The 144,179-nt window shown below is 41.3% G+C and overlaps 2 protein-coding genes and 1 non-coding gene across 4 annotated transcripts; 1 reads left to right on the top strand and 2 right to left on the bottom strand.

The window, feature by feature from the left end:
• Positions 1-29,664: 29,664 nt before the first annotated feature.
• Positions 29,665-29,767, bottom strand: LOC144455081 (U6 spliceosomal RNA). Its single transcript, XR_013483744.1, has one exon. It is a non-coding gene; the product is annotated as a U6 spliceosomal RNA (small nuclear RNA).
• Positions 29,768-33,466: 3,699 nt separating this feature from the next.
• On the top strand, positions 33,467-48,180 carry PGRMC1 (progesterone receptor membrane component 1). The gene is made up of 3 exons (XM_020975111.2): positions 33,467-33,992; positions 40,615-40,770; positions 45,289-48,180. Exons 1-3 carry the CDS (start codon positions 33,665-33,667, stop codon positions 45,390-45,392), a joined length of 588 nt encoding a protein of 195 aa, XP_020830770.1. The 5' UTR covers positions 33,467-33,664; the 3' UTR covers positions 45,393-48,180.
• A 7,423-nt stretch (positions 48,181-55,603) lies between these two features.
• On the bottom strand, positions 55,604-96,280 carry LOC110200031 (A-kinase anchor protein 17B). Of its 2 annotated transcripts, XM_020975124.2 has the most exons (8): positions 96,118-96,280; positions 95,636-95,711; positions 94,762-94,924; positions 89,867-89,991; positions 68,238-69,024; positions 65,153-65,277; positions 60,818-60,938; positions 55,604-57,691 (listed from the first exon to the last, which is right to left on the bottom strand). In XM_020975124.2, exons 5-8 carry the CDS (start codon positions 69,006-69,008, stop codon positions 56,021-56,023), a joined length of 2,688 nt encoding a protein of 895 aa, XP_020830783.1. In that variant the 5' UTR covers positions 69,009-69,024; positions 89,867-89,991; positions 94,762-94,924; positions 95,636-95,711; positions 96,118-96,280; the 3' UTR covers positions 55,604-56,020. The 2 variants fall into 2 exon arrangements, with proteins under 2 accessions (XP_020830783.1, XP_020830782.1); XM_020975123.2 differs by lacking the exon at positions 89,867-89,991 and having other exon boundaries at positions 94,764-94,924.
• Between the last annotated feature and the right edge of the window lie 47,899 nt (positions 96,281-144,179).

The following is a 144,179-nucleotide window of genomic DNA, read 5'->3' as shown; positions in this document are numbered from 1 at the left end:
TTCTACAGCTCAAATTGGGTGGCCCATAAACGTCTTAAATTCAACATGTGCAAAACTGAACTTCTTATCTTTCCCCAGCCCCCCAAACCTCCCCTTCTTCCTAACTTCCCTATTACTGTGAAGGGTACAACCCTTCTCTCAGTCCCTCAGGCTCAGAATCTAAGTGTTGTCTCTGACTCCTCACTCTTTTTCATTGCCCACATCCAAGCTCTTGCCAAGGCCTGTCAATCTGACCTTTGTAATACCTCTTGAATATGCCCTCTCGTCTTCTCAGACATTTCCACCACCCTGGTGCAGGCCCTCATCACCTCATGCCTAGTTTATTGCAATGGCCTACTGGGTAGATTTCCCTGCCTCAAATCTCTGCCCACTCCAGTCCATTCTCCATTTAGCCACCAAAGTGGCCTTCCTAAAGGACAAGTCTGACCATGTCACCTTCCTAATAAGCCAACTCCAGTATCTCCCTTTCACCTCCAAGAGCAAATATAAAATCCTCTGTTTGGTGTTCAAAACCCTTTCTAATCTGCCACCCTCCCACCTATCCAGTCTCCTTATACCTTACATCTTCCCATGCATTCTTCTATCTAATTGTTACAGTCTAGGGCTGCTGAGAACCCCAAAATATTCTTTCAAGGCAGACCTGCGTCTTTTGCCCTTGAATTTCGAGGTTCCTGGCACCCCTAGACCTCAACACAATGACACTGGCTTTCTGGCTGTTCCTCAAACAAGGTACTCCATCTCCCTACTCAGGGCACTCTCCGAGTGTCCCTCATGCCTGGAATGCTGTCTCTCCTCTTGTCCACCTCCCAGCTTTCCTGGCTTCCTTTAAGGCCCAACTAAAATCCCATCTTTTACTGGAAGCCCTTCCCAAATCCTCTTAATTATCCTGCCTTCCCTCTGTTAAATATTCCCTCTCTCCTGTCTGTAGCTTGCCTTGTATAGATTTGTTTACATGTTGTCTCTCCCATCAGATTGTAAGCTCCTTGAGGCTGGGACTGTCTTTTGCCTCTCTTTGTATCCCCAGTGCTTAGCACAGTTCCTAGCACACAGTCGGTGTTTAATAAATGCTTATTGTCTGAGTGCAGGAAAACACAGAAATTGAAAATACCATCCAGGAACCCTAAGCCTCAATTGCTCTGTCATAAAAAGGTCTCATTAGACACAACCACAGTATAATTAGCTAACCTTAGCAGGAGCCCAGAGGTTTCTGGTTTATCCATTTTTATGTTAAGGAAATAGCTAGGTGGCACAGTGGATAGAGTACTGGCTTCAGAGTCAGGAAGACCTGACTTCAAATTCTGCCTCAGACACTTACTAGTCAAAGTCAAGTGACCTCTCTCAATTTCCCTACATGCTGCCAAGGTTCAGGTCAGGAACCAACGTTTACATGAGGCTTTCCCTTTCCCCAAATTAGTGCCGCCCCTCAAAAAAAGATTTCTTTGGATTTACTTCTTTGTGTCTTCATTTCTTCCCTCTCCCACCTCCCAAGGAGGATATAATACACCCCTTGAAAGCAGGTACTGTCTCATTTGTGCTTTTGTGTCCCCTGTGATTAGCACAGTGCCTGACACACTTTTTTTTTAAACCAGAACTGTTTTCATACACATGGAAAACTCCCAGTGAGGAAACTGCCATCTGCCAGATCAGATTGGCATCTCTTTATTTTATGAGGCAATCGGGGTTAAGTAACTTGCCTAGGGTCACACAGCTAGTTAAGTGTCAAGTGTCTGAGGCCGAATTTGAACTCAGGTCCTTCCTGCCTCCAAGGCTGGAGCTCTATCCACTGTGCCACCTAGCTGCCCCGAGTTGGCATCTCTTTTGCAATTCCCAGTCATTGAGGGTTGCCTGGGGCCCTGAGAGGTTAATTGCCTTTCCTAGAGTCACACAGCAGATAAAGGTCAAAGGTGAGACTTAAACCTAGGGTTTCCTGATTGGAAGTCAGCTCTTGCTGTGCATTAGTGGAAGACAGTAGGACTTAATAAATGCTGGCTGAACTGAAATGAATCAGGACCATTGGTGACAGCCTTTGTCATCCTGCCTTACCTTTCTGATTTTGACAACATGAAGGAAAAGCAGACTCATCAGTCATTTACACCTTACTGTGAAAGAATTGGGGGAATGGATGGTCTTTTCTGGATAGCTGGCTGGGCTCCAGATGGTGGAGAGCCTGAGGGAACTTCCCTTGGGGAAAGGAGGTGTTGCTACTCAAAAAGGAACAGAGCTTGACAGTAAGAGGAGATTTGAGCATTACCGCCCTTCCAGAATAGAAGAGACTCAGAGAAACTTGAGGAGGCTCTCAGCAACTGATACAGAGCAAAGGGACGAGAACCAGCAGGCCAGTTGACAACGACCATAATAATGTACAAGTGGACAACATGAACAGCCACAGGCATCACATGACCAATCTTGATTCCAGAGTCAGAGGACTTGGGGGTAAAATCCCACAAATGATCCTCACTACTTGTGCGACATGGAGAAAGCCACTTAGCACCTCTGCAAAATAAGAGCTCAGCCAGATGACTTTTAAGCTACTTGGCAATTCTAAAGCTATGATCCCATGTGTGACCTTGTGTATGGATGGTACTTGATTCCCCCCACTGCCGCAGTTTATCCCCCTGTAAAATGAAAGAGATGAACCAGATGGCCTCAGGGTCCCTCCTAGATCTAGCATCCCATGATCCTCTCAGCAGAGAGATGGTGGGTTATAGGTGAGGAATGAGTTGCACCTTCTCAAAACATTGCATTGGTTTGTTTTGCTTACCTATACTTGTTTGTTATGAGGTGGTGTTCTGTTGTGGTGGGGGTGGGTAATTGGGAAGGGATAGCAATGTAAAAGTATCGAGAAAACATCTATTTTATTTTTTTCATTTGTTTTTTCCAGAACAAAAGTCTGCTCGCCTCCTCAACTCCATTGTAAGAAAAAAAAAACCCTTGTAACAAATGTATATTTAGTCAAATGTGTGTGTGTGTGTGTGTGTATACACACACACACACACACATATGTAGTCAAGAACAATGAATTCCCACATTAGCCACATCCGAAAAAAACTAAGACTCATTTTGCATCCTGGATCTATCACCTGTCAGGAACTGGGTAGCATGCTTCATCATGGGTGATTGTGTTGATCAGTTTTTAAGGATTTCAAAGTGATTTGTTTTTACAACGTTAAACAGCTACTTTTTTTTTTAACAAGATAAAGGAGAGATTCAACCAAGGTCAGCTTCAGCTACTTGGGAAAGTCTATCCTCGGACCTAAGCATCTACTTTGCTTCTCCTTTCTAAAAGCTATTTTCCTTTGTAGAAAGTCAAAAAGAGGGGTAGAGTGGAGAGCAGACAAGAAGAGAGGGGGGTAAGTAGTCCAGGCCAGTGACACCAGAGTTAAGGACATTATTTTCCCAGGAATCAGATAGGACAGCATTGTAGATAAGGTTTTATGTTTTGGAATCCTTCCCAGGCCACAAATGGCTCTCTCCCCAGATTCTATCACTGAGTTCCATGTCCCTATATTCCTTCTAATGTCACCTGTTGACCTAGTGAAAGAAATTAGAGGTGGTTTCCATTTCTTGGAAAATGTGATTCTACCCTGCCTTTCATTCAGCTGCAGAGGAGAGGGGGTAGTTATCCTTAAGACAAAAAGAGAAACTCGCAAGTGCTTAGCTACATTCTCAGGATGCTAGATAGCTTCTTCCAGGAGCATAGTTGGAAGCTGATATGGATAATATCGTTCTGACGAAATTGTAACTAGATCAAATTGTACCCTTTATTCTGTTACTACAGTCTTGGAGATAGCGTAATAGGCCCTGGTATCTTGGAGTATCAGACAAGAGCAGAACTGCCCCCTTGAATCAGCTTTGCTAACTGAGTCACGGCTGCACAGCTTGGAATTCCGGATCAGGATGGATCTAGCTGTCTTCCTTGACAGCAGCCTTGAACCATTGAGAATATATTCTCTAGATCAGGAATTCGTCATGATTTCTGTGTCACGGCCCCACTTTGGACGCCTGGTGAAGCCTTGAGACCCCTTCTCAGAATGTTTTCAAACGCATAAAATAAAAGACAGGCAGTCACAAAGAAAACCAATTATGTTGAAATCCAGTTATCAAGAACTCATTTTTTCAAACAAGTTGACTGGCCAGTGACACTGACCTTCACGCTGTTCCTCAAACAAGACAATTCATCTCCTGACTCTAGGCATTTTCACTGACATGGCCCCCATGCTTGGAACACTCTCTTTCCTCATCGCTTCCTCCTGGCTTCCCTGGCTCCTTTCCAAACCCAGCGAAAATTGCGCCTTCTCCATGAAGTCTTTTTCAGTCGTCCTTCACGTCGGCCCCTTTCCTCTGTCAGTGATCCATTTCCAGTCTACCCTGCATGGAGCATAGAATTGTTGCTGTTGTCTTTCCTTAGACTATGAACTTAAGAGCAAAAACTGGCCTTTGCCTCCCCCCTGCCCCATCCCCAGCACTTCGCACACAGTGCCTGACATGCAATAGGTGCTTAATTAGCGTTCTTTGACTGACTGAATAAGAGGTGTGCTGGTAAATGCTTAACAACTGTCCTTCCTCCAAAAACAGTGTACACAAGACATACTTTTAAGTTTAATCTCTACTGTTAAGACTTTCTCCATCATGTTCCTAGGTCCAGGGGTGGGGATCCTGCAGCCTCCAGGCCACATGTGGTCCTCTAGGTCCTCAGGTGTGGCCTTTTGACTGAGTCCAAGTTTTACAGAAGAAATCCTTTTATTACAGGGATTTGTTCTGTGAAGTTTGGATTCAGTCAAAGGGCTGCACTTGAGGACCTAGAGGCCACATGTAGCCTTGAGGCCTGGCCTAGATAATCAACAAAAAGATAAATTAAGCCCTCATTTGTAGTTTTGCTAATTTTGGAGGTGTAAATACTCAAGCTGGAAATTTACCAATCAGCTCTCAAGAGCCATCCAGTATATCCCTGAACTGAAGGCCCCTAAGAGATCCTGTTGTACATTCTGATTTCCCTTTACAAGGATCTTTCATCCACGAACATATCTAAACCTTTGGAGGGTATTACTTACATTCTCGTTCTGAGCCAATATCATAGATTCCCCGAATCATAGATTTTGACGAGGAAGGGACCTCCACCCCACATCCATTTTACAGAGAAATGGATAACCAGAGAGATTAAAAATCTTGCCCAAGGTTACACATAGGATTATAGAACTGGGAGCTGTGGACTTGGAATCAGGAAGACCCAAATTCAAATTCCACGTCAGGCTTCTAAGGTCTCTGTGACCCTGGCCAAATCACTTGATCTCTGTCTCAATTTTCTCATCTGTAAAATGGAGATAATAATAGCACTTTCCTCCTATGTTGTTGTGAAAATCAAATGATAAAACATTTGTAGAGTGGTTTATAGACTTTAAAATGCTATATAAAATCAGTTATCATCATCATCATCATCATCACTGAGACATAGAATTTCTGAGTTGGAAGGGATTATGGGGCCATCTAGTCTAACTCATAGCCACAAGAAAAATCTTTCCACCTTCCACCTTTTGCCCCATCTCTGCCCCCTGGCCCTAAAGAGAGTAATTCTAATGCTTTTACTAAACCTGGGCTTTTTAAGTATAAGAAGACAGGGATTAAGTTCCCCATTCACTCCTACCCCTAGCCTTCTCTTCTCCAGGCTAAAAAGATCACTGGCCCTTGAGTCTCAGGACCTGGGTTCACGTCATCCTTACCAACTGTGTGACTTTGATCAAACCACTTCTTCTCTCTGGGCCTCAGTTTCCTCATCTATAAAATGGAGGGGTAAGACTCCATAGCCTCTAATTCGAGTCTCTTCCAGCTCTAGATCTAGGGTATTATGCATAAACTTGGGAATGTTCCTTCCCCTACCTGGGCCTCAGTTTCTCCCATGTGAAATGAATGGACTAGATGACCTCAGAAATCCCTTCTAACTCTACATCTATGATTCTATGATCCTCATGTGACATGGATTCAAGGCCCTTCAGCATCCTGGTTGTCCCCTCTGGGTGCTCTCCAGCTGACCAACGTCCTTCTTGGTATGGATAACCAGCTCTGAACACAATATTCTGACCAGTATAGAGTAGAGAGGTTCTCTTTTAGGTGGCTAAGTGGCACCATAGTGCCCAGAACAGCAGGCCCGAAGTCAAAAAGACCGGAGTTCAAGTCCGGCCACAGACATTTACTAAGCAAGTCACTTTACCTCTGTTTGCCTCAGTTTCCTCATCGGTAAAGTTGGGATAATAACAGCACCTCCCTTCCAGGGTTGTCAAAAGGATCAAATGAGATAATAATTGTAAAGTACATAGCATGATGCCTTGTGCTAGTAAGTGCTATATAAATTTAACTCATTATTATCACCCCTTTATTCTTGGAGACTATGCCTGTCTTCATGCAACCCAAGTTTGAAGTCATTTTTTGCAACCACCATGTTGACTTCTATTGAACTTACAATACTCACCAATTCTTTTTTTCCCAGACAAACTGAGTGGCCTAAGCCTCCACCATTTAGTGCTTGTGAAGTCCATTGCTTGAACCTGAGTGTCAGGCTTTACATTTGTTTCTATTAAATTTCATCTTATTACGTTCAACCCAATTTTCTAGCCTGTCAAAGATCCTTCAGAATTCTGACTGTCATGTAGCACCACCATCCCACCATGCACAACTTTATGTTATCTGCAAATTTCATACAGATATCATTAAGAGGCTGCTAGGTGGTACAGTGGATAGAGCACTGGCCTTGGAGTCAGGAGGACCTGAGTTTAAATCCGGTCTCAGACACTTGACACTTACTACACTTACTAACTGTGTGACCCTGGGCAAGTCACTTAACCCCAATTGCCTGGCAAAGAAAAAAAAAAAGATATCATTAAAAAAAACACACCAATAAAATGTTAGTTAGTAGTTTGTCATGTTGGGGCTGGCTCTGGACTTACAGTCAGGAAGACAAGAGTTCCAATTCTGCCTCAGATACTTACTAGCTATTTAACTCTGTTGGCCTCAGTTTCCTCATTTGTAAAATGGAGATAACAATAGTACCTACCTCATAGGATCTCTGTGAGGTTCAAATGGGTTAATATATGTAAAGTGCTTTTCAAACCATAAAGGTAAACTTTAACTTTTAATTAAAGTTATACCCCCAAAGAGATCAGAGAAAGAGAAAAAAGACCTGTATGTACAAAAATATTCATGGTAGCTCTTTTAATAGTAGCAAAAAAATACCAAACAAACCCAGAAACTAAAAGGATGCTCACCTATTAGGCAGCAATGGATAGAGTGCTGGGTCTGGAGTCAGGAAGACCTGAGTTCAAATCCTACCTCAGATACTTACTAACTGTGTGACCCTGAGCAAGTCACTTAACCTCCGTTTGTCTTAGTTTCCTCATCTGTAAAATAGAGATAATGATAGCATTTATTTCCCAGGGTTGTTGTGAGGATTAAATGAGATAATATTATAAAGAGCTTAGCACGATGTCTGGCACATGTTAACACTATGGGAATGCTTATTCCCTCCCCTTCCCTTGACTTCTTTACTGGGGATGGCCAAATGATAATATATGAATGTAATGGAATAATATTGTGTCATAAGAAATGATGGAAGAGATGGTATAAGAGGAAACTGGAAAGACTTCCACCAGCCAATGAAGAGTGAAATAAGCAGGACTAGAACAATGTATATGATGGCAACAACATTACAGAGAAAATCAACTTTGAAAGACTTTAGAACTCTGACCAATTGTCAATGATAAGCTATGAGTCCAGAGGACTGAAGGTAGAACTTAATACTTACCTCCTGACAGAGGTGATGGCTTTAAAATGCAGAATGAGACATACATTTTTGGACATAGTCAACATGGAAATTTGTATTACTGGACTGTGCATATTTGTTATGAGAATCTGATTTTTCTTTTCCTTTTTTTTTAATTGTACAATGCGAGGTAGTGGGAGGGAGAGATAATACATGCTTGTAAAAATAAATATTTTTTTAAAAAACAGTACAGGACCAAGCCCAGGTTCTTAGGGCACTCCACTGGAAACCTCCTCCCAAGTTGACGTGGAACCATTAGTAACTACCCTTTTTTTAAATTTAATTTAATTTTGTTCAGTTATCAAAGTTCTATTTTCTCTCCCTCTCACCTCTGCTTCCCCTACCCCCTACCAGAAAGAAGAGAAAAGAAAAACAAAATCTTTGTAACAAAATATGCATAGTCAAGCAAAATACATCCCCATATTGGCCATGTCCAAAAAATATATGTCTCTATCTGCACCCTGAGTCTATCACCACTCTGTTTGGGGTCTGGGGGGAGTAGCATGTTTTATCATCAGTCTTCTGGAATCACGGTTGATCCTTGCATTCATCAGAGTACTTAAGTCTTTCAGACTTATTTGTCTTTACAGTGTTGTCATTATTGTAATATGTTTTTCTCCTGATTTTACGTTCATTTGCATCAATTCAGACAAGTCTTCCCCAGTTGCTTGGAAACTTCCCCCTTCCTGATTTCTTGTGGTACAATTGTTTTCCACTACTTTCATGCATCATCGTTTGTTCAGCCATTCCCCAATTGATGGGCACCCCCCTAAGTTTCCAGTTCTTTGATGTTACAAAAAGAAGGGCTAAAAATATTTCCAGGGGCAGCTAGGTGGCACTGCAGAGGATACAGCACCAGGCCTGGAGTCAGGAAGACTCATCTTCCTGAGTTCAAATCTAGCCTCAGACACTTACTAGCTGTGTACCTCTGGTCAAGTCACTTAACCTTGTTTGCCTCAGTTTCCTCATCTGTCAAATAAGCTGGAGAAGGAAATGGCAAACCTCTCCAGTATCTCTGCCAAGAAAACCCCAAATGGGGTCGTGAACAACAACAAAAATATTTCCATGTACATGAATCCTCTTCCTCTTTCTTTATTTCTTGGGCTTAGCAGTGGTATCTCAGGGGTGAAAGGAATGTACAGTTTAATAACTTTTTGAGCATAGCTCCAAATTGCTTTCCAGAACAGTGACTACACTTTTAAGCCAGTCATTCAACCAGTTGCAAATTCATCTAATTCTATTATTGTCTAGCACAAATCCCTCCGTCTTTTCCACAAGAACAACATAAGATACTTTATCAAATATTTTGCTAAAAAATCTAAGTAAAATATCTGTAGTGGTCCCCTTGATCTGCTAGCTTAGTAGCCCTGTCCCCTTTTCCTTCCCCCCTCCCAACAAAAAACCACAATGGAGGCATATGAATTTCTACTTGCTGACAAATATCTCTGTTGGGTTCTTACATTGGAGAAGAAGATGCTTATACTTCATAATAATGGGACAGTCCATTATGACTGAGGATTAGGAGTGGGAAGCAGTGTTTTTTAGGTGAACAGAGCAATCCAGTCTTATGGTCAGCTTCCCATTCCTTCCCTCATTGAGTTCTTGCCTTGTCTTACCCCTTTATTATAGTTATCATTTCTGCCTTACCTTCCCTTACCCACTATTCTCTCCTTCTTCTGGAGGAGACTCCTGCTCCCAGGATCCTTTTCCTCAATCCCTTTCTCCTTGCCTATCCATTCTTGCTCTTCAACCAACCCAACCCAATCCAATCCAAGGAGCATTTATTAAGCACCTACTCTGTGTCAGGCACTGTACCACATGCTAGGGACACAGAGTGATAGGGCTAGGGGCTAGTGTCATTGGTGTAGGGAACTACTGGGTCAAGAAATTCCCTCTGCCAATACAGGTCAGCACGTTCTCTGAAACATAAAAGTCTTAGAGAGTTTCCTAGAGTATTCAGATGTTGAATGACTTACCCAGGGTCACATAGCTAGTATATGTCAGAGACACAAAAGCCAAAAAACAAAAAAAAAAAGAATTTGTTGTCCATAGTTAAAGTTTGTTCCCTGTCAGTGTTATTTGCTTTTGAATAGGGAACCTTTAAAGAATGGAAAAGGCTCTAACACCTAAAGGTTTAAAGCTATAATTGTTGAGTCCCTACATCCCCTCAAATCACACCAACCCAATCAATCTCTCCATCAACAAACATTTATTAAATAATATTACATTAAACCATTGAATGGCCCCATTAGGTGTCCAGGAGGGGATAAAATAAAAATGGGAAAAGTCCCTGCCCTCAAAGAGCTTCCAATCCTTGCCAAGATATTTTCATCCTGTGCCCAGAGTCACATAGTTAGATTTAATAAGATCATAGCCCTAGAGCTGGAAGGGACCTCAGAAGCCCTCTAGTCCACCCGCTTCAATTTACAGAGGAAGAAACTGAGGCACAGAGGGAGGAAGTGGCTTACCTGTAGGAGAGTTTATATTCTACATGAGCATCTTCCTACTCTGTGTACGCAGGGTTTGTACTGCTCTGTGCTTTTAGCTGAGAGCCTCACCATCGACAGTTAATGGACAGAGTCCAGTAGGTTCAAATCTGTTCTTATCTTCAACACCTTCATCAGCTGCCTGTAGGATCTGCTACCAAAAAAATGACAACTTTTCAGGTTCCTATAATACTCCTCAGACAGGCAAGAAGCAATTGTTCTTTCAATAAAATAGACCTGCTGTTGTTGTTGTCGTTGTTGTTGGGTCATGTCCAACTCTCCTTGACCCCATTTGGGGTTTTCTTGGCAGAGGAACTGGAGTGGTTTGCCATTTCCTTCTCCAGCTCATTTTACAGATGAGGAAACTGAGGCAAAGAGGCTTAAGTGATTTGCCCAGGGTCACGCAACTAGTAAGCATCTGAGGCTGGATTTGAACTCAGGAAGATGAGTTTTCCTGATTCCAGGCCCAGCACTCTATGCACTGTGTCATTCATAAGCCTTTATAGCCTAGATGAAAAGGACCTTGGTTCTCTTACTCATTTTCAATAATAAAAATAATAAAAGCACATATTGTGCTTTGAAATTTTCAGAGCATTCTGTAAATATTCTCTCATTTTATCTTCACAACAATCCTAGGAAATATGTGCTATCGGTATCCCTGTTTTACCAATGAGGAAACTGAGGTTGAGAGAGATTAAATGACTTGCCCAAGGGCACACAGCTAGTAAGTGTCTAAAGCAGGATTTGAACTCAGGTTTTCCTGACTCCAGGACCAGTACTATACCTATTGCAACACTTAGCTATAAATTCTTGGCAAGCAGGAAACTGGGGGAAATTTTTACAGCAAGTTTCTCTGATAAGGGCCTCACTTATCAAATATATAGGAAACGGAATCAAATTTATAAAAATAAGAGCCATTTCCCAGTTGATAAATGGTCAGAGGATATGAACAGGCAGTTTTCAGAAGAAATCAAAGCTATCTGTAGGCATATGAAGAAATACTCTGAATCACGATTGATTAGAGAAATGCAAATTAAAACAACTCTGAGGTACCACATCACCTATCAGATTGGCCAACATGACCAAACAGGAAAATGATAAATGTTGGAGAAGATGTGGGAAAATTGGAACACTAATGCACTATTGGTGAAATTGTGAACTGGTCCAACCACTATGGAGAGCAATTTGGAACTGTGCCCAAAGGGCTATAAAATTGTGTATACCTGTTGATCCAGCAATACCACTACTAGGTCTGTATCCCAAAAAGATTTTTTTAAAAGGGAAAGGACCTATAGGTCCTTTTATTTATATCAGCTCTTTTAGTTGTGGCAAAAAATTGGAAATTGCGGGGATGCCCATCAATTGGGGAATGGCTGAACAAGTTGTCATGCTATTACACTGTAAGAAATGGTGAAGGGCATAGTTTCAGAAAAACATGGGAAGACTTATCTGAACTGATACAAAGTGAAGTGAGAACCAGGAGAACATTGTCCACAGTATCAGCAATTTTGTAATGATGATCAGCTACTCTGATCAAGACAACAATCCAAAATAATTTCAAAGGGCCTATGATGAAAAATGCTATCCACCTGCAGAGGGAGAACTGATGAAATCTGAGTGCAAATTGAAGCATACTTTTTTCATGTTCTTTATTTTTCTTGCCTTTTTTGCAACATAGCTAATATGGAAATATGTTTTGCATGATTTCACATATTTAATTGATATCATTGCTGTCCCTCTCAATATGTGGGAGAGGGGCTGAAGGGAGGGAGAGAATTTGGAACTCAAAATTTAAAAAAATGAATGTTAAACATAAACAAATAATAAAATTTCAAAACCAACAAATTCTACCTTCTTGAATTCTTGCTAATGAAGAATCATGCCTTTAACTGGCACACATATTAATCAAGGTGCAAACATTCATAAATCCATCCTCAATATTCTTGGTTAAGGAAATTTACCTCTCTAAGCCTCAGTTTCCTCCACTGTAAAATGAGAAGGTTGGACTATATGGCCTCTGAGGTCCCTTCTAGAGCTAGATATAGGATCCTTTCATCCTATGAATTAAGAAACTCCGTGTTGTATGTGTTTTTAACATGTAAATACCCCATCAAAACCTGTTTTGGCCTCTCATCGCCATCTAGTGGCTATTTGGGGACAGATCCTATTCCATCCCTATATCAGCTGTTAATTTTGGCTGGATTGATTAGCAGAGGAGTAGTTACATGGAGAGATTTAGGGCTAGAAGCCCCAAGAATTCTTCCCTTTTACCCTTCCCCTCAAGCACCTTACCTGCTCTGTGATTTTAATTAATTAATTAATTAATTAATTAATATCAAACAACAGTTTAAATGATATTTATCTTGTAGTACAGGGGCATAGACTCAATCAACAAGCCTTTATTAAGCATCTACTGTGTACCAGACACTGTTCTAGGCACTGGGGGTACAAAGAAAAAAATTAAATAGTCTTTGCCCTCAAGGAGCTTACATTCTAATGCACGAGACAACATGTGCAGATCTAGGTGTTTTTGTTTTCACTGAACCTGTGATTCCATAGGTGCAGAAAGCTTCTGATGAGAAAACCCTCTATCAATGAAGGTTGGCACCTCAGTCTTACAGAATTACCTGAAGCACTGAGGACTTAAATGATTTTCCTTGGTTCACGCAGTCAGTATCTGTCAAAGGTAGTACTCCATACATATCTTTATGTATGTATGTGTGTATGTATGTATATATACACACATATATATATACTTATACACACACACACACACACACATATATATATATATATATATATATATACTTACATATATATATATATGTATACACACACACACATATATATATGACCTTGGACAATTCACTTCTCTCTGAACCTCAATTTCTCCAGCTATAAAAGGAGGAGGTATTGTTTTTCCTCACATGTGACATTCCCATCTCCCATCTCCACGCCTTTGTGCTGGCTGTACCCCATGCTTGGAATGCCCTCCCTCTCTCTCACCTCTGCCTCTTAGAATATGTATATACACATGTGTGGGCATGTATACATATGCACACACATGTATGTGTGTATACATACAGTGTATATTTATATATACATGTGTGTATGTGCGTGTGTGTATATACACATATATATGTACATACATATATACATATATGTATGTATATCTACAATACCTCCTTTTTATAGATAGAGAAATTGAGGTTCAGAGAGAAGTGAATTGTCCAAGGTCACATAGGTAGGAAGTGAAGGAGACAGGATTTGAACCAAGGTCCTTTGGTTCTCATTTGATTTTGGATAGAATGGGGTTTCAACTGAGTGCCATCAAACTCCCCCTGCCAACCCACTGAGCTGGTGCTGAAGGGCATATCACAGTAGGTCCTATTCGCTTCCTAATCACACAGCTGACTTAAGAACTCTGATCAGTGTAGTGAAATACTCCACTTCTTCATAGAAAGGTGATAGAGCTGAGAGTTAGAATGGGACAGACATTTGTTTTGCCTTCCTATGTTTATTTCTTACAATTTTGTTTTAATTTGGGAGAGGGAATATGGAGAGAGGATGGGAGCTAGCAATAGCAATATAAAAATAAAAGGAAAGAGAGTCCCAGTTCTGTTCTGGTACAGAACAAGCATCCAGGATAGCAGGAGGGGGACAGGCCTGGAGCCTGCTGGGGCCATCCTTCCTTCACCATCTCCATGAGCCCTGCAGTGTACATGGATTTAGCAGGAGGAGGAGGAGGATAGACATGGAGATTGATGCTGTCTTGGAATATTATCTGTGCAATGGGACTCACCTCGGGAAACACAAGGGCCAAAGGGGTCAGGATGAATGATCTGAAGGAAAGAGAGGGAGGTCAAAGGCATGGCCCAGTCAATCTCCACTAAAAGCTCAGAATGGGTGGAGCTGGCAAATGCCCATAAAGGACGATTGGAGCATGGGGCAGGTAGGTGGCACAGTGTATAGAGCTCTGACTTCAAATCTGACCCCAGACACTTGACATTTACTAGTTGTGTGGCCCTGAGCAAGTCACTTAAGTCTGATTGCCTCACCAAAAAAACAAAAACAAAAACACAGTGGGAGAAATTGTTGCCATCTGCCTCAATCACTATCCCCTTGATGTCTGCTTCCCAATAGCTAATGCCTCGACCACTTATGTCCTGGCACTTCCAGGACACTGGGAAGCTGGCCACGAACTGGACAGTTTGGGTGAGTCTCATGTCCTCCTGTTGAATACAGGACACAAGCTGTGACCTGCCCCACCCTTCCACCACCTTCACCAGATCCCTGTCATCCTCATGAAGTCTGCATCAAAACAGTTACTGTCTAGACTCTTGCTCACCACTCACCCCTCCACTACTCCACTACCCTCACTGCCAGGTCAGGATGGAGGGCCATTGACCTCCTGGGGATTCTCCATCTTCCGTACATGTCCTTAATGTCGTCTGTTACTGTTTGCCTTCAAAGTCCCTCATTGGATTTGTGTAGCTGCCTGCCCACAGTCACCTGCACTTCTCATAGTACAATTGGACAATGAGTTGGGTCTGGAGTTGAACAGGAAGAGGAGACCAGGCCTTTTGGTGCTGGAAATGAAAAGAGAAAAATAAAAGAAACCCTACCCTTCAGGCGTTTCCATTATATTGGGAGAAAAACGACATGAAAAATAAATACAAAATGACTGTTCCTCACTGTACCTGACTGCCAGGGAATTGAAGCAGGGTTAGATACAGAATTGTCTGCTGGGATCTTGGCAACGAGGAAGGTAGCCAGGGTTGGCTACTCTCTTTGGACCTTCCCCTGTTGTTGCTGTTTTTCAGTCGTTCAGTCTTTGTGACCCTGGGACCATAGCATACCAGGCCCTTCTATCCTCCACTATCTCCCAAAGTCTGTTGGATAGAGGATGGAAATTACCTTGGCCCTATCCACACACTCCACCCCTTCCCACATCCCTTGACTGCTTCTCACTCATACACCCTTCAATCTTCATCAAGCCTATTTCAGAGCAATCAGTCTCTGGATTCTTGCTTACTGCCCCCCAACCTCTTCCAGGTCAGGATGGAGAGAGAAGGGTCTCTCAGATGGCTTCCCCATGTTGAATACAGGACAGAGATTATGACCCGGGTACTCCATTGATCTAACACCAGATACCTGCTGTCTCCATGACAACTCCTTTAAATCAAAAGATTTGTGAATATTTGCTCATTCCTCTGACCCCCAGCAGATCAGGATGGAAAAGACTGACCTCTTGGATCATTCTCCTTTCTCTATACAAAATAGAAACTATAACTGGAAAATGTCACTTTATTCCTACCCTCGTCATGATGTCTGTTTCGGCTCAGGTGATGTTTGGTTTGCTATTCAACCCTGAACTGTCAGTGCCAATTCAGGATAGAGAGAGAGACTGACCATCTTGATCCTCAGTACTGATCCCCAGGTGTCACTGTGGCTATTGCTGAACTCTGGTCACCCCAGTTACTGACCACAGCAGGGTTCTGGAATACTGTGGACAAGCATCTGAAAGATGATCATCAGGAGATGGAGGGGAAAGCCAGACAGAGCTCTTCAGAGCCTTCCCTTCCTCCTCAGGCCTGTTCCTACCTCCATGGACAGACTGCTCCCCAGAAGTACTACTGGGGCTTTCTGATAGCTCCCATTGTGGCCAGGCCAGTACAGGAAGGCTCTAGCAAAAAAGGCCGTTGGTTGCTGCCTATGGATAATAAATATTCTGGCTGTGACTGTCAGTGAAGCTGTCTGAGGTTCAAATGAGTAACAGAACACGTTTTTCTAAGATGCATTATTCAAGTATTCTATTTCCTGTTCTCTTAATCTGGGCAATTTATCTTTTTGTAAAGATGTATCCATTTCATTTAGATTATCTGTTTTATTGGCATAAAGTTGAGCAAAATAGCTCCTAATAATTGCTTTTATTTCATCTTCCTAGTACTTCCCAAAGTCCAGTTCTAAGTGGCTATTTCTCTATTTCCTTGTTTGACATACCTCTGGGACCCAATTCTGTCATACTAACTGAAAAGGATGAATTTATCTCATTTAAAGTTCAGAATGTTGGAATGTGCCATACTGACGATATAGATAGAGTGTCTTGTCTGAGTGAAGAAGGGAAAAGGGAGAAGGGAGCAAGCATTTATTAAATACTTATGTGCCGAGTACTCTGTCCACCGTACCACCTGGCTGCCCAGAGAAGGAAAAGGCTTGCTAGGACAGGCTGGCAATGCTATCCTCTTTGGGGGCTGTGATAGTTGAGACTTAGACTGCTTCAGGCACATAGCATCTGCCATCTTGGAGCCTTTGCACAAGTGGTTGACCAGACCTGACACTCAATCCTTCCTCATCTCAGTCTCATAGAATAATTTATATATTAATTATAATAATAATAGCAGCTAACATTTGTATAGCACTTAGTATGTGCCAGGTACTGAGGTAACTGCTTTTAAATTTTATCTGAAATTATTAAAATTCATTATTATCTCAATAATTGCAATGTTGTAGGCATATAATACAAAATAGTAAATTATTATATTAACCCTGTGTTTGACAAATGTAAAGATTTAAGCTTGTGGTATAAAAATTCACTATTTGGTAAAAATTGTTAGGAAAACCAGAAAGCAGTCTGGCAGAAATTGGGCATGTAGACCAATAATTTGCACCATTTACCAAGATTCAGTAAAAATGGATACATGACCTAGATATAAAGGGAGATATCGTAAGTAAATTGGAAGAACATGGAACATGTTACCTAACAGACTTGTGGATAGGAGAAATTTTTTATAAATAAACAAGAGGTGGAGAGCATTGTGAGATGTAAAGTGGATAATTTTGATTACATTAAATTAAAAAGCAGAAAATTAGGAAGAAAATTTATAGATAGTTCTTGGATAAAGGTCTCATATCATACATATACAGAGAACATTGTCAAATTTATGAGACTATGAGTCATTCTCCAATTGATAAATGGTCAAAGGGTATGAGCAGGCAGTTTTTCAATGAAGAAATCAAAGCTAGATGTAGTCATATGAAAAAATTGTCTAAACCACTATTGATTAGAGAAATGCAAATTAAAACAACTGTGAGTATCACCTCACACCTATCAGATTGGCTAACATTACAGAAGAGGAAAATGACAAATGCTAGAGGGGATGTGGAAAAATAGGTACATTGATGAACTGTTGGTGGATTTGTAAACTATTCCAACCATTCTGGAGAACAATTTGGAACTATGATCAAGGGGCTATAAAATTGTACATACTCTTTGACCTGGCAATAACACTAGTAGAGTTATAACCCAAAGAGATCAAAGAAAAAGGAAAAAGACTTATATGTACAAAAGCATTTATAACAGCTTTTTTTTTTGTGGCGGCAAAGAATTGGAAATTGAGGGGATGCCTATCAATTGGGGAACAGCTGAACAAGTTGTGGTATATGATTGTGATGGAATACTATTGTGCTGTAAGAAATTAAGGAAATGGTTTCAGAAAAACCTAGGAAGACATATGAATGAATGCAAAATGAAGTGAGCAGAATCAGGAGAACAAGGTACACAGTAATAGCAACATTGTGAGGATGATCAACTGTGAAAGACTTGGCAACTTTGATTGGTACAATGATCCTTGACAATTAAAGAACTCATGATGAAAAATGCTATTTACTTCTAGAAGTGAAGAACTGGGAGTGCAAATTGAAGCATATTTCTTCTCTCTCTTTATTTTTCTTGCTTTTTCACACAACATGGCTAATGGGGAAATATGTTTTGCATATTTCCATATGTATGATAGGCATCATATTTCTTGCCTTCTCAATAGGTGGGGGAAGGAGTATAGGGAAGAAGAAGCTTTGGAACTGAAAATTAAAATTTTAAATAAAAAAATAATCAAATGAGATAGCATGCAAACAAATATGTACAAAGCAAGCTATATGTAGGATAAATAGGAAATAATTAACAGAGAAGGCACTAGAATTAAGAGGGGTTGGGAAAGGCTTCCTGTAAAAGATAATATTTTAGTTGGGACTTAAAGGGAGGAAGAGAAGTCAGTAGGTGAAGTTGAAGAGGGAGAGTATTCCAGGGATGAGGGCAGACAGAGAAAATGCCAGGATCCGTAAGATGGATTGTCTTGTTCCTAGAACAGCAAAAAGAACAGTGTCACTGGATTAGAATATGTGGCAAGGAGTAAGGTGTAAGTAGACTGGAAAGGTACAAAGAGGCTAGTTTAGGAAGTACTTTGAATGCCAAACAGAGCATTTTGTATTTGATCCTAGAGATTATAAGGAGCCACTGGAATTTATTAAGTAGGCAAGCAATGTGATCAGACCTGACCTTTAGGAAAATCACTTTAGTGGCCATTTCATCCCATTCACATTCATGGTTATTGCTAACTATGTATTTCTCCCTATCCTAGTCTATTATACTTATCCTTCTCTTATTTACTCTGTCCCTTCTTCAAAAGTCTCTTTTGCTTTTTACCATAGCCTCTGTTAATCTACCTTTCCTCTAATTCTTCCCCAAACCTCTCTCTCTTTATTAAAAATTAAATTTATTATTCATTTATTTTTAACATTCTTTAAAAAAAAAAAACTTAAGAGCCAAATTCTCTTTCTTCCTCTCACCCCTCTTCCACCCACTGAGAAGACAAGCAATATGATAGCTATTATGTATGTGACATCATGCAAGACATACTTCTGTATCAGCCATATCACAAAAAAGCAAGAAGAATGAAGCAAGTAAAAAATTACATTTCAATTTGCACTCAAAAGTTCATTCTTTTTCACTCTGCAGGTGGATAGCATTTTTTCATCATGAGTCTTTTGGAGTTGTCTTGGAGCACTGTATTGATCAGAACAGCTAAATCTTTTCACAGTTGATCATTATTACAACATTGCCGTTACTGTGAACAATGACCTCATGGTTCTGCTCATTTCACTTTGCATCAGTTCATATAGGTCTTCACAGGTTTTTCTGAAACCATCCCCCTCATCATTTCTTATAACATCACGATCATATGCCACATCTTGTTCAGCCATTCCCCAATTGATGAGCATCTCCCAATTTCCAATTCTTTGCCACCACAAAAAGAGCTGCTAAAATTTTTTGTACTTTTTACTACTTAATATTTTCATTTATCTATTTTGTACTTTGTATTTTTTCTTTTATCTTTTTGGGGCACAAACGTTGTAGTGGTGTTGCTAGGTAAAACTGTATGCACAGTTTCATAGCCCTTTGAGAGTAGTTCCAAATTGTTCTCCAGAATGGATGGACCACCACAACTCCACCAACAGTTCATTAGTGTATCTATTTTCCCTCCTCCCTTCCAGCACTTGTCATTTCTGTTAAACGTGACCACCCCTTTTCTCTTAACCTCTTTCCATCCTATTTCCCTGTTGGGTAAGATGAATATCTGTACTCAGTTGTGTGTGTATTTGCATTCTTCCCTCCTTGAACTAGTTCAGAGGAGAATGAAGTTTGTTTCTCACTCCCCCCTCAATCCCCCTTCCATTATATAAACTCTTCCTTCTGTGCCTCATTTACGTGATAATTTTCCCCATTCTTCCTTTTCCAGTGAACTTCTCTTCCTGACCCTTCCATTCTTCTTTTGAGATTGCCCAAACACAATAGAATCACGCTTAGACTATCTGTCTAATCTGTCTCTAAGATCCTTGATGATAAAGTGCTAATGAGTTATCTGTATCATATCCCCCATATAACAATGTAAATAACTTAATCTTTTTTAGTCTCTTATTATTTCTTACTTATATTTACCTTTTATGCTTCTCTTGGGTCTTAAGTATCAGATTTTCTGTTCATCTCTGGTGGTTTTGTCAGGAATGCCTGAAAGTCCTCTATTTCATTAAATATCCACTTTTTCCACTATTGCATTATATTCTGTTTTTCTGGGTAGGTTATTTTGTTGTTGTCGTAATCCTAGATCCATTGTCTTCCAGAATATCATTTTCTAAGCCCTCCACTCCTTTATAGTGGTAGCTGCTAAATCCTGTGTGATCTCTTTTTTGTGGATCCACAATATTTGAATTCTTTCTGACTGCTTTCAGTATTTTCTCCTTGAGCTGGGAGCTCTGGATTTTGGCTATAATATTCCTGGGAGTTTTTATTCTGGGATTTCTTTCAGGAATTGACTGGTGGACCCTTTCAATTTTTATTTCTCTGGTTTTAAGATATTTAGGCAGTTTTCCTTTATAATTTATTGAAGTATGATTTCTTGGCTCTTTTTCTTTTTGTTCTTGGCATTCACGTAGACCAATGATTCTTAAATTATCTTTCTTCAATATAGTTTCCAATTTTTTTCCCATCAGATATTTCATATTCTCTTCCTTTTTTACTCTTTTGACTTTGTTTTAATTTTTCTTAGTGGCTCATGGAGTCATTAGTTTCCATTTGGCCAATTCTAATTTTTTAGAAGTTTTTTTTTTTATTGAGATTGTGAACCTCTTTTAGCAAGCTGTTAATTTTCTTTTCAGAACTTTCTTGATTGATTCTTATTTCTTTTCCCATTTTTTCTACTTTTAGCTCTACCACTTTTTTTGTTTTTAAATATTTTTCTTTTTTAAGAAAAAAAAATCTTTTTTTTTTTTTTGGTGAGGCAATCTGGGTTATGTGACTTGCCCAGGGTCACACAGTAAGTGTCAAGTCTCTGAGGCTAAATTTGAACTCAGGTCCTCCTGACTCAAAGGCCGGAGCTCTATCTACTATGCCACCTATATGCTCCCTCCCAAAAAAAAAAATCTTTCTTTAATGTTTGCTTTAACTCTTCTAGTAATTCTTATTGGGCTTGTGTCTAATATGTATTTTTATTTGAAGATTTGCTTGTAGATGTTTCAAGTCATTCTTTTCTTCTGAGTTTGTGTCTTGAGGTTCCCTGTCACCATAGTAGCTTTTTATAGTCAGGTTCTTTTCTTTGTTTGCGCATTCTTCCACTCTACTTCTTGACTTCAAACCTTATGCTAGTGTTGAGCACTTCTCACTTCTCAGGGGTCGGGGTGGGGGGGTGGTTGAAAGGATGGAAAGTTTGGCCTGAGTTTCTGTCATTTTTACAACTTTTTGTTGCTTTCACAGCTCATTCTAGGGACCTGTGAGTTTTCAATGCTTCTAAATTGGTGCGATCATGTATAAGCTATATAAAATTGCTTACCATCTCAGGGAGGGAGAGAATTTAGAACACAAATTTTTTTTAAATTAATGTTTAAAATTGTTTTCCACATGTAATTGGGAAAAAATAAAATATTATTTCAAATCGGTGTGATTGGAGGAGACATCTGTTCGCTGACCTTCTAGTCTGACCTCTGCAAATTCCTGATCCAGTTTTGCATCTGTTAGTCTGTTTGGTTGATTTTCAGGCAACTGCTGCTGGACTCAGTTGCTGTTGGCCCAATGAAATGTTCTGCAGGTTCAGAGTAACTAATCTGCTAGCTAGCCTTTGGTGTTAATCTTCTGCCCTAGTTTTTCCACTGCATACAAGTAAGTGCTGGGCTAAAGGTTAGAACTGAATCACTGCTCTGCTCCTGTGCTCAGAGTCACAGATAAGTTTGCGGAATTTGTTTTGTTCTCTGTACTCAGCTAAGACCCCTGCACTCAATCACAGCCACGCCTCTCCACCCTAGATCTATGACCCCATAGTAGGTAATAGGTAACAGAGCTGCCAAATGGTACCCGTTCTTGCTTCAGGGCTAGTTCAGGGGTCACCTGGGTTCTTTTTCTGTCCTAGAGCTTCCTGTACTGGTGCTTTCTCCATCCCTGAGTACTGGAATGCTTCCATCAGGCCACTGCTGCACTCTTCTGAACTCCTGGCCAACCCTTGCCCTGCTGTCCACAGACCTCTCTGCCTGTCTTCCTAAGCTGTACTGGGCTGGAAAAAAAAATGACTCATTATGACTTTTTCTTGGTTTTCCAAGTCAGAATTTGGTCTGGTGAGTTTTCTAGGTTGTTGTGGAGGAGGTATATTGGGAGAGCTAGGCAGAAATGTCAACTTTCACTCCACCATCTGATTCCATATTCTCTCTTTCCACACTCCCTCTTACATGCTTTTTGAAAAACAAAAAATGTCAAACTCTATGCAATTGGGATTTGTAGTTTCAGGTAGTATTCTCTTCCCTTCTTCTTTGTATATGGAAATGCTTATGTTCTTTGTCAAGGTTGTTTGTCAAGGTCAGAACAACACAAAATAAAAATCACACTTAGGCCAAATAGAATGGGGAAGGTTGCAGCCCTGAAATGTGCTCAGCCTATTAGTGAAGCCTTTAATCATAATAATATTTAACACTTATATAGCACTTTAGTGATTCCAAAAACTTTTCATATGTTATCTCATTTGAGATAACAACACAACAACCCAGAAGGTAGGTGCTATTATTATCTCCGTGTTACGGATAAGGAAACTGAGGCGCAGAGAGGCTAAGTGATTTGCCCAGGGTCATATAGTTAGTAAGTGTCTGAAGCAGGATTTGAGTTCCGGTGTTCCTTCCTCCAAATGCCATGTTCTTTCTACTCCTCCAAGCCAAGTTTATTTTCTGACTGATTAAACACTTCTGCCCAATAACAGTGCATAAGCTAGGAAGAACAGTTATGGAAATCACTTATGAAAAGCATGGGTTGGCCTTTTGGAACTTCTCCCTAGAAAGGTACCTTGGCCCTGTATAGGCTTGCTCTTCTATTTACACAGCCTGGTCACTGTGGCCACTGCTTACAGGTCACCATAACCCTGAGTGACTTTGGAATGCACTGCCTGCCAGCTTTTCTCAGCTAGAGCTTGGGACAGATGGGAAATTCGGCTTGAAAGGTGTCTAAGTGGGCTTGGGCTGCGGTTTTGCTCTAGGCAAGGAGCTCAGGCCCCTACCGAGGCTTAGCATAGGCATTCACATTAACATGGGCATCTCCTCTTCTGGTGCTAAGCTTTTGGATTCTGTGATGTCTGATCTTGAATCCATAGCCCATCAAAGGGCCTTAGGCTGACTTTTTATGTGCAAGCAAATAGAACTGAAGGCTGATGGGGAGAATTTCTTATGCCAACCAGAAGTGCCCTATAGGGGAGAGTGTGACCCTGTGACTGGTCATCACAACTTTTTGACTGAGCTTATTAGCACAACACAGCTCTGATCAGTTTCCTAAAACGCTATTTTCTTAGGAAGAAGAAGAGGTATTTTTGGTCTGGATTATGTTTTCTGAAATGCAATATCCTAAGTTCAGTTCCCAACCCCTAAAAGAATACACTGAGATCCACAGTTTCTGATTTTTGGTGCTCTCCTACCCCGCCCCTTTCCTCTGTCCTCACCTCCCTTAGGACTTCTCCTCACCTCCAAGCACCTGCCCTACTCTATGGGGGTTTTCCCCCCCAAAAAAATCACTTAACTAATTGGGCTTCAATAATAGCTTTAGAGATAGGCATGCCTCTGGACTAGAGCATCTCCTAGGCAACTGGACAAGGGCTCTGACTTCTTCCTGGGCTTGCTAGAATGACGCAGCTAACTCCTGATTGGGTCCCAGTGACTAAGGCTGTGAAGCTCAGGTCTCTAGGACAGCAAGAAACCCGAGCTCTTGCTCAGCTCCCTGGGAGGTGCTCCAATGAAACCAATCAGAGCTTCTCTGATTCTCTGAATCATCCCTGCTGCAAAGGATGGGTAGGCATGAAAGGGTCGCAATGTACATTGTAGGAATAAAATGAACTGAGAGGAAAGAGGTGTGTTTTCACCACAACTGAGATGGGCAGTCCCTAGTAGGCTGAGTTCTAAAGTCCTTCAAAGCTGTTTGTGTCTATCTGGTCATGGGCATTGGGCATTTTGTTCTCCTGCCTCTGTTGGCTTCGCTCTTCACCAGTTCATACAAGTCAGCACAGGTTTCTCTGAATTCCTCATATGCACTGTTTCCTACGGCAAAATAATATTCCATTGCGTTCATAGACTTCAGTTTGTTCAGCACCACCCCCAACCGATGGGCACCCACTTTGTCTCCAGTTTGTTGCTCCCCCTTCCCCTTCCCCCACCTCCCAAGTAGTACTGGGAATATTTTGGTGCTATGGGACTGCCTCATATTTTCTGGCAACATCACACCCCACTCCAACCCCAAAGCATGGAAAGTTTCCATTGAAAGACATGCATTGAAAAGTGTAAGAGACCTGCGATGTAAGTGTAGTCCTATACTTAGTAGGACCCTTTAAAAGGGGTGAAAATAACAGTGAATTTTTTCTCATCCAGGTTCATAGATCCCATGAAATATATCTATGGTGTCCTTGGCAGGGAGTGTCTTTGGACCCCAGGTCAGGGACACCTGATCTATTAGTTTAGATCCCTTCTTCTTTCCACTAAAGTATTTATCCTCTTGCTTCTCCTTCTTTATACAACAAACATGCTGAAGTCCCCTTGTCTTTATTACTTTTACTTTTTAGTCATCAAAAATCTACCCTTTCTCCTTTCCCCTCTCCACCCAAAAAAGGAACAAAAGAAAAACAAACGTTGGTACAAACATCTATAGTCAAACAAAATAAACTACCATGGTCATGTCTAAATAAATACACACATATATTTTTTTCTTTTTTATGTAGGTACAAGAGACAGAGAGAGGGGAAGGAGGGGAGAGAAAGAGAAAGAGAGAGAGAGAGACTGAGAGATGTTTCATTCTGCTCTCTGAATCCTTTACCTTTCCATCAGGATGACACAGAAATTCATGAAGCATTTCAAAATTGGGGAGGGGGGTTATGAGGTGTTCAAGGAGGACTAGCACCACTGGTGTGAGGTCTTGCCAAGCCCTTTTCAGGGCTGCTCATCTACCTTTGGTGTCCAACTGGTCACCTAATTCTCACCTTTGGCTCCAAGAAGCTGTAGCACATGTAGCAGCCACACCCCAGTAAAACCATCTCAGCAGACAGGCTAAACCAGGTTGAGGGTAATCTACAGGCCTTAAACCTGTTGGTGAGTTAGGAATGAGCAGATGAGAACAAGTTGTTCCAACATTCATGAAGGTGACTGAAGCAGGCATTGTGGAACACTTACAGCTGGGTCAGACATCAAAGACACCACAGTCATCCACTTCACCCTGGGCCATTGCCAATCACCTTGACTTTTGCCCTGCTACTGAACTTTGGTAACTCTGAAGGAGAGAGTGAGGCTGACGACATTTTACAACTCTGCCTCACTTAAGTTCAATTCACACATGAGTCAAGACATTACCCTGTGATATCATTGGTCCTCTTTGAAAACAAACAAGGGGTAGAGCCAAGATAGCAGAGAAAAGGTGGGAACTCACCTGAGCTCTCAAATTTTCCCCCTAACAACTTTAAATAATGTCTCAAAATGAATTCTGGAATGACGGAACCCAGAAAAGGATGGGTTGAAACAATTTTCCAGCCCAAGACAACTTATAAGGTTGGCAAGTAAGGTCTGTGGCACCAGGGTGAGAGTGGAGCACAGTGCAGCACATGTAATGCCCTGGTAAGACAGGCCTTGGGGCAACTGAATCAGCAAATGGTTTCCTAAGTTCTCAGCCCGCAGATGGTAAGGGGATCTAACAACTAGTCAGAAGGAGTACAGGGGTCCCTTTGCTGGCACTGGGTGCAGGACTCTTTGCATTGCTCATACACAGATCCTCTGGGCCGTAGTTCCAGGGCAAGGAAGAGCACTAGAACACCAGAGTTTGTGGCTGCAGGGAAGTGGGGACCTGGTCCCAGTTTCAGAATGGAAAAGAATACTTGTGGCTGTTCATAGACTAGAGTAGTAAGCCCATCTCTCTTTAGAGATCATACCAACTTGGAAGAACTGACAACTTATAGACCCTCAGAACTAGCTCTGAAAGCAGCTGTACAAAAAACCTGAAGAAGAGCAGTGCCCCCTCCACTCCAGGACCAGAGCCCAACTTTAACATAAACTTAAAAGTCAAGAAATAGGCTAGAAAATGAGCAAACAACAAAAAAAGAACCTGACCATACAAAGTTATTATGGTGAGAGGGAAGATCAAAACACAAATTCAGAATACCACAAAGTCAAAACTACTACATCTAAAGCCTCAAAGAAAAAAAATAATGTGAATTGGTCTCAGGCCCAAAAAGAATTCCTAGAAGAGCTCAAAAAGGATTTTAAAAATCAAATAAGAGAGGTAGAGGAAACATTGGGAAAAGGAATGAGAGCGGTACAAGAAAATCAGGGGGAAAAAAAGAGTCAGCAGCTTAGTAAAGGAAGCACAAAAAATACCAAAGAAAATAACACCTTAAAAAACAGACTAGGCTAAATGATAAAAGAGGCACAAAAATCCACTGAAGAGAACTCCTTAAAAAGCAGAATTGGCTACACTGAAAAGGAGGTACAAAAGCTTACTCTCACTGGAATTGGCTCAAAGTGGGAATAACATACACACTCGGCAGGGTATAGAAATCTATCTTACCCTACAGGAAAGTAGGAGGGGAAGGGAGAAGGGGAGTACTGATAGAAGGGAGGGTGGATTGAGGAAGGTGGTAGTCAGAAGCAAAACACTTTTGAGAATGGACAGAGTCAAAGGAGAGAGAGAGTAGAATAAACAGGGGGAAAGTAAGATGGAAGGGAATACATAGTAATCATAACTGTGAAAAAAAATTTTTTACGGTAAGTTTCTCTGAAAAAAGCCTCTTTTCTCAAATATGTAGAGAAGTGAGTCAAATTTATAAAAATAAGAGTCATTCCCCAATTGATAAATGGCCAAAGGATATGAACAGGTAGTTTTCAGATGAAGAAATTAAAGCTATCTATAGTCATATGAAAAAATACTCTAAATCACATTAATTAGGGAAATGCAAATTAAAATAACTCTGGGATACCACCCCTCACCTATCAGAAAAGGAAAATGACAAATGTTGGAGGGGATGTGGGAAAATTGAGATACTAATGTACTGTCATTGGAGTTGTGAACTGATTCAACCATTGTGGAGAGCAATTTGGAACCATGCCCAAAGGGCTATAAAACCATGCATACTCTTTGATCCAGCAATACCACTATTAGATCTGTATCCCAAAGAGATTAAAAAATAAAAAGGAAAAGAACCTATATGTACAAAAATATTTATAATAGCTCTTTTAGTAGTGGCAAAGAATTGGAAATTGAGAGGATGCCCATCGATTAGGGAATAGCTGGAAAAAACTGTGGCCTAGGATTGTGATGGAATACTATTACACTATAACAAATGATGAAGGGGATAATTTCAGAAAAAATGTGGGAAGACTTATCTGAACTGATACAAGTGAAGTGAGAACAATCGAGAGAACTTTGTCCATAGTAACAGCAATATTGCGTAATGATCAACTGTGAATGACTTAGCTATTTTTCAGCAATACAATGATTCAAGACAATTTTGTAGGACTTCATGAAAGGTGCTATCCAGCATCAGAGAAAGAAAGGTGGAGCCTGAATGCAGATCAAAGATACTTTTTCTTTACTTTCTTTATTTTTCGGAGGGGGGGGGTGGTGTTTGTCTATTTTCTTTCACAGCATGGCTTACATGGAAATATGTTTTGCATGACTATACACATATAACCTATGTCAAGTTGCTTGCTTTCTCAATGAGCGGGGAGGGAAAGGAGAAGGAGGGACAGAGAATTTGGAACTCAAAATTTGAAAATAAAAAGAATGTTAAAATTAGTTTTACATGTAATTGGGGAAAAAATATTAAAATATTCGATGAATGCTTGGTTCCTGAGCCATCTCAAGCATCTGGTCTTTGCCTCATTGACCTTGTCTGACAGAGCTAGGTGGCACAATGGATAGGGAATAAAACTTGAAGTCAGGATGACCTGAATTCAAATCCTGCCTCAGACATTTACTAGCTCTGTGATCTTGGACGAGTCACTTCATTGCTATCAGCCTCAGTTTCCCCAGCTGTAAAGTGGACATCATAATAGGACCTACCACATAGGGTTCTTGTAAAGTGCTCTGCAAACCTTAAAGAACCTTGTAAATGCTTCTTATTACTATTATTATTGTTGTTGTTGTTGTTGTCACTATTACGTGATCCCTGTATTTTGTTTTTTGCTTTTTAGTGAGGCAATCAGGGTTAAGTGACTTGCCCAGGGTCACACAGCTAGTAAGTGTTATGTGTCTGAGGCCGGATTTGAACTCAGGTTCTCCTGACTCCAGGGCCGGTGCTCTATCCACTGCACCACCTAGCTGCCCCGATCCCTGTATTTTGTTATGTGATTCTTCCCTATAGCCTAGTACATGCCAGGGCCCTATGCCCCATTATATGGTTGGCCCCTAAATCCTGGTACATATCTTGTCCCTGGACCCTCTGATGTCCATAGTCCCTATATTCCCTTGTCTGTCCTTGACCCCTGTGTGCTGTTGTGTGATTGTTTCCTGTACTCTGGTGCCTACCAGGTTCACGTACCCTGTTACATGGTTGACTCTATGCGCCACACACTGTGCTAAGTGTTGGGATTATGAAGAAAAGCAAAAACACTCCCCACAGGTGTGGGCAATGCCCCATGGGGGGAGCTCTCCTTTTAATGAGCAAAAGAATTTGCAAATAACTAGGTAAACACAAGATATATACAGTGTGACTGGAGGAAGTACAGAAATATAAAGAGAAAACGTTAGCGCTGGGGAGTGGAGGAGTGAAGGTGGCTGAGAATGGCCTCTTGCCCAAAGGTGGCTTTGGAGCCGAGCCTGGAAAGAATTCAAGAAAGCCTGAAGGCAGAGATAAGGAGGGAAAGCATCTAGGCCCAGGCCCGGGGCACTGCCAATGGAACAGCAAAGAGTTGGGAGGAACGTCGGGAGGAACCGGAAGTAGGCCAGTGTCACTGGCTTTGGAGGATGAGGGATCATTCTTCTCTTCTATGGGCTGTGGCTGACGTCCAGGTATGTACTTGCTCCTTACGCCCAACGATGTCCTTGGGTGCTGAATTTAGCTGGCTCCTCCTTGCTCCTGTAATGTGGTTGCCTTCTGCATCTGTAGCTGGTCCCCTAATCCTGTTGTTTTATTGACCTCTGAATTCTGGGAGATTTCCATATCTCATATTCTTATATGTGGTTGGTCTCTGTACCCCAGTTTTGTGCCTAGGCCCTATACACTCTTAAAATCCCTAGTCACTTTGCTCTTTTATGTGTGTGGCCCCTCTCTAGATTTATGCTATTAATTCCCATACCCATGGTCTCTTTATCCATTTACATGAGGACTCCCAGAATGCTGTTATAGAACTGCTCCCAGTTGCATGTTATGGAATGTACCAGCATTAGTACCATATTATGTTGCTGGTCCCCATACCTTGGTATTTACCGGGCACCCATACCCTGAAATGGATTTTGCCCTGTTTCCTGACATGTATCTGTTCCTTGAGCCTTGTTTTGGGATTGGATACTTTCTTTTCTTTTTTTTTTTATTTTCAACTAAAAATATGGAACACTTCATAAATGTGTATGTTATTCTTTGCAGAGGCCATGCTAATCTTCTCTGTATTCCTATTTTAGTATATGTGCTGCTGATGTTAGCATATTTTCCACTGTACCTAGTCTCTCTACCCATTCACGAACCTAATACCCACAGCCTTTTTTTGTGATTGTGTTTATGTCATCTTCAGTTGCCAGCTCCTCTTCATGGCTAGTCCTTATGCCATATGAGGTTACTGGGCTATTTATCCTGTCATCTCTCCTTAACAAATTAATTTTCCAAATACAAATGCCCCTGACTTTGGGGGCCATCGCTCACACTTCAGTGGGACATATTTCAGTATCAAGAGGCAAGGAAAGAAAACTTCCCTGGCGGAAGTGAGGATGCTTCAGAAACCCAGGAGGTAAGTCAGGAATTTGGAATCATCTAAGCACTTTGGGGGAGGTGTGGGGGTGAAGGGTGTGGGGGTGGAGGGTAGGGGAGCAGGACCTGACCTTCCGTAGTTAAAAATGACTGTGTGACCCTGGCAAGCAAGCCTTTGCATAGAAGAAGGGTGTAGCAAGGAGGATGTTGTTTTATAATGTTGCCTTGAGCTCACTCTGTACCCCTCAAAGGGCTGAGGATCACCTCTCCCTCCCTGTCCTCCTCTTCCTCCTCCATCCTGTACTGCCTGTTTCTGGACTCCAGACATCAGTACTGAATCTGCTACATAATGACTTCTACTGGGTGGTCTTGGAGCCTGGCCAGCGCTGATAATATTGTCTTGGGGATGAGGGAAGGATAGGACACGAGCTCGGACAAACCCCACTAATAAGTTGAAGGGCTTGCATGGATTATAATGGAGTCCAAAGAGCCTGGTGGGATGACCTAAGGACTTCCTCCTACCACCTGATGGCATCTAAGTTCAAAATCCAAGCTCAACTGAAGCCTTGCCATTTTGCAATATTTGTGGTCAGGGCCAGAAGAGTATCCAGGCAATACATTGCTTAAGTATTGATTCCAATCAGCCTATTTTCCACAGATTCACCTAGAAAAGGGAAGCCAACCAGTATTAACAAAATAGTAGCCCTAGCTGGGTATGGGAGGGAGGGAGTGGGGGAGTGGGGAAAGGCTTCAAATTTAGGGATGCAATTCCTGGTGGTAGTACCAGAGTGTTCCCTCTGGAGTCAGAGGCTCTGATGGGAAATCTCTGCTCCAGTGCTTAGTACTTATATGACCTTGAGCAAGTCACTCATCTCCCTAGTTCCCTCATGTATAGGATAAAGAGGTTGGACTAGATCTAGGCCCTCAAGTGCAGCCCTTTGGATTCAGTCAAAAGGCCACATTTGAGGACCACGAGGCCACAGGTTCCCCACCCCTGGACCAGATGTTCTGAGGTCCCTTCTAGCTCTTGACCTATGGACCCATGTGTGACCATGGGCAGGTCACTTCCCCTCCCTGGGACTTAATTTCCTCCTCTGTAAAATGAAAGGGTTGAACTAGAGGAATTCTGAGGTCCGTTCCAGCTCTCAGTCTAGAATCCTATGAAAACGGGGTGAAGCGTAGAGTAAAAAAAAAAAATTAAACTTTGAAATCTTTAAAATGCCTAGTAAGGAAAAATTCCTGGTGCCTCTGGGAGCAAATTAGAGACCAAAGAAGAAGACGTTTTGTTCTTTTCTTCTATCTGAATGTGTACAGCCTATAATTTAGTCAATCAGATAGTTTCCCCCCAACAAGTTCAGAGTGCAAACACCAGTAGTGCCTGGGATTCTTTTAAGAAACATTCTTGATTCAGAAAAACAATATGCATGATCTGGGACTTCTCTAAGGAGGCACCAGGAATTTGACGGCCCTTATCTGGGAATACGCAGATTCTCTGAGGACAGGGCACAGGATCCCAAGTCTACAGCTGGAAAGGAGCAGGAGCGTTCAGGAAAGGATGATGGGATGGTAGGTTTAGAGCCTCAAGGAACCTCAGGAAGTTCAATCCCCTCTTTTTACAGAGGAGGAAACTGAGGCACAGGAAAAATTACTTGCCCAAGGTCACACAAAAGCTCCTAGGGCTAGAAGGGTCCTCTGAGGCTACTAAGTTCAATCCTTCTTTTTACTGAGGAGGAAACAGAAGCCAGGGAGGTAGTGAACTGCCCAAGGTCACCCAGAGCTAGAAGGGACCTCAGAGGCCATCTAGGCCAGAGGCTCTTACCCTTTTGGGGGCAGGGGCCCCTCGGGCAGTCTGTCTGCAAAAATAATGCAGAACTAGAGGATGGTAAGTCTCAGTTCAGGGTTAGTGAAAATAAAGAATATTCTTCTCCATCAGGATTCACAGACCCTTTGCTATCTATCCACAGGCCCCCCACCAGTGGACCCCTGGTTAAGAAATGCTGCTCTAGCCCAACCCTCCCATTTGCAGAGGAAGAAGTGAGCCCAGAGAGGGGGAGAGACTTGCCCAAGATCACATCTACATTCTTAGAGCTGGAAGGGACCTCAGGGCCTACTGAGGCCAGTCCCCCCTTTTAGTGATAAGGAGACTGAGGACCCCCAAATTAAAGGATTTGCCCAGTGATCCCAAAAAGAGTCACCTCCTATGGGCTCAGAGCCAGAGCCCATCAGGAAAAGGAGAATTCCTTTATTTGACAGGTGATGGACTCTGGGGAGGTGGGAGGGGGTTAGGTGGGGGTGTTTTGTCCAGGAGGGGAAAAAAAGAGCACCCGAGAGGTCAAGCAGCTTGCTCAAGGCCACACGGCAGGCAGTGGAAGAGCGGGATTAGAACCCTGGGTTCTACTGGCTCTAGAGCCAACTCCCTTACCACTAGACCATGCCGCCTCCCAGAGAAGCAGGCGCTGCCAGTGGGCTCTGTTGCTGAGGCTGCTGATGATGCTGAGACTGCTGAGGATGCTGAGGCTCTGATTTGCTGGGGATGACATCAAGCCTCCTAGACCTCGGCTGCAGGGACCTGTGCTAGCAGCCTAGTCCACAGATCCTTAACTCTTACTGTGCCAGGGATGCCTGGGACACAGTCTGGCCAGGCCCAAGGACCCCTCCTCAGCACAAGGCAAGCAAACGGGCAATTGCAGTTAGAGACCTCAGAGGGGAAATCAAAACGAGATGCTTTTGTTTCACAGCTGGGTTCAGGGACCTCCTGAAATCTATTCATAGTCCCCCCCCAGCCCCGATCTGTGGGCCTCAGGTAGAGAGCCCCATCCTTGATTTAGTCTACCCTCCTCATTTCACAAGGGAGGAAACTGAGCCCCAGGGAGAGAAGGCATTGCCCAAGGTCGAACAGAAGACCCTTGACCCAGAGCTGGGACTGCAAAAGCCATCTAGTCCAATCCCCTGATTTTAGTGACGAGCTAGCCTAGGACGTGCAAAAAGAATTTGCCCAATGACCATAGACATGGTAAACATAAGCTCCAGTTCCCTTGATGGAATTAGTAATTGGTTTCTTGACAGGTTATGGAATATGACAGGTTAAGGATGTTGAGGGGTCATTTTATAGAGGAGGAAAAAAAAACAATGGGGCCCAGAGAGATGAAATGGCTTGCCCAAGACCACACGGCAGGTCAGTAATGGAGCAGGGATTAGAAACCCAGTTTTCATGGCTTAGGAGCCAGCACTCTTTCCACTAAACCATACCGCCTCTCCCTGGTACAGGCACTAGAAGTGGGGTCTGTTGCTGAGGCTTCAACTGGGGGGGTGTGGCCAAGATGGAGGTGGGGAGAGGAAGGGAAGGAGGGAGAGGAGGCGGGATGGAGGCGGGGCCAGGGCAGGTGGGGGAGGGGAGGTGCGCGGAGCTGACTCCACCCCCCAGGCCACCTCCCCTGTCCCCGCCTTCTGATCGTCCTCTGGCCGCTGGGTTTCTGGGCGCTTCAGTGTGCCAGAGTGAGGGCGGGACTGGTCGCAGCAGCAGCAGCAGCCGCAGCTGCAGCCCCCCTGGTAGAGACCGATCCCTCGTTCTGTCGATCCAGACTCCGGCCCTTGGCCCGAGCCCCGCTCCGTTCCCTCCAGCTCCCCCAGTGCACTCGATGGCGATCATGGCCGCCGAGGAGGTGGCGCCCGGCGAGGTGGAGGGTGAGGCGGGCGGCCTCCTGCAGGAAATCTTCACGTCTCCGCTCAACCTGCTGCTGCTCGGCCTCTGCTTCTTCCTGCTCTACAAGATCGTGCGTGGCGAGCAGCCCCCGACCGCTGGCCCAGGGGACGGCGACGAGCCGCCCGCGCTGCCCCGCCTCAAGCGGCGAGACTTCACCCTGGCTCAGCTGCGCCGCTTCGACGGCACCCAGGACCCACGCATCCTGATGGCCATCAACGGCAAGGTCTTCGACGTGACCAAGGGCAGGAAGTTCTACGGGCCGGGTAGGAGCTGAGGGCTACGGCGGGAGCCCTAGGGACTAGCTGACTGACGGGCGGGGGTGGGGCGGAGGCCAGCAGACTACCTGCGGGGGTGGAGGGGGGCACGTGGGCTGAACTGCGGGGGGGGGGGTAGGGCGGGGGCGCGGGGACTACCTGCGGGGATTAGCGGGAGGCATGCGGGCTAATCTGCATGGAGGGAGGGGGGTGGGGTGCAGCCAGGGCGGGGGCTGAGGGCGTACAGATTGACCTGCAGAACGGTGGGTGGGACGGGGGCGCTAGCGCACAGACTGACGGGGGGGGAGACAATTTGGGGGGCTGGGGGCTCGTGGACTGGCCGGCTGACAGATGAGACCTGGGGGACAATAAGGGATGAGGAGGGGAATCTTGCGGGCATTCGGAGTGGTCATGGGGAGGCAATCATGGAGGGCTTCAGCCTGGGAAGGGTGGTCATTGAGGAAGATGGAAGGATTGGATTGCCATGGAGAAATGATCATCATGGAGACCTGAGGGCCGTCATGGGAGACTGAGGAGGAGTAAAATGGGGGACTCGGGCAGTCGGGGTAATGGAGTGGGGGGGGAGGGGCACAGTGCAGGAATCTCCGAGGAGTGGGAGCCCAAATCCAGATATTGGAGGAAGGCTGGAAAGAATGTCTAGTGTCTGAGAAAGATTTAGGACCCTGTGGGAGAGCAGGGCAAGAGGGCTAAAGGGGAGAATGGACAGGTTTGGTGGAACCCTTTGGGGAGGGATCCATCTGTCAATCAGCAAGCATTTACGTGCAGAACAGGATACTAGACGCCTGGGGCAGGGTAGTTGTAGGTGTGGGGGGGGAGAGAGGGAAAAAAGGGTTAGAGGTTGGATTAGAAATATGAAGTAATATGGGTGTGAGCATGAAAGTGAGATAGGAGAGGAGAAGCGAGGTGATGCAGTGGACAGAACCTCAGGTCTGGAGTCTGAGGAGGACCTAGGTTCAAATTTCCACCTCTGCAGCCTTCTAGCCACGTGATCTTGAGCAATTTCTCTCACCTCCCAACCTCAGTATGCTGCTCTCTAAAACGAGAACGGTAGCCAAGATGGCCTCTCAGGCCTCCCCCAGCTCCAAATCTATTGACTCCAAATGCGCTGGGGATTGGAAATTGAGGAGTATAAGATTTGGTGGTTGGGCTGGCAGCTAAAGGATTATGGTCAGGTGGGAGCAGGATTGATAATTAGAATAGAAAATTGGAGTGAAGGTTGGGGGGGGCGCAGCTGCGGCACAGAGCCATGGGGGAGGGTGGGAGAATTAGGAATGATAATAACTGAAGGGTAGATGGCACTTTGAATTTTACAAAATGATTTACGTATGGTGTTGATTGCAAGAGCTTTGAAGAGAACCCCAAGAGGATGGGAATTTTGTTTGTTTATTCAGGAGTGGTTGGTGGGAGGGGAGGACAAATGAACCACAAATCCTCCCCCCCCAGGAGTCTTAGGTAAACCTTATAGCTTACCTGAAAATCAGGTATGCAGAACTGCTTGAGAATCAATCCTCTGAATTCTGCGTATGTATGTTTCCTTGTGGAATATTCCTTCCTTTTATTGTCTTCCATGGGCATAGTTCATTTTTTCAACCTGATTTTTATTGATGCCTTTTGTTTTTAATACAGCCTGCATTGCCACATATATCTATCCCTTCCCTTCCCAGAAAGTCAGCTCTTATAACAAAGATTTTAAATGAAACAGGAAAAAGGAACTCGACAAACCCAGTCAATGCATCCCACCAGGGCTGAGAGCGTATGTAGTAATCCACACCTGTAGTCAGTGAAAGGAGGGAGATATATTTTCTTTACTCTAGCTCCAAGCTCAGTCATTACAATTAACAGCGTTCAGTCTCCTTGACTTTTTTTTAATTCCATATATGTTTTTTTCCTATTGTGTGTATTGTTTTCATGGTTTTGCTTTCTTCACTCTTAATCAGCCCATAGAAGTCTTCCCAAGCTTCATATGTGCCCTTCATGTTCCTGGTTTCTTTCCCAGCAGTAATAGTCTATTACATCTATAGACCACAACTTCTTTAGCCATTCCCCATTCAGTGGGCCTGTTCTTAGTCTGCAGTTTTTCAGTACCACAAAAAGAGACATATTACTATTAAAAGTGTAATTTAAAATATAGGGGTGCATTTAAAATAACATTCATAAGTGCACCTAGAGGCACATCCAATAAACATAATTGATGGGGTGCCCTTGCATCATCACTGAGGTATAACAGGGTAGCAAACCCAGGGAGGCAAAGCAGGTAAACTCAACCACAAATTATCCACAGTCTACAGAGTCCCTGGATGTTGCCTGGATGAGGCAATGCCTTATTCAACATGGTGGAGGGGAAGTAGCTCTGGGCTGAGAGTCTGGGGGGAGACCTTGGATTCAAGGCTCTGGCTATGCCATTGATTAGGTGACCTTAGCCAAGCTGTTTTGTCCTCCTTGGTCCTCATTTCCTTGGATCAGGGTTTCGTAACCAGGGTCTACAGACCTGGGTTGGTTTTTTAAAAATTTTTCTAATTTTGATGCCACATTTCAATTTAATTGGTTTCCAATGTATTTCACTTTATGCATTTAAAACCATGATTCTGAAGAGGGTAGGCCAGGGGTGGGGAACCTTCGGTCTCAAGGCCACGTGTAGCCCTTCAGGTCCTCAAGTATGGCCCTTTGAATCCAGTTGTGAAGTTTGGATTCAGGCAAAGGGCCACACTTGAGGACCTAGAGGGCCACATAAGGCCTTGAGAAGAAAGGTTCCCCACCCCTGGTGTAGCCTTTTCCAAATTGCCAAAGGGGGTTCCAAGACACAAATAAGGTTAATAACCCCTGGCCTGTGATCTCAAAGTCCCTCCTTTCTTTCTGTGGTCTTCTAACAGGTGGTTCTTGCAAAAAGGTCTGATTTACCGGCTAGGTAAGAATGATTTCTAATTGCCACATTACCTATTTGAGTGAAGCAAATGGAGCAGTTGGAAGCCTCAAAGGGTGCTTCAAACTTGTTTTTCCTGCAAACTGTTTTCAAGTTCCCTTTTTTTTTTGGTATTTATACTGTCTAAAGCATTTGTTAAGGAAAAAAGGGAAAGCTAAAAAATAAATAAATGATGAATTTAAAAAAAAAGAAAAAGGAAGAAAATACCCCTAACTGCTGAATCTAATAATGGCCAAGCTTGACCCAGAAAGAGTTGCCCAAATGCACTTTCCTTTCTTCTCTGAAGAGGTCAGGGGTGAGGGTATGGGCAGGAGTTAAGCTGGCTGAACCGGCTTTTTTTCCTGTTTTATTCTTAATTACCCCCAAATGGCAATCTATTTGGAAACGATGGAACATCGAAACAAAAAGAGCTCAATCGTTTTTCTTAAAGAATTTGCTAAGAACAGGTAAGTAAGATTCAGGCCTGGCACTTGGTCAAATGATCACAAATTGTGAATTCAGTGGAGTCCAACTTGATGAGGGTGTGACCATGCTAAGCTGGTTGGGTCTGGAATCCTAACATTTCGACCACCTGCACTGATCCAGGAAAGTACAAACAGATGTTCTGTTCAGGTGCTCAGCTTCCTCCACCCACCCACCCCCTTCCTCTTTGGGAGAATGAATGCTCGTTGTATTAAGCTCCTGGCCTTGAAATGAGCCTGATCAGAAATGTTCTCATACGTTCTGTTGAAAGTTAACCAGATTTTGTTTTTCTTGCTTTCTCAATCAGGGGGGAGAGAGAGAATACAGACCTGAAAAGAAAATTTGGAGAAAAAAAAAAAGAAATAAAGATAACTCCCATGTTCACCCTTGTAATATGAAAGTTACCTGTTCAGTTTCTGAAGGCTGGCAGCTCTGTGGAAACAATTCCCTCATGCCCTATTTCACATGCCCTGGGATATCTTTGTTTTGCAAATATGAATGCCCCCATTTATGGGACTGCTCCAAGTTAATATAGTCTTATAGACATGAAAGGCCTTCCCTACACACACACACACACACACACACACACACAACACACACACACACACACACACACACACACACACCCCTGAACCAGGATTTTTTTTTTTAAAGGAAAAAAGTTGCAATTTTTTTTCCTGGGACTGATTAAAAGAAAAGTTAGCCCACTCCCCTCCCTCCAGAAAAGGGTTAAGGGATTGGACAGATTTGGGACCATGGATAACTTCTGTAAATCGATTTCTCCAGCAGATGCCACATGTTAATGTTTAATTGAATTTTGCAACAGGGTATATTGATAAGATACCTTTGTCTCACTTTTAAAAAATCAAGGTTTATTGCAAAACTTCTAGTTACTTTTAAAGGTTTTTCCATTTCAAAACCTGAGCTTTTGGGTCAATGTGGGAATTGACTGCATACTTAATACAAAGTTTTTTTTTCTTGTTTTCCAGTTTGGAGGGGTGCAGGTGGGAGGGAGAAAAGGGGACTAGAAATAGGATTGCCTTCTTCTCCCTCAAAGAAAGAATCATTGAAACTTTTTTGAAATGCACAGAAGGCCAGAAGGAATCTCAGACCAGAAGGATAGCTTTTGAAAGTTAAATGTTGAATTGCTTATATATTTTTTTAAAACTAGCTCTACATAATATATTTTGCAATTTCATGTGTAAACTGTTTTTATTCTACTATGTATATGAAAATGCTCATGTGTGTATATATATACACACATACATACACTATATATGTACACATATATAAATTAGAGTTTATTACAATATTTCTAGTTTAACTGCTCAGAAGGAATCACAGATAAACAGGATAGCTTTGAAAGTTACATGTTGAATTGATTATATACTTTTTGAAAGCCAGCTCTACATAATAGAAGTTACCAGTTCTACATGCAATCTTTTTTTTTCTGTTTTACTAGAAATGCTTGTTTTATTTAGTATCCATTAAGTTCAGAATAAAAAAAATCAAAGATTTTTTTTTAAAAGTCAGTGTATTACAAAACTTCTAGTTATTTCATAAAGGTTTATACACTTCAAAACCTGTGATTTTCAGCCAGTGTGGGAATTTCTTTTACATACTTGTTTTGGGTATGTATTTCTACATCCTTTCCTTCATAACCAAAAATTTTACATTGTGTTTTGTTTTTCAGAGCAAGCACACTGAATTATCACAAATTGATTAAAGAATAAGCTTTTTAATATGCCAATTTAGTTTACTTCTGTTGTGTTTGAAAGGGTACTAGATTTGGAAATCAGAAAACTTTGAGAGGAACACAGTCATTCAGTCCAATACCCTCATTTTAGATAGGTGGTAAGTGGCAGTCAGGTTTTGAATCCAGAATCAGGATAAACAAAGATTTTCAGCAAGAACTAAGACAAAAAATATCATAACTACCCAAACACCATGAAAATCTCCTTCTTCTGCTCTCCTCAACCCTCCTTAAACTCAGATTTTTTTGGCTCTGTTTCCCTGCTGAGATTGTAGATTATTAGAGCGGGAAGACAATTTGGAAATCATCTAGGTAAAGTCCTCTCATTTATAGATGAAGAAACTGAGGCCCTGAGAAGGGGAGTGACCTACCTGCCCAAAGTGGCAGAAACAGTCTCCCCCTCTTTTCTTTGCATAGTGATGCCTCCCAAATCCTATGGTCTACCATTTACCAGCCCTAGTACCTTAGCCAAATCATTTCCCCTAATCTAGGCCCCAATTTTTAACTATGCATATTTGCTCTGGAGGATTTTGTTTTTCTTTTCTTTTTTAAGGAGTCAGGGAAACATTTCTATACACATGCATATATGTAAAGAAGAGGAGGACAAAAGGAATTTTTGACAAGCAGGAGAGCTTTGAAGGTTCATCCTGAAGTGGTTATATACTTGTTAAAAAGCCAACTTTATATAACTGATTTGCAGTTTCACAAAAAAAGTCATAGAAATTCACATTGTATTTGACAGTTGTTAGGGTCAGAAGAAAAAAATTAAAATATAAAAGAGTGCAGAAAATAAAGCATTTTGCTTTTTTTAAAAAACTGATTTTCACTGGTGGCCAGTATTATATTTGAATGCTTAGTGACCAAAGTCTTATCCCCTCCACTTTGAGAGGTTCAGTTTGTTTAAAGAAGGAAAAAAAAAACCCAAAACAAAACCTGGTAACCTTTGTTTTTAAAGGCTTTAAATACCACCCAAAGGGACTCAATGTGCCTGTCTAGCTAAGCCTCTGGCCAATTTGCCTATTTTGATGGCCTGTTGTCTGCTCCCTTACTCTTGTTTCTAACTAATCCTCCCCACCTCCCCTTTGTGGATTCTAGTCCAAAGAATGAGCATCTAATTAAACATTAAGCACTTTAGTAAACAAAAAATCTGGAGCCCACAGTTTTGAAGCCTAATCCTGGCCTTTAGACCTTGGACAGGTCATTTCCTCTCTCTGTGGGGATTCGATGTCCTCTGGCCTTTGGAAGGAAAATGACCAGTGTTGCAGTAATTCTATTGTAGTTACTAAATGATTTAGGTTTTTTTGGACACCAAAGTGTTTCCAACATCCTAATGGCCTCCCAGAGAGTTCAGGGGAACCTCGTTGTACCAATTTGACCCAGGACAAAACTGTTGTCATGATTTAGACCATGAAGAAGCTAAGAAACAATCCCTGGCTAATGAATACACCTTTTTTTTTCTGTTTTCTTTTTTAAAGAGGGACCATATGGAGTTTTTGCTGGAAGAGATGCTTCCCGGGGCCTGGCCACTTTCTGCTTGGATAAGGAAGCTTTGAAAGATGAGTACGATGACCTGTCGGATCTCAATGCTACTCAGCAGGAGACCTTGAAAGACTGGGAATCGCAATTCACATGTAAGCTTTTTTTTTTTAATTGTAGTAGTATCGAATTTCCATTAGTAATGGGGATTCAAAGCAGTCCAGTAACAGTTTCCACTAATAGCTTGAAATTTAAGCATATTCTGATAGGCCCTTTAAACTGGAATAAAGTTCACGTCCTGGCGCTACTGCAGCAATGATGAATCATTTGCTGTGATTGAATCCTGATTTTTTTTTCTCTAGCTTATATATGAAGGTTCAGTACAATTGTACCACACATACTTAAATGTAGAGGGGGAAATATCCCCCATGTAAGTCTTGGTGCTTGCTGTATCACATGTAGGCCCCCAGATGGAGAACTGGAAGGGGTCTCAGAAGCCAGCCAACCCCACCCCATCATTTTTCAGAGGAGGAAACTGAGGTCCAGGGAAAGGAAGGGATTTGAGTCAGTCAATCAAGTATTCATTAAGAGAACAGGGGTGGGGAACCTTCAGGCTGCTGCAGTACTTAATGCTGGGAATACAGAGACAAAGAATGAAATGATCCCTGCTCTAAATGACCTTGTATTCTAATGGGTCAAGAACATATAAAAATAGATATAATATATATTAAGTGAATAAATGCAAATATATACAGAGCAGTTACATACAAGGTAGTTTGGGGGGAGAGCACTAGCAGGGTGTTTGGGCAAGGCTTCATGCAGAAGAAAAAGCCTGAGCTGCATCTGAAAGGAAGAAAGGGATTCTATGAGGCTTCATGCAGTGAGGAGGGAGTGCATACCAGGCAAAGACACAAAGGTGAGACATTGGAGTATCATGCGTGAAGAACAGAGAGAAGACCAGGATTTCAGGATGCAGGAGTGGGTATGATGTCCAGTGAGGCTGGCAAGAGAGGTTGGAGTCAGATTGTCTTTGAACCTATCTCCTCTGATTTCAAATAACTGTCTTCACTGGGATGAGGAGGCGTGTGATCAAATCTGGTTTTGTATATATATTTATATAAAGGGTTTTTGCAAGCCTTTTAAATGCTACCTAAATGGTAGCTAATATGTTATGTACACAGGCTTGCTGTTGTAGAACTTGACATTTAAAGCAGCCAGGGTACCTTTATTAAAAGATAGCAGACCTGCAGTCTATGAATCTAATTGAACTTTACTCTAAAATAAAAATAAATTACATAAAGACAACGAGCAGCTAGGGCCTAGTGGATACAGAGCCAACCCTGGAATGAATATAATTGAAAAGCACTAAGGATGTGAATAAAAAATGTGAGATAGTCCCTTTGTTCTCAAGGATCTCACATTCTAAAGAGAGGCTGAGGGAGCAGCAGCAGGGCAGATGGAAAGGCCCAGTGGGCCTTCTGGGGCAGAGACAAAGCTAATGGTAATGGATCTTCTTGAATGTCATTTCCCCTTTAAAAACACATCCATCTCTGATGCTCAACCATTTGATGGTGCCAGAGACTTTGGTCTTAAGCTTTCTTTCCCAGGTCTTCAATAGCTGTGGATTCCAGCAACGACAGTGACAGTTGACAGGATGCATCTCTACTGGGGTTGCTCCCCTGGACGATAAACCTGAATGCAGGAGGGGCCAAGCCAGAAGGGTGGGCTTCTGGAAGTGTGGGGTACTGTTCTAAGGGTTCTTGGGCTTATCTGCTCTAAAGTAGAGTGGTGGGTGGTGATGAAGGGCCCCCTTCTCTACAGTAATCGTCCCCCTCAATGCCACGTGGCTGTGGGGGCCAGAACACCACCAGTGTTCTGGAGGGCACTGTAATTCCCAAAGCTCTTGGGCTCTAAGCCTATTAACACAAATGAACTCAATTTATTTAACCATTCCCTTATTGCTGAATATTTAGACTGCCCTTAGTTTTTTGTTTTTGCAATCACAAATCACTGCTATTGAGATCTTTGAAGTGGTAGCTTTCTTCCTTCTTGATAACCCTCTCATTCCCAATAAAAGGGGTAGGATTATTTTTGCAAGCTTTACTACATACTTGCAGATTGCTTTGCAGAAAGAGTCTATGAGCTGGTCAATCCAGCAGCAAGAAATGAATGCGCATACTATTTCTCCACAACCCCAACAGCATTGAGTTCCATTGCTTTTAACTATTTTTGCAAATTTGATGGGTATAAGATGGTCCTCCCAAAGTTGTTTCATTCATATCTCTGACTTAGTGAAGTTAAGCTTTTCGTTAACAATTTGGGTTCCTTCTTTTAAAAAATTGTCTATTTATAACCTTTGCTTTTAATCCACTGGGGACCAGAAGTTTTCACCTTAAAATTTTAACAATTCCCCCAGCAAAACCTTTAGGTTTATCCAAATGCTGGGTCCATATGGTTCTTTTGGGCAGCAGAAGACAAGAGACTTGGAGCAACAGGAAGTGGGCCCTGCTGCCTTCCCCATCTTCCCAGGCCATCACCAGTGGCTTGGACCTAGGGGTTGGTTTCCCGATTCTTTCTGCAGGGTTGAGAAGAAAGATGCTCCTGACCAGACTGGAACTTTGTTTCCCACAGACACATTTTTACCCAGGGGAGGGAGTTTTTCTGGAACTCTTATTCCAGTCATATACGTAATGCTTATGGCAAGTTCAGTAGGCCTTCACAGATGTATACCCAAGAACCCCACCGTCATTCTGTATTATTGTTATGGTTCCCTCGAATTGACTTTTGGACATAAGCCTTTTTAGTAAAGTAGGGACCACTGATTTGAGCCACCCAACTCGGCACAACATTTCTGTGTTATTTAGAGAGTATGGTGGCCTACAAAGAATTATTTTGCTAAGTTACATCAGTAGGTTGCTGTTTTACCTTCATGATTCTATCAAATTATTCTTCCCTACACCCCTTCCCAAACTAAGGCTATCCCCCAGTATTATTGTGGACCTCCAATTGTACTTCAAGCCAATGTGTCTGACCCTTTCCAGACCTCATTTCCCTGGGCCAGCATGTTGCTTCTGATTTGTTTCCTACTGTACCAGGCACCCTAGAAACCTTCACTATGTTCCAAACATTCAGGGTAATTGTTTCACACAAAAGCATCTCTGGTTACCCGATTAGACAGGTTGGTCATTTCTCTTTCTCACCTTTGTTCCAAAAGAGAAGTAATCTTCTTGGCCACTTATATTAATGTTGTTAATCCTTGTCTAATTCTTACATTAAATCTTTTGAAACTACCTTGGACAAATTCACGTAATCTCTCTGGGCCTCAGTTTCCTCCTCTGTAAAATGAGGGGTTTTGACTCAATCTAGGCTTCCAAGAGCTTTTCCATTCTAGATCTGGAATCCTATGCTCCAACAAAGAAGGGGACACATTTGAGAGATGGGGAGATAGGAATCTATTGGATCTGGCAAATAGCCAAAAACAACTCCCAAGTTTTCAATCCTGTGTGACAAGGAAGATGGTGCCATCAATATAAATAGGGAAGAGAGGACTTCGGGTGGGACCTCCAAATAGTATTGTCTGATTAGTAGTTGGCGATACTGGACTGGAATTCAAGATAGAGTAATTAGATGCAAAGGTATGGATTTTAGAGTTATCTGCAAAAAGGTGGCACTTACATCTTTGGAAGCTGATAAGTTCCCCAAGGGCAAGTCTGTGGAGGAAGAAGGGGTCCTAATGCTATGCCTTGGGGTACAAACACATTTAGGGAATTGGAAGAAGAGAAGGATGAACCAGTGAAGTGGACCCAGTCCACACTGAAGCAGGATCAAAGAAGGCAGATGGTGGGAATGAGGCAGGATTGAGGATTAGCAGGGTGTGAACAAGAGCAGAAAGAATTGCTTGGGTAAGTGAAGTGAAGTCTGTAGATGAACTAATTCATGTCCAGGCTGCCCCCTCCCACTCCTCAATGTGAATGTGGTGGAAGTAAAGCCATGGCAGGGTTGATGAACTGGGAGGGATGGTGAAACTGACAAGATGAATTTAGGAAACAGGAAGTGGGGAAGATAGAGGAAACAGAGGTAGAATGATAGCATTGGTGGTAGTCACCAATTTGGGACCACCTGTGGGCAGACAGCTAGAATGAAGATGATCTTGAGAGTTGATGAGGCCAGGGTTTGGGGTTATCGACATGAATATAGTCTGCTTGATCTCAGTTTGAGAGATTCCTACGTACCACCACCCCCCTTTCCACCATCCAACATAGGTCTCTCTTATCTTGAAAAACTTTTTTTTTTTGACACTTGCCCCCTCCATTTGCCGATTTTATTTGTGTCTGTCCTTTTAGTATCTAATTTCCTCTTGACCCTGGGTGTGGGCACTGCCATCCTAATGAAGCTGCTTTCAAAGATTACCAGTACTCTGGTCCTCATGAATTTCTCTTGGCTGTTAATTTCCTTGATCTCAGCTCAGTATATCAAACTGCTGCTCAAATGTCCTTCCATCTTGAAACTCTCTGCCCTTGCCTTGTGTTTCTTCTTACTCTCCCCAGTTTCATCCTAACTTTCTAACCTCTTCTTTTAAGATTATTTATTCTCCTCCATCTCCCACACCTTCCCCTTTCCTTCATCCCTTTTGTACCTTCTCTAAGGCCCAATGTGTGCTTTCTTTGTTACAGTCAAGTATCACTACGTGGGCAAGCTGCTGAAGGAAGGCGAGGAACCCACGGTGTACTCGGATGACGAAGGTCCCAAGGATGCCAGGGAGCGAAAGAATGAGTAAAGGCTACGTTGAGGAGATCTATTTTTGTATGTCCCAGTACCATTTGTAATATCCTCTTGTCTCGCCCTAGTCAGCCCTAACTCCAGCCTTAGAAAAGCTTTGGACGTGCTGTTAATTGTTTTTTAATCTTGTGGAATTCACTAGCTATCTTGATCACTTTAGCTCCCTGTCTTAGACAATGCATGATGAACTAGAGAACCCCAAAGTAGAGCACTTACCGAAAGTGAAGAAAATGGTAATCCTGTTGTATAGTTATTGTTAAAATTCATAGCATAGTATAGACTGAAGTAAAGAGCTTCTTAGTGCCGGGTGAGAATTTGCTCTTGAGGAGAGGTTGATACCAAAGCAATTAGAAGGATCCTGTGTGAAACAACTCCCACATACCTACCAGTAAGAGCCCCTTTCAAGCATGATTTTGAGGACAACAAATATTCAATTTTCTAGTTGGACAGACTGCACGATTTCGGTTTTCTCTACCTCCAGAGCCAATCTGCAGTGTTACAAAGGCTTTACTATTGCTCAGAGGTGGCCTTTAGGACCAAAACGAAGCTTCAAAGCTTGGCTCCCCTTCCACTTTGTCCCCCAGAGTGAAAGGGAATCCATGTGAAATGTTGTTAATTAACTCTTAGTGGGGAGCAGGGATTACTACTTAAGCTTCCTGTTCCTCTCCCTTTATTAGACCATTTTAAAGAATTCTTAAGAACAGATCTTAACATTCACGTGACTAGCAGAAGAGAATGGGACAAGTCCCTTCTTTAGTAACAAGTTCATTTAGAAACAGGTTAGTGGCTTTCCAGACTCTCGCGGGCAAACAGCTAACAAAGTTCCCACTCATGAATACCCCAAAAGATGACAGTAATGGTTTCCTAAGCCCCGTTGCCACAGCTGATGTTCTCAGTCGACTTCTTTCTCAGCCTGGGAAAAAAAAAAAAGAGTACTCCAAATAGAAAGGCAAAACCTGAACTGCTGCCTCCTCTTTTGAACAGAGCAAGAAAAATTGCTTTCTCTGTAGTTTAAGAAAAAAACTTATTATTTTTAGGAATGGTCCCTCATTATTGGTCATACCATTTACATATTTACATATTGGTCATTCATTTCATATTTAGGAATGGTCACTCAGAAAACTCATTTTCAGATTTGAATATTCGTCCTGTCTCCAAAGCACTCACTTCACTAGTCTCAGGAAGAAAATTCATTGAGCCCAGTCCCTGAATCCACAGAGGTTAAGAAAATTGATGAGGAGAATGCAGGCAAACTTGGGGTTCGGGGGGCAGATAGAAGCTTTAAAATGAAATCTAGATTATTATGTTTTCTTTCATGAAGCAGTGAAGAAAAGCTTTAGTCTGGAGCTCCACTGAATGTTGAACTGAAGGCATTTGGAGGGATGGTACACAGACCCTGAGCCCCTAAAAATCCCATGAGTCTTTGAAAAAAAATGGTTTTTGTTTTCACACAATAAGGGTAGGCCTCCAGCACTTGGTAGCTGTGTGACCCTGGATTACTCACTTAACCTCTCAATGCCGCAGGCAACTCTAGGGCTATAAATTGCAGAGAAGGTGCAGATCTGCCTTGATGAAGGGGATTTTCTTAACTAGGCAGTTCCCTGCACCAAAGAAATCATAGATCCTGTTTTCAGTGTTTTTACTCAATATGAGTCCTTTTCTAAACCCAATACCACAATTCCAAAAGCAGAAAGTAAGCCCAGGTATCCCAGCACATGCTCCTGGAGTCTCCCCTCCCCCTCTCCACAGAATGCTGAATAGTTTCACAATATCTGTCCATGATGGTGAATTCTCCTGAAATGCTGTCATCTTCTAGGGACTGGTGTACATCTCATCAGAACCATGCTAGTGCCTCGACTAGGTGTCCAATGGAGACCTCCCTCCATGGATTAACCTTTTCCTCTTTAGTTTATGACCTATATTCATAAAGTACTATCCCTCTTAGGTGTCAGAAACATAAAGATTGGATTATCATAGCAACGCTGTCATTTTAGAAACCATTCTGTCTGACCAGCAACTTCACACTTTCTTATAGTATCTGCAGAGTGAATGAATTTGATGTTTACAGGGAAAAATCGTACCATTTCTTTCACAGTGCCTTTTGGTCAAGGGTACCCTTAGGCTGGATATTGGGAGTTTGCTACGTGCTGTCATACTGAGTCCCAGAAACATAAAATTATCTTACCCAAGGTCTCCCCAGTGAGTGAGGCAGAGCTGGGACTCCAGCCCCCCCCCCCAGTCTTTCCCCAAGCACCTGTTCTTTCCTCTGCAGGTAGTAGAGACATGCCTTTCTATTCATTACCTTTGAGTAAGAGCACATACTACTAACCATGATTTTAAAATATACTCTTTCTAAGGTAGTCATAGTTCTTTTATCACAGAAAAAGTACAGCCACTAGGGGAAAAAATGAGAAAAATGCCTAGAACCAGGTGTGGGGAAAAAAGAAAGTACTGGGAAGAAGAGGTCTTTTGGTGAACACAACCCCTTACTGACAGGCAAGCCAGCCTGCCATGGTGGAGGGAATTTGCTCTCGGGGAGTTCCCGATACCCGATCAACTCACAGGTCTGGACAAAAAAGCAAACCACACACAACTGAGAACAGTTTGGGGAAGGGACAGTTGTCAAAGCTTTGCATGAGCAACTTCAAATGATTGATTAACCGAGTTGGGTTTTTCTTAAAGCCATTTTATTTTGTCAACAATTTGTAATGGTTTTACCTCAAATCAGAAGAAGAATGAAGTGCTTTTGTCATCTAATTAATAAAATGGTTTGATGTGGTACTACAGCTCTTCACCTGGCTTTTGGTGCCTTTTTTTTTTCTTTAAATCTAAAACTAATGGTGCCCTGGATACCTTTAGAGGTCTGTCTGGGGAAGCCTATGGGGCCTTTCCCAAATAACACTTGTAAATAATCAGACATGCTCAATTTCAGTTAGTGGTTAGTGAAAATGAAGACAAGACATTCCCCCCCCAAGTTCAAAGACCCCATGAAATCATCTGTGGTTAAGAATCCCTAATCTGGTTCAACCCCCCTCATTTTACAGAAGAGGAAACTGAGGCACAGGAGAAATTACTGCTCAAGGTCACATAAAAGCTCCTAGGGCTAGAAGGGTCCTCTGAGGCTACTAAGTTCAATCCTTCTTTTTACTGAGGAGGAAACAGAAGCCAGGGAGGTAGTGAACTGCCCAAGGTCACCCAGAGCTAGAAGGGACCTCAGAGGCCATCTAGGCCAGAGGCTCTTACCCTTTTGGGGGCAGGGGCCCCTCGGGCAGTCTGTCTGCAAAAATAATGCAGAACTAGAGGATGGTAAGTCTCAGTTCAGGGTTAGTGAAAATAAAGAATATTCTTCTCCATCAGGATTCACAGACCCTTTGCTATCTATCCACAGGCCCCCCACCAGTGGACCCCTGGTTAAGAAATGCTGCTCTAGCCCAACCCTCCCATTTGCAGAGGAAGAAGTGAGCCCAGAGAGGGGGAGAGACTTGCCCAAGATCACATCTACATTCTTAGAGCTGGAAGGGACCTCAGGGCCTACTGAGGCCAGTCCCCCCTTTTAGTGATAAGGAGACTGAGGACCCCCAAATTAAAGGATTTGCCCAGTGATCCCAAAAAGGTCACCTCCTATGGGCTCAGAGCCAGAGCCCATCAGGAAAAGAAGAATTCCTTTATTTGACAGGTGATGGACTCTGGGGAGGTGGGAGGGGGTTAGGTGGGGGTGTTTTGTCCAGGAGGGGAAAAAAAGAGCACCCGAGAGGTCAAGCAGCTTGCTCAAGGCCACACGGCAGGCAGTGGAAGAGCGGGATTAGAACCCTGGGTTCTACTGGCTCTAGAGCCAACTCCCTTACCACTAGACCATGCCGCCTCCCAGAGAAGCAGGCACTGCCAGTGGGCTCTGTTGCTGAGGCTGCTGATGATGCTGAGACTGCTGAGGATGCTGAGGCTCTGATTTGCTGGGGATGACATCAAGCCTCCTAGACCTCAGCTGCAGGGACCTGTGCTGGCAGCCTAGTCCACGGATCCTTAACTCTTACTGTGCCAGGGATGCCTGGGACACAGTCTGGCCAGGCCCAAGGACCCCTCCTCAGCACAAGGCAAGCAAACGGGCAATTGTAGTTAGAGACCTCAGAGGGGAAATCAAAACGAGATGCTTTTGTTTCACAGCCGGGTTCAGGGACCTCCTGAGTCTCCGTTAAGAGCCCCTGACTTAAAGGAACCGGTACAAAGATTTCCTATTGGTTTGCCAGTCAGAATGTCATTTTGGATACAAGATCTTTTATTCACCAGTGTAAGACAAGTTACCCCTTATTAAAACTTTCTAACAAGAGCTAGCTAGTATTTATATAACATGTTAAGGTTTGCAAAATGCTTCTTACAAGTTAACTAATTTTATATTTGTTAACTCATTGATACTATGGACCAAACGTCCATTTGAGTCACTACAAGGAACCAACCTAGAGGGGGGCTATGCAAACCTATTAGTGTCTTTGACCCTACTTCCCATAAGTCTGATATTTATAAAATGTCAAAGGTGAAACTCCAACTTGGACAATACAAGCAATACAAGCCCAGCTTCCTTTTCCTCCTCCTGCCCTTGCCCATATTGAATGAAATACATTATCAACAGGCCAGCAAATAATATGGGAATCCTTAAATCTTATTTACAATTTGATACCCCAATGGAAGATGTCCTTGCATAAGGAGTCAGGGAAACACAAACAACCTATTACCCAGTTATTAATGTTTGGCCATGGTAATGTTGGAATTCAGATGTTTTTAGCAACACAGAACACAACATGGAACTGGGTTCTCAGACTTCAATCAACTTTGATGGGCATCTTCCCCCTCACTTCAAGTCAGTTTTCTCTCAGATCTTGTGATGCCTTTCCCCAAGTGAATTTCTGATTCTAGGGGGAAAGCCCCTTAGGTTAAAAACCAGTGATTAAAGAGTTCCCTCCCCCCCCCACCCTGTGGAAAGTAAGAATTCTCCAAATAACCTCCCACAGTTTCTTATATGAGAAGAGATCAGCCTGCTTCTTTTATACCTAAACAGAACTGGCAGTGGGGAGGGAAAAAATCATCTTGTTTTTAAAAACTTTATGCCGAAGTAGCCAGATGCCAGGCCTTTAGAAATGGACTTGTTTCATTAATTTTCTGTAACTAGGTATTCCTTTTAAGCTAGAAAAAATGGATTTAAAAATTCTCAGAACCAACAAATTCTTAAAGCCCATTACGTAAACAGCCTTAAAATGTGAGAATGCATTCAATCACCATGTGTCAGTGGGAGATCAAGTGAACTTTTTACTCTTTTCCCCCACTCTGCCTTCACCCAATGATTCAGAGGCATGTTTTTTTTCTACCTTGTATTGTGAATAGACTTTAGCTACAAGTTTTTCCAGTATTCTTGTTTACATTCTTTAAAAAACAAAAAACAGGACACTAAGAAAAAACAGTAACAATTTCTATAATGGAGCAAAAAGGTGGCAGGAGTCAGACAATGACCGGAGTGCAAAGCCAGTCAGTTCTGGCATTAACTGTGTGAACTTAGTCTGAGCAATTTCTTCTCCCAAGGCCTATTTCCTCATTCTGAAATCCTTTCCAGCTCCAAATCTATGATTGTCTAAATTCAACCTTCGTTGGGTCCCCTTGCTTTTCTGAGCTTCACGTTCCTCATCTGTCAAATGACAGGGCTGGGAGAAGATGACCTTGGAGGTCCCTCCCATCTGGAAATCTATGACCCTCAGACTCAAGGTCCCTTCCAGCTCAAAATCCTATCATTCAAAGTAAATTACCATGGAAAAAAAGTTTGAGAACCACCTTTGGTTTAAAAGTGGGAAAATGCAAACCTGCTAATATGTTTTTTAAATTACATTTTATTTTATTTTTCAATTAACAAGCAGTTTTCTTTCCCTCCCATCCCACCCCAACCAAAAGAATAACAAAGCTCTGGTAACAAATATGCATAGTCAAGCAAAACAAATTCCCATATCAAGCCCAAAAATATTAGAACAGTTGGGTTAATGTCCCTTACAGGCTCCCAAAGCTAGGATTCTTTAAGAGAGGATTTAATGCAGTCCTACTACTTTGCAGGGAACAGGAACACATGTGAAAATGTTTTGTAACCATGTCAACCAGAAGTTAGCCTTTCACCTGCTCAGTTGGGGGGAAGGTACAAATGATGGAATGGAGGGGGTGCTGGACTTGAAGTCAGGATTAACCTGGGTTCAAATCCCTTCTCAGAGGGATTTTACTAGCTGTGTGGCTCAGGGCAAGTCAGTATTTCTCTCTGGGCCTCAGCTTCCTCACTGATACAATGAGGAGGTTGGACAAAATGACCTCTAAGATCCCTTTGCAGCTCAAATCTCTGATTGGGTGATCAGCACTTTTTTTTTTCCAACAGCACCATGGCTGTAAGGTCTTTGAAATCATAGAGCTCAGGTTAAGGAGCACATGTGAATGAATTTGCTTTACCCAAGATTATGCAAGGCCTAAGACAGGTAGGTACACTTCCTGAGCCAACCAGGCCATTTGTAGTTATGCAAATTTGCTCCTTCTTCCCCTCCCCCCATCCAGTCCTTTGGCTACTCCAGAGTTGTGGAGCACCTCTACAGAGGACTGAAAGGATAAAGTGACAGATCTAAAGCTCAGGGGATATTTAATAAATCCTTGCTGAATGGAGGAAAAACTCAAGAACTTACTTGTTGAGTGACAATTCATTGGATTGATAACCAGTATGTCACTCATTCATTTGTATTACAGACGTGAACTTTTATTAGAAATCACCATAAGAAAGGTACTACAGATACATTCCGGTTTTTCCACCAGCACCAGGAGGTCACTTTTTTCCTACCTGAGAAATTTGAGACGTGCAAAGTGAACTAAAACACGCTGACCCAACGGTGCTTAGCTTTCTAAACGCCTTCAGGATCTTATATAAGGGATCACCATCACGACAGTTCCATATTTAAGAGGCCAAACGGAAAGCTAACATGGTGGTAATTCAATAGTGCAAGCAGCAAACGGTCGAGCAAATTATTAACACTACATAGAGAATTTCCTAATCCACCAAGGCAGATGAAAAGTCATCAGGAAAACCAACTTGACAGTTTTCTTCAGTTTCCTGTCTCACTTTTGTGAGGCCATTAGATTTCTAAAGTACAGAATATCAAGTGAGCCTTTTTTTTGGGGGGGGGGAGTTTCCTCTCTGTGTGTTCTAAATAGTTGCCCTCAAACATAAGATAGAGGGAAGAGGGAGGAGCAGAATGGAGAATGCACACAAACGAAGAACCAGTATTTTTACTCCTGTCTGGGCCCTAGAAGAGTGCTTAGTGAACAGGGGGGAAAATGCTACAAATGAATACCTTAGCACCAATTCTATGATACTAAATCACCAGGCAAAAAGCCAAGGATGTCATGGGTGGAGTTTCACTGGAATGCCCTCCAACAAAACAGATCACTTCTCTGTAACTTAGGAGAGAAGTCAGAGAGAGTTGCCAAACTGGGGGCTCAAGAGTTAACTTAAGTGACCAGCCTTTGGACACCCAGCTAGTAAGGAGCAGAGGCCATATTTGAACCAACCAAGCTTTCCTGATTTCAGGTCCAGCACTCTTATCTTATCTTAACCTTTGTTGTGCTACCCCTAGACTAAATGCCTTTTATACATATACTACATTCAGAAAGAATGCCAGCTCTTCATTTCTGTCTGTATATCTAACCCCAGCGCTCTGAAGCACACAACCGGAGCTTGAAAAATGTTTGTTGTTTGATTGCTATGCAATTAAAGTTTCATTTCAGAAGCATTCAGTAGTAAATCTTTTTACACCCATAAACTTTACATAGAAAAATATTTTGAACCGGATGACCAAAAAAACAATAGATTATCACAATAAATGTAGCTGTTACAATCTCTTCAGTGCAACTGTACAAAAGATTGCAAATAAAAGCAGAACCTAGAAGCCAAAGAGGGTAGGTTTTCGACACTTATTCACACAAAGTCCCTTGATAAAAGACAAGCTGTATGAACTTTCCAAGGTATTATGAAAAATAGTAACTCCATCTGAATGTTAGCAGTCATTCCTGAGCCTCGGAGAACATGGAGAAAAGGCACTGGATACACAGGAGGAGTTGGAAAATTGGACAACAGACCACACCCAGTTTGCTGAGTCATTCAATGAAAAGCCAAATTGTACATGAAAGGCGGCACATTTTTCTCGTCACAATTTTATTCAAGTTAACATCATAAGCGCATACAGTACATGACAACACATTCTTAGCTGAATCCTCATTCTGTCACACAGCTACATACTTAAAATACTGAAAACCATCACCATGTGGTTCTTAATGCAGAAAAGTTGGGGTATTTGGTAGTTTTGAAGGATTTCACCCAGGATGACGTACCACACTTCAGAAAAACAGGCCGCTAGAGAGAAGAGGACTCATCTTCATTTTTCCCACCCATCTTCCCACAGATCAGAGAAGGCCTGGTCCACAAGTCAAATTTTTGTGAAAACATTCCAGGCTACTGGGGGCGGGAGGAGAGGGGACAGGGTCTTAGTATGCTTCAAATCATCCAATTCAGCAGACATTTCTTAAGCACCTGCCATGTATGGGGCTTCATACAGTTGTTGAGGCTACTGAAATGAGTCGGACCCTGCTCTCAGGGAGCTTACAACATAACTAGCTTGGGCGGGGAGAGGGAAGGTTATACACATGAACACAATCTAATTGGCTGGGAGGAGGAGGGTAGAAGAACATATAAATCTTACTGGGTGGATGGGATGGGAGCATATATACACGATCTCATTGGCTGGAGAAATAATTATGATACAAGACAGAATGTAGAAGGTGGTAAATTCAGGTAATGTGCTCTGAATAGAAACTCATGAGTTTTAAATCAGGCCTGTTTCAAGTAAGCCAGCTTATACAAAACCTGGCTTGCTATGACTTGTGAGCATTGAACAGCATTTATGCTTCAAGGAGTCTCTGATCTAGTCCATTCATCTTCAGTTGTTTAGGCCAACTATGGCTTTGTTGGAATTATTTTCACCTCCTGTCCTTGGAGTACCCAAGTCTAGCCTTCAATAATTTGTATGCTGCAAAATTCTCAAAGTCATGACTATATGAGTCTGGGGAAGGGCTCAGCTTTAAGCAGCACCAAACATAATACAATGAAAAATGTTCCCATTTTGAGCCTGCAAATCCAAGAAATTTTAACATGTGAACACTCCATAACCTTTTCCTGTCTAGAACACTCACCAAGGGCTCAGACCTGGTCATGTCTTTCCATGACCCCTTTAAAAAGCAAAGTTTGGGACACTGAATGATTTTTACAAATGGATTTCATTCTCAACTCTGAGCAAAACAATTATACAAAGTGAAAAAGTATCTCTCCTCTTACTCTATCACTTCTCTGAATCTACCCCTCAATACTTCAAAACAGCATTAGAACTGCCCTCAGGCCCCAGAATGGCTCTCTGAGTCCCTAGAAGATTTTAGTCATCTAAGATCCAGTTGCTAACTTTCTTACCAAGCTTCCCACTGCCAATTTCAATGGAATTTTGTCGCCTGCCTTTTACATTAACCCACTCCACAAGCAGCAGACGCTCTAGTCATGTTGCTGCCAAGTCCTTAGCCTTCCTCCACATGAACCCTCTGTAACCCTTTGGTCTGATGTACCCATCTACTTCTGTGTTCTAGGTGTCTCTGAACACTTAGCAGGTGTCACCCAGGAAAGATCTGTAGAATTGGAAATGAACTGAATTGTCAGATTCTTCTTCCATATGTTGTCCCAAAAAGAATGGTCCACTGATGACTGTGCTTAGATTCTCTTTGGGTACCTGTCCATAAAATGCTCAAAATCATTTTTCTAAGAAATCAAAGTGAGCTTCTAGCTGTTTTTCCTTTCCATTTGACTGTCTAAGAAGGAACCAAAAAAAGGTACCTGTAGACTAGAGGCTCTTAACCCAGGGTTTGTGGATAGATTTTAGGAAGTCTGTGAACTTGGATGGGGGGGGAGGGGAGGAAATCACACCTTTATTTTCACTAATCTCTAACTGAAATTTAGCTTTTCTTTTTAATTATGAAAAAAAATTTTTTTTAAACGGGCTTCACCAGACTGCTCTTGAAGAAGTCCAAGACACACAAAAAACACTTAAGAACCCCTGTTATAGGCAAAGATCATGCTTCTTGCAGCATATATCACTTTTGACCAAATGAGAGAAAACAGAAAAAGAAATCCTTTATTCCCAACTGTCGTTTTGGGTAACAATCAGGGAAGAGCAAAGAAAATGTGGCTAAGGACGTTTTCCTACTCCAAAGGTTATATTTTCACTTTGCTGGACACTCTATTGAAGGTTCAATTAAACTACTGGATTGCTCACTCTTAGTTAGCAGTGATCTGCAAGCACATTTTAGAAATCTCCCCAAGCCTTACTAACATACCTGCTGTCATCACAATATATGAGCTATACTAGATGAGGGGTTAAATTGGCCACAACTAAAACTTTTAAGTAACATCTTGCTATCTAGCCGATGAATTCCTAAAGTCTTGCTTTGCATTTTTTTTTTTGCTTTTCTCTTCTCAGATCATTTATCATTATGAAAAAATCGGGTGTCTGAGCTCAGTGGCTTTCAAAAACTCTTCAATTTAAAGACTGAAGATCTCTTTTTGAAACCATTTTCAGAGGCAAGAGGATCTGGACTGTCACAGCTGGCGAGACAATCATTGGAATTCGGGGTTCCTTCCTTCCATTTAACCCATCTGTTGGAGATGCCTATGTCTTGATCAGATTTCAGCTTCCAAGGATCACTCATATCCTCAGAAAGCCCCTGGACCAGGGGGACGTCAACACTTTGTGAAGATGCTATCGGCATACAAGAAGCTTTACATTTCATTTTGGATTCCATCGTTTTGCTCCGTTTCTTCTCGGGTTTTTTGAGGGACCGTAAACTGCTGGGGTCTGGTGCAGGGCAGTTGTCTTCATCAAGTCTGTCTTCTACGAATGGCTTTTTCTTCTTTTTTCTGGTGTTTTCCTCAACCCCATTGGTTTCACATTCACCTTTGGGCCCTGGGCATTTCAATTCATTCCTGGACCTCTTAACTGTTTTCTTAAGCTTGGATCTAAGGGGCTTTGTCAAGTCGATGGGTTTTAACTTTGGGCACATGCCACACTGGCTACATTTCTTTTCTTGATCAAAGGCAACAATTTCAGTGTAGTAATCTGAACCTTCCATCACCTTCACCAAGCGGCCTGCATTTGGAGAAGAGCTTTGCTGCTCACTCTCTTCACTCAATGTCTCATTAAAGCAATCAGAATCACTACTAATCTCTTCTAAGAAGTCTGTTACCTCATAAGAGAAGCCAGCAAACTTGGATTGGGAAGAACTCTTTCTCTTACTCTTATACTTGTAGTCTTTCATAGGGCCAATATGGGAGTTCTGCCAAGGGCACTGCTTTCCACCCACATTAGACACAAGATCAGCAGCTTCGTTGCCTGGGTCTATGTAATGGTGTTCAACTGTCTTTGCAAACTCTTCAGCACGGCTTGTGTTTATAGCCTTTCTTGGTCTGGGCTCCCACTCTTCACGGGCAAGCTTCCACTGCTGATCATCCTTCGGGGTCCAACCGACCTTCTGTCCATTTTGCGAGATGTGATGGTCTGATTGGTTCAAGTTGATCTGAAACCCATTTCCGTTGTCATGGACCTCCCTCCGCCACCAAGATTTGCTCATGGCATCCTTTGTGTCTTCGTAAACACGAGCATATTGTGGAGGCTGATAGTAATTTAACAGGTAGTGAATAAATTCATCAGTTTCATAGATTTTCTGTTTTCTGCGATAGCCTTCTTTACGAAGCCTGGGATTAGAGGGTTTATTCGATAAATGCCAGTCTTCTTCTTCATCATCATCATCTTCTTCGTCTTCTTCTTCAACAGAGTGGACTGCCTGGCTCAAGTCCTGCTTAATTGTAATCTGTAAGGAGTTCAAGTGAGAGACAAAACTGTGCTTGCATGTGTCAGGTATTAATTTGTCAGTGCCTTCTCCTTCAGCTGGGTCATCTGGAAGGGTTTTCTCCAAATGGCAAGAAGATTCAGATAAGTCATTCCTCTTCTTGCTTTGGGGGATTAGGGTTCTTTCACACTTGACAGACTTCTTCTTCGATGTTTTCTTCTTTGCCTCTTGGCACAGAAGATTTGGAGGGTTTGGCTCTTCCTTCTTCAATGTCTTCACCTCATACTCTAGAACACAAGCTTCTTCAGGTTTTGGATTCTCCACTTCCTGGTTGTTAACTTTTCCACATTCCTTCAAAGGAAAATGTTAAAACAAACAAACAAACAAACAAAAACAAAAAGAAACCTCAAATGAAAACACAGTTCAAAAGATCTCAAATAAAATTCTAATTTCTTTTCACTGAGCTACCCCTAATACCATAGGAGCAAGTCAAATGCTTAACAAGATTATATTAGAGAGGAAGGAGACAAAAGAGCTTTGCTCTGTTCTGTGCTGCTTTCTCTGTGTACCAGTCAAGTTTTGTTCACAGGGCTCTAGACTTGAGAGCCTGTAGAACTTAAAAACTGCAAGGCATAACCAGACTGGTACATCACTGTCCCCTTCCATCCTGTGGCAGCTCACGGAGGAGACAAAAGAATGGGAAGTGGCCATCACCTGGCTTCTCGGTATGTAGGGGGCACAAAAGAGGGCCTATTAACAGTCTCTCAACTGCCAGTGAACTCGTCCTTTGCTCCCAGTGACACCTAACACACATCAGGGATCGACCCGTTCTTTATCTGAGCTCTGACTAGATTAGGACCTGTAGATTATACAGCTAATAGTGTTAACAAGACCTAAGCACTACAAGATTAAAGAGCTAATTATCTCACACACACAAAAAAAAAAAACAGAAAAGAAAAGTCTCTCACAGTGGAGGGGAAACAGGGGAAGGTGAGAGGGAATGAGGGAATCTTATTCTCATAGGATTTGGCTTAAGGAGGGAATAACATACACATTCAATTGGGCATGGAAATCTGTCTTACCCTACAGGGAAATAGGGGGAGAAGAGAGGAGGGCAGATTGGGAAAGGGGGTAATCAGAAGGAAATACTTCTGAGGAGGGACAGGGTCAAAAGAAAGAATAGAATAAATGGGAGGGCAGGATAGGATTAAGGGAAATAGAGTTAGTTTTTCACAACATGTCTACTAAGGACGTGTTTTGCATAACTGCACATGTACAACCTATATTGAGTTGCTTGCCTTTTCAATGAGGGTGGGTGGGGAGGGAGGAAGGGAGAAAATTTGGAACTCAAAGTTTTAAAAACACATGTTTTAAAAAAAATGTTTTCACATGCAACTGGGAAATAAGAAATACAGAAAATGGGGATACAGAAGCCTATCCTGCTCTACAGGAAAATAGAAGGGGAAGGGGATAAGAGAAGGGAGTGGGGAGAGATAGAAGAGAAGGCAGACCAGGAGAAGGGGTATTCAGAATGCATGCCATCTTGGGGTGGGGGGAGGGGGGAGAAATTTGGAACTCAAAAACTTGTGGAAGTGAATATTGAAAACTAAAAATAAATAAATGTATATTAGAAAGTAAAAAAAAAAGATTAAAGAGCTAGACACTCAGCACCTAAAAGAGAAGTTCCCCTTGGCTGTCATAAAGATGAAATCAAAGGTCATCTGAACTTTATCTGTTAGAAAATATAAACGTCTTGGACTCCAAGTCCATCAACTGGGGAACAGCTGAACAAACTGTGTATGTTAATATAATAAAATGCTATTGCATTGGGAGAAATAACAAGTATGCGGAATTCCAAGTAACATGGGAAAGCTTATATGGTGTGATGCAGAAAGCTGAACTAAGAGAATCATGTACACAATAACCACAATGATGTCAATAAGGCTAAAAATCGGCCAAATTCATATTAATTGCAGCAAAGACCAATCTTGGTCTTAGATGACAGATATTACACGTTCCCCATCTCTGTAGAGAGCTGAGGAATCACTGGTGTGGCGTGTTACATATACTTTCAAATGTGACTATTAATTGTCTGTCTTTCTTTATTTTAAACAAGGGAGGACTCAAGGGGGGTGGATATCAGGAAACACCTGGCATGAAAATAAAAAGACATCAATAAAACTTTTTTAAACCTCTTAGATGCTTTTTAATACTGTTTTGACTTTGTCCCTATCTGCACCCTGCCCTCCACCTTTGGTCAGAAGGTTCAAGACTTCAAATATAAATGGAATTCTTAAGAGGTGTTTTGGTGCAATGGAAAGAACAGTGCAGTTGGAGCTGGGAGACCTTGGTTCAAATCCTAGACCTTCCACTAAATAGATGTGGAAACCAGGATGAGTCACTTCATCTATCCGGGCCTCAGTTTCCTCATCTATACAATGAGGATAATAACTACTGCACTACCTGCCATGGTCAGGCTATGGGCCAAGAACCCTGTAAATTTCTGGGCTCTAGATAGTGGCAGTAGCACTAAATAACAGTGGTGGTAGCATCACCTGCTTTTGGGTAGGTCCCTCCCTCCTTTGGCTCTCAGTTTCCTTCTCTGTAAAATCCTGGTTGTGCTTACTTAATAATATAATAATGATTAATTACACATAATTATTACTAATAACAGCCAGAATTTACATGGCTCGTTGAGGTGTGCAAAGCACCTTACATATGGCATCGCATTTAATCCTCAGGACAACCCTGGGAAGTGGGTGCTACCTCCATTTACAGATGAGGAAACTGAGGCAGACAGAGGTGAAATGACTTTGCCTAGTGTCACACAGCTAGTAAGTATCTGAGGCAGGATACAAACTTAGGATTTCCTGGCTCCAAGTCAGGGCCCCCTATCCACACTGCCACCTACTCCACCATGTCAAAGTCCATTGCTAGAAAGAAAAAAAGGTAAATGGAACTTTGTAAAACAAACAGGCAAAAGGTCAGTTTGGTAAACAGAAGCAAAGGTTCCACATCTCAACTCTCCACACACTAGGAAGACTCTAAGGTATAATTTCTCTCCTCTACTACTAGGAGCAGGTGAGTGGAAACCCTAAAGAAACTCTTCTTGATGAGAGACCCCAGAGAATATTGGGAGGGAAAACCATTTCCCATTTAAAATAAATGCAGATTCTCACCCCATATTCCAGTTACCATTTACATGAATTGAGCTGTTGGTAGCAGCTTAAAGAAGGCTCCACTGAATTCAGCGTGGCCTTCAAATGGATCCTATTTGAAAGGGACCACCCAGTTGCAGTAAAAACTGGTGTCCCTTTCAGCATAAGGACTGGTTGCCAAATCTAAAGAGGGATTGTGAAATGGCCTTACAATAATTCTACTCAGCAGCACCCCTAGTGGTCAAAGGGCCTCTTACACGCCTCAGTACCAGCAGGTGCTCTCCTACCTCCACTAGTCATGGGAGCCAGAACTAGGTACCTCAGCTTTAGCTTTCTTTTTCGGGCGCTTCTCCTCCTTCGGTTTCTGCTTCTGTTCTTTCTTTTTGATCTTGGTTTTCCTTTTCTTCTCTCGGAGCTTCTTCTCATCATCTTTTCGTTTTCTAGGTAACGATTAAGATGAACAAGTCACAGGGCATTTCTCTAAGGGCTGGGACTGAGATATCTGGCATCAGCAGACTATACTGACCAAGAAATGCCAAGTCCTGGCACCATCAGACTAGAATGAAGAATGTATACATGGAGGGATTTATGAGGGGCTCTCAAAGCTTCATTCTCAAGAAATCCCTTTAAATCATTCACGGAGGAAGATATATAATCGCATCTGCTCATCTTTAGCTGCTTCTAATATACAAATTATTTTCTCCCACTGCATTTACCTTTCCTTTTTCATTGATACCTGCACTTGGTGAAAAATATCTCTAGAACAGAGGTTCTTAACTTGGGGTCTGTGAGCTTGTTTTAAAAAATATTTTGATGCCTCTATTTCAACATAATTGGCTTTCTTTGTAAGTCCATATATTTTATCTTACGTGTTTAAAAACATGATTCTGAGAAATGGTCCATTAGGCTTCACCAGACTGTCCAAGCAGGTCCATGACCCCCCAAAAGGTAAAGAATCCCTGCTCCAGAGAGTGCTGGGGAAGAAATGATTCCCATTCTTTGGACTAGCCACTTTAAAGTTCCTTTGAGTTGAACACAAGATCCTCAGACCAAAGTGAATGTCATATGGTTGTACCAATGGAAATGACAAGAAAGCAGACGCATTAACCGTTGGCTTTGCCACTGCACTGTAAGGCTCACTGGACCTTTCCATCTTCCTCTCCTATTACAATGTGAGATCCTTGACACCAGGGACTATCTAGCTTTTTTTCTATCCCTACCCCCCAGCACTTAGCACAGGACTTGGCAGAGTAACACTTAACTGTTTTTTCATTGTCATTCATTCATTCGTTAACAACAAAGTCTCCCAGCAGCTCTGCCTATGACCAATAGCTCATCCAACTAATTCATTAGCTTCTTAAACCAGATCAGCTCCTGCCCCTCCCCCTCTTTCCAAGCAGCAGAGCTAGTCCTAAAGAGTGCCACAGTGCCCCTTATAGTTATCTGCAGCAGCACAGAGGTGATGGCCTGGAGGTCCATAAAAAACATCCATTTTCAGACACCGCCAATGTTTGGATTTGCTTTATTTGACTATTCTTATTTGTTACAAGGAAAGGCTTCAGGTGGGGATGGGAGGGAGGAGTGATGGCAAGAAAGGACGAAATAAGGTCAAATCAGTAAGATGTTAAAAAAAATACACAAAAGAGAGCAGAAGGAAGTTCAGAAGGGCACACAGACCAGAAGGATAGCGTTGGAATGACTAGCTTGGATTTAATATATACTTTAAAACAAATTACACAGAATAAAGATTCATAGATTCACATACAATCCTCTTTGTATATGAAATATTCATGCTTGTTAAGTTCATAATAATGAAAAAGTAAAATTATTTTCAAAAAAAGTTATCTATGAGACATTTTTTTTGGACATGGCCAATGCAGGAATCTCTTTTGCTTGACTATACATCTTTGTGGCAAGGAAAAAATAGTTATCTATGCCTCACAAAGGAGCCACAGTATTTTGTGGTTAAGCACTGCCTCAAACATTCTGGGAAAGTTCATGGGAAAAAAAATCTCATTCATATAGAGCAAAGTCATTTTTATAAATAATATTTCTTTTATATGTATCTTGTGTATACTCCTGTGTGTTGATACTGTCTCTCCAACAGAACATGACATACTCTGTGAGCACAGCAAAGGCTTCTGTCTTTCTATCCCCCGCATTTGGCAAAGTGATGGACACATAGTAGATGCTTAATGAATGCTTACTGATTTTTCTTACAAAGATAAACTTAGAGAAATAGAAAAATCAAGGAAAATCTGTACTATACTTGATGAACAAGGAAATGAACTCCACACACCAAGGATTTAAAAGTTGTTGACCCTGCTTTAGCCACTGAATCAGAAGAGAGTCCCAAGAGAGCTCTTTTGAAAAATTTGTCCAAACATTACTGTTTCTGGGCCCTGTTCTGCTCAAGTTCTTTTGACAAATTCAACTCTCCTGGGACACTGTAATCAAATAACTGACTGAGGATAAGGCTAAAAGTGTTCAAAACAGACCTAATACAAAGATGGTATGAGATGTAAAACGAAAATGATCTTGTAGCCCCCTCTCTCCCACAGGCAGGGCCCACTGCAACCCAACTCTTACGCCAGGCTTGGAGTTTATGAGGGTTTTTTTGACTTAAGATACCATCAAAGGCTCAGTTTGCTAGTTCTGGGGCCTGCCTCCCCTCCCTCAGCTACAAAAGCAGGAAATGAGTTACAGGTATTTAGAGAGACCAGAGAATTAGAATGAGTCCTAAGCGCTAAATGGGGTACAAAGGGAAAAACCTACTGGCCTAGAATGGCATGAGTCTATTTTAGTTTTCCAAAAATTAAGACTGATTTTGCTCAAAGATCCAAAAAAATGGACCAGTTATCTGACCAAGGCCTCATTCAAAAGCCAGGCAAACTATGCTTAGTTGGAAATCCCTCTGGCTTAGGGTTCCCTGTCTTGACTAGATTTCTGGCAATATTTCTCTAAGACATCTTCATTCTGCAGTGGCTCCAAGTGACTCATCATCCCATTAGGAAAAAAAAAGTAGGGAAGAAGGAAGGAGGAAATGGCAAGAGATTGTAAAAGACTGAAAGAGAGCAAGGGAAAAGGGACCAAGAGGTGAAAGAGTCTGACTCTCTCCATTCACATAATGATGGCAGAAATAGATTTTCAGATTTCTGATCCTTTGGACCTTCTTGACATGCTGCTGGGAAACCAATTCCCCTTCCTAAGGGACCAGAACCCATGTGAAAAATGCTCATGGGCTCAAGAAAGGACAAAGGCTCCTGAGCACCAAGAAAGTAACCCAGACAACAAAAATGGTGCCACACAGAGGTGGCCAATAAGTCAATTTATTTGTGCCTTCTAGGTCAACCCAACTCTAGCTGCCACTTAGCCAGCAAAAACCTTTCCCAGACCTATGGTAAACTTAGATGAGTCAGTCAGTCCAAAAGCGTTTATTAAGCACTTACTGTGTGCCAGATGCCATGAAAAGCTCTGAAGATACAAAGAAAAGCAAAAACATTGTGAGCTCCTTGCCCTCAAGAAACCCACAATCTAAAGAAGGAGAACATATGCAAAAAATATACATACAGGGGCAGCTAGGTGGTGCAGTGGATAGAGCACCGGCCCTGAAGTCAGGAAGACCTGAGTTCAAATCCGACCTCAGACCAAACACTTGACACTTACTAGCTGTGACCCTGGGCAAGTCACTTAACCCTAACTGCCTAAAAAAAAAAATACACACACACACACACACACACACATACAAGATCTATGCAGCGTAAATGGAAGGTGATCTCAGAGCAAAGACACTAACGAGCTGTGAAGGGACCTTTGATATTAGTAGACCTTTCCCCCTATAATTCTAAGCCTGTCAGGTTCTGCAACCATGATTAGCACTGCTGCACCTCCACACTCTGTCTTAGAAACCTCTGCTGCACCTCCACACTCTGTCTTAGAAACCTCTGGACAGCTGCATGCATTTGTTTGGCTTGACTAATTATTTGTTAAAAGGGAGAGCTTTTATGTGTGGGGGGAGGGGAGGGGAAGGGACAGAGATGCAAAAAAAAAAAGAATATCAATGAAACACTTAAAAATATATAGAAGAAAGCAGAAAGAAGATCAGCAGGTTCAGAGGGAAGCAGGGAAATGGTGGCATTGTTGGGTGAAATTATACATATATACACACATATATATACTTACACACACACACACACACATATATATATATGTATGTATATGTATATATACACATACATATGAATTTTTTAAGAAAAATACATGTGATTCACTGTTTCACACACAATCTTCTTCTTCTGTTCTTCATATACCTGAAAATGTTCATGTTTGTTGATGTCTGAGTTCATAATTAAAGAAAAAAGAAGAAAAGTTGTGTAAGGGAAAAAAGAAACCTCCAGCCACAATCATTTTCATTTCATGCCAACACATGGGAACAAGCAAGACGAAGCTAGTGCAAGACGCAGACTTCCTATATGAAACAGACAAGCCAAGCAAGCACAGCCTCAGGTTGTGTTTTGGAGCCTGGGCCAGTCTCGGCCTCTGCTTGTTTGACTCCTAACAATCAAGGCCCTCACAGCCAATGCGTGCTGCATGGATTTCATCCTGAATGAGATGAGCCCATCAAGTTAAAGAGTTGACAAAAAGTTAAGCTCACCTTTCTGCCTCTTCTCGCTTCTTTTCTCTTTTTCTCTCCTGTTCCAGCTCTTGCAATTTTAACCTTTCCTGGTTTCTTTTCCTTATAGCGCCCTCACTGAAGTGCTGGGTTGTATCAAACATAACCTGTCCAAAAAGAATGGGAAGATTCAGTAAGCAGGTGAATTCAGTGGCTTGGAGAAACCAAGGATCTACTGAGTCTGACTGGCCAGCCAGGGGGACCAAATCCAAAGGGCACACAGCCAGCTGAAGGGACTCCACATGACCCTGGCATATCCCCAATCCGACAGCGTCTAGCTGCTTCTCTGAACAAGAGGCTAGAATTGCCTCAGGCCATAGTGCTGGAGAACAGGCCTCCCCTCCTGACTCAGTACAAGTTATCTTGCACATTTTCATGTTAGTTAAGGAAGGTGATTTTGTGTGTCCTTCTGGGGGCACACTCGTACAAGTTGTCAACATATCACCTTGGTTACTACCAAGATGAACTAAGTTAAGGGCTTTTAATATTCCTAGAGTCAAAAGTTACCAACAAGAAGGTATAAAACTGCCACTCATAAGACTCGTGGCCTCAAATCTCTATACACAAAGTATGGGTAATAAACAAGGTGAACTGAAAATCCTAACCTCAGCTAGACAAATCTTACCTCAGAGGTATTGTTGAGATGTAATCTGAATTGGACTTATGACTGCAATAGGGCTCTGGAAGGGTATATTCCAAAGGAATAATGCAGGTAAAAAGCATAGAAGGGAAAAATAGCACATGGGGTTATAAAAAAGATATATTCATGCAAAGAAATCCAGGGATCAGAGAAGGAAAGCATGGCAGGGAACATCTGGGAAAAGATCAACAGAGGCAGAAACAGAAGTGATACTGTCATCAGAATATACTACAGACCAGAAAAAGAAAATAGATGAGTTCAGGAACCAGATCACGAGACTGGCCCTGAAGCATGATAGAGGACTTCCACTACCTGGACATCTGCTGGATCTCTCTCTCTACTAGAAGCAGGACAGCTAATAACTTCTTTACTTACCTTAATAATAATTTCATTCTCCAAAAGGTAGTGGAACCAATAAGAGAAATTTATAATCTCACTTGCAAAGGGAAACTGGCTATGGGGGCAAAAATGACGGGAACCTGGCAAGGAAATGGCCACTCCATCACAGAATTTACGGGAGAAGGAGAGGAAAACTGGGCTTAGTGTGACCCCATTTACCTAGATTGGGGGATAATACATTTTAACAGGTTTGGAGAAGAGATAGATAGGCTCCCCATGGCCAATTCTACCAGACAAAGTCAGTCCAAGAGGGATTGGAAGCATCCAAGAATGAAATTCTGAGGACATAACAAGAAATAATTCCAATGAGGAAGAAGGAAAATGTCTAAAGATGTGAATGCATGGGGAACTCATTGACCCATTTGATATTTCAAAGTCAAGCAGAGAAGATGAAAGCAGGGACACATAACAGAGGATGAATACCAATACTTCGCACAGTCCCTAGAAGAAGAGAATCAGAGATATCAGAATGACAACAGTAAGGAAAGCCAGGATGACAAAACTGGGTTTTAGAGCTATATTAGGGAAAAGCAGGAGTGTTGAAATTGAAGTAAAGGGATATAAGAGAAAACTTAGTTATACTTACTGAGTTCAAGTCACACAAGAACCAGATGAATTTGAACCCGAGCTGCTGAAAGACCTGGTGGAAGTGACTGCTAACCCGCTTTAAGTGAGCTTTGAAACAACATGGAGCGCAGACAGTTGCTCCAGAACCAGAGAAAAGCAACATTGTTCCAATTTTCAAAAAAAGGAAAGAGAATGGAGCCTACAAAGGGAATCTGAGTTCATTTTTCTGGCTAAATTCTAGACCATATTATTAAAGGAATGGTCAGCGACCATTTATTTAGGTAAGGAAGCAGTCAAAGATCACAAAGAAACAGTCACTTCCCCAAGAACAGGTCATGCCAAAGGAACTTCATTTCCTTTTTGGACAAGGTTGCTAAACTGATTTCCAATTTTTCACTCCTTTCTTGGTGGAACATGGGCTAATGTTGCAAATGCTAGCCTCTTTATTTCCCAAAGCCAAAGGTCCTATGATTTTCCTGGTGGTTTCTGTCAAGTCCTAATCTCCCAAATATGGAAGCTTCTTGGCTTCAGAAACATGTCCTTCAATGAAAGACCTTTTTTTCACCAGTTCCCAGGGACATAAAAAGAAAAAGACCCAAATCAAACCAAAACTAAAGCCTTCATAGCTACAGTGGAGAAAGTGAGGGGCAGCATAGCACAGAGGAAAGATAACTGACTCTTGGAGTCAGAGGACCTGGATTCAAATCTAACTCTGGCTAATTACTAACTGTGTGACCTTAGGCAAGTTGCTTAGCCTCTCCAGGCCTCATTTCCCCCTTTGTAAAATGAGGGGGTTGCAACTAGACCAGTCTCTAAGGCCCCTTTCAGATTTGTGATCCTATAAATAATGGACTTGGGAGTAGAGAAGACCTGGGTTCAAATCCTGTTTCAGATACCTACCAGCTGTGTGATCCTAGGCAAGTCACTTAACAGTGGGGGGGGAAGACTCAGTGGACTCTAACCTCCCCTCCAGCTCTAAATGCATGATAGTATGACCCAATGTTTTAAAAGTAAACGTTCCACACAAAGAAACTAGAGCCACATCTCTGAAACAAAGGACATTAAGACTGTCATATCTTATTTAGTTATTATGTATTCAGTAGGAATCATTGATATTTTCACATCATTCTTGGATGTGAGAGCAGAGAGAAAGAAGAAAAAAAACCCTAACAAGTTACAACATACCATAACCCTGAGAAACAATCACATGCCCTGTCCTCTTCTTCCTAGCCATTTCTAATAACCATCATTTCAAACACTAGTTGATGGCATGCCTGATTACAGAAGAAGAAAAGAAGACATTAAAAAAGAGATCTCTCTCTAAAAACCTCAATGTCATGACAACTGAGCTCCAGATGCTAGCTGTCAGTTGGATGCCTAACGGGACCAGAGGCACAACGTCAGTCCAGATGTTTTCATTTTGGCTCCGTCCCATCTGCAAATCCCAGCCAGGCCTGTTACCTTGATGTTGCAGGCCAGGGCTTTCCCATCTTCCCCCTTGAGCATCAGCTTCATTCCCCTCAGGGATTCCATGGCTTTGACAAAATCAGCATACTCCTGATACTGGATGAAGGCTTCAAAAGTCTGAAGGCTGCCTAAGGTACAATGGTTGAAGGTGCCAGTGGCCATCACTTCTCGGTAAGGATCAAGCATGGGAATGTCGATGTTCTTTATTTTCCCGAAGCTTTCAAACACCACTCTGAGGATCTCTTCACACGGCTTTTCCCCACTGGAGCCCTTGGATGCAAACCACTTGCAGGGCAACCCTTGAAAGTAGATGGAATCGGGGCTCTCATTAAGGTTTTGTTTAAGAAGCTCGTCACTTGCCGCCTTGTTTTTCTGGGAGGCCAATTCCCACTCTTGCTGAGATGGGAAGTCTAGCCAGGCATCTGTGGCCACGATTTTCAAGCCGTTCTTCAACCCGTTCAGCCTAATGATCTTCCCATGCAGTTTTGCCTTCAGGATCTGACCTAGACTTCTGGTCTCTGCCTCACCCTCAAATCGAATGAAGTCCTTGGTGCTCTTTGAAAGTCGGACAGTGCTAAACTGATCTGGGCAAATGAGATTCTTCAGCTGGTCTAGTATCTCCCAGTTGGAAAATGATCTAGTGTATGTGACATCTTCAGGCAGCATCACATTGATGGTCAGTCTGGCTATAGGCTTCAGATACAGGTGCTGAGCTGCACACAGCTCCATGGCCTCAGAGTTATCGTAAACTATGCTGACAGTCATTGTGTCCTCAATGCTCCTTAAGGAGAAAAAAAATAAAATGATGTTAACAAAAACAGGGAAATCAAGATCGAGATTTGGAAAAATCCCACTAGCACTGGCATGTCAAAATGAAATAGAAACTTCTAAGTTTCTACAATTAAAATTAGACCCTGATTGATTTGGGCTGAGACCCTAGGTTTCCCAAATGATCTCAAGCTTGGATATAGGATAGGGCCTGGACCCTGCAACTGAATCAGTCTAGGACAATCCCTAGTGAGGAAACTCCTTCTGCCAATGTAGGTCAGCACCTGCACTGCAACTAATGGTCTTAGACAATTGCTCGGAGACCCTGACTGGTGAAGAGGCTTCCTATAATCACACAGCTAGTGTCGGAGGTAGGAATTGAACCCAGGGCTTTCTGCTCTCAAGGCAAGTTCTCGATCCACTTCGTCCTGCCAACTCAAAGTTTAAGATCTTAAAAAGGACCAAGAACACTGCTACAGGGCAAACTCTAGTTTTGTTAGGCAGCATTAATGAATATAGGTTCTCATCTCCAACCTTGAAAGAGTATTCCCCTACTAGTTTGGCTGCTAGGAGAAGACAAGCTCATCAATGAATTTGCTTTCTCCTTTGAAACTGACAATACTTAGAGACACAAGGACCTTCTCACATTTTACCCAACAGACCATGTTGAGGCTCCTCTATAGAATCTCAGAATCAGACAGGTCCTCAGGGGTCACATAAGCCAATCCATACAACAGACTCAACAAGTGACCATCCAGCCTCTGATTGAAAAGTCCTGGTGAGGGATAGCCCATTCCACTCTGGGATAGCTTGAACTAGTACTCACTTTTTCCTGGCATCAAGCCCAGAACTGTCTCTACAACTTCCTCTTAGGTCTGCCCCCTGGGGCCAAATAGAACATATGACAGCCATTCTATATGATAAGCCTTCAATTTCTTTTTTTTTTTTCAGCCAAAGCCACCAAAATGATGAGGTTTAGAGGTTTAGGAGTGCTGGGACCCCAAAATCACAACAGGCGGGTACGGGTCCTGCCCCAAAGAATTCAACCCAAACCTTCTTTCAGCCAAAGACAAGGTTTATTAAAGATCTGCCATACTGGCCAGACTCTTAAGGAGTCTGAACATTAGTGAGCCAGCCATTGGTAAGATTGTAATAATCTGAGCATTTAGCTGGATTACAAGAATCTGAGCCAAGCCTTCAATTTCTTAAACACAACTAATTGGTCTCCTCTTCTGCAAGCTAAACACCCCCAGTTCCTTCAACTCATCCTCCTGTAACATGATCTTGAGTCCCTTCCCTACCATGGTTGGTTCCTCTGGATACTATCCAGCTTATCAGATCCTTCCTAAAATATGGCACATGTGGTCTACCCAGGACAGTCAGTGCATAGTGTGTCCACCACATTGTGCAGTCTGAGATCATGGGAGCTTTTTTGGCTGCCATGATCATATGCAGATTCATATTAAGCTTCAGTCCTCTAAAACAGTGCTTCTTAAACTGTGGGTCCCAATTGTGACCACAGTTTAAGAAGCACTGAAAGGGGTCACGAATGGAAAAAGTTTAAGAAGCCCTGCTCTAAACCACCCCACCCCCAGATCCTTTTCATATAAACTGCTGTTTAGCCATGCCTCCAACCTGAACTTGTGAGGCTGATATTTTAAAGCACAAGCCTTCACATTTATCTCTATTGAAAAGCATCTTGTTTGATTTGGCTCAATAATCTAGTCTGTCAAGACTTTGGGGATTCAGACTCCGTCATCCAATATGTTAGCCACCCAGAAATGGCTTTGTGCCATTTGTAAATCCAATAAACATGCCATCTATGCTTCTGTCCAAGTCACTGATAAAAATATTGAAAGTAACACAGGGCCAACTACCAATCCCTAAAGCATTGCACTGAAGAATACATTCTCCAATTACATATCAAGCCATAAATCACTATTCTTTGGTCCCAGCTATTCAACTAGCTCCAAATCTACCTAACTGTGCCTACATCTGGCCCATATCTCTCCATCTCTGCAAAAAGAAAATTACATGAGGATCCCTTAGAACTGAACATTTTTTAAGAGGATCACTGAAATGGAGAGTCAAAACTTAATATTTCTGCTTGCCCATATCTCAAACAGCAGGTAACAATAACAGATTTTTCTTTAAAGAGATGGATTTGTAAAGAGACTATAGCCTACCAAGGAAGTGCTACCCTTTCATAATCCCACCCTCATTCTTCTGATAGCAATGCTTTTTCAAGTTTATTCTTAAAATCTTATCACTCACACAGCAAAGATAATAATGGAAATTTGTCAGGAAAAATGTGCATTAAATATCTCCAAAAACTGTCTGATAACCAAGACATATAAGTAATGAACACCAATACATAAGACCAAGAACCATTCCCCAATGGATAAGTGGTCAAAGGACATGAACAAACTGTTCTCAAAAGAATTACAAACCATTAACAATCATGTGAAAAAAAAATCACGTGAAAGATTTCCCCAAATCTCTAGCAAAATTAGAACAAATCTGGGTTTTACCTCATTCCAACAAATTGGCTCAAATGACAAAAGATGGAAAGGGTCAATGTTGAAGAGGATATGGGAAGTCAGACATATCAATACACTGTCAATGGGCCAAACACTACAAAAAATAATTTGGAATTATGCTTTTTTAAAAAGTGACTAAAATGTCCATGGCCTTTGACCCAAAGATCCTACATTTGGACATATACCTGAAGGAGGTCAAAAGACAGAAAAACAAGCCCCATTTGTTTTTTGTATTCTATGCACCTAACAGAGAACCTGTACAGTAAGCACTTAATAGATGCCTGACTGCTATATACCAAAATATTCATTGTGGCACTTTTTTTTCGTGGTAAGAAAGAAATAGAAACAAAGCAGATGACCGTCACTTGGAGAATGGCTAAACAAGTTGTGGTACATGAATGCAACAGAATACTACTGCTTTATAGTAAGAAATGATAGCTATAAAAAATTCAGAGAAATGAGAAGATTTATATGAACTGATAGGGAAGTAAACAGAAGCAGAAAAATAATATACACAATGAGAACAACAATACAAACAGAAAGAACAATAACACAAAACTCTAAATGCTGTGTAATTATAAGAACTAAGCTTGGTCCTGGGGAAGAGCTGAGAAAATGTACCTCTCTCCCTTCTTAGCAGAGGACGGGAAATGTTGCATGTACTGTCAGATGTGGCCAAGGTGTTTGGTTTTGCTGAGCCTTTTTTTCCCCTTTCTTTGTCACAAAGACAGTCTCACTGAACAGGGGAAGGGAAAGGATATATTCAGAAAAGATTGTGATATAAAAGCAAAAAACATTAATTATTTAAGATAAAAATTATTTAAAATTATTTAAATTAAAATTATTTAAAATCCCCCCCAAATTCCTATCACTTTTGGCTTACATTGGAACAAAAACAAACAGTGAATACTATGTTTCACATACAGCAATTATAGTTCTCTAACCATTGATCATCTAGGATTGAAGATATTCCCTAGCATTACAGAATTAAATAAAATTTCTGAAAATCCACTTCTTTTTGACAGTATATCCTATATTCTACATGTGTAGTCCTCTCTATTGCATGTCCTTATCAGGTCTCCAGACCATTATAATTACTCCAAATTTGCTTTTTATGTTATTATTTACATTATTGTAGTCACTGTGTAAATTCTTCTCTGGGTTCTGCCTTCTTCACTCTGAGTTACTTCATACATATCTTCCCATGTTTCTCTGAATTTCTCATATTCGCCACCTTACAGTACACTAACATGCCACTGCATTTATGTGCCACAATTTGTTCAGCCATTCCCCAAGAGATGAGCACACGTTCTGTTTCCTTTTTTTTTTTTTTTTTTGCTATGAACGCTGCTATGAATATTTTATTACACATAGGACCTTTCAGTCACTGTCTTCCTTTTGGGTATGTGCCTAGTAATGAGATTGTGAGGGAAAAGGGCAACAGTTCTGTGACTTTCCTCACATAATTCTAAAATTATTCCCAGGACTGCTGGACCAAGTCAAAGCTCCATTAACTGTGTCTTAGTGTACCTATCTTTCCACAGAACCACCAACACTAACTATTCTTGGCATTTTTCTCATCTTTGCCAACTAAATGGGTTATAAAACTTCAGAGTTGTATTACTTAGCTTTTACCCCATCATTACTGGTCTAAAGTTGATGTCTTCTTCTGAAAAAATTCATATCCTCGTGAAATGGTATTTTATTAATAATAATAGCTAGCATTTATATAGTGCTTTAAGGTTTGCAAAATGCTTTACATATTAGAAGTACAATGGCTCAGACACTGTCCTAGTAGCTTCTTCAAGCTACCTCACTAAAAACTATAGTTCACAGATTTACTTTTTTTTTTTTAAAGACACAATCTTTTTATCCTTGAAGTGATCTGGCCAGGGCAATAGTTAAAAAAAAAAAACCACAAAAACACACTATATAAAAGAGAAGGTCCTGAAAACAACTGACATGAACTGACCTCATAACAATTAGAGTTATCTAAAAGTGCAATGAACTTCCATTGGAGATAAAGAGCTACTGATAAGATACAATCCTCATCCTCCCAAGAGCATCTAAACAAGGAAATGCAAAGATAACTAAAATACACAATATTGCAAGCTAAGAGCATTCAAAATAAAATATAATGAGGGAGAGGGGAAAAGGCAAAAGGAGGTTAGAAAGCTTCCCAGAAAAGGTGGTTTTTAAACTTGGGCATTTAAAGGATAGGAGAATTTGACAAGTGAAGAAGATGAAAGGAAGCATTTCAGGGAACAGCATAATCAATGACATGGAGGCAGGAAATGTGTTCAGTGGCCACTGAGTAGCCCAGTTCACCTGAAACATAACAGCATATAAAAGAAAACACTATACAGCTGGAAGGGCAAGGTAATATCAGATTATGAAAGACCTTGAATACCAGGCTGTGAGTTTGGCTTAAATTTTAGAGAAGACAATAGGGAGTTGCTAAAGAGTGTTGAGAAGAGAAGTGATCAGATCTTGTTGGATTCTGGCAAGCATTCACCATGGCTAGCCCTGGCCATCTTTATGCCACACTACCACATGCAGAGACACTTCCCCTTTCTCCCTCTACCTCTGAAAGCACCAATCACATCAACCCTACCATTCAGGGAAGGAACATGTGGATCACCTTATGGCTCTCCTCCCTTCCCTTCACTATTCTCCCATATGGGTCATCTTTCCCTACTCGAATGCAAGCTCCTTGATGGTAAGGCCTTGCTTGCTTTTAGTATTTCTATGCTTAGCACCCAGCACAGTGCTTGACACATAGAACAGCATGCCTAATAAATGCTTTTTATTCATTCATGTGATAGTCTCTCATGATCCAAGTCAGCAACACGGAGAAACATATGCTAGATCACAGTACAGTACGACAGAGTCACAGGTAGTTGTTGGACGATGGACTCTGGTGGCAGGCTATAGGCTTCCCTGTAATTGGCCCCATTTCACTGCATGTCTCTATTAGTGTCTTAGAGGACAATATAAAAGGCATTCTTAACAAAATCTCAGAAGAGATGAAATGAAGATGGCTAACTAATGTGGTTTTATGAATCTAGATTCAAAAACCATTTTGATGGGCCAAAACCAGTAAGATTAAATTTAATACCAATACATTTGAATTCTCACATTTTGGTTTAAAAAAAACCATAAAAGTACAGGATGAAGGAGAAGTAATTAGACAGTAATTCATGTGGGGGGAAGAAAGGATCTGGGGTTCTTAATTAATGGCGAGCTCATTGTGAGTCAAGAATGTGATGTGACCACTCAGAAGGTTAATATAATATTAGATGGCATTTAGAGAAGTGCAGTGTTCGGAACAAGTGAAGGCGTCAACCTGTTCTCTTTTGTCCTGGTCAGACAATCTCTGGAATACTATGTTCATCTCTGGGACCATCGTTTTAAGAAGAATATGTACAGAAGAGGGAAGTACAGTAAAGGATTCTAAAAACAAGCCACATGCAAAACAGTTCAAGGACCTGGGGATGGTTGGCCTGCTGCAGCCAAGGCTGTTATCATTGTTGTTGTTATTTTGAGGGATGGGAGAGAAGGTCATTAGGCCCCTTTCACACACGTGAAGCACTATCTTGGAGAAGAGGGATTGCCTCTCGTCTGTGTAGTTCCAGGGAGAGGGAGAATGAGTGGCTCACAGTTACAGGGAAGTCAATTTCAGTTCAATAAGAAGGAAAATTTGTCTAATAAATACAGCCCTTCAAAAAGAGAAGGAGCTGAATCTGTTTACTGTATTGTTTAAAGTACATATTTGAAAGCATGAGCTGATGTTACATAACACGAAAAAGCAAAGAATGAAATCAGCATTGTTGATAGAGAAGTTAAAATGGATTTGGAGTCAGGAGAGTTGGGATTGAATCCTAGCTCTGTCACTTACTCCCTGTGTGACCTATTCTAAGCATATGAGCAAAGTACACAAGTATACTACTTCTATTTGCAGACAACATGATTGTTTACTCAGAAAATCTCAAGACAGTCAGCCCCAAAAGTAATGGAGGTAAATTACTTTAGTAGTGGATAGAAGGATACAAGATAAGCCCATGGCAATTACTTCCACGTCTGTACAGCCACCAAGAATCAACAGAAACTGAAAGAAAGAGGACTATGCTTTACACTACCAGGAAAACACTTCATATATTTGGTCATTAATTTATCAAGGTCTACAAGAGACCTACATAAAGGCTACTTCAACCTGGTTTTGATAAAAATCAAGAAGAACTGAACAAAGAGAAGGATATCTCCTGCTCACAGTTAGATAGTAAAAATGTCAATGCTTTACCAAAGCAAGGTACAGATTTAATGCAATAACAACGAAAGTACTAGTAGGTTATTTAATAGAGTGAGTCATAACAAAACTCATATAGAAAAGGAGAAGGACAAGCATATCCAGAGCTATGAAAAAGAAAACCAGCAGAAGGGAGGACCTAAAAATAGAGCCCAATTAATATAAGGTCAGTATTTGATAAGTCCATGTTGAAAACACAGTGGGAAATGGAATCACGTTTTAATAAAAACTGTTAGCAAAACTAGATAGCTAGTTGTACAGCAAAAATGGAGCTTGAACTCATACTTCATACCCTATCCAACAAATTCTTCCAAGGATAAAAACAACACATTTTCTTTTCAAACTGTAAAACAGAATAAGATTTGTCTCACCTGTGCAGAGAAGGCACTTGTTTCCCTAAATCGACTAGAAAAAATTATTAGAGACAAATTGCAATAGGTTCAATTATACAAAGATAAAAAGAATCTTGTCTAAAAAAAAGCAATCTCTACAATTAATCTATTAGGAATACTAGTTACATGAAATATAGCAGAAAAAGATTTGACATCCAGAAGCCATAAGAGGCCATTAATACACAATTACCAATAGAGAAGGGTTAAAGGACAAGGGACAGACAATTTTGCAAAGAGTAAATACAAACTGTTAACAGTCACTCATTCAATTCAAACATTTCTTAAGTATCTTGCCATATGCTGGGATACATGCCAGGTACAAGAGATACAGAGGCAAAAATAAAAATCTCTGCCCTCCAGGCGATTACTGGGGGGAATGAATCCATACACAATGAATCCAAATCAATCAATACACAACAAATCCATATACACATTAAATTTTAAAAATTCAAAGTAATATGGGGTGGGGTAGGATTTATAATGGAAGGAGATCAAGAAAGGCCCGTGATGAGGTTGTATAGCAGAGGTCTGCTATATGCGGGGTCCTTGAACTTATTTTTAAAATAGTTAGAGAACTGTATTTCAATATGGCCTGTGTCCTTGGTAATCCTATAGATTTGATTTCATGTGTTTAAAACCAGCACCCCAGGAAGGAGGGTATATGCTTCACCAGGGGTGGGAAACCTGATTGATTCAGTCAAAGCGCTGTACTTGAAGACCTAGAGGGCCACATGTGGCCTCAAGGCCACAGGTTCCCCACCCATGCGCTTCACCAACCTGCCAAAGAGGTCCAAGGCACAAAAAATGGTTAAGAAACCCTGGTAGAAAGAGAATCACAAAGTAAGAGCTAGGAGGGGCCCGAAAGACCATACAGTTCAATCCTCCATTTTACAGAAGAAATTGAGATCCCATTTTCTTGCAACAGCTAAGTCAGACCAATTGAGGGGCTCTTAACCTTTTTTAGGGTCATGGACTCCTTTGGCAGTCATTCTGGTGAAACCTATAGACTCTTTCTTAGAATAATGTTTCTAAATAATTAAAGGAAATGCAAAATTTCAGTTAGAGGTTAATGAAAATAAAGATGGATGGATTTTTTCCCCTAAATTCACAGATCCCCTGAAATCCATCCACAGACTCCTTGGGGGCTCTGTGGATCACAGGTTAAGAACTCCTGTATTTAATGATACTAAGAATCCTTCCAACTTTAAGACTGATTTGGGAGAGTAAAAACCTGTTCTCCCTTCTAACAATGCAGAAGCTAGCAATTTTATCACCATTCAACAGGACCAAGAGCTGTACACAGAACCAATTCCCAGGAAATGACTTTGCCAAACAACGTTCATTCGTTATAATCCTCCTACCGAAGGCCTCCTTTGTTGCCTCCTGGAGATGTGGAAGTAACCTTGGGATCCCAAAGGCCTTCCAAGCTGGAAAGGCTTGAAGCACAGACCTAGTAATATACTGTACGACTAAACAGCTAGCATTAAATGATCAGCCGAGCTAAATTTGGAGAGGGTCATCACCCCAATGGCCACAGGGAATTAAATTTTTGGCCATGGCCAATGCCTTAAGACCTTCTACTAAATCACGGAGGGTAACCCTTATGATCACTATGGACAAAGAAGTACCCCAGATCCTTTAAGTATCAAAGCTCACTGCAAGAGGTTTCAGAAAACTCAGAAAATCACTAGCATCCATGAAATATTCCAGTTTTAACAATGGTATTCTTTTAAAAATAAAACAAAATAATAAGCCATCCATGGTATTGTATGCTTGAATACCAAGAGCCTCTATAATATTCCTGACAAATGATCATTTATCCTTTGCTTAAAGACCTCTGTTGAGGGAAACTCACTCCCTCCCTCCAGGCTGCTTATTCCACTTTGAATAGCTCTAATTCAGGAGTTCTTAACCATCTTTGTGCCTGGACCCATTTGGCAGTATATGGTGACCTATGGACCCCTTCTCAGAATGTTTTTAAATGCATAAAATGAAAGACATAGTGTTACCAAGGAAACCAGTTCTATTGAAATATTAAAAAGGAAAATTCACAGACCCCTTGAAATCAATCCATGAATCTCTTTTAGGGGCTCATGGACAACAATCTTATTCTTAATTAAGATGAGATAGTACGTCAATAGCCAGCCTGAATATGCCAGTCTGAAATCTAGTCAAAGCTGACTTTGGACATGCTGCTGTGAGTGGTGCCTTAAGTCTATACAAGATGGTTCTAAAACAAATCTTACTTGGAATGTAAACAAAAACTGGCAAACACACTCCTCTGGCCTGGGCTCAAAAATGGGCCTTTAGAAACAACCAAATTCTTCAATAAAATTTTATTTTACAAAACTGTCTCAACTGAGAGCAAGGGCAGCATTTACTAGCAATTTCTCCCTCTCCTAGCGAATGCACTGCTGTAATGAAGATCTTGATGAAGGCCTAATTGCTCTTTTCACTTCATTTTGATGATCGTGGAATTAACTTTTTTAAAAAAACACTCTCCTATGTTCTTTTGGCCTCTGCCTTGAGTTTTGCAATCAAAAGTAACACTGCTGAGATAATCTGTTTTCCATTTTACTTTTATAGGCAAATGAGAGCTCTTCTAACCTTGGGAAAAGTTATAGTAACATAATGTTTGGACAGTGCATTCCAGTAATATCTGGTGAACATACTTTTATCTTGGAATTTTAAAGCCTCCACACATGTCTTTTATGGAAGGAAAATTGTGGACAAAGCCTCAGAGACAACCTGAGCTGCTTCTTTTAGTCACTCGGGCTTCTTATCTGTGAGTAACGGAACAGGGGGCTGCTCTCACGAGCTAGACCATGAAGGCTCTGTGCCCCTTTTCTAAATGATCACAATCAACAACTCCTTTAATTTCACCTCTTGAGGGATAATGGAATCAGTCTGCCAACTCCCCCCAAACCTGATTGCCAAGAACAGGAAATGGGAGGCAGCAGGGGGCAATGAAAACAGCATCGGCCCTGGAGGCAAAGGGCTGGGTCATTACAGTTGTACATAACCCTCATCGAGTGACTTCCCTTCCCAGTGCCGCAGTTTCCTCATATGTAAAACGAGGGGGTGGACTAGACGGCCCCTGAGGGCCCTTCTAGCTTGAGCTCTAGGACGCCAGACACACCCAGGATGATTTCTTTGCCTTTTTTCTTTGCCAGACCTTCAAACCTCAAAGCTGCAGTCCCTCTGCAAATGACATTTAAGATGGTAGCAATTAAACCTGACATTTCTCCAAGTCAGAGGGGAGGCCACATTTATTTGGTATAAATCAACCTAGCTAACTACCTCCTTGTTTTCTGCAGCAGAATTCCAGTGGTTCTCATGAAAAAATCAAATTCAATCAACAGGTGTTTATTAAGTCACCTTCCATGGGCCATGCACTGTGCTGGGTACTGGAGTTCTGAAGACCAAAACGAAAACCTTACATTCTACCACAGGGAACAAAAATGTCTGCTGGCTTTTCCACAAAGGCCTTGTCAATGAGCAACATCCTGCGACAACTGGCACTTCATTAAGTCGAACAAAATAAATTCAGTCATGTGTTACGCAGCATAGTTTAAATCTCTCCAATAAGAGATGAATGACACTTGACCTCAGAATAGCCTGAATGTGGCCAATGTGTTTCCCCCCCCTCAAAACTACCAATTTCACAAATCATAACGGTCATAGGAGTAGAGAACTAGAGCAGGAAATGACCTCTAAGGTGAAGGGACTTATCCAAGGCCACACATAGGCACATAGGATCCTAGAGCTAGGGGGGCCATCTAATAACACCTTCATTGTACAGAGGAGGAAACCGAAGCATGGAGAGTAGGTCCCAGTGACTTGCCCAAGGTCAGGCAGGAAGTAGTGGAGGCAGGATTTAAACCCGGGTCCTCTGGTTTTCCATGGCCTTTGGATACTGGAAATTTTCTGGGCACAGGAAAAAGAACTCCTAGAAATTAATAATCATATGACAATGCTGAACCTTAGACAATGAAGGCTAAATCTCATAATGCACTGATAGCTTTTACCAGCCTTCAGTCTTTAAACATTATTTTTCTTCAAAGAAATCAACCTAAAGGATCATTGAGAAGAAAAAAGCATGTGCATTCATTGCAAATTGTCATACTTCAAGATAATTCTTAGTGTTATCCCAAAGGGATAGCATCCTACTTCCTTCTCCACAAGAACGTACTGAGAGGATGAAAAAGCGTCATATGGGCACAGCAGAATGGGTGGCAGTGGGTCCAAGTCAGAGGACCTAACTCTGTTCTCTCTGAGCAGTCCACAGTTTCTCTGGGCCTCAGTTTCTTTACATGTAAAATGAGAGGGGTGGGACAGATAACCTCAAAGGTCCCTTCCAGCCCTAGGGCTATGCTTTTATGATGCCCAAGGCCTCAGTGGGTTATATTCTACCATAGACTTGGAATCCCATAACACATTCAACTTATCACAAGAATATCTATGCACAACAGGGAGCAAAATTGTCTAGACTCAATCAATCAGTAAGCATTTATTAAATGCTGGCTGGTTGTCAGTGGACACAAAAACAAAAAAACCCATCCCTACTCTTAAATGAAAAGTGCACATTTATAAGTCATTCAAAGGTAGTCTCCCACTCCTGAGTCTACGCCTACCTTGCAGACCCCTACTACCATCCCTACCATACCACAGCCATGTGGCTAACCTCTCTCAGTCGGTTTCTTCATCTAGAAAACAAGGACAGTAAAGACTGCCACCTCCTTGGGAGGACCCAAAATTGGCTAAGGGAAGATACTTTGGAAACCATCAAGTATTACTGAAAAATAAAAATAAAAAAATAAAGTATTGCTGAAATGAATGCGTGTGACAAGGCTGAATTTGGAATGTTGAATTAAAATACAAAGAAGGCTTTATGTTTGAGGCCTGTCCGAGCAAGGCCACTGACAGAGCAAGTTGTGTCTGGGTGGTCAGTATGTTACTGCTAAATGTTCCACAGACTCTTCCCTCAGGCAGCTACTCAGCAAGGTCTCTCCCTTGACGTGGGCCAAGGAGCCAAATACTACCAAGTCTCTCTTTCCCAGCCACTGATTTAACCCATGATCAGGCCTCTTCCCTACCATCGCCAACAACAGGAGGGCAAACAGCTCCAACAAACGAACTTACCATCTCTCTTAGTTGAATAACTAGCCAATCATTTAGAGGGAGAAACATACTCATTTAAGAACTGTTGCCAATCTTTTTCTTTTGAAACTAATTTTATTTTCACAGTCTAAAATGAGATAACAATATTCCTACCGGTGAGTCGACACCTGCAGGGGAAACACACACATTAAATGAGGCAGTGCCCAGCATTCCTACCAGTATTTTAGAACAGAATTTTCCAACCATTCTCATGTCATGGCAACATTCTTGTCGACTTGCCTAGATGCCCAGTGTAGGGGATTACACACAAGACCCTCAGATGAAAATCAGAGGGAAGGGGCACTGGGCACCCCAATATGGCAACTATTTTGGAAAAGCTATCTCAAAGAAAGAGGCAGAGGAAACCCAAAGCTGAACCAAGTATCACTCAAGAAAACCCTTTCCAAAGTTTTGGCAAGAATATCGGATCAACTGCGCGGGACAAATTAGGAGCAACAAATTAAGGAGACCCAGGTCCTACTTCTGACTCTTCTACTAACTCTCTGTGTGACATTGGCCAAGCCCCTCAACCTCTCTGGGCCTCAATTTCTTCAACCAAACAATCATGAAACAATTATTTAGCACTATGAGCTAGGCACTGTGCTTGATTCTGAGAATACACAGACAAAAATGAAACAGGCCCTGCCCACAAGGAGCTAACAAATCTATCAGGTGAGATAATGCATATACACACACACACACACACACACACACACACACACACACACACACACACACACACACACACACACACATACACGTACGTATATTTGGACTGGAGCTCTGATTCATTAGTATTGGGAATACCCAGGGAGGAAACTCCTACCAAGGCAGATAAGGACTTCCTCAGTACCTTAGAGAGTTGCTGGGACACTGAGAGGTTAGGTGACCTGCCTAGAGTCATACAACTGATATGTATCAAAGGTAGGACTTGAACCCTGATCTAATTTGGGGGTCAGCTCTCTATGCCATACTGCCTTCTCATACATACATACATACACATACACATATATACATGTATACATACACACATATACACACACACACACATATATACAATAAATATTAGGTAATTTTGGTAGGGGGCAGCACAAAGGGGGTTAAGGGTGGACAGAAATCAGGAAGGGGCATGTGGGAGGTGACACCCGAACTGAACTCTGAGGAGGTTAGGGATTGATTCTCTGAAGTAGAGATGAGGAGGAAACACATTAGAGGCATGGGAGACAGTCTGTGCTTCTAAAGATAGGGAGATAGGAGAAGAATGGTATGCAAAGGAACAGCAAGACCTATTTGGCTAGATACCAAGTATATGAAAGGGAGGAATGTCTAATCAACCTGGAAAGACAGGCTGTGAAGAACTTACCATGCCAAATGGAAGAGTTTGCCTTTGACTCTAGATAAGAGGGAGCCACCAAAGTTCAACGAGCAGGGGAGTGATGGGGTCTGAACTGAGCTTTAGAAATCTCACTTTGGCAGCTCTAGGAAAGACGGATTAGAGAAGGGAGAGAGTGGAGGCAGGGACACCAATTGGGAGGCTATTTCAGTAACTCAGGTGAGAGGCTATGAGGCCTAAACTAGGGTGGGTCCTATGTGAGCATAGAGAAGGGGGGCAGGTTTGAGAGATGCTGTAGAGTGGAACCTACAAGACATACATACATACATATACACATTTAAAAATACCTACACACACATATTATCACACACATGCATACACACGTATCTATGTATACATACATATAAATAAATGCACACATGCATGTATATGCGAGCGCCTATATTGATACATGTATACATACACATGCATATAATACACATGCATACATGTAGGTGGGGGAGAGAGAAAGAGAAAGGAGGGGGAGAGGTTTTGAAGATGACTCTGACTGGGGGGATGGGAGGATGAGGGTGCCCTGGGAGAAAAAATAATGAGTTCAGGTTTGGACCTGTTGAGTTTGAAATGCCGCCCTGGAAGACCCCCAGGTCCAAATGTATACAGGCTGTTGGAGTCATAGAGCCACAGCTCAGTAGAGAATCCAGCACCGGGGTGATCTAGATCTGGGATTAATCTGTACAGATACGATAATTAAACTGATGGCACCACCAAGCGAGATTGTACAGTAAAACAACTATTAAATCTGTGAAAAATCATCTTCCCAAAAGAGAAAAAAAATGTCAAGGGGATGGCCCAGGCCAGAGCACTGGGGATTTGACAATTAAGGGATGAGAAATGGATGCTTTTCCTCCATCGAAGGGCATGAAGAAGGTATAGACTTGATGGGTAGGGGGAGAACCAAGAGAGAATGGCACTGGGGAAATGCAGAAAGAAGAGTCCCCAGGGGAGGAAAGGCTGAGCCACAGTAACAGAGAAGCAGAGAGGTCAAGGCTGAGAATTGACAAAAGGCATGGCCACTAAGAGATAAGAAGGCATTTTGGACAAAGAAGCTTCAGCTGAGTGATGAGTCTGAAAATCAGATTGTTGAGGGCTGTTGAGAAGAAAATGAGAGAGGAAAGGAAGGCAGTGAGTTTAGACAGCTTTTTTCTAGGGCTTTGGCTGTAAAAGGGAAGGGTGATAGCTTGACGGTAGGATCAAATGAGATTTTTTTAAGGATAGAGGAGACCTGAGCATGTTAGCAGGCAGCAGAGAAGGAACCTGGAGATTAAAGAGAGAGGGACAATTACCAGGACAACACACCACAGGACAAGGGACCAAGGGTACATGTAGAAGGGGTGGCCTTGATAAAAAAAGGGCTACTTCATTATGAGAAACTGAGAGAAAGGAAGAGAGAGTGGGAGATGACATCAAGGGATCTGATGTGAAGAGAAGGGGAAATAGGGAGCTCGAAAGAGCAAATGGCTTCCATTTGTACAGCAAAGTAAGAGGAAAGGTCCTCATCTCAGAGGATGGGGAAGGGGAAAGAGGCTTGAAGAGAGAAGAAGGTATGGAACAGCCACTGTGGTGAGTGGGATAGAGAAGCAATTGGGAAGGAATCAAAGGAAAGCCTTGGTACGGTAAAAGCCAAGTCAAGATTCGCTAATAAAAAAGTGTAGTGCAGCACGTGAGCAGAAACAGGGAATGTGGATAGTGGGGACATGTCAGGGTTCAGGTTGTCAAGGCATAAGTGACAATAGGGCAAGGGTTCAAGAGTAGAGAACAGTGTAATGTGGAATCAGCTACCTCCAAGCTTAAGACTGTCAAGGAGGGAAAGGTGGAAATGGCCTGTGGTGGGGGTGGCAGGAACAGGCAGGGAGAGAGGAAAGGACTGTGTGATCAGTGGAGGACGTGGAACGTTTGATAAGATGAAGGGAGTGACCCAGGCCAAGAGAAGAAGAGGTCATGGGAGTTGAGGAGACGGAGGAACTGGGATGCCCAAGTGTTTGAAGGGCCATTACCCAGTAACATGTATGTGAAGGCCCCTAGTACAAGGGCAGAGAGTGGAGTAGAGAGGAAGACTACAAGTCAAGTAACAGTAACTCCTCATGGGTAAGACTTCCTTATTAGAAAAGGTGGTCACAAAGGGCTCTAATAAACAGAGCTCCCCTGTCCCAGTATTTATGTCCGAGCTAAGAACTGGGCTTGTGAGTCAACAGGGGAGAGGTATCAGCAAACTCAAAAATCAAAGCCCTATCTGTAGTTCTCAGTTTGATTAAGCTGTTATGTTTTTGGTTTTTTAAAGTAAAAATGCCTTTATTTTGACTGGGTTTCTCAATGTATAGTTCAACCTGATGACAGTTTGTAACTGGACCGATCTAGTTTCCACAATACTACAAAGGGCAGCCCCTTTTCTCAGAAGTGGATCAATAGGCCCTTGTGTTTTTGTAAGGGTCCATCACAGTTATGAAGACCTTTGAGACGCAGCAATGACTAATGAATTGTTATGTGCCAGGCACTGTGCTAAGAGCTTTTTACAATTTTTATCTCATTTGATCTTAACAACTCTGTAAGAAGAGTTTATCCCCATTTTGCAGATGGGGAAAACTGAGGCAAATAGAGATTTTTTTTTTTTTTTTTAAATGACTCACCCAGGATCACACTTCTGAGGATCAAGCTTCTGAGGCTGGATTTGAACTGAGGTTGGCCCAACTCCAGGCCCAGTGCTCTAAGCCTTGTTGTGTCCTCTAGAGGCCCCTGGTACCACACTCCTCCTTCTCACCCCATGCACACAAAGTAGAAATATAACTGAAAGAATACTGGATTTAGAGTCAGAGAACCTGGGTTTGAATACCAGTTCTGCCGCTGTCTACTTAACCTTGGGCAAGTCCCTTATCTTCTCAAGTACCATCTAAGGCTAAGCTCTGAGCCTAGGAAATGATTAATAGCTGTTCTGTTAACAAGTCTTAGGCCTTTGAAGATCTGCATACAATAGATGAGTCTCTATATAAACATATTCATATACCCATCCTAACATCCAAACCGTAACAAATATCTCAGTGCTGTACAAGCAAGCCTACATAACACTGTTTCAACAGCAACAGAGATCAGTATCATCAGATTTCTTGATTTTAAAACATTTAGCTCACACCAAAATCAATCCAGTGACTCTGAAAAAAAAAATAGGGTTAGAGGGACCCCAGGGAGAAAGTGGAGCATCTGAAAGCTAGTTAGTCATCTAATAAAGTAACAGTTTGTCAATCAAATCAAAAAGGTTTTATTCCACACACACACTATGTGCCAGGCACTGTGCTAAAGTGGACAGTGGGGTTACAAAGACAATAATGAGACAGTCCCTACCCTCGAAGGACTTACATTAGACAAAGGGGATATAGCAAACTCATGGATAATAATAAATATTTACATAGCACTTACTATAAGCTAGATACTGTGCTAAGCGCTTTTTAATTATTTCTCATTTGATCCTCACAACAACTCTGGAAGGTAAGTGCTATTATTATCCCCTATTTTACAGTTACAGAGGCAAACGGGGGGAAATGACTTGCCCGGGGTCACACAGCTAGGAAGTGTACCAGGTAGGATATGAACTCGAGTCTTCCTGACTCCAGGCCCAGGGTTTTGATCCACGGCATCACCTAGATGCCAGATAAGTACATACAAGATATGTACCAAAAAAATACACTGATTTTTGACAAGGAGGGGAAGGAGTACTAACAACTAGTGCAGGGGTGGGGAATCTTTGGCCTCGAGGCCACAGGTTTCCCACCCCTGAATTAGGGGAATGGAGAAAGGTCTTTTGAAGACTGTGACACCTGAGATAAGCCTTGAAGGGAACCAGGGTTCAAATGGCAGAGGTGAGTGAGTGGTCAAGGCCTCAGGGACAGCAAGTAAGCCAGTTTGGCTGAACATGGTGTTTATGAAGGGTTGCCAGCAGAAATGTTGGGGGCCAAGAAAGATAGATCCCAGCCAGATTGTGATGGGTTTTATATGTCCAGAAGAGTTTGTGGCATACCCTAAGAGTGACGGGAAGTGACTGAAGCTTCCTGAACAGAAAAGTGACAATGTCAGTCACGCGCTTTAGGAATATCCATTTGGCAACTGTGTGGAGGACAGACGGGAGAGGGGAGAGAATTGTGGGGAGACTAGTCAGTCAACCAGGAGGCTATGGGAATAGTCCAAGCAAGAGGTGTAAGAGCCTGAACTAGAATAATTCTAGTGTGACTAGAGGGAAGACAACAGATTTGAGAAGTTGAGGTGGGAAAGACTTGACAAATGATTAGACATGGAGGAGAGTGAAGAAAGAGTCAAGGATGACCTCTAACCTGCAAACCTGAGTGACACTAAAAGGAAGGATGGGGCCCTCCACAGAGGGGAGTTTGGAAGTGGGGCAGGAAGATGATGAGTTCAGTTTGGGAAATGTTGACTTTGAAATGTCTTCGGGGACATCCTGATGGAAGTGTAAAATGGGCCGTTGGAGATGTGGGCCTAGAATTCAGGAGAGAGATTAGGGCTGGATATGACGATTTGGCAGCTATCTACCTAGAGACAACATTTAAATCTACGGGAGCTGATCACATTGCTGAGAGAACACAGAAATTGAAAAGGAGAAGGTCCAGGACCTTCAGCAGGACCTCAGGTCTCCGAGGGCGCAAGATATTGATAATGAAACTGCAGTTAATCAAGCTGGCATTTATTAAACACCCAGTAGGTGCCAGGTACCATGCTTGGTGTTGGTAATACAAAGACAATAATGAAACAGTCTCTGCTCACATTCTCCTGAGGCAGTTGACATGTACGTGTAAGTATGTAAAAGATGATTTGGGGGACAGGTAGGTGGCACAGTGAAAACAACTCTGGCCTTGAAGTCAGGAGGATCTGATTTCAAATCTGGCCTCAGACACTTGACACTTACTAGCTGTGTGACCCTGGGCAGGTCACTTAACCTTGACTGCCTCACTAAAAAAAAAAAGATGATTTAGGGGGTGAGAAACACTAGTAGTTGGGGAAGGGGAGAAAAACATTCCAGAAAGGCTCCATGTAAATGACAGGGTTTAAGCTGAACTTGAAAAGAAACGAAGGGTCCCAAGAGGTGGTGGTGAAGAAGGAGAAAGAGAAAGAGGAAGGAGGCTAGGAAGAAACAGGTAGAAAGAGAACTATGGCAGTAACATCATGAAAACCCAAGGAAGGACCGGTATCTAGAAGGAGGTCAAGGCCCCCTCTGCTTTAGGGGGCAGCTAGGGGGTGTTGCCGTGGATAGAGCGCTGGACTCGGAGTTGGGAAGACCAGAGTTCAAATTCAACCTCAGGCACTGACTAGCTCTGTGTCTTTGGGTAAGTCACTTTGCCTGCCCCGTCTGCCTCAATTTTCTCATCTGTAAAAAATAAGGTTAATAACAGCACCTACATCTCTCAAGGTTGCTGTGAGGGTCAAATGAGAGATTTGTAAAGCATTTTGCACACCTTGACATGCTACATAAATGCCATCTACTATGATTTTTGATATCCTGATATATGGAATTTTAGAAGGGGCAAATGTGTATAAATAAAATCCTCATGAATTTTAAGCTATCAACAATCATATGAAAAAATATTCTAAATCACTAATAATTTTTTAAAATGTAAACTAAAGCAACTCTGAGGTTGCGATTCACTCCTGGCAAAGATGATTTGGAGGTGACAAACAGAGGAGTCGGGGAAAATGAGTCCACTTGGGCATTGTGGGTCAAAGGAAATGAAAGAGAAGAAATCTGAGCTATCAACCAGATGAAAAAAAAATGCTCTAAATCCCTAATCCAGCAGACTGGCCAAGATTACAAAAGAGGAAAATGACAAATTTTCCTTTTTGGAAAGGGCTGTGGGAAAACAGGTATACTCATGACTGCTGGTGAGGCTGGGAATTGGGCCAGCCATTGTGGAAAGTAAATTGGAACCCTGCCCAGGTTACCAAACTGTGTGTGCCCTTTGACCTAACAATACTACTACCAGGTCTAGACCCCAAAGAAACTGAAGGAGGAGAAGGATCTGTATTGCAGTGCTTTTCATGACTGCCAAAAATTGGATCCTGGAGGGGTTGGCTAAACAAAGATGGCTAAACAAACTGGGGTTATATGGATAGAATGGAATGTTATTGTGCCCTAAGAAATAACCAAATGGAGAGCAAAAGAGGAAGGCGGGAATACCTCCATGATCCGATGCAGAGAGAAGTGACAAGAAGTAGAAGACTGATTTATACAATCATAAAAGAAAAACAGAGGAAAATACATTTGAAAGACTTTCAAACTCTGATCAATGCGATGCTAAAAAATGAGTCTAAAAGACAAGAGGTGAAACAAGCTATTCACTTCCTGACACAGAGGTGATGAATTTAAAATGCAGAAAGGGATCTACATTTTCAACCCTGACTAATGTGGGAATTTGTTTTGCCGGCCTCTGTAAATATGCATTGAGGGATTGGGTTTTCTTTTTTAATTGGCTTAACTGGAGGTGAGGGGGAACTGAAGGGCTAGATTAATAAAAAGATACTATAAAAAAGACAGCCATGCATAGCATTCGAATTAAAAATCTCAAAATTGCTTCTTTTTTAGGGTTTTTGAGTCACTGTTTTTCTCATACGCAATGCCACCGTCCTAGAAACTCCAGCAGGGATTCCTCACCTTTCTGTGTCTTGGGGCCCTCTTACAGCCCGAGAAAGCCCAGGGACCCCTGCTTGTAATCATGTTTTAAATTCCTAAGATAAAATACAGAGGATGGCAAAAAACAAAAAAAAAACAAAAACAAAAACAAAACCCCATCACTCAGTTACATTGAAACAGAGCTATCTAAATATTTTTAAAAAACAAAGTCATGGACCCTAGGTTAAGAGTTCCCTGACCTAGACTATGAGTAAACAGCAAAATGATGAAAGAGGACCGACCGTGCAGTCTATTTCTCTAATATTTACCGAATCTGCCACTAGAAATGAATGTTAGAAGTACCAATTCTGACTTATGGTCAGAGGAAAAATATTGAACTCGGGAGTCCTGACTACTGGAGAGTAAAAACAGCACTGAGAAGAGCTGGGTCTTATCTCACCTCTGCCACCTGACTAACAAGTCAGATCCTTCCTCTCCCTTGGCCTCAGTTTCCTCCTTTGTAAAATGTGGGACTTGGATTAGATGGCCTCTGAGGTCCTTCCTGGCTCTACATCCGTAGCACAGCTGTAACACAGAGTAACAGGGCCTGCAGTCAGGAAGACCTCAGTTCAAATCTAGCCTCAGATGCTTACTAGCTATAAGACCCTGGGCAAGTCACTTAACTGCCTGCCTTAGTTTCCTCATCTGTAAAATGGGGATCATACTAGCACCTACCTCCTAGAGTTGTTGTGAGAATCAAATGAGGTAATATTTGTAAAGTGCTTGGCACATTGTAAGTACTATGCAAATGTTAGCTATTATTATTACCCTTACAATCACAGTTTGAATCCTAGCTTTGCTATTTATTACCTGGGAGACTGTGGACAAGTCTTTTGCCTCTCCACAACTCAATATTCTCCAGTGTTAAAATAAGGAGAATGATTCTTGCCTTACCAACCTCCCAGTGTTTTGGAGTGGAAGATCCCTTGTAACCCTAAAAGTCCAGAGAACTGTAATTTTGTATTCAGTCCACAAACAGCAGTCTCATTCAGAAAATGAATCTCACACCATCAATGTGAATTTAACAGGTTATCACCTCTATCATCAATTATCTCTAGGCAAATGAGTCCCACATTGATCGATGACTCAATCACTCTCTCTCTATATATATATATCTGATATACCTATCTATAGATCTATAGAGCTAGATGTCGCTATATAGATATATCTAGATGTCTATATATATATAGATATCTACATATATATATATATAGATATCTACATATATCTATATTTCTATATAGAGATATCCATCTATAGAGACAGAGACAGAGATAGAGATAGAGATAGAGATAGAGATAGAGATAGAGATAGAGATAGAGATAGAGATGATAGAGATAGAGATATATAGGCATGGTATCCCTTGCCCTAATCTCTCTCTTGAACTCCATTCCCACATCACCAATGGCCTTTTGGATATTTTAAATTTGATGCCCCATGGGCATCTCAAACTCCACATATCCATAACAGAATTCATTCTATTTCTCCCCCAAATCCTCCCCTCCTCCCAAATTCCCTATTGCTGTTCAGGGTACCACCATCCTCCCAGTCTCCTAGGTTTACAACCTCACAGTCAACTCATCACTGTCCCTCACGTCCCCATGATCAGTCTTGTCAATTCTACATTAGCATCTCTCATATCCATCCATTTCACTCCACTCACATAGTCAACATCCTAGTTCAGACCCTCACTGCTTTTCACCTAAACTACTTAGTCTAGCCCCTTAATAGGTCTCCTTGTCTCAAGTCTCACCCCTTTCTAATTCGTCCTCCATTCTGCCACTAAAGTGGTTTTCTTAAAGCACAGATCTGCCCATATAGACACAGGTCTAGCCACCTCTCTATTCAAATGGCTCTCTATGACCTCTAGGACCAAACAGAAACTATGTCTGGCATTCTATTATCTGCCCAATCTGGCCACTTCCTGTCTTTCTAGTCTTATTAAATAGGCCTCCAGTGCAGCCCTTTGACTAAATCCAAACTTCACAGAACAAATCCCCTTAATAAAAAAGATCTGTTCTGTAAAACATGGACTCAGTCAAAAGGCCTCCCCCAAGGACCTAGAAGGCCACATGTGGCCTTGAGGCCAAAGGTCCCCACCCCTGATCTAGGTATACAAGGCTTCTTAGCAGTCCTCATACATGACACTCCATCCGATATCTTATGGCTTTGTACTCCCTTTTCACCTCCACCTCTTAGAATCACTGGCTTCCCTCAAGACTCAGCTTAAGTGGCAACTTCTACAGGAAGACTTTCCCTGGTTCCCTCCTGCCTCCCCTCCCTGCCCCTTTCCCCTACCCCAGCATTCTTTCTAAGGTAGCCTTGAATCTACTCTGTATATATCACTTGTTACTGTTCATTCATTTTTCAGCTGGGTCTGGCTCTACATGACCCCATTTGGGGTTTATCTTGGCAAAGATATAGGAGTCATTTGCCATTTCCTTCCCCAGCTCATTTTACAGACAAGGAAACTGAGGCAAACAGGGTAAAATGACTTCCCCAGGGTCACACAGCTAATAAGTGTCTGAGACAGCATGTGAACTCAGGTCTTCCTGACTCCAGGCCCAGCGCTCTATCCATTGCCAGGAAAACAATATATACAATGACAAAACGAGCAACAGAACTGAAGGCCATAGAACTACAACCATCAAATTCGGCACCAGAGATGATGTAACTCTTTGCAGAGGTGGGGGACAACAGTTAAGAGAATATCACCTAGGTTGGCAGAGTCTGTCTGATGGTTGGCAGTGCCACCTAGCTGCCTGTATGCATCACAAATGCCTCGAAATGCACACATCAAGGAGTATTTTCGCTTTTTCTTTGGATCCCCAGGGTATACAATGTCTGGTACATAGTAGGTGCTTAATACATACTTGTTCATTATTCTAGGAGAAACTGGCACTTGGGCAAGGTTCTCAGGGAACAAGGGGAAGAGAAAGGGGGGCTATTAAATCCATGTTATTTGACTGCTTTCATCATACTGAGATCTAGCTTAAAAAAAAAACTAAACAACTCTCCAGTCGCCCCTTATTTCCTACCATTATAAATCTAAACTCATCTTTAAGACCCTCAATAATCTGTCCCCAAACCACCTGCCCTAATTTTCCATTATTCCCCAAGACTTACCCTCTAATATAGTTTCAATGGCCTACAAAGACACTATTTCCCATCCCCACCTTCAATGTGGGACCCTTGCCTTGATGCCAAGAATGTCCTCCTTTCTGTCTATCCAAACCCTATACATCCTTCAGGTGCCCTGGCCTCCTCTAAAATCCTCCCTGTTCTCTCTCAGTCCTGACCCACTACAATGCCAGGCTGGGAAAAGACATTGCTGGTGGAGTTATGAATTGGTCCAACCATTCTGGAAAGCGATTTGGAATTATTCTTTAAAAAGTGGCTAAAATGTCCATACCCTTGAATCCAGAGATGCCCCAGACAGAAAGATCTCACACATATCCAAGTCATTACTGCAGTACTTTCTGTGATAGCAAAGAACTAGAGAGAAGGTAGATGCCCATCAACTGGGAAATAGTTAAGCCAATTATGGTCCATGAGTGCAATGGAATATCACTGTGCCAACAGAAACTATGATGTGAAGAATTCAGAAAAGCACTGGGAAGATTCATATGATGCTGGGCAGCATGAAACATACACAACAACTAAAACAGCAACCTAACAAAGAAACAAAACTGAAGGCTGCATGAAGGTGACTATAGTCACCAAGTTTGGCACCTGAGAAGAGATGATGTGTCTCTTTGCAGAGATGGGGGACAACAGTTATGGAATATCATCTGTGGTGGTAGATTCTGTCTGGTGGTTGGCTTTGCTGGACACTTTTCTTTCCTCTTTCCTTTCTAATCTTTGTTAATAAGGGATGGCTCACTGGGTAGGGAGATGTATTCCAAAATTAAGATGACGGAAAAACAAGTACCCTTGTGTACTGCTGGTCAAAGAGTTGAACAGGAATTTTCAAAGGAAGAAATCTAATGTCAAAAGACATCAATAGAAAAATAAAATTTTACAACAGAAATGTTATAGCATGTAGTGTATACATAGTATTATATAGTTCTTAAGGGTCTCTACAACATAATGTGGGTACCTGATTCTGTCCGTCTTCTTGCCTCCCCAACTAGGTCAGAATGTCCTTAAGTGTGGGGACCATGTGCTATAACAGCTAACATAAGGCTGAGTGAGTAGTAGGCATTCAATACTCATCAATAAACTAACTGCTTTAGACTCAGTTTGAGAGCACTGCACTGGGTTGTTTCCAAGCTAACACCAGTGGGACCAAGTGAGACCCTATACCAACACACAGGAAAGGAAGAGAAAGAGAACTGATTGGCAATCTGGCTTAATTCGATCCTTCCTCTTCACCTCCCAACATTCCCTTCCCAGTAAGGTAAGGGATAATTACAGCATGTCCTCAAGGGAGCTTTGAGGGTTTTTGTTTTGGGTTAGGTTTTTTTTGGTCCTCCTATACAGGAAAAGAGGGGGCTAGAGTCCCAGGGGTGGGGAACTTGAGGCCACATGTGGCCTTCTAGGTCTTCGGGTGTGGCCCTTTGACTGAATCCAAACTTCACAGAACAAATCCCCTTAATAAAAGGATTTGTTCTGTGAAACTTGGACTCAGTCAAAAGGCCTCACCCAAGGACCTAGAGGGCCACATGTGGCCTCAGGGCCACAGGTTTCCCCCACCCGTGGGCTAGACTATAGAAGCAATCTTTTGCTATTGCAAGATGACCATTAAGAAGTTAGCAAATTGTTGCATGAGTCAGGACCCAGGCTGCTAGCACAAAAGGGGTTGGGGGAAATAAGGGAAAGACCAAAAAGGATTTTTGGTGTTATTATACAAACGGACATTTTCAACACCATTATTCTCTATGGTAGATAAGGTCACATTGGTGATATGAAATCATACCCACTCCAGCAAAACCTCAAAGCTCCAGGACGGTACACACAAGAAGCAATTTTTGAATCTCTCCTAGGTATACACATGCTTTGTTTCTGTGTGACTAGAATACAAGGGGTCCCCACTGTCTTAGTGGAGTTCCAAGCTATGGAGAACCTCAAACTTCACAAAGACTTTTGGGACACCTGGTATAATGCCTCCCCTGGTTCAATTTCCTAAAAGCTTAGGTAGAAAACCTCACAAATAAGCTCTACTCACATTGCCTTTAATTACAGGAATCTCTGGGATGAACTACATGTCCCCTTTTCCTTTAGTCACATGCCCTATCCCAAATAAGAGCCTTAAATTAAAAAAAAAAACACAAAACTTTTAGGAAGGTTACCCACACCTGAAGAACAACAGGATTCCACTGGTGAAGAAGGAAATGAATGCTCAGAACTCTCTATCACTTTTTAAATATCAGCATTAATTTTCTGCCAACATATGTTCCCAAAGGAATCTTCTCTCAACCTGAAGAGCCCATATCAAAGATGCTTCATAGGAATCACACTGGAAAACAAAAAAAGAAATAAAAACAAGCCCTTTTAATAGCATGGGCTTCAAGCTAGAGATCAGTAGGGGATACAGCTCTCATTTGAGAAAGAATCCAAAAATGAGACCAAAATGTTCATTACATTTAAGACTTGCTACCTAGCTGGGAAAGAAAACCCACAAAGACAAAATAATGCAACAAAACAAAAGCAGCTCCATGCTGGAGTCACAAGGTGCCAAGCAGAGGTCCCTGTAATAGGTTTAAAGACATACAGATATCTATAGCTATATTAACTAGCAAGAGAGAAAATACAAGAGGAGGGGGAAAGATAGAAAAAAGCATAAGTATTTCATTACAAACCTTGAATAAAGGTTTGGTTCAGCCTCCTCTCTGTGGATTCTGCCCCGCCCCCCCCCCCTTCAAGTGAGACCATACAGTGAAGTGGAAAGGTAGCTAAACTTAGCCATGGGACCTTGGATGACCTTACTGGGCCTCAGTTTCTTCCTCCGTAAAGTGAGAGGGTCAGATTAGACAGCCTCCAAGGTCCTTTCTAGGCTCTAGCTCTAGGATCCTACGATTCTCTCAAGCTTAAAATTGGAGAGGAAAGGCACAGAACAATACAGCAAGTTTTTGTTTGTTTTCAGCTCGGGTACAAGATTTCTCATAATCAAAGGTAGAAATAAGGTCAAATCTAGGGGGAAAAGGAGGGAAAGAAACTGAAAGCTTACGTGAGAGCCTCAACGACCAAGGAAAACAATTCTGCAGAGGGTCAGCTCAGCCTGATGCCTCTCAAACTTTAACTCACTGCAAGACAAACAGGGACCGAGTGAGGGCACACACGTGCCAGAGGAATGGGAATCTCTCATGTGCAACTTCTGGGAGCCACGAAGTCTTGGAAGACAGTGACGCTTAAGCCAGTCTAAGGTGGCCACGGGGACTCCAGGACAAGTGCAAATGAATATCCCTTGCCAGGGAGGGCACCCCTGGAGCCAGGCCTTGAGAGCAGCACCTGCTCGGAGGCTGGCTCTCGGCTCCGAGCCCGCAGTTGGGCCGCGGCAGCCTCGGGGCTCGCCCCCTAGGGGCCGTCAGGGAGCCCGGGAGACTAAGCCTTCCCCCCGGCCCCACCGCCAGCCCGCTCCTCAGGAGAGCCGTCCCACCCCCAGTGGTCCGAGGCTCGGGGACCGGGGACTGGCAGGGAGTGGGGCGTTACCGCTGGTTCCCGGCTCCGCCAAGGCCAAGGGCAGGCGCCCTTGGGGCTCCCGCAGTCTCGCGCCCCCAAACGCCACCGCGTCGGTGGCAGCGGCAGTGGCAGCGGTGACGGCGGCGGCAGCGGCGGCGGCGGCGGCAGCGGAGGTAGCAGCGGCGGCGGCGGAGGCGGCGGCGGCGGCGGTGGCGGCGGCGGCGGCGGTGGCGGTGGTGGCGGTGGCGGCGGCGGCGGCGGTGGCGACGACGGCGGCGGCGACGGCGGCGGCGGCGGTGGCAGCGGCAGCAGCAGCCCCGGCGAGCAGAGCAGCGGCGGGAGTAGCACAGCTAACGCCTGAAGGCCACGCCCCCCTGCCCCCTGGCGCTCACCTTCCACCCTCACCGCGCAAGCGCGCGCCTCTTTCCCACTCTCCTCATCCACCCCAGTCTCTCAGCCAACCGCCCGCCAGCTCCTTCTAGTAACCAGTCTCGTCCAATAACTTCTCTCTCCCGTCCTCGCCCCGCCCTCTCCGCGCCCCGCCTTGGCGCAGCCGCCGGATTGGTCTTCAGTAATCGGTGGAGGCAGAGGACAAATCCCGCCCCCCCAGACAGACTCTGGGCCAATAACCTCTTCCCACTGGAAATCTCAAATATCCCTGCCCCTGCTGCAGGCAAAGTTTTGCCCGCGCTCCTCATTTCCTTTTGCAAAGTGGCATAAAATCTTGGCACTGTATGATATTTGTATACATTAATGCAGCTGCTGATGCTCAGCATGTGAATCCCCAGAGCCCTAGCCCTAGTGTGAAGAATAAATGCATGACTTTCACTCCTTAAACCGAGGAAAGCATGAACAATATTTCGGAGGGAGCCAGGGTATTTCTTGCAGTCTTCTTAGAGCAGAAATCTAGATCTGCTAGGGACCCCAGAAAGTCCGACGCCTTCATTTTACAAAGAAGGAAACTGAGGTCCACAGAGAGAAAGGGACCTGACCAAATCCCATAGTAAGAAGCACAGCCAAGGGGCAGCTAGGTGGCACAGTGAATAGAGCCCCGAACCTGGAGTCAGGAGAACCTGAGTTCAAATCCGACCTCAGACACAAGCTGTGTGACCCTGGACAAGTAACTTAACCCCGATTGCTTCCCCCCCAAAAAAAGAGCCCCCAAAATTCGATCACAGATCTTCCGATTCCAGAACCAGGGCTCTTTCCACTGTACCCTGCTGCCTGCGGTGGGGAAGGGAGAGAATGCCCTATGATGGCCTGGGAATGAGCTCCTGGAAGTCCTTGGAGAAGGGAGTGATTGAAGAAAGAAGGAATGGTAGTTTGGATTTATCAAGGACAACTGTAGAGCTAGCAAAACTCCCTAGACCCCCTGTCTCCCTACCCCATCAAATCAAAATAAGAAGAACCAGTCGTATCACTTGGCTCCCTCCCAGTAAAGCCCCTTGATCATTAGCAGGACACATTTTTTGGAGAAATAAATTTTTCCAACCGTACCTGTGATTTTACAGATGTGATAAACTCCCAATAAGGAAATTTCTTCTGATGCAGATCAGCACCTGCCCTGCAATTTGGAGTTTTGGAGAATCCCTGGAGCTCTGAGACGTTAAGTGATTTGGTGGGAATCTCATAGCCCCTAGTTAGCAGACGCTGAGATCCAACCGTTTGTTCATACCTCTGCCTTTTTGCTAAATTATTCATATATGTTTCCTAAAATAATGCTACTTTCAATTGATTCTGGAGAGATTTTATAACAACTTCATCTGTATGAGTTTATACAACTTCAAAAATCATTTTATTTCGTTTCTACAAGTTAATACAATAGAAATTGAGAAGCAATATAGCATATTGGGTACAGAGCAGACCTTAGAGTCAGGGAGACCAGAGTTCAAGGCTCACCTCCAAAACAGACCAACTACAACATGGCAAGGTTGGTCTTGGTTGCCATGACCTGCTCTTGATTAAGCTGTGTTTATTTGTTTGAAAGCTCTTCATACATTAGCTGCCAATCTACCTTCCTGACCTTATACATTACTGTATCTTCCCCAACTCTCTGGTCTAGCCAAAATGACTTTTCTGTTCCTCACATGTGGTTTTTTATTTCGCTCTTCTCTACCTTTGCATTCACTGACTGGCCCTCGTGTTCCTTGGATGTTTCCTCTTCATTTCCTTCAAAATTCAACTCATGCATTACCTACCTTTCCTGATCCCCCCAATGCCTCTCCCCTTTCCCCCAAAATCACCATGTATTTATACCATATATCTTATATGCATTGATTTATATGCATGTCATCTCATCCATAGAATGTAAGCTCCATAAGGTCAGGTACTGTCTCATTTTTGTTTGCTTCCCCAGTTCCCAGCATGGTGCCTGGCACACAGCGGGTACCTAATAAAAGCTTGTTGACTGATTGATGTTCACTAACCATCCCATTTATAGTATGTTCCATAATTTTACCAGAGATTGAAGTCAAGTTAACATTCTATAGTTTGGGAGTTTCATTCTCTTCCATCTTTTGGGAAGCAGGACAATATGTGCCCTTTTCAACACTTGTGACACCTCCCCTATTCTCCATAATACTTCAAATGTCACTTACAGTGGCTCACCAATCACCTTCAAGGATTCTATTTCACAATGTTCCTTAAGGCAGTGTCCTGGGTCGTCTTCTTCTTCTTCTTCTTCTTCTTCTTCTTCTTCTTCTTCTTCTTCTTCTCTTCTGGTAATTTTTAAAAATTTTAAACTTAAATAGAAAATGAGAAAAGAAAAAAGAAGCAAACTTCAATACTAACACTAAAATAATACAAAATAAGGAAAGAAAAAAGCATTGCCATGTGTATAGCAGAACATGAGAGAGGATTCAAAATATACAGCAATAAATTTCCATTTTAAGAAAGCCTATATAATAAATACTATGCATTGTGTTGAAAGCTGTCCAACTTTTCTTTTCTTCCTTGTAAATTTTCTGTTGTTCTCTGCTCTGCACTTTTTACTTTATTCTTTTTCTCCCTTCCTCCGAACCCAAGGCTACAATTAAGCAAAGAGATATATAGATATAGATATAGATACACACACATATATATACACACATGTACACATACATACATAGACACAATACATACAAGAATATACATATATACATATTCATACATATACCATTACATACATACATATACTTATTTACACATACATATACTTAGATATCTATAATCATACTCATATATAGAGATATACATTCATATGCACTGGGTCTTCTTTACCAACAATTTGGTTCAAATATTGACTAAATAAATTAAGCACTATTTGTTTCCATGATCGGAAAATGTTCTGAGCACATTTTAAGACACAAAAAATGTACTCTTATTCAAATGATTGTATAAACAACACCTCACACCATACACCACAATAAGCTCCAAATGGATATATAACCTAGAAATAAAAGAGCTTATCAAAAACCAATTCGAAGGAGAGGCAGAGCCAAGATGGTGGAGAAAAGGCAAGGACTCACTTGAGCTCTCCTCCAAACCCCTCCAAATACCTTTAAATAATGACTCTAAACAATTTCTAGAGCATTAGAACACACAAAAAGATGGTATGAAACAATTTTCCAGCTCATGACAACTTAGAAGATCAGCAAGAAAGGTCTGTTGCACCAGGGTGAGAGTGGAGCGCAGTCCAACTCGGGCCACACCGGCACCAGTGCCAGTGTAGACCAGGCCCCAGCAAACCAGGAGCAGGCCTTGGGGTAAGTGAGTTAATGGCAGCAGTGCTGGTTTCCAGAACTCTCAGCCCATAGACAATAAGTGTATTGGACGATGGGTCAGAAGGAAATTTACAGAGGTCCCTTTGCTGGCACCAGGGTCAAGACTCTGCTGCATTGCCTATACCTGGATCTGGGTCGAAGTCCTGGGCCTTAGTCCCAGTTCGAGGAGGATCACTGGCACAGCACAGCTTGCAGCCACATGGGAGCTGGTACCCTGGTCATAGTTCCAGGTTTGAAAAAGAATGATTGCGATCACTCACAAACCAGTGCACAGTACATAAGAGTACTAAATACACCTCTCCCTAGATCATACCACCTTGGAAGAGTCAAAAACTTATGGGTCCCCATAATTACTTCTGAAATCAGCTACACAAAAAAACCTGAAGTTTGGGACAGTGCCCCCTCCACTTGGGAAGCAGAGTTTAGCATAGAGTTAAAAGTCAAGAAATAGGCTGGAAAATGAGCAAACAACAGAAAAATATTCTGACCACAGAAAGTTACTATGGTGCCAAGGAAAATCAAAACACGCACTGAGAAGACAACAAAGTCAAAAATCCTGTATCCAAAGCCTCAAAGAAAAATATGAATTGGTCTCAGGCAATGAAAAAGCTCAAAAAGGATTTTAAAAATCAAGTAAGAGAGATGGAGGAAAAATTAGGAAGAGAAATGAGAGTGATACAAGAAAATCGTGAAAAAAAGAGTCTACAGCTTAGTAAAGCAGGCACAAAAAAAAAACTGAAGAAAATAATGCTTTAAAAAACAGAATAGGCTGAATGGAGGCATTAAAATCCAATGAAGAGAAGAATGTCTCAAAAAGCAGAATAGGCCAAATGGGAAAAGATATACAAAAATTCACTGAAGAAAAAAACTCCTTAAAAAGTAGAATTGGTCAAATGGAAAAGGAGGTACAAAAGCTCACTGAAGAAAATAATTCCTTAAAAGTTAGAATTGGGCAAATGGAAGCTGACTTTATAAAACCTCAAGAAACAATCAAACAAATCCAAAAGAATGAAAAAATAGAAGCCAATGTGAAAAATCTCATTGGAAAAAACAATTGACCTGGAAAATAGAGCCAGTAGAGACAATTTAAGAATTACAGACTACTTGAAAGTCATGATCAAAAAAAAAAAAAAGCCTATGGGCAAGTCACTTAACCCCAATTGCCTCACAAAAAAAGAGCCTAGACATCATCTTTCAAGAAATTATCAAGGAAAACTGCCCTAATGTTCTAGAACCAGAGGGTAAAATAAAAAGTGAAAGAATCCACCTGGGAGGGGGCTAATAGAAGGGAGGGAAGACTGAGGGAGGCAGTGGTCAAAAGCAAAACTCTAGTGAGGGGGAAAGGGAAAAAAGAGAGAGAAAAGCATAAATGGGGGGGGGGAATAGGATGGAGGGAAGGACACAGATAGTAATCATAACTGTGAATATGAATGGGATGAACTCTCCCATAAAATGGAAGCAGATAGCAGAGTGGATTAAAAACCATAATCCTACAATATGTTGTATACAAGAAACACATTTGAAACAGAGGGACCCCATCTCTCTCCAGCAGGTCCCTTTCCTCTGGCACAGACACCATCATGGTACAGTTGTTCATCTCCTCAAGCCTGGACTATCACAGTAGCCCACTGGTTGATTTCCCCGCCTTAAGTCTCTCCCCAGTCCAGTTCATCCTCCGCTCAGCTGTCAAAGGGATCTTTCTAAAGCATAGGTCTGACCATGTCACTGAACTTCTCCTCCCTACCCTCCTACACATACCTAATAAATTCCAAGGCTCTATTAAAAAAGAAAGAAAGAAAGAAAGAAAGAAAGAAAGAAAGAAAGAAAGAAAGAAAGAAAGAAAGAAAGAAAGAAGAAAGAAAGAAAGAAGAAAGAAAGAAAGAAAGAAAGAAAGAAAGAAAGAAAGAAAGAAAGAAAGAAAGAAAGAAAGAAAGAAAGAAAGAAACAGAGGGACACAGAGTAAAGGTAAAAGGCTGGAGGAGGATATATTATGCTTTAGCTGAAGTACAAAAAACAGGGGTAGCAATCCTGATCTCAGACAAAGAAAAAGCAAAAATAGATCTAATTAAAAGAGATAAGGAAGGAAACTACATCCTGCTAAAAGGCATCATAGACAATGAAGTAATATCACTACTAAACATAAATGCACCAAATGGTATAGCATCTAAATTCTTAGAGAAGTTAAGAGAATTACTGGAAGAAACATACAGCAAAACTGTACTAGTGGGGGACCTCAACCTCCCCCTCTCTGAACTAGATAAATCTAACCACAAAATAAACAAGAAAGAAGTTAAGGAGGTGAATAGAATTTTAGAAAAGTTAGATATGGTAGACCTCTGGAGAAAACTGAATGGGGATAGGAAGGAATATATCTTTTTTCTCCGCAGTACATGGCACCTACACAAAAATTGACCATGTACTAGGGCATAAAAATCTCACAATCCAATGCAGAAAGGCAGAAACATTAAATGCACACTTTTCAGATCATAATGCAATAAAAATTACATGTAATAAAGGGCCATGAAAAAGACTAAAAATTAATTGGAAAATAAATAATCTAATCCTAAAGAATGAATGAGTCAAACAACCAATGACAGAAACAATCAACAACTTCATCCAAGAGAATGACAATAATGAGACAATATACCAAAACTTATGGGATACAGCAAAAGTGGTTGTTAGGGGAAGTTTTATATCTCTCAGTGCTTACATGAATAAAATAGAGAAAGAGGAAATCAATGAATTGGGCATGCAATTAAAAAAGCTAGAAAAAGAACAAATTAAAAATCCCCAATTAAATATCAACTTCGAAATTCTGAAAACCAAAGGAGAGATTAATAAAAAATTGAAATTAAGAAAGAATCCATCTATCACCTCCTGAAAAAGATGCCAAAATGAAAACTCCCAGGAATATTATAGCCAATTTCCAGAGTTCCCAGGCAAAGAAGAAAGTGCTGCAAGCAGCTAAAAAGAAACAATTCAAATATTATGGAGCCACAATCAGGATGACACAAGATTTAGCAGCTTCTACATTAAAAAATCAGAGGCCTTGGAATGTGATATTCTGGAGGGCAAAACAGCTAGGATTACAACCAAGAATCACCTACACAGCAAAACTAAGGATAATCCCTTCAGGGAGAAAAATAGATATTCAAAGAAATAGTAGACTTTCAAGCACTCCTGATGAAAAGACCAGAGCTGAATACAAGATGCAAAAGAAGCATAAAAACGTAAACAGGAAAGAGAAATCATAAGAGATTTGATAAGGTTAAACTGTTTATATTCTTATACAGGAAAAATGATGTTTATAACTCCTAAAAACTTTCTTATTATTAGGGAAGTTAGAAAGAGTATACATAGAAAGCAGAGGTGTGAGTTGAATGTGATGGTATGATTATCTAAAAAAATAAAATTAAAGGATGAGAAAGAAGAATGCACCGGGGGAAGGGGAAAGGGAGAAGTAAAATGGGATAAATTATATGATATAAAAGAGGCCTGAAAGAGATTTTACAGTGGAGGGGAAAGTGGTGAAAGTGGGAACAGGAGCACATGAACCCTACTTTCATCAGAATTGACTCAAATAGGGAATAATAAATACACTAAGTTGGGTATAGAAATTTATCTTACCCTACAGGAAAGTAGGGAGGGAAAGGGATAAGAGAAGGGGAGGGGGAAGCTGATGAAAGGAGGGCAGTTTGGTGGAGGTAAAAGTCAGAAGGAAAACACATTTGAGAACGGACAGTGTAAAAGGAGAGAGAGTGTAAATAGGATGGAGGGAAATACATAGTAATCATTACTGTGAAAAAAAATTTACAGTGAGTTTCTCTGATAAAGACTTTATTTCTCAAACATATAGAAAACTGAGTTAAATTTATAGAAATAAGAGCCATTCCTCAATTGATAAATGGTCAAAGGATATGAACAGGCAGTTTTCAAACAAAGTAAACCAAAGCTATCTATAGTCATCTGAAAACAAATGCTCTAAATTCACTATTGATGAGAGAAATGCACATTAAAATAACTGAACTATTACCTCATACCTGTCAGAAATATGACAGCAAAGGAAAATGACAAATGTTGGAGGGGAAAATTAAGACACTAATGTACTGTTGGTGAAATTGTATATTAATTCAACCATTCTGTACAGCAATTTTAAACTATGTCCAAAGGGCTAGAGAACCATGCATACCCTTTGACTAAGCAATACCACTACTAGGTCTGTATCCCAAAGAAATAAAAAACAAAAAGGAAAAGGACCTATGTGTACAAAAATATTTATAACTGTTCTTTTAATGATGGCAAAGAATTGGAAATTGAGGGGATGCCCATCAATTGGGGAATGGCTGAACAAGTTGTGGTATATGATTGTGATGGAATACTATTGTGCTTTAAGAAATGATGAGCAGGATGTTCTCAGAAAAACATGGAAAGATTTACACAAACTAATGCAAAGTGAAATGGTCAGAACCAGGAGAACATTGTACACAGTAACAGCAATATTGTATGATGATCTACTATGAATAACTTAACCATTCTCAGCAATACAATGATCTAAGACAATTCTGTAGGACTTATGATGACAAGTGCTGTCCATCTCCAGAGAAAGAACTGGTAAAGCCTGAATGAAGATCAAAGATACTTTTTCTTTATTTTCTTTATTTTTCTTGGAGTTTTTTGTCTGTTTTCTTTCACAGTATGACTTATATGGAAATGTGTTTTAACATGACCACATATGTATAACCTATGCCAAATTGCTTGCCTTCTCAATGCAGGGGGGGAGGAGGGGAGAGTGAGAAAGAATTTAGAACTCAAAATTCGAAATAAAAGGAATGTCAAAATTACTTTTACATGTAATTGGGAAAAAATAAAATATTAAGTAAAATTGAAAAAAATGAAGTTTTAATAAAATATGTAATCATTAATATGTTGTTTAGAAGAGACAGTTAAAATAAAGGGCTGGAGCAGTATTAATATGCTTCTGATACACTTAAAAAACAATTAGAGGGAGCAGGTAGGAGATATCCAATGTAACTCCAGGTAGGTGAAGAGCTCTTGACCAAACAAGGGATAGAGAGTATCACAGAAGACAAAATGGACAATTTTGATTTCCTAAAATGGAAATGGTTTTGCATAAACAGAATCAATGCAGTTTGGATTGGAAGAGAAACAGTTAACAGAGAGGGAAGGAGGAAAGAAACCCTTTGTAGCAAATTTATCTGATAAAGCTTTAATATCCAAGATATGTAGGGAAATGATACTAATACTGGGGGCAAGAGTCATTCTCCAAAAGATATAAAAGATGTAAACAGGAAAATCTCAGAAAATACAAGAGATAAAGAGCCATCTGAAAAAAATTCTCCAGGTCACTAATAACAAGAAAGATATAAATGAAAGCAACTCTGAGGTTTCACCTCATAACCCATCAGATTGGCAAAGATGACAAAAAATGGAAAATGACCATTCCTGAAGCAGCTGTGAGAGGACAGATGCATTAATACAATGTTAGAGAAGCTGGGAAGTAGTCCAGTCATTCTGGACAGCAATTTGGAACTGTTCCAAGTAACCAAGTGGGAGCTACGTGGGGCTGCAGTGGCTAGAGTGCCAGGCCTGGAGTCAGGAAGACCTGAGTTCAAATATGACTCAGATGTGCACTAGCTGTGTGACCCTGAGCAAGGCATTTAACCCAGTTTGCTTCAGTTTCCTCATCTGTAAAATGAGCTTACAGAGGGAAATATCTCCAGTATCTTTGCCAAGAAAACCTCAAATGGGGTCACAAAGAGTCAGACACAACTGAACAACAAACAGGTGCATGCCCTTTGACCGAGCAATGCCACTACTAGGTATACCCCCAAAGAAATCAAAGAAAGAAGGAAAATAGCCATATGCACAAAAATGTTTTAGCAGTTCTTTTTGTCAGAGCAAAGAACTGGAAACAAGGTGGGTGCCCATCCCATCAATTGAGAACAGCTGAACAAATTTTGGTACATGGATATAAAGGAATATTATTGTGCTTTAAGAAATAATGAAACGGCCCTGCTCCACCGGCCGTCTCGCTGCTGCCGGTAGCTACCGACATGGTCCCAGCCTGCAACTCTCTGGCTGCCGAAAGCGAGCAGTTAGGCGGGCTAGCGAGTGCCGGCTTTGATCCCGGGAAGATGGGGAGAGGCTCCTGTTTGCCTCTGACCCTGGCGAGATGGAGGCGGGGGCACAACTAGGAGAGAGGAAGATGACAAATATAAGGACAAGTGAAGAGATTGGAGGAGCTCCTCTGAACTCCAAGATTCAGTGGCATATGTTAAGTGAGCAAAGGCCACCCCACCTGAGAATCATACAGACTCACTCTGCCTCAGCCAACAGTGGAAAACAGAGTCCCAGTCAGAAAGACTCACGAGAACTAATGCTGAGTGAAGTGAGCAGAAACAGCAAAACATTGTACACAGTAATAGCAACATTGTGCAATGATCGGCTATGATAGACCTAGCTCTTCTCAGCAATACAACGATCCAAGACAATTCCAAAAGACTCATGATGCAAAATGCTATCTGCATCCAGAGAAAGAACTATGGAGTTTGAATGCAGATAGAAGCATACTATTTTTGCTTTTTTTGTGTTTTTTTTCCTCTCTCGTGGTTTTTCCCTTTCATTCTGATTCTTCTTTTACAATGTGACTAATGTGGAAATAAAATATGATTGCACATGTAAAAAAAAAAGAATGAATGAAATGGATGGTTTCAGAAAACTCTGGGAAGATTTGTATGAACCCGAGGCCAGGAGATTGAGTTATACAACGAATACATTGTAAAGGAAAACAGCTGTGAAAGACAGGAGATCTATAATCAATGGAATGGCTGGTCTCACCTGCAGAAGACAGATGATGGAATATGCTTCCCACCTCTTGACAAAGATGTCATTGACTAGAGGTGAACAGTGAGATACACATCTTCAGACGTGGCCAACATTAGGGGTTTGTTTTGCCTGACCATACTTATTTTTTACCATGGAGGACTTTTATTTGGGGAGAAGGGAGAGTTATGGGGAAGGAAAGGGGGGAAAGATAATGATACTTAACAAGAAAAAGAAGAAAGAAAAGAGTGTGCAGGAGTCATTTAAAAATACTCAGAAGAGAGCTGAAGGAAGTTCAGAAAGGCCCACAGAGAAGCAGGGCACTGATAGAACTACTGTATTAAATTAGAAATATACTCCCCCCCCAAAAAAAAAAGCCACATGCAATAGCTTTAGACAGTCCTCTTTTTCTATCCTTTGTATAGGGAAGTGTTCGTGTTTATCCACGTTTGTCATATTTATAAAGAATACAAAAGACATTTAAAAAAACTTTAACTGTGTTAACAAGTTTCATGAAGAAATCTGATGTTGTACCCTCCTCCTTATGTAGGAAATTTGAGTCCATTTATGCAATTGCAAAGGGCCTAATAAAATAGCCCCCGATGATTCACTGAGAAAATTGGAAGAAGAATGACTCAGAGCTAATCTAATAACCTTGTATTTGCTTTATCTGCCTAAGATCTAATATAAAAAAAGACTTAAGAGGCAAGGTGAGAGGCAGAGCTCTTTAAACTGGTTGCCCAAGAAACATAAGCTAATTCCTTACACAATCAGTCTACTTAATGGGCTCACCTCAGGATAATGTTGGGTTTTTTTTAAATAATTGAAGGAAATGCTAAATGTCAGTTAGAGGTCAGAACAAGTAAAGAAGTAAGTTTTTTTCCCCATCCACATTCACAGATGACTTGAACTTTATTGTTGGTAGACTCCACTTCTTTTTAAGACCTCAGTTAAGAACCTCTGTTCTTTAAAAACAAAAAACCACCTCTGCTCTTATCTGAGTCTCAGAGAGAGGAATTCATGTACTCTAGAGAACTGAGGTTCCTAGTAGAGCTAAGAGTAGAACCCAGATCTCCTGGCTCTCATTCAAGTGCTCATGCCATAAAATCTAAGTCAGGGGTAAGAAACCTACAGTCTTGGGGCCACATGTGGCCTCGAAACTGCAGGTTCCCCACCCAAGGGCCATACTTGCAGACCTAGAAGACCACTTGTGGCCTCAAGGCTGCAGGTTCCCCACCACTGATCTAAGTTGCATAACTGTGGAATTGTATGTGTGTGTTTTAGGACACTAACTTTGAACTTGGGTTCCTGGGTTTTTTGTTGACATCCCTAAGGATAGGTCTGCTTCTTCGGTGGAGGAGTCTAGGTTGGTTTTGTTTCCCTCACAAACAAGAACCTGAGGAAGTGGGTGCATGCTAGAAGAGGGAGGGTAGTGTAGTGGGAAGAGCCTTGGATTTAAAGACCTAAGGTGGGAGTCCCAGTTCCCTTACTTCCTAGCTGTCACAGAAACCCATAGCTGGAAGGCACCCCAGGAGCCAATAGCTGAAGAGGAAAGCTCACCTCAACATCTCTTCTAAGTGGTTAGTCAGCCTTCATTTGAAGGCCCTTGAAATAGGGAGCCCACTACCTCAGAAAGACTATTCCACTTTGGGAAGTTTTACTGGAAGTTTTGAGAAGTTTTATTGTTTATTGGAAATCTGCCTTTTGGGGCATCTTCTACCTCTGTTCCAGCTCTGCTCCGCTTCAATCCAATTCACTTGCAAGTCAAGACATCACCTTCCTGATGTCATTGATCCTCTTCAACAACACTAACTGTGACAACAACAACCATTGTTCCTGGCTCTGTTGTTGTCTGGGGCAAAGCATGGTAAGGCCAATCCTTTTATATCACAGCACCTTCAAATATTTCAAGACCATTCTTGTTATCGCCTTATGTCTTTTTTCAGGCCATAAATACCCAGTTTCCTCAATCAATCTTTGTATGACATGGTCTCCAGTCTTTGCACACCCTCATCACCCTTATAGATCAATCAATCAATCAGCAATCATTTTGAATCACTTACTATATGCCAGACAGTGTTAGGCACCAGATACAATTCAATTCATCTTTACTTTCCCTCTATTAATATTTTGTTCTATTTTTATTAACTTTTATTTTTACATCACCTTCATTTCTAGCCATAACCCTCCTTTACTTATCGAGCCATCCCTTGTGACAGAGAAGAAGGAGGGGGAAGAAGAAGAGGAAGAAGAAGAAGAAGAAGAAGAAGAAGAAGAAGAAAGAAGAAGAAGAAGAAGAAAAGAAGGAGGAGGAGGAGGAGGAGAAGGAGAAGGAGGAGGGGGAAGAAGAAGGAGGAGGAGGAGGAGGAGGAAGAGGAGGAGGAAGAGGAGGAGGAGGAGAAGAAGAAGGAGAAGAAGAAGAAGAAGGAGAAGAAGAAGAAGAAGAAGAAGGAGGAGGAGGAAGAGGAGGAGGAGGAGGAGGAGAAGAAGAAGAAGAAGAAGAAGAAGAAGAAGAAGAAGAAGGAAGTTCACTAAAATCAACCTATGTCTCAAATGAACTAGATAGCATTTATGATGCTTCTTATCTCTTGTCACCCACTTCTCCAATGAAGGGAGACAGATCCAGCTTATCTTTCTAAAACATGGCCCAGTACTAGTATACAGTATTCTAGATTTTGTCTGAGAATCTTAGACTTGTTTGGTATTTGTTTATTTTTAAAATCTTCATTTTGCTCATGACAAAAATAAATGATGTTTATCACACTTTCATATGGAGTAGAAATAGTATTTACTTACTCAATGAGATAATGTATATAAAGTATTTTACAAACTTGAACTGCTATATAATTGTTAGTTATTATTACTATTTTTAATCCAAATAATGGCTAAATAATCACCAAGAGTATGAATGTTTTAATATGAATGATTCAAGTTATTTTAAGATAATTACTCAAAGTCAAAATTAGCTATATTAAATATTAAAATAATTAAAATTACAAAGATTATCCTTTTTCTGAATGCATTCCGTTTAACTATCTACTCTTGTATCCTCTTTAGCTTACTAATTGAATGCATTACTCACATTTTATTCAGGAATTCTCAACATAGGCATCTAAGAAAGCTAGATACCTAAGGAGCTAGGGTCCACAAAGTTATATATTTGTCATTGTAAGAAGGGAACAAGCATTAATTAGTTGACTACTATGTAGCAGGCACTGTGCTAAGTGCTTTACAAATATTATCTCAATTGATCCTCACAACAACTCTGTGAGGTAGATGTTACGACCTCCATTTTACAGTTGGGAAACTGAGGCCTGGGTCACACAGCTAGTAGGTGTCTTAAGGCTACATTTGAAGTCAGGTCTTCCTGACTCATATCCACTGCACCACCTACCTGACTCAAGAGACAAAGGAAATCCCAGATGTAGTCCCTGCCTTTGAATAACTCAGGATTTAATAACAAGACAGGACAAAGCCAAATAGCAAAATATAAAGAATATATTAAAGGAAATGTATAGATGAATAATGGTGAACAGGGCAGCTAGGTGGCCCACTGGATAGAGTTCTGGACCTGAAGACAGGAAAACTCATCTTCCTGTGTTCAAATACAGCCTCAGACCTTGGGCAAGCCACTTAACCCTGTTGGCCTCAGTTTCCTCATCTGTAAAATGAGCTGGAGAAGGAAATGGCAAACCACTCTAGTGTCTTTGCCAAGAAAACCCCAAATGGGGTCATAGAGAGTAGGGCATGGCTGAAACAACTGAACAACAACAATAAATAGATGGATAATTGTGACATGATAGAGTTGTAAAAATAGAGAGCTTATGAGCTGGAGTGAAAAAAATTGATTCATTATGGTTAGGTTTAGTCTAAGAAGGTTTTGAGGGTCAGGATGGGCAGTTTGAAGAAATCCTAAGCACACTCGAGTAGAAGCCAGTAGCCTGGGGTTCTAGCTCTGACCCTGCCTTTAACTGACAGTGACATTGGACCAGACACTGAAACTCTTATGGGAGAATTATAGACTGTTAGAGCTGGAAACTAGAAATCATCATTTTGATCCCCTGATTGTACAGAGGATTATTCTCACCTGTACAATGAAGATAGTATTATTTGAACTACTGACTTATGGGACTTCTGTATTGACCAAATTAAGAAGGCATTTGGAAGTATCACTGTATATCATTGTAATCTACTGTCCTGATGTGCCCGTCTAGACTGGCTATTTTGAATCTACAGATAGGTAAATTTCCCTGAGGCCCTCGCTACCTGTGAAAAGCAAATAATCAAAATGCAATCTCAGGGGTCTTAAAGATAGTCTTTTAATGGGAAAAGGAAAAAATGAGAAATAGAAAACTAACCAAAACTCAAAGCCTAGGTCAACAACCAAGAATGTTGGAAACCTGACCTGCTATATCTTGCTTCAACTCATCTTGTTCAAGAGTAAATTTAATTAAGAACTTGGTAAAGTTAATGAATTCCTAAGAGCTAAAGGTAAGCTGAGGGATAAAAGCAGACCTGATTGTGGGCCTGGAAACCCATCAGCTTCTTACTGTGTGCCCACATTTGCCTACCCACAAATACACTCCCTAGAACAAGTCCTATATTTGATTTCAGCAATGTCAACGTCGTGCCTCAGACCAGGGGTTCTTAACCCTTTTGGGGTCATACATCCCTTTGGCAGTCTAGCAAAACATATGAATCACTTCTCAGAATCATGTTTTTTAAATAAGTGAAATAAAATACACAGAATTATATGGGAACCCAAAGGTCAGTGAAAATTTAAAAAATTATAATTCTTTTCCCTGTGCAAGTTCATATATACCTTGAAATCTATCCAAGATCATCTTGAGTATCTATGAATTCCAGATCAAGAATAGCTCATTGCCTTAACTTGTAATATCACAAGTACTGATACTGTGCAAACTCCCTCTCTTCCACCACCTTCTTATTTGTAAAGAAAGAGGTGAGAGCAAAGAGATAACAAGGTATAGGAGGACAGAAGGAGGGAAATACACAATTAGCAACCATAACTGTGAACATGAATGGCTGTGAACTCACCTATGAATCAGAAGAGGATAGCAGAATGGATTAGAAAACTGACTCCAACAATATGTTGTTTACAAAAAAAAAAACCATGCATGAAACACACAATTGACATAGAATTAAAATGAGGGGCTGGAGCAAAATCTGTTACGTTTTAGCTGAATTTATAAAACAAGATAAGATTGCATTATTCTTAAAGGTAATAAGTCAATAACAATATTTAACATACATTCACCTAACAGCATAGCATCAAAATACTTAATGGAAAAGTTCCTTTGAATTAAAGGAAAAAATAGATAGTTAAACTAGTGGTGAAGGGATTTAATGCATCCCTTTCAGACCAAGACAAATCTAACCAAAGGATAATCAAGAAAGAAGTTGAGGACCATAATAGAACATTAGAAAATTAGCAATGATGACACTCCAGTGATTGGTGAAGGGGAATAGAAAGGAATTTACATTCTTCTCAGGTGTCACTGTTACAAAAACTGACCAAAAGGGCGTAAAGATCTCACCAAAAAAAAAGGTAGAAAAGTAGAAATTCTAAACACATCATTGACTGATCACAATGCGATAAAATAATATTCATTAAAAGTCCTTAAAGAATTAAAAAGTAATTGGAAACTAACAATCCTAAAGAACTGATGTGTTGAAGAACAAATTATTGAAACAATAGAAAATTTCATCAAAGAAAATTACAATAATGAGACAACATACCAAACTTATGAGATGCAGCTAAAGCAGTTTTTTTGGAGGAAATTTCTATCTCTAAAAGCTTTTCTCCAAAAAGAAAGAACAAATCAATGAATTGGGCACATCATCAAAAAAAAAGAAAAACGGTGAGCAGCAATAGATCAAAAGTCTTCAGCTAAATAACAAAATCAAAAATTAATAAAGAGATTAACAAAATCGAAAGTAAAAGAATTGTTAAATCAATAAGTAAAACTAGAAGCTGGGTTTTTAAGGGAGAAATAACAAAATAAACAGATTTTTAAAGAAAGAGAAAAATGATTTGTATCGAAAAGGAAAATTCATAACAATTGAAGAGGAAATAAAAGAAATTATCAAAAATTATTTTGCTCATTTATATGTTAACAAAACTGATAAGTTAGAAGAAATGGATGAATAACTACAAAAATATAAAATACCCAGATTAACAAAAGAAGAAATAGGCTATTTAAATAGCTCAGTATCAGAAAAAGAAATTAAGGCATAAATTAACTCCCAACCAGATGGATTTATAAACAAATTCTATCAAACATTCAAAGAACAATTAATATTAATACTACATAACATTTCTAACAATCAATCTTTTCCTATAATATAAATGCATTTTGATACCTAAGCCAGAAAGAGACAAGACAAAGAAAGAAAACTACAAACAAATATCTTCAGTGAAAATTGATGCAAACATTTTAAATAAAATATTAGGAAGCAGGCTACAACTAAATATTAAAAAGAATTCCAGGTTGAATTTATACCAGGAATGCAGGGTTAGTTCTACGTAAGAAAGATTATAATAGACCATGTTAATAATATGAATAATAGAGGGAATAGGGGAGTGAAAGGGAATAAACATTTATTAAGTATCCACTATGTACCAAACACGGTGCTAAACACTTTACAAATATTATTTATATTATATAATACCATTTATCAATAGATTATGCTTTTGATAAAGTCTAACACCCTATTTCTATATGAAACTCTTGAAAGCACAGGAGCAAATGGATATTTTCTTAACCTAATAAATAATATTTATCTTAATCCAAGAGCAAACATTAAATGTAACAGAGAAAAGCTAGAGGCCTTTCCAATAAGATCAGGAGAAAAGCAAGGATCGTTATTTTCACTATTATTTAACATAGTGCTAGCTATAACATTAAGACAAGAAAAGGAAAACTAAGGAATAAACCATAGGCAAAGAGGAAACAAATGTATCACTTTTTACAGATGATATGATGGCATACTTAAAGAACCCTAGAGAGTCAACTAAAAATTAATTAAAATAATAAGCTTCAGCAAATTGCAGACTACAAAATAAATCCTCATAAATCATCATCATTCCCATATATAACCAATAAAACCCATCAGGAAAAGCTAAAAAAAACAATTCTATTCAAAATAACTATAGAAGCTATAACATCTACAAAGATCCACCCAGAGAATATGTTAACCCAATTATAAGACATTCTTCACAGGAATAAAAGCAAACCTAAACAATTGGAGAAATATTAATTGCTCATGAGTAGATTTAGCCAGTATAATAAAATTTACTTTTTTAAAATTTTATTTATTAATTTTAATTAATTTACTTTTTCAAAGATATACCAATCAAACTCCCAAAGAATATCTTATGGACCCCCAAAAAAACCCCAAAATTCTTATGTAGGAACAAAAAGTCAAAATCTCAAGGGTAATAACGCAAAAAAAAGAAAGAAATAGGCCTATCAGTGCCAGATCTTAAACTGTATTACAAAGCAGTAATCATTAAAATGATTTGGTGCTTGTTTGAAAAAGGGGAGGGGAGTGGTCAATCAATGGAATGGATTAGGTATAGAACATACAGAAGCAGAGTAACATAATGTTTGATAAACCCAAAGACCCCAGTCACTTGAAGAAAGACTCATTATTTAACAAAAAGAGCTGGAAAACTGGACAGTAATGTGACAGAAATTATGTTTTTGACCAACACTTCATAACATATATGAGATCCAAATGTATTCATGACCTAGACAGAAAAAGTTATATCATAAGTAAAATGGAAGGGCAAGGAAGATATCTTTCAGAGGAAGAGTTCATTACTAAACAAATGATAGAGAGGATACCATAAGATAAAATGTACAATTTTGATGATAAAAAATATAAAAGGTTTTGTAAGAACAAACCTAACATAGTAAAAATTAGAAGAGAAATACAAAACAGGGGTGGGGGGAATCTTTGGAACAAACTTCTCTGATAAAGATCTCATATTCATGATATATAAGGAATTGATTCAAATTTATAAGACTGAGCCATTCCCTAAGCAAATAAATGGTCAAAAGGATATGAACAAGGAGTTTTCAAAGGAAGAAGTCCTAGCTATCAATAAACATACAAAAAAAATTGTTCCAAATCATTAATAAATCAGACTGACCAAAGGACAAAAGAGGAAAATGACTTTTCCTTTTTTGAAAGGATTGTAGAAAAACAGGTGCATTGTTGGTAGACCTGAGAATTGGTTCAGCCATTGTGGGAAACAAATTGAAAAAATGCCCCAAAAGTTATCAAAGTGTATGTATTTCTTTGACCCAGGTTTACTACTACTAGGCGTATACCCCATAGAGATTTTTTTAAAACAAGAAAAAGAATCTACATAATAATTGCTACACTTATATAGTGCTTTGAGGTTTGCAAAGCACTTTATAAATATTATCTCATTTGATCCTCACAACAATCCTCGGAAGTAAGTGCTAGCATTACTCCCATTTTATAGACTAGGAAACTGAAGTTAAGTGACTTGCCTAGGATCACACAGCTAGAAAGTGTCTGAGGTGGAATCTGAACTCTGGGTGGAGTCTTCCTGACTCTAGGTCCAGCCTTCTATCCACTATACCACCAAGCTGCCTATATGTACAAAAATATTTACATTGGCTCTTTCTGTAGCAGTCAAAAGTTAGAAAGTAAGGGTATGTCCTCCTACTGAGTAATGGCGAAACAAAGTATAATATATTAATTTAATGGGATGTTATTGTGGCACAAGAAACGATGAAATGGATGGTTTCAGAGGAAAGCGGGTAGACCTTTATGAACTGATACAGAGAGAAATGAGCAGAAATAAGAAAATAATTTTTACACTGACAACATTCTAGAGAAAAACACCTTTGAAAGACCTTAGATGGGCAGCTACATGGCGCAGTGGATAGAGCACCAGCCTTGGAGTCAGGAGGACCTGAGTTCAAATCCAGCCTCAGACACATAACACTAGCTGAGTGACCTTGGGCAAGTCACTTACCCCCACTGCTTAGCAAAAACAAAACAAAAAATAAATATAAAAAATTGTAAAAAGACCTTAGAACTCTGATCAATGTAATGATAAACCACAAGTCCAAAAGAATGAAGATGAAACATACCACTAACCCCTTGAGAAGCAGCTGTTTAAATGAAGTTGCAGAGGGAGATAGACATTTTTGGACATGGTCAATGTGAGAATTTGTTTTGCAGGACTATACTACTATGTATTGAGGCTGTCTTTTGACTCATTTCCTACCTAGCCTTAAGTCACTGAATGAGCGTTGGCCTCAGACAAACTAAGACCTTATTTTTCATTTTTTAAAAAATGTGTTCAAGGCAGGAATTAGTGGGAGGGACAGATTAATTTTAAAAACAACAAAAGGAAAAAATCTATTAAAATAAAGATGTGAAAGAAAAAAAAAGCCCTACCTTGGAGGAAAATTATTACTTCTTTCCCTGATAATGGTACCTTACCCTCAGCACCCTTCCCCACTTCCAATTTCTCTTCTCTTTGAATGTAACTAGGTCTTGGATGCCCATAATTACAGGGTTTGTCAGTGAAATCATTAGTCATCCCTTGGGATAATGACATGATAACTACACCCATCTCTCCTGCGCTGGGCAGCTTTCCTGAGTCTAAGAAACTCTTGAGATTATTAACATATGTCCCTCTGCTCTGACTCATTTTCCTACCTACAGTTAAATGAATAGATTCTCACCTGATACGATTGAATTCCTCTTACTCTATGACTCCTCATAGCTATGTTCCACAAATGACCAAGCATCTTCTGTTTTTCTGCATCCAGATCTCCAAAACCAAAAAGAATCCAGATTCTAGTAAGGTTTCTTCAAGGTACTGAATATCTCCCAGTCTCCCCATTTGAATTCCCTTCATTTTCTCTCCCCTCCCATCTTGTCCCCATCCCTGCCTCTTTCTTGACATAATTCTTATTCTAATACTCTAACTAGTAGTTAACTTTACTGATTTTTTTCCCTCTTTTTTGTTTTTTTGTTATAAGGGATGGCTTTCTTAGAAGGGGAGGGGCTGAGAGAGGGAGAGACTGGGAAATGCCAGTGAGATAAAGGATAGAGATAGCAATTTTAAAAAGAAAAAAGTTATATTGCCAAAATGCAAAAAATAAAAATGAAAAATAAAATTTAAATAATTTATCCAACCAGAAATGGGGGACATTGAATTTGAACACAGCACACTTTCTGGAAATTAAGAGGAATTGTTATCTCCTATTGCAGTCCTCCAGATAATATTTGCAAAAGGACTACCATAAAAACAATAGCAGCTTGTGCATCAGCATTGGTTGTAAAAAAAGATGAGATAGAGAAATTCTATGTGAAACTTGAAAAGGCCCTACAAATTAATATCCTATCAATTATTAATATCAATGCAAAGGTGAGGGTAAGCAAAAGGAAAAAACTTGCCTTCACATGTTAAGAAAGGAGGCCAGATTCCTGTCAGCCAGAGTCTGTCTTCAAATGATGACAATATCTTTTTCCAGGTAAATCAGGGGTCTTGTTGTGGGGAGGTAGGCAGCAGGGAGAAGAAGCAATTTTCCTCTCTTCCAGTTTTATCTCTAGAAATTTACTTTTAGTGTCCTGTACAATCACCCAAGAATTCATATAGTGTGGTTTGTCTAAGTGAAGGAACAAGGGATGATTTGTAGGTTTCCTCAGTATACAGCAGAGAGATGTCAGGATGTGAAGTGAGAGGAGTGAGTGAAACTGTCTAGGTTCTACTCTCTGCATTTGCCAAAAAATCAGGCTAAAATTAGCCCATATTCACCAGGGAGCAGCTATTTAATTTCTGTTCTTGTTTCTCTAGTGATCAGTCCTGAACAATTAAGCAATACATAATAAATAGATGGGTAAATGTTAGTACCTTTGTGCTGAGAAACCTGAAAACTTATTCTTCCCCACCTACTAATTATGGTAATTTTCTTGTCCCCACAGTAGAAGGGGAGCTAGGATAACTATTGGAAAGTTCAGAAAAATGAAATTCTGAGCTCACAGAAGAACGTCCGAACTTTTGAGACCACCAGGCAATCTATATCAATTACCTTTAAATTTTAGGGGACATAAAAAATGTTCCCTAACAGCTAGAGCAAACAGCCCCAGGGTAGACAATGTCAGAGTGAAATGATGACATGTATTGGATCGGGTGAAAGTACACCAGTCAATCAAAGTAGGAAAACTCAGTTGAGAATAAATGAAGAGACCACCTTTGGAAATCTGCTGTTTGGAATGAAAGGTGAGAATCAATGTCAGTCAACAAGCATTTATTAAGCACTTACTATGTGTTAGGCACTGTGCTAATTTCTGGGGTTACAAAGAAAGGTAAAAACTCCCTCAAGGAGTTTACAATCTAATGGAAGAGACAACATGTCAATAACTATGTGCATACAAGATATGACAGAGTAGATGGAAGGAAACCTCAGAGGTAAGTTGAGGAAGGAATCCTGAGAAGCCAGGAGGCAAAGATGAGGAAGGAGAACATTCCAGACAAGGGGGACAGCCAGTGAAAAGGCACAGATTTAGGAGATGGAGTATTTTGGGGGAGGAACCTTAAACAGGCCAGTGTCTCAGAATCATAGAGCATGCAAAACCAAATGAAGGGTAAGAAAACTGGAAAGGTAAGAAGGGGCCAGGTTCTGAAGAGCTTTAAATGCTACTAAGAAAACTTTATATTTGAATCTTAGAAGTGTCAGAGAATCATTGGATTTTACTGAGTAGGAGGGTAACATGGTCAGACTTGTGCTTTAGGAAGATCACTTTGGGGTTTTTTGCTATTGTTGTTGTTGTTATTTTTTGATAATTTATTTTTTAGTTTTCAACATTCACTTCCATAAGATTTTGAGCTTTAAATTTTCTCCCCCTCCCACTTCTTTCCCCCACCCCAAGACGGTGTACAATCTGATATAGGCTCTACATATACATTAATATTAAGCATATTTTTCCACTAGTTATACTGTAAAGAATAATTAGAACTAATGGGAGGAACCACAAGAATGAAGCAATAAAACAAAACAACAAAGGAAAAGGAGAGCAAATAGTATGCTTCCATCTGCATTCAGACTCCCTATTTCTTTCTCTGGGTATGGATAGCATTTTCCATCATGAGCCTTTGGAGTTGTCTTAGATTCTTGCATTGCTGTGAAGAGCCAAGTCTATCCAAGTCAGTCATCCCATAATCTGTTACTGTGTACAATGTTCTCCTGGTTCTGCTCATTTCACTCTGCATCAGTTCATGTAATTCTTTTTGTTGTTTGTTTGTTTTGTTTTGTTTTGCTTTTTGGTGAGGCAATTGGGGTTAAGTGACTTGCCCAGAGTCACACAGCTAGAGAGTATCATGTGTCTGCAGCCAGATACGAACTCAGGTCCTCCTGACTCCAGGGCCGGTGCTCTATCCACTGCGCTATCTAGCTGCCCCCATGTAAATCTTTCCAGGTTTTTCTGCAGTCCTACTGTTCACCATTTCTCATACCACAATAGTATTCCATTACACTCATATACCACAACTTGTTCAACCATTTCCCAGTTGATGGTCATCCCCTTAATTTCCAATTCTCCGCTACCACAAAAAGAGCTGCTATAAATAGTTTTGTACATGTGGGAACTTTCCCCATTTTTATGATCTCTTTGGGATACAGACCTAGAAGTGGTATTGTTGAGTTAAAGGGTACGTACAATTTTATAGCCCTTTGGGCATAGTTCCAATTTGCTCTTCAAAATGGTTGGATCAGTTCACAACTCTACCAACAATGTATTAGTGTTTCAATTTTCCCACATCTCCAACATTTATCATTTTCCTGTTTTGTCATGTTGGCCAACCTGATAGGTGTGATGTGGTACCTCAGGGTCATTTTGATTTGCATTTCTCTAATCAATAGTGATTTAGAACATTTTTTCATACAACTATAGATAGCTTTAGTTTCTTCCTCTGAAAACTGCCTGTTCATATCCTTTGACCATTTATCAATTAGGGAATGACTTGTATTCTTATAAATTTGACTCTGTTCTCTATATATTTTAGAAATGAAGCCTTTATCAGAGACACTGGTCATAAAAATTCTTTCCTAGTTTTCTGCTTCCCTCCTAATCTTAGATGTATTTGCTTTATTTGTGCAAAAACTTTTCAATTTAATATAATCAAAATTGTCCATTTTGCATTTTATAATGTTCTCTGTCTCTTGTTTGGTCATAAATTCTTTCCTTCTCCCATAGATCTGAAAGGTAAACTACATCTTGCTCTTCTAGTTTGCATATAGTATCAGTCTTTACATCTAAATTGTGTACGCATTTTGATTTTTATCTTGGTAAAGGGTATAAGATATTAGTTTATGCCCAGTTTCTGCCATACATTTTTCAGTTTTCCCAGCAGTTTTTGCTAAATAGTGATTTCTTATCCCAGAAGTTGGAGTCTTTGGATTTATCAAATAGTAGATTATTAGTATAGTCATTGACTGTTGTGTCTTGCATACCTAACCTGTTCCACTGACCCACCACTCTATTTCTTAGCCAGTACCAAGTAGTTTTGATGATTGCTGCTTTATAAAACAATGTAAGATCTGGTACAGCTAAGCCACCTTCCCTTCTTTTCATTAGTTCCCTTGATATTCTGGATCTGCATTCTTCCAGATGCATTTTGTTATTTTTTTCTAGCTCTATAAAATAATTTTTGGTGGTTTGATTGATATGACATTGAATAAGTAAATTAATTTAGGTAGAATTGTCATTTTTATTATATTAGCTTGGCCTACCCGTGAGCAACTGATATTCTTCCAATTATTTAGATCCAACTTTATTTGTGTGAAAAGTGTTTTGTAATTGTGTTCTTATAGTTCCTGGGTTTGTTTTGGCAGGTAGACTCCCAAATATTTTATAGTATCTACAATAATTTTAAATGGAATTTCTCTTTCTATCTCTTGCTACTGGGCTTTGTTAGTAATGTATAGAAATGCCAATGATTTGTGTGAGTTTATTTTAGATCCTGCAACTTTGCTAAATTTGTTTATTATTTCAAGTAATTTTTTACTTGATTTTCTAGGATTCTCTAAATATACCATCTGCAAAGAGTGATAGCTTTATTTCTTCTTTGCCTATTCTAATTCCTTCAATTTATTTTTCTTCTCTTATTGCTAAAGCTAACATTTCTAGCACAATATTGAATAACAGTGGTGATAATGGGTATGCTTATTTCACCCCTGATCTTATTGGAAATGCTTCTAGCTTATCCCCATTGCATATAATGCTTGCTGATGGTTTTTGATAGATGCTATCTATCATTTTAAGGAAGACTCCATTTATTCCTCCGCTCTATAGTGTTTTTAATAGGAATGGGTGTTGTATTTTGTCAAATGCTTTTTTCTGCATCTATTGAGATAATCACATGGTTTCTGTTAGTTTTGTTGTTGATATGGTCAATTATGCTGATAATTTCCCAAATACTGAACCAACCCTGCATTCCTGGTATAAATCCTAACTGGTCATAGTGTATTATCCTCAAGATAAGTTGTTGTAATCACTTTGCTAATATTTTATTTAAAATTTTTGCATCTATATTCATTAGGGAAATTGGTCTATAATATTCTTTCTCTGTTTTGGCTCTTCCTGGTTTAGGTATCAGCACCATATTTGTATCAAAGAAAGGAAGATCACTTTGATAGCTAAGTGGAGGATGGACTGGAATGAGGAGAGACTTGAAGCAGAGAAGATCAACCAGAAGCTTATAGCAATAATCCAGGCAAGAAGTGATAAGAGTCTGAACTAGGGTGGTAGGTATATAAGTAGAAAGAAGAGGATATATAGGAGAAATATTGTGAGGGCAAAAACAACTAGATTTATTGACAAATTGGATATATGGGGTGAATGGGAGGGTGAAATTGAAGATGACAATGAAATTGTAAGCCAAAGAGATTGTTGGTTCTTTCAACAGTAATAGTAAAGTTGGGAAGAGAGGAAGGTTTGGAGGGAAAGATGATGAGCTCAGTTTTGGACATGTTAAGTTTGGGATGCCTATGGGGTATCCAGTTCTAGATATACAAAAGACTATTGGTGATTTGGGACTGAAGCTCAAAAGAAAGACTAGGATTGAATATATAGATCTGTGAGTCATCTGTATAGAGATGATCATGGAACCCATGGGGGTTGAGGTAGGAAGGAAGGAAGGAAGTAGGGAGGGAAGGAAACAAGGAAAGAAGGAAGGAAAGGAAAGAACATCAAGTAAGCACAAAAAAATAAAAAAGAAAACAAAAACAGGTTCAGAAAGGGACACAAACATCACAATTTTGTTTGTTGTTGTTCAGGCATTTTCAGTCATGCCTGACTCTTCATGACTCCTTTTGTGTGTGGGGGAGCGGTTCTTGGCAAAGATACTGGGGTGCTTTGCCATTTCCTTCTCCAGCTCATTTTTTACAGATGAGGAAACTGAGGCAAACAGGATTAAATGACTTGCCCAAGGCCACACAGCTAGTAAGTGTTTGAGGCCAGGTTTGAATTCACAAAGATGAGCCTTCCTGACTCCAGGCCTGGTACTCTATCCACTGAGCCTACCTTGTTAAATTTTATATGTATTTTTAAAAACTCCAAGTGTACATAATAGAAGTTCACATTTGCATACAAAATCTTCTCTTTTGTTCTCTTTTGAATACCAGAATGTTTGTTTTTGTTACTATTAAGCTCACAATTTTTTAAAGAGGATAAAAAGTATAGTTCTCAGGAACAGACTGTTTCTATTCTCCAAGGACCAGCCTCACTCAGGGTACAGAGGCACTTCACCAGTGAGGAATTCTTTGGCCTTGGCAACTCATGAAAGAAAGAGAAATCCGAAATGGTTGTCATTCCTGATCTCCTTTTCCGTTTTAGCTGTGACCTTGACAGAGTAGAAAAGAAAAGGGCAGAAAATGCTAGCCATAGCAGTTTTTAGACCAGCACCTGGTACATTGATTATATTCCACTGGGGGGGGGGAGGTGCCCAGGGGGGACAACAGGTGCACGGATAATTAAGGACAGAATGCATACAAAATAATTTCTAGATGAGAAAGTCTTCACGTAGGAGGTGACACCTAAGCTCTGCATTGAAGGGAGCTAGTGATTACACGAGGTAAAGGTGAGGAAAGAGAATATTCCAGGCAGCATGTTACATACTGGCCAGCTGGCCCTGGGCAAATCATTTAAGCTCTCATTGTCTCAAGCAAGTCTCTTTGCCGATAAGGCTACAGAGCAGAGGCTGAGCTACCTTGATGGAGGCAATTTCCTCATTTCAAGAATGAAATCACATATCTGGCCCCAAGGAAGAGAAGTGTATGAATGGGTCGTGATCTGCACTGATGGAGGGAGTCCTCACATTGAAATGTCTCAGAAGTGAGCCATTAATAAATTATTAAAGCCATTATCACCCATTACACTTTAGTTAATTACTTTGTCAGAGATTAGTCACCTAGTAAGTCTCTAAGAAAACAAGAGTTGTGATGTAAGAAAGAAGGAGGAAAAGAGAAAGGCTGCTATCCAGTGAGGAGAAGCTTGGGTGAGACAGTGCAGTGACTGAGCAGCAGTGTGGTACAATGGAAAGGCCACTCACTGAACTTGGAGTCAGGAAGACCTTGGTTCTAATCCCACCACAGATGCTTACTAGCTATGTGACCTTGGGCAAATCCCTTCCTTACACTGGGCCTCAGTTTCCCCCTCTGTAAAATGTAGGGGTTGGACTAGAGGGTCTCTTAGGGCCCTTCCAGCTCTAGATCTAGGATCTTGTGTGTGACCTTGGGCAAGTACCTTCCCCTTCATGTGCTTTAGTTTCTTCCTCTGTAAAATGAGGGGGCTGGGTTAGATCTAAGCCTCTGAGGTCCCTTCCAGCTCTATATCAAGAGCTAAAGGGCAGCTAGGGAGAAAGAGAGCATAAGGCCACTGGACACCTAAGAGGACGGGAGCTGGAAGGGGTCCAGAACTGCAAGTGGGACAACACCATAGATAAACTTAATTGCCTTCATAGTTTTGTTGAACAAAGCACTTAAAATGGGTCCCTGATATAATGCATTAGCTGTGCCTATCCCTCCCCAACAAGACCATAGCCTGATAAATGCAATGGCCTCAGTCTTTCATCTCTACTTAATCTTAGCGTAACCAGACAGATGGAACACTCTATTTTCCTCTTGCTCCACTCTGTCCAGCCCATGTTCAGCACAGCTAAGGGGCTCAAGGTTCCCTGCTAAAAACTGAAGGAAGGGCAGCCTTATCAGTGAAGGGTCCAAGGCTCTAGGGTAACATCGTTCTCTTGCCCTTCTCTGACCTTCAAGCTCTCAACGATTCCTACAAGCCATTTCCCAGAACTGTCTGGCCTTTCTGTTGGAAAAACAGATTATTCCCTTGTTCCCTGTCAATTCTCTTTCCTGGATTTTGGTAGGAACATAATGTGTGCATCTCTCTTTTAAGTAGCTTCCTTGCCACCCCCCAACACACACACACACACACACACACACACACATCATCATCATCATCATCATCATCATCATCATCATCATCATCCCCCACCAAGATGGTAGAGGGAAGATGTTTCTAGGGATGGTGAAAGATAGCTTTTGTAAAATCATGTCCTAGCCTGAAAACAAGATCAATGAATCGATATTTAGCTCATTCTCTTGCTATCTGCCTCTCACCTAAAAGGAGAGGAGGAATTCTCATTAATTGGAGCATTAATTCTCATTAATTCAAGCATGACCTATTAGATAGAAAGTCAGGAAGACCTGGGTTCAATTTTTGCCTTGGACACATCCTGGTTGTGTGATTTAACTTCTCAGTGCTGAAGGCAATTTTCTGACACTATTAGCTCCCGAGCAGGTATAGACCTGTACTGGTAGAAAAAGTTGGCCCACTGGCAGTTCCAATGAAATCACTGGTCCAGTCCAAAAAATAAAATTATTAAGTTGGATTCCATTAAATTAATACGTCCCTACTCTATCTACTTGTCTCTCTTTTCCTCTATCGCCACTACTCACTCACTCTATCACCACTACTCTTGTCAAGCTAACCCAGCTCTCTCTCCCTTTGAGCAGATGGCCGCAAGGGAATCAGCGCTTATTAAGCACCTAGAACATAGGAGGCACTGTGCAAAGCACTTTACAAATCTTATCTTGTGTGATCCTCACAACCCTGAGAGGTAGGTGCTATTATTATCTCCATTTTACAGTTGAGGAAACTGAGGCAGGCAAGTGACTTGTCTAGGATATCTGAGGCTAGATTTTTATCTCAGATTTTCCTGATTGCAGGCCCTCTACTCCGTGCCATCTAGCTGTCTAAGTAAGTCTAGCTCCAGGCCAGGGTTTTAAAGGGCCAGGAACTTCTGATCAGATGGAGAGGTGGTAAGAGCGGGAGATTACTCACCAACCAAACCTATGGGTGTGAGAAGGGGGAGAGGCTAGAGAGAGGGGATGGCAGACAAAAGTATATTCTCATAGGGATGTGTGACCCCCCTCCCCTTAGTACCTAGGTATGAACTCATTTCCTCCTCATCATCTTAGGGAGATAGGACCCAGGTGGAAAAGGTTGGGCCTCTCAAGAGATGGAAAGGGGTGGCGGTTGATGGTGGTAGCCTCTATCCCTTAAAGAGTGGCTGCCCACTGTCCGAACCCTTTAGAAGAGAGGTCTAGCCTGCAATTGTTTTAGGGGTTCTAATCTTGGCCACCTCCAGGTCTGAACCACAGGGTGAGGCCCCACTTTCAAGACCCACATCTGGTGGATAACTCTTCTTTGTCCTGTCATGCCTTAGGTGGGAGGCAGCTGGAGCTACTGCAACCCCTGAGAAGAGGAGTTGGCCAGGCTCCAATTACTCCAGGCTCTGATATTTTTAGAGACAGGGATGGTGGAAGATGAACCCTATTCACCAGAGGAACCCAGGGGATTGGTGGTCCTAAGTCCCTTGCTGGACCAGAAGTTACTTCCCCTGCCCCCAATACCTCCAGGGTTAAACGAGTCAAAGACCTACTTGCCCCATTCAAGTTATACTTTAAGCAGTAAACAGCTTTCTGCAAGTAAACAACTTCAGCTCTAGCCATACATATAGATCAGTCCCTGACCACCCCAGGAAGCAGCATAGCTATTGGACCCCTTCCCAGCTTTGCTGAGTGTCAATAGATTGGGACCCCATGGGGCTGAAGTGGGAGAGGAGAGGAGAAAACACCCACACTGGAAGTGTGGACACTAAATTTGGAGTCGGGGGACCTGGGGTTCAAATCTTGCCTCAAACACTAGCTGGGTGACTCTGGACAAGTCTCTTAACCTCCATGTGCTTTAGTTTCCCCATCTGCAAAACTGGTGTCCTCTAAAGACAGGATTATATGATCCCACAATTCTTCTCTAACCCAGTGTGGCCAAAAAGAGGAGGGAGGGATTGCAATTCATCATCTAGAGATATCTCAAGGCAATTGACAGGAAATAACCAAAGGACAATCACTTATGGCCTTGAGGCAGATGGAGGTTAGCCAAGGTGTCCTGCAGGCTAAAAATATGGAAGCTGCAGTTCCTTGTATGTGGCAGGTGTGGAGTTTGAGAACCTGGATGGGAATGAAATATAAATATAAATACACACATCCATGATACTATTATCATGCTCATCTAACAGATGAGGATACTGAAATAAACAGAGCTTAAGTGCTTTGCCCATGTCTGAGTCAGGATTCAAACCCAAGTCTTCCTGTCTCCCAGCCCAGTGGTTATTGTTCTGCCCAGCTACCAAGAAGTGCAGGTGAGGGCCTCTCTTTGGAAGCTCACGTGGAACCAGGCATCCTGGTGTGTAATATGTAAAGATTTGGAAAGTAAAGCTTTCAACACCAAAGTCCTAGGCACCATCAAATGGTTTGACATTAAAAACATATTTTATCAGTGGGCATGACATTCAAGGAGATTCATTACCATCTGGTGCTGCATGCCAAGGACCAGTGGGCCTTTCCAGCTGTTCTCCAGCTGACCTCTCCTAAGTGTGTTGTCTCCCTCATTGGAATTCAAGACCCTTGGGAGAAGGAACTGGCCCTTCTCTCCTAGCTGTATCCTGAGCACTTACTATATAGTATGCATTTATATAAATTCATTCATTCATCCTAGGGAGCGCTGCCCTTGCAGCTTCTGATAGCTGGTCCAAACTTACTCTTTCTTGAGAATATGTGTTTCCCTCTGAATTCATTTAAAATCACAGCTCCTTAAAGGCAGAGGCTGTAGATGTTCCTTTGTTTAATGTGGGGGCTGGGAAGTAGGCATCAGCATCCTCTGCTGATGCGATGTCCCCTAAAGAAGAAGCTGAGAAGCCTGCTCCTAGAAAAGCATGAAGACATTTGATGGGAGTGCCTTGGGGAAATCCAGAGCACAAGCAGACATTCTCTGACTGGTTCTGGTCTGCTAACTCCATGGTGGAGAGGAGCCTCTTTAACCATATAGCCAGAACTATGGGACATTTAAAAGGCACTAACTAGTCTACCATAGCCAGCCCTTTGTTTCTGGATTCTATCTTCCTGGGCAGCTAGGTGGCACTGCCAGGCCTGGAGTCTGGAAGACCCATGTTCAAATATGACCTCAGACATTCATTAGCTATGTGACTCTGGGCAAGACACTTCACCCTGTTTGCCCCAGTTTCCTCATCTGTCAAATGAGCTGGAGAAGGAAATGGCAAACCACTCCAGCATCTTTGCCAAGAAAACCCCAAAATGGGGTCACAAAGAGTCAGATATGACTGAAATGACTCATCAATAACATGTGAGGCTGATGTGTGGCCCAGGAACACAAGCCTTTGCCCTTTCTCTCTTTATGTTTATTGTTCCTGCTTTTAGGTGAAGTATTGTTCCCTGACATCCATGACAGCTTTTCAGAAAGCCACTCCAAAGTGATGCCCTAAGGTGAAAAACATCCTTTGAGATCCGTGGGACATAAACTCATCCAGATATCATTTGGAAGTGAACTTGTTGGGAGTGAATGCTATATAGAAATTGCCTTAAGTCTGAGCCCAGGGGTCTGAGGTGGTATGTGAGAAAGTGTACTACTCAGCTGGTGGCAGGGAAAATGCTTATACTTCTATTCTTGTGCTCCCTTCAAAATAGATACCCACTTGTAAAAACAACAACAACAACAAAAATCTAATTTATGTTCATTGGTTAAATAGAACTGGGAAGTTAATCCCTAGTGGCTAATAGTCAGGGGAACTAGACCAGAATAGGGGCTTGAGCCTACAGCATTGGGAAAAAGAGACACCCCTCCCCATAGTTAATGCAGAACTTCTTTTGCATGACTTCATATTTGTAATGGGTATTGTATTTCTTGCCTTCTCAATGGGTTGGGGCAGAGGAAGATAATTGGGAACTGAAAATAAAATAAAATTGTTTTAAAAAAAGAGAGACTCTCCCAACCCCTCAGGAGTACCCCCTAGAACCCTGAGGGAGAGATATAGCCAGCCTTGTTCTGGAAGAGAGTAGTTAGAGAACTTCTTACTATGATCCCCAATACTTAGTACATAGGAAGCACTGAGAAGTGGTTGTTAACTAAGTCAGCACTTCAGGTATTTGTCCAATGGAGATGAAAACCCAAGGGGCTGTGTCTTAGGAACTCCCATGAGTGTACAATGAGAAAAACCTGTGTTCCCAGAAGTATGTAAATCCATGGCAGGACTCTATCAGTCTGTCTATGTATTTTTGTGGGTTGGAGGGGCAAGTTTGGGTTGGTAGAGGGCAGAGTGTGTGTGTGTGTGTGTGTGTGTGTGTGTGTGTGTGTGTACTGGTTAGGTTACCAGGGATATAAGTCCCAATGAGAACTGGCCCCAGACTAGCCAGATTCATGCCTGACAGTATGGTTGTGAGATCCCTCTGCCTCTAATAGCAAATGACAGCTACTAGAGAAGAAGTAGCAGCTTCACACAAAAAGAGGACCCACAGATCTGATTAAATCTACATCCTAAATTTTGCCTCTTTGCTCTTCCCCTTTTTATTACACGCGCATTATTTTTAAGCAAGATTAACAATATACAGTAAACAGGACCAGTGTTACACACAGGTTGGCTAGATGTCAAGCATTTATTAAGCACCTACTAGGTGCCAGGCACTGAGTCAGGTGCTGAGAATACAAAGACAAGAATACCCGAAACAGTTTCTGCTTTCAAGGAACAAACATTCTATCAGGAGTAAACAGCATTGATCAATAAACCGACAAGCATATTATGTGCCAGGCTTCTGGTGATACAGAGACAAAGAGTCCCTGTCTTCATTATATTCTAACAGAGGATACAACATGCAAGACACATATAGGACATAGAGTAAACTGTAGGTAGCCTTAGAGAGAAAGGCACTAGTGACTAGATGGGGGAGAGCAGGAAAGGCTTCCTGCAGAAGGAAGCCAGGGATTCTAAGAGACAGAGCTGAGGAAGGAAGGCATTCCAGGCATGGGGCACAGCCAGTGCAAAGGCTCAGTAGAAGGGGAGATGCTGGTTAAAATCCATTCCAGCCAGAGCCATGACTAGGGACAGGCAAGGCATGCAGCTGCCTAAGATGCAACATGGTGGGGAGGGGCAAAAGAGAAGAGAGAGACAAGGGATGCTTTTGATAAAGGCACATATTTTAAAATATAAAACAAAATCCCCCACAGAGGGATTTTATTTGTTCTGAAAAATTATATGTGGTAAAGTCTCAAATCATCCTATGGGCAGAGAGGTACCACTTTTATACAAAGGGGGAGGTGCAATTTTTAACTCTTGCCAAGAGCAAAGAAATGCCTTGTATTTGTTCTGTGACTCTATCACAGATTCTTGTCTTTTTTAGAAGTCAGCTTCCCTAAGACAATTACAAGGTGGTTAATGCAATTGAATATAGATTTCCAAATTATACTCCTTAGTCACTTCTTATTTATTCATAGGATAATAGTCCTTCACTTGCAAAGGCCCTCAGTGGCCACCTAATCCAGCCCCTTCAGGAGGAGGAAAGCGAGGAATAGAAAGAGGAAGTACCTTGTCTAAGGTCACACACATAGCAAGCATCAGAGACAAGATTTGAACTAAGCTCTAATGACTCCAAGTTCAGTATCCTCATGTGGGACGTCCTTTATGTGACAGCATGTAACCCTATGAAGTACTGAAGTGTAAGCAATCCAAACTGGCTTTCATGCTGCCTTCTTTAAGTCTCCAGGGGCAGCTAGGTGGCGCTGCAGTGGACAGCGCACCAGGACTGAAATCAGAGACTCATTTTCCTGAGTTCAAATCTGGCCTCAGACACTTATTAGCTGTGTGAAGTCACTTCATTCTGTTTGCCTCAGTTTCCTCATCTGCAAAATGAGCAGGTGAAGGAAATGGCAAACTACTCCAGTATCTTTGCCAAGAAAACCCCAAATGGGGTCACAGAGAGTCAGACATGACTGAACAACTTTAAGCCTCCAGAAAGGTTCTGGGTCATGATATCAATTATCCAGTAAAGGAATGTGATATCAGAGTTGTCCACTGGGTGGCGATTGACATAAGTCACCAGGCAAGTGGTCCAAATGGTCCCATCATAGCCTCTCTGGTGCATGCATGGGAAAGCCTCACAAAAGGTTGAAGTATCCTCTCTCTCTGCCAGTCAGTATAATTGGATTGAAAAAGCACAGTCTAGAGTGGAATGTCACATTTGAGGATGTGGAAGGAATTCTGATTTTTATAATACTTGATGTAATGAACATACTAATGGTTTAGATTTTTCAGAATCGCCTCTCTTGTGAGAGAGCTCCCAGCGCAGCTTAAAATGATCAATCAGACCTCGACAAGGTTCACAATCACTGGCGTCATTCTGCCTGCATACTTGAAAAGAAGCAAATCAAAGACTGTAGAACCTGTCCCCGTCACAGAACTCTGGTCCTGTGACCCACCAAGTAATAACCTCCAAGCACTCCAGCAATATTACTCCCACACAGGACTCCAGAATTGTTGTATCAGCTTCTATTTGTGGGCCTGGCCCTGGGAACGATTGTTTGTAATCCACTTTCCCCCCTCCCTTCCCACTTGTGATTTATGTCTTCACTTTAGCAAGGTAGAATTCTGACCAGGAGAATTCCCAATTTGCAAATCTGTTTCTCATAATGAAACTAATTAATTAAACGTTTACTGGCACTTTGTCTCTGGCCTACTGCTTTGTCATTCTCAGATTAGACATTGGCTCAGTAAAATCCTGTTAACATGGGATAGCAAGAAGGCAAGTGTCACTTGACCATAAAATATGTGGAAAAGACTTAGTCATAAGAAGACTGAAAAAGTAGGAAGGTTTTAAAAGTCAAACAAGATTTTATATTTGATCCTGGAGGTAATAGGGAGACACTGCAGTTTATTAAATGGGGGTGGTGTGGTGGTGGAGAAGCAGGGTCAGATCTGTGTCATAAGAAGATCACTTTGATAGCTGAGAGGAAGATGGACTGGAGTGGGGAGACACTTGAGGCAAGGAGATCAATCAGAAGGCTATTGCAATGGGTACAAGGTGATGATGGTCTGCACCAACGTCATGGCAGTATCAGAGGAGATGAGGGGACATATAAGGAAAAAAAATGTTGTGAAGGTAGAAATGACAAGCCTTGACAACAGATTGGGTTTGTGAAAAGAGTATGAGAGGAGAAGTAAGAATGAGTCCATGATTGTAAGCCTGGGTGACTGGGAGATGGTGATACCTTTGAGAATAATAAGGAAATTCAAAAGAGAGGAGGGATGGGAAGATAATGAGTTCTGTTTTGGACATATTGAATTTGAGATGCCTGTGAGACATCCAATTGATGATGCAAGAATGTAACTGAGGACAGAAACTAGGGCTGGGAACTATTTGCATTGATGATAACTGAATCCATTGGAGCTGATGAGGTCACCAAGTGAAATAGTATAGAAGAAGAGAAGAGGGCCCAGGACTGGACTCTGTGGGAAACCTACAGTTAGAGGACGTGATTTGGAGGAGGATCCAGAAAAGAGACTGAGGATGAACAGAGAGATAGGTAGAAGGAAAGCCAGAAGAAAGCAGGGCACTGAAACCCTAGAGAGAAGAGAGTATCAAGGAGAAGAGGGTGATCAGCAGTGATGGAGGCTGCAGAAAATTCAAGGAGGATGAGGATTGAGAAAAAGCCATTGGATTTAGCAATTAAGTGATTACTGGTGACTTTGGACAGAGCAGTTTCAGTTGAATGATGAGTTTGGGAACCCAGATGGCAGAAAGTTTAGGATTTTGTAAGAGGAGAGAAAGTGGAAGCAACAAGTACAGACAGCTTTTTCAAGGAGTTTAGCCAAGAAAGGGAGGAGTTATAGAGGATGACAGCTAGCAGGGATGGTAGGATCAAAGAAGCATTTTTTAAGGATGGGGAGACTTTGGCATATCTCTAGGCAGCAGAGCAAGAGTCAATAGCTATTGAGGGGTTAAGTATTACAGAAGGAATGAGAATGATAGAGGAAGCAACCTGGTGGAGAAGACAGGAAGAGATGGGATCAAGGATACATGCAGAAGCATTTGCCTTGGCAAGGAAAAGGGCCACTTCTTCATGAGAGACAGGGGTGAAGGAGAAAATAATGAAGAAAGACAGCTGAGTGATAAGAGCTAAAGAGGAGAGAAGAAGAGGGAGTTCTTAGTGAATGGCCTTAAGAAAGCTATCCTTTATAACTAGGGAGGGCAAACTACTGCCAGTAACCCATTGCCTGTTTTTTGTGCAGCCTAGGGGAGCTAAGAATTGTTTTTACATTTTAAGATACAAGAAAACTTTATTTTAAAATGAAAAAAAAAATCATTCTTACTTTGCCAGAAGAAAGAAAAATTAAAATTTTCATAAAATTAACTAATATATCAAAAAAGGTTAATATCGTGTAGTCTCTCATAGTCATGTTTCCCCATTTAAGCAAGGGAGTGTGTGTGTGGAGGGTGGGGGTTCATATCACTTCTTTGGGGCCAAGCTTGGTCACTATAATTTCATAGCCTATAGGTTATATTATTTTCTTCTCTTTCTTTCCATTTACATTGTTGTAATCAATGTATATATTGTTTTCTTGGCTCTATTTACTTCCCTTTACATCAGTGCATGTAAATCTTTTTTCCCCATTACAGTTGAATTTATTTTAAACTAAAATACAAAATAAGAAAAAAAGAAAACATTGCCATATGCACAGCAGAACATAAGAGAGGACTCAATACAAAGCAATAAATTTCCATTTCAAGAAAACTTATATAATGAATACTACACACTATTTTCAAAGCTGCCCAGTTTTTCTTTGTTTCCTTGTATGTTTCCTTTTGTTCTCTGCTGTGTACTTTTTACTTTGTTTCCCCCTTCCCCTCCCTCCCCAAGGCTACAAATAAGCTTGGATAGACACACACACACACACACACACACACACACACACACACACACATGATATATATATATATATATATATTATATATATATATATATATATATATATATATATATATATATATATATATATATATATATACATTATGCTTATTTCCACTTATCCGTTTCTCCGTAGGTGGATAGCATCTTCCTTCATAAGTACAAGTCTTTCCATATTTTTCTAAATCTACCAGCTCATCGTTTCCTACACCATAACAATATTCTAACCCAATCAATCACATTCTATCTAGGAGACTGTCTATGAGAGTTTTTTCCCAATTTTTCTTCATTCCCTCCATTCTTGGCTACTTAGGCTTTATCTATATAGGAAAATTACAATTTAAAATAATCAAAATTATCCATTTTACACTTCAACACTGCTCTTACCTTATAATATGGTTTAAGGTCTGATACTACTGAATCTAGTTCCTTCATATCTTTTCCCCCTGGTTTCCTTGAAATTCCTGACTCTCTGCTCTTCCAAATGAACCCTGTTATTATTTTTCTAACTAAGATAATTTTTTGTAATTAAATTGGGATGGTATTACATAAATAGATTAGTTAGTTAAAATTGTCATTTTTTTATTATATTAGCTTTACCTACCCATGCACAATAAATACTTCAATTATTTAGATCTAACTTTGTATAAAAGTTGTTTTGTTTTTATATTCATACAGTTCCTATGTCTGTTTTGGCAGGTATATGCTCATATATTTTTTTTTACTGTTTCATTACTTTAAATGGTCTAAAACTATTAATTAATGTGGCTGACACATAGTGTAGTTTCCCTTTTTTCTCTTTTGATTAAATCTGATTTTAGCTTTAACTTTTTCTGAGATCATGATTATTATCCCTGCTCATGTAAATTTTTCCACATATCTCCGCATTCATCATGTTTATTATTCCATATAGCACGGTAGCATTCAGTTACATTCATGTACCACAATTTGTTTAGGTATTCCCCAATTAATGGGCATCTATTTCCTTTCTAGTTATCACAAAAAATACTACTCTATTTTGATGTATATGGAGCTTTTCTATTTCATCCATAAACTCCTTGGAGTATATGCCTAGCAATGGAATCTCTGGGTCAAAGAATATGGACTTTTAAAGGCCACTTTATTTGAATAATTTCAAATTGTTTTCCAGAATGATTATACTAATTCATAGCTCCACCAACAATGCATTAGTGTGCCTGTCTTTGTATAACTTCTCCCACAATGACTATCTGTCCTGTGCTGTCTTTACTAATTTGCTGAATGTGAGTTGAAATCTCAGGGTTGTTTTGATTTGCATTTCTGTTTTCATTAGTGATTTGGAGCATTCTTTCAAGTGATTGTTAATAGTTTTCTGTCTTCTTTTTGAGATCTGCTTGTTCACAGGCCACTAGGTGGCATAGCGGATAGAGTGCTGGACCTAGAGTCAGGAAGACCTCTTTCAAATCCTCTCTCAGGTACTTATTTACTAGCTGTGTGACCTTAAGCAAGTCACTTAACTTTTGTCTGCCTCACTTTTCTCATCTGGAAATAATAATAGCACCTACTTCCCAGGATTAGTATGAGGATCAAATGAAATTATATGTGATATATATGCACCCTGCAAATGTAAAGCCTACATAAATATTAGTTTTGACCACTTTTCTATTTGGGAATGAATGTATTTTTGGCTCTAAAACTATTTACACTTTTCTTTTTGATGCCAGTGAAAATGCCCAGAATCAAGAGATGGAGTGTTTTGTGTGAGGAACAGCAAGGAGACCAATGTCACCAGCTCAGAGAGAACATAAGCAGTAGAAGGTAAAAGTAGACTGGAAAGGGGGAGGAAGGGGCAATTTTGAAGGGATTTTATATTTGATCCTGTAGGTGATAGGGAGCCACTGGAGTTTATTTAGTGAGGAGATGACATGGTCAGACCTGCCCTTTAGGGAAGATCACTTTGGTAGCTGAATAGAGGATGGCCTGGAGTGAGGAAGAGGGAGGCCAAGAGCAGGCTAGTACAATAGTGCAAGCATGAGATGAGGAAGGCCTGCACCAGGGTGGTGGCAGTGTGAGAGCAGAGAAGGAAGCATATATCAGAAAAGTCATGAGGGTGAAATTGACAAGCCTTGGCAATAGATTGGATGTGAGGGTGATGGGGATGGGATCTGAACCCCTAAAAGGAAAAGACCGTGTCTTTGGGATGTGGTCCCCAAAAAGGAAAAGCCCTGGACTTTCCCACATGGCCAAATCTCTGGTTCTCCTGAGGCTATAATCCTATCAACCGACCTTTCATTATCGCCTATACCCAATCTCCCAATTCTCTCTTACCCTTAACCTAGCCTAGCCCTCCATTGTCTTACCTCCCTATGGCCCCGGGCCTTAATCCTATCTAGGCTCCATTCTCCTTTGGCCTTGGTGATCCAGGTCCCTAACTTCTGTTACCTCATATTAACCCCAGCCTACTCGGCCACTCCTAGATCCCTCCCACAGTCTTTCTGTATATAAGGTCCATCTGGCCTCCGTTAAGGTGCTCAGATTCTTAAGATCTGGCCTGCTTGCATTAGCGATACAAATGCTTAAATTCCTTAAGAGTCTGGCCAATACGGTGGATTCTTTAAATCTCACCACCCCCATTGATGTTACAATAAACCTCGTCTTTGGCTGAAAGAAGGCTTGGGTCAAATTCATTTGGGCAGGACCTGTGTGTTGTGATTTTGGGGTCCCAGCACCCCTAAGCCTCAACAGATGTGAGAGAGTGAGGAGCCAAGTATAGCTTATGAGACAACTAGCTTGTGAGCCTGGGTGACTGGGAGGATAATGCTACCCTCAACACTAATAGGGAAATTAGGAAAAGGGAAAGGTTTTCCGGAAAAGATAATGAACTTAGTTTTGGACATGTTGAGTTTAAGATGTCTGAGACATCATGACTAGAGGTCAACTAGAGGTTGGGGCTATATAAGCAGATGTCAGAATCAACAAAATAGAAATGATAATTGAAGCCACGCAAGCTAATGAGATAAGCAAGTGAAACAGCACAGAGGGAGAGAAAAAAGGAGGGTCCAGGACAGAGTCATGTGGAACCCCCCTTATTGGCATGCATGACCTGGACAAAGATGGAGCAAAGAAGACTGGGAAGGAGAGGTCAGATAGGTGGGAGGAAACCAGGATAGAAGAGAGTCTGGAAAACCTAGAGAGAATAGAGTTATCAAGGAGAAAAGGGTGAACAATGTCAGAGACCGCAGAGAGGTCAAAAGGATGAGGACTGAGAAAAGGTCATTAAACATTCAAAATAGACAGAAGGTAACTGGACGAGTAAGAGATTGTTAGTAACTTTGGGAAGAGCAGTTTCAGGTGAAAGAAAAGGTTGGAAACCAGACTGTTACAGTTAAGAAGAGAGGAAGTAAAGGCACCTATTGAAGATGACCCCCAAGGTTTGGCCAGAGAAGGCAGAAAACATAGGAGATGACAGTGGGGATGGATGGATTAAGTGAGGATCTTTTGAGCTTGGAGGAGACATGGGTGTGTTTGTAGGTAGTAGGAAGAGCGGCCAGTTGACAAGGAGAGATTAAAGATAAGTGAGAGGATGATAGAAAAGGCAATCTGTTGGAGAAGATGGGATGGCATGGGATCCCTCATGGGTGTAGAGGGATGCATGTAGAAGCCTGGGCAAGGAGAGGGGCCACTTCTTCATGCAAGATAGGGGTGAAAAGCAAGAGTGGCAGAAGGCATCTGGGTGATGTGAGATGAGGAAGGAAAAAGAGCTCTAAGTGAACAGTGAGAGTGAGGAGCTAAGGACTATACTCAGCCTTGATGATAGGGAAATTTGTAAGGGGAAAAAGTTTTGGGGAAAAGATAATGAGTTCTCTTTTGGACGTGTTGGTTTTGAGATGTCTAAAGGACAGGACATATAATTTGAAATGTCCAAGAAGCAGTTGGAGATGTATGACTGGGGCTCAGGAGAGAGATCAGGACTGGATATCTATATTGATATTGAAATCAATTGATTTCAATATCAATATAGACTTAGGTCTGGGAGTCATTTGCATAAAGATTATTATGGAACCCCTCAGAGCTTATGGGATCACTGAGAAAGATAGTAGAGAGTGAAAAGAGAAGGGGTCTAGGACAGAACCTTGGGGGATACTCACTATAGAAGTTAATTATTTGAAAAAAAATTACAGCTGACCCAAAGAGCAGAGAGATGTATGATAGGTATAACAAGTAGACTGCAACATACAGAGTGTTCCCAAGTCTTAGTGTAGCGGTAAGCTTTAATAATATTGGGGACAGCCTATATTAGCAATAATGACCTGTGCACAGGAAGCAATGAAAAAGGTTTCACCTAGGTGGTATATGATCAGAAAAGGAGGTGAGACAGTCAGGTAGCAAAAGCAAGAGCTGACAAACCAAATGTCGCACTAGGGCTCACTCACATCATTATTTTTTAAAACTGGGAGACCATCAAAAGAAGAAAGCCTGAAATACTTTGGGTAGATCCTCTATGGAGGATTTGTGGAAGGACATTTCCCAGGCTGAGGAGGCAGGGGGTGGCTTTCAGTCTTCATAATGGAAGGGAACAGGCACATCGCTGAAATCCCAAATATCCTGAAGGGTTGAAGTTCAAGTGCATCATTTTGCTTTAAGACTTTTTGAATGTTGGACTACATGTACTTAAAATTACACTGTGCCACGGTTGAAGCCCTACATTTCAAGTAGATTAAAGAAGTCTGTTGGCTCTGAAAACAGTGATGGCATTCTTGTGCTCCTATGCATGGAAATGGAGCTGTAATTAATTTCAGCTTTGCCAGGAAAATATCGAAGGGAATTGCTCCCACTTCTCTCTGGAACCTAAAAAAACCAAACTCTAAAGGACAAAAGATTGGAAAAACAACAACAACAATAACAACAACAACCCCTAAATAAAGCTGAAGCAAAAGAGCTCAGTGATTTTAGAGTGGGAATGGGCCCCAGAGGCCCTCATTTTACAGAGGAGGAAACTGAGGCCCAAGGAGGGGAAGTGATTTGCCCAAGGCCTTCAGAGACCAGCTAGTCCTATTGCCTCATTTTAGAGATGAAGATTTGGCAAACCTGCCAAGCTTTGACAGTCCAACCAATAAAAAGGGTAGCCAATGGGCCCATTGCAGAACCTGGCCTGACCTTGGACTTCACAAACAAGAAGTTAGACCTCTCACAGATTGACCTGAGCACCTTGTTCTCTTTCCTTCTCCATGATCTCCACCCCCAATATAGAAACATTCTCATCTGACCAAAGATACAGTGAAAACATAGCCTAGATTTAGGAGCCCACAACAGACATACTGGCAGTAACAATACTTTTCAGAATTTTGGTGACACTTCTTATTTCACAACACTGTTTGGTTGCTCCTGTAGGCCTTCAAAAGAAATTTCTTTAAAATGCCCATAATTTGGTCAATGGTAACTGAATGAATCACGCCAGTAAAGCCTCCAGCGAAAGTATACATATCACAGAAGATTGGGAAGAAGATTGACATCCTCATTATTCAAGAAAATGCAAGCTAGTTATCTTGTTTTAGGTATAGGTGTATATACCTGCTTGGAATTATGTATACTTATAAAGATAGCATGTAATGAGGATTAGACAGCCTGGCCTAGAAAATATGGTTACAATAAGTACAGAAGGAGTTTGCAAACCCTTCTAAGATCCTAAACTCCAGAAGTAAACTACTAGATTGTCATCTCTTTGAGAGCAGGGACCACTTTTTACTCATCTCTTCTTTTTCCCTCTGAGCTCTACAAAAAGGAGGTGCTTAATAAATGTGTTGAATCATGACTAATGTAAAAATATGTTTAATATGACCGTATATGTAGAGCCTATTATCAGATTACACACAGTTTTGGGGAGGGGAGAGAGAGAGGGGGAGAAAATTTAGAACTCAAAATCTTATGGAAGTGAGTGCTGAAAACTAAAAATTGATTAATTAACTAATAAAAAATAAATATATTGAATCAATCGATTCTCCTTCCCTCTGAGCTCTACAAAAAGTAAACACTTAATAAATGTATTGAATCAATCAATCAATCAATCTGTGACAGTGTCTCTTATTATATTTGGCCCATATTTATATCCCTCTCACTTGCAAAATTGCCCTGTATACATAACAAAATTAATAGTATTGTTATCTATAATCTATATATAATTAATACATGAAATTGTATATAATAAATATTATTTTTGTTATATGTTCTAGCCAATTCCTTAAGACCATACATTTCAGAGCAGATGCCAATCTGCTTTGGTAGGGGAAATTTCTTCCCTGGGAAGTTTCCTCTATCAATGAAATCCCAGATACCATTAAAAAAAAATGGCATTCATCCTAAGAGTTGCTGTTATTGAGTTATTTCTATCAGGTCCCACTCTTTGTGACCCCGTTTGGGGTTTTCTTGGCAAAGATCCTAGAGTGGTTTGCCATTTCTTTCTCAAGCTCATTTGATAGATGAGGAAACTGAGGCAAACAGGGTAGTGACTTGCCCAGGGTTACACAGCTAGGAAGTATCTGAGGCTAGATTTGAACTCTGGTCTTCCTAACTCCAGGCCTGGTGCTCCATCCACAGCACCACCTACCTGCCCTATCCTGAAAGTATTTAAGGACAAAATTGGAAGGACAAGAGATGAAAAAATGGGAAAGAATTGTAAAGCCCTTTACAACAAACTCTTTCACCAAGGACAGAAAAACCACCACATTTTTTTCCTGTAGCTTCCCAGTCCTAGATATGCTGTGTGAAGGAGCAGAAATGGAAGATGGGAATAGCAACTAGACTAGACCAAGTATACAGAAAGAAGATCCCTGCTGGAAGCAACACAATTTTGAGGACACTGAGGAAGTGATTCTCAAGATAAGGAAGCAAAGAGCAGAAAACACCAAAGTTGTGGGGGCGGAATCCCCTGCAAGGAGACCAGAGCAGCTTTCTATGTGCTTTCTATGTACAAGTTGTGCTCCATCAGGGCAACTGTTTGGATTTTTGTTTTTGTATCCCTGTTCCCCAGTGCCTGGCATGCAGTAGGCCCTTGATTAACTGATTATCCCAAGAAAGGTAACTAAGAGAATGTTATTCATAACTGGGCCATCTATATAAAATTTTGTATAAGAATGACCCACACAGCCATGGAAGGCATTCTTAATGAGGTATGAGAAGGAAAAAGACTTTCACAAGAACTAAGAGACAGTCAGAGCCTTTGTACATAGAGATAAAGCCTGGGAACCAGGAAGTCCTGGATTCCAGAACTGCCTCTGATAGTTGTTACCTGTGTCACCCCTGAGCAAACAGCATAACCTCTCAGAACTGCTCTAGTCAATGTCCAGATTATAAATGGCTGAGAAAGATGCCTACCTGATTGAGGACTTTCCTTACCTGGGAGTTCCCTCTAACAGTGAAATCATAAATCCAGTGCCTGTCTCTTATCCTATTGTTGAGGTCTAAGAGGTGGAGACCCCTCAAAGATCCAAGTACAAGATGGGGTCGTCTGGAATGAATTCACGAACTCAAGCAATCTTTAAGTCAAGATGCAAAAAGTTTATTGTTACGCTTTTCAGCCAGCAAGGATTCTTAAGGAACCTGCAAGAGACTGAGGATGGAGCGAGGGTTTATATGAAAAAGAGCATGGGAAAGGAATGCCAGGGACACTGATGAGATAATCTAAAGGTCCAGCTGTCTTTGGGAGCTATGGATGAGAAAGTACAGGGAGTATACCAGCCAGGGAGGGAGATGACAGAGGTATGGATCTTTGGACTCTGGCAGGAGAAAGAGTCCTTGGGCTGGCCAAGGACAAAACTCCTTGGGCTGGGCAAGGCACCCCTCTCCCTCTGTCTTGATGAGAAAATGCTCTGCAACAAGGGAAAACTTTCTTACAAGACAGGAACTTACTAAGGAATTGGGAGGCTTCCAGGTACATGATCTGAGGGCTGGGGCCTGAGGAGCCCAGCACTCTCTCTCCCAGCTTCATGTAGGTGCACCAGGGAGAGAGATAAGGGTCATGCTGGGGCCCACACATGAGTAATTGCTAGGTACAGTGTCCTTGGGCTGGGGAATGGTTGTCAGACACAGTGTTTCTGAGACTAGGGAGAAATTGAGGTCTAAGTACAAGCACAAGCACCCAAGCACTGAATCACTATGGCACAGTAGACCAAAAGTTTATAATCATACAACTGAAAGGTGTAGAGACTGCAAGATTCTCATGGTCTTTTATCAGCAAACTTATTAATCAACTTATCATCATGCCAAGACCCAGGCTACCATGAAACTTCCTGGCCATTTCCAAACCACCTCATAACCCTTCTTCCCAAGCCACCCTTTCCAACTCTATTTCCCCTGTTTATGTTGTTGTCCTGTATCAGAATGAAAGGTGCCCCTGGCTGGGCTGCAACTGCCTGGCTAGCTTTTTTGTGCATCCCCAGTGCTTAGTACTGGGTTTCGACTACAGTAAGCACTTTTTCATTGATTCCTGCATTCAGTGCCTACTATTTACCAAACACTGAACTAAATTTGAAGGCTGCCATACAAAGAAGGAAACAAGGTGTCTTCTAAGCAGACGACGAAATCATATAAGATTCCCTGAAACCTGTAACAACAGAAATAACCTTGGGGCATATGGCCCTCTGATTATTAGCAGAGCTCCCAATATTAAGTACAGACAGGCACCTTCTAACTCAAGTGCAGACAACTCTTTTCAATAATTAAGCTGTCTCCCTTCCTGGGGCCCCTACCCTTAATCTCCATTTGTTAAGAAAACATCACCAAACAATGAAACAATGAAACATCCTGGCAGTGAGCCCCTGGGGTTTGTAAGTCAATCTAAAAGGGTTTGCTGGAAATCCCGGGCAGAACCTTTAACCTACTTAGTTCTATTAGTAAGTCAAGCAAATTGAATTCTCTGGGAGCAGGAAGGAGTTAGAGACCATCTGGACTTATTTTACCCCGAGGAAGGTAAGGTGCAGAGGGGAAGCGTGAGCCTGTGGCTTGCCCTGGGCCCCAAGGCCAGGTGGTGGTTGTGGATTCCAGGTTTCCTGACTCCCTGTTGTAGTTTCCCTGGTGTTATTTTCACCATATCTTGATGTGACTTGCTCCTCTCCCAAACATTCCAGGACAAATGGGTCTTATCCCCAATCAATCAAATATTTCTCCTTTCCCCCTCTCCCCATCAAAGAGCTTTCTTTCAATGTGGTTCATTTAAGATCCCTGACTGGGCTCCTCTAAAGTGCTGGCAGAACTCTGAACATACACACACACACACACACACACACACACACACACACACACACACACACACACACACACACACACACTGCAAGAACACTGAAACTGATCACTAAAGGTCCACTCTGCAGCAAAGGGGAGCCAAAGGACCCCAGTAACCACTAGGTTCCTCCGGCAGCTCTGCCCTGGGCCTCACCAGGAGTCTTTGCCAATCCCTTTAGCATTTCTTTGTTCTTTTTCTCCTAGCGGCCACTGAGTCCATCCAAAAGAAAGCTGCATGACACAGTGAAGGAACACTGGTTCTGAAGGCAGAAGTCTTGTGTTTGAATCCTGCCTTCAAGGCCAGACCTACCTTTCCAGTCTTCTTACACAATTTAGTCACACACACTGTACAATGCAGCTACCCTGGCCTATCTGCAGTTCCTGGAACATGAGAGTCCATCTGCCTTCTCCAGGTCTTTGTACTGGCCGTCCTCCAAGCCCGGAATGCCTCCCCCTCCCACCCCCACCACCTCTTCAATTTCCCAGGCTTCTTTTAAGACTCACAAGCCCATCTCTGTGGGGGGTCTTTCCCCCTAGCTGCTAATGCTTTCCACTTTCTGATTAGCCTTAAATGCACCTAATTAATTAACCTGTTGTCTCCCCTACTCAAAGAGGAACTCCTTGAGGGTAGAGATTGTATTTTTTTTTAATCCTTGGTGCTTAACACTGTGCAGTCCACACAATTGACTCTTAATAAATGTTTATTGATTGATCAATTGATTGATTAACTGCCTTGGACAGTTACCTACATATGTAGCCTTGGATGAATTCTCTTTACATTCCTGGGCCTAAATTTTTCTCATCTGTAAGATGTGGGTGTGGAGGAGACTTGGGTATTGGACTAGAGACCTTTGGAGGGCTCTTCCAATGATCCTCTGTGTGACTTTGGACAAGTCATTTCTTCTCCTTGGACCTCAGTTTCCTTCTTGGTAAAATGAGGGGGCTGGACTGAGATTCCTTCCTGCCAAAGATCTAGGATTCTAGGCAAAAAGCAGCTCAGAAGAGGGAACAAAGAGGGCAATTATTATATCCTTAAATTTAATATACATTTATACTTAATACACTTTTTTGGTTTGGTTTTTTAATTATTTTTAAATTTATTATTTATTTTTAACATTCTTTTTTTTTTTTTTCAGTTTAGACTTCCAAATTCTCTCCCTCCTTCTAGGTCCTCCACCACCCAGTGAGAAGGCAAGCAATATATCAATTATACATGTGAAATCATGCAAAACATATTTCTGTAAAACTTAATATACTTAAAAAAAGCAAATTATAGATAGCAAATTCATGGTGTCATATATAATCCCCCTATTTTGTTGTTAGCATATTGGTGGGTTTATGTTTGTTAAGGCTTGTTAGGTTCATAATTAGAAAAATAATTTTAAAAGGACTGCTGAGGGATGTCTCTCTTGATTGGCTGAGAGGCAATGGACCGAGGTGTGGTGTAAGTTAAATCTTCCGAACAGGCCAATGTGTTCAGTTGTTGTGCTTGACAATATTTGTTACAAAGGAAGGCCTTGGAGGGGATGGGGGAGGAGGGAAACGAGCTGGTTCTTGAGCCTAGTGGAAAGTGATAGACGAAAAATAAAAAAGAGAAAGAAAAGATCGTCAATAAAATCCAGAAAATACCCCGAAGAAAACACAAAGTTCAGTAGGGGCTACATGGGGCAGTTTGCGCACTGTCCTTTTAAATTCGATACAAGCTTTTTTTTAAAAAAAGGAATTGTAAATAGCAGAATATGAGGTTTCACATTCGATACTGAAATTTAAATATATACAGGAATGCTAGATCGTTGATGGTCAACGTCAAAATAAAAGATAATTTTGTTAGAAAGG

Source organism: Phascolarctos cinereus, unplaced genomic scaffold (genome assembly GCF_003287225.1).
Source record: "Phascolarctos cinereus isolate Bilbo 61053 unplaced genomic scaffold, phaCin_HiC Scaffold_8;HRSCAF=390, whole genome shotgun sequence".
In the NCBI taxonomy this organism is placed as follows: Eukaryota; Metazoa; Chordata; class Mammalia; order Diprotodontia; family Phascolarctidae; genus Phascolarctos; species Phascolarctos cinereus.
Note: the sequence above shows the minus strand (reverse complement) of the source record. Positions and strands in the feature narration are given on the sequence as shown.

Coding starts and splice junctions, on each gene's coding strand:
- PGRMC1 (XM_020975111.2), top strand. CDS start 33,665: ATGGCGATCATGGCCGCCGAGGAGGTGGCGCCCGGCGAGGTGGAGGGT. Junction 33,993..40,614: donor CAGGAAGTTCTACGGGCCGG/GTAGGAGCTGAG, acceptor TCTTTTTTAAAG/AGGGACCATATGGAGTTTTT. Junction 40,771..45,288: donor CTGGGAATCGCAATTCACAT/GTAAGCTTTTTT, acceptor TCTTTGTTACAG/TCAAGTATCACTACGTGGGC.
- LOC110200031 (XM_020975124.2), bottom strand. CDS start 69,008: ATGACTGTCAGCATAGTTTACGATAACTCTGAGGCCATGGAGCTGTGT. Junction 65,278..68,237: donor CCCTGGCCTGCAACATCAAG/GTAACAGGCCTG, acceptor CTTTTTGGACAG/GTTATGTTTGATACAACCCA. Junction 60,939..65,152: donor AAGCGAGAAGAGGCAGAAAG/GTGAGCTTAACT, acceptor ATCGTTACCTAG/AAAACGAAAAGATGATGAGA.